The sequence below is a fragment of the Antedon bifida genome, chromosome 2, assembly GCF_963402885.1.
Source record: "Antedon bifida chromosome 2, ecAntBifi1.1, whole genome shotgun sequence".
Classification (NCBI taxonomy): domain Eukaryota; kingdom Metazoa; phylum Echinodermata; class Crinoidea; order Comatulida; family Antedonidae; genus Antedon; species Antedon bifida.
Window position 1 is genome coordinate 19,003,938 of NC_136227.1, and position 114,066 is coordinate 19,118,003.

The window sequence follows — 114,066 nt, forward strand, 5'->3', positions numbered from 1 at the left end:
ATTAACAAAAGAACAACAAAATAAAATTGAAGGGCCAATTACTTATAATGAACTTTTAGAGGCTCTTAAGAGGTCACAAAATGGAAAGTCACCTGGTATTGACGGCTTTAGCTATGAGTTTTTTAAGTTCTTTTTTGTGAATTTAGTTTCCTATCTTTTGAGAGCTATTAACGAGTCGTATAACTCAGGTCAACTGTCAATTTCCCAAAAGTCAGGAATAATTAATTTACTGCCTAAGGGGGATAAACCCCGAGAGTATCTAAAAAACTGGAGACCTATTACCCTGTTAAGTGTCACTTATAAACTTGTTTCTTCATGTATTGCAGAACGAATAAAAATCGGTCCTTGATATACTAATTAGTGAACAACAGAAAGGATTTATTAATGGGAGATATATAGGCGAAAATACAAGACTTATGTATGATATTATGCAAATTTGTGAAAAGAAAAAAATTCCTGGTCTGCTTTTACTGATAGATTTTGAAAAAGCATTTCTCATACATTTGTTAACTGCGTTCTTAAACATTTTAACTTCGGACAATCCATTCAAAAATGGGTGAAAGTACTATATAAAGATGCAAGATCCTCAGTTCTTGTTAATGGCTTTCTCTCCGAATCATTCCTAATTGAAAGAGGATGTAGACAAGGGGATGGGTTGAGTCCATACCTGTTTCTTCTTTGCGCAGAAATTTTATCCTCAATGATATCTGAAAATAAACAAATTAAAGGAATATCAATTGCAAATCACGAGTATCGATTATCTCAGTATGCGGACGACACTGTATTGTTTCTTGACGGTAAAGAGAAGTCAATGCACGAAGCATTTAAGACTCTCGATGTATTTTCCAAATTTTCCGGGCTAAAAGTGAATGTGAACAAAACAAATGCTGTCTGGGTTGGTTCGTTTAAAGACCGAGGTGACTCAATATGCGAAAACTATAATATAAAATGGATCAAACATGGAGAGCCCTTTGTATCATTGGGTATTCGGTTCAGTACAAATTTAAATGAAATGGTAGATCTGAACTATGAAGACGCATATAAATCAATAAAAAATACAATGAGACATTGGTCAAAAAGAAACTTAACTGTTTTGGGAAGAATCACGGTAGTTAAGTCTTTACTACTGTCCAAACTTACCTATGTCCTTTCGACATTACCCGATCCCCCTGAAAAAGTAATAAAATCACTTAAGTCAGAACTATATCGTTTCATATGGAAAGGGGTGGATAGAATATCCAGAGATCAACTTATAGAAAAGAAAGAAGAAGAAAAGAAATTTGGAGGCTTACGAATGGTCGATATAAATGCATATATTCAATCGGTAAAAATCACATGGGTTAGACGGTTAGTAACGTCCAATGAGACGGGCTGGGCTCTTTTAGTTCCAATCGTGTTGAATATTCATAAAACTTGGCTCATAGAAGGCGGATCAGCGAAGTTAATCAAATTAGCGAAGGTTAAGCCCTACAATGCATTTTGGCTGGATGTAATGAAGGCGTGGTGCGTATTCGTGAAACACAACATTCCTATGAGCACCGAATCGATATGTAGACAATCACTCTGGATGAATGACAATATTAAAGTCGGCGGAGAAAGTATCTATTATAAAAACTGGAGTAATCATGGGGTGAATTTTATAAATGATTTAGTTGATAGACATGGAATAACTCCATTTAAACAATTTAGTAAACATCATAACCTTAACATAAACTTTCTTCAATATGAAAGCCTAATAAATGCGGTCAGACAACATACGTCTTTAAATCAAATTTCTCCAAAAGAAAATATAAATAGTCCATTACTACTTTTTAACCTTAGCGTAGTTATTAAAAATAAAAAAGGATCAAAGCTAATTTATAATACTCTAATCAATTCCAGAAAAAAACAATCGAAAGCTAAAATTAAGTGGGAGAAGGCATTGGATACTTTATATGTTGATAAAGAATGGGAAATTATTAATACCATGTCTTTCTCACTTACTATGTCCACACCACTAATCTGGTTTCAATATAAAATTGTGCATAGAATTCTAGGTAATAACTCCTTTTTGTTTAAAATTGGGAAAATTGACTCACCTTTATGTGCTTTATGTAAAGTAGAAACAGAAACCTTAATACATATTTTTGCACAATGCTGTGAAATTAAAATATTTTGGAGAAAGGTTAAACAATGGTTGAAATCATATTTTAATATAAATGTAATTATTAACCCCGAATTATGCCTTTTTGGAGTTAGAAAAAAACCATTTAAAGCCCTAAATACTATTTTACTAATTTGTCGACACTACATATATACCTGTAAAATGAGAAAAATTAAGCCTAATATTGCACGATTCGTGAATGAGATTAAGTTACACGTTAAACAAGAAGAATATATTTTGAAAACTAAAGGGGAGCATCATACTTACTTAAACAAATGGAGTCCTTTCTTGGAAAACTAACTTTGCTTTTAAAAAAAAGACTTAGTATTGTTTTTTTATATGTTTTTTAATCTTGAATTATTTATAGACTTTTATCGTCTGTTTATTTAATAAGTAGGCCTAATAACTATTTATTTGAATAAGAAAGTTATATGTTTAGTTAAATTATTTTTTTCAATTGAAATATGCTATAAAAAAAAAATTTGACAACAAATTATTTATAGATTTTGTTTTTAAGAGAAAAAAAAAGTAGATTTATATTTATGAAATTATTTATATTTTGTTCTTAAGAGAAATGTATATTGTATATTATTATTAATAAGAAAGTGTTATTATTTTAAGCTATTTTTTATTTTTTAAATTTAAATATGAAAGTGTTCAATAAAAAAAAAGTCTCAAAATGTTGAGAATGCATGCATTAATATTCAGTCTAATGGGACATTTTAGTAAAAAATTATTAGAAATGCCATTTCTGACCTTTGACCCACGTATCAGGGCATCTTCACATAACCACAGCAGCAACAAAATTATGAGCTGGTAAAATTAACTAACAAATTTAAGAAATGCAGAGGCTGCAAGCAAGTATTTGTTAAATCAATAACACAGTCATTTGACACCGTAATCTGCCACAAGGAGAGAACAGCATTTAAAAAAATGTACTAACTAAGCAAGTTAGCCAATGTACCACACCAAAGTAAAATGTGTTAAAATTGTCAATCCAGGATTCAAGCCCAAGACCTTGTAGCGATAGTCCACAATGTAACCATAAAAAGACAGTGTGAAATGGTTTTAATGAACTTTTATTTACTATTAGTTGAATTGAATAGAATATGTCAGAAGCATTCCTGTGCGACTGGTTTTACTGTAAACAGTAATTGTTATGTGTTGAAATTGTTGCAGTTGTCGGGAAGACAGTTTATTTACCCAAATACCTTGGTTTGTAATGATTAGATTGCTCAAAAATCATATTTTTATTTCAAGCTGCTGAACAGCTTAAGATAATGATGAATACATCTTCCTATTTCTAACCAATTGCTTTATACTATGTATTTAAGATTAGTATATTGTTTATATAGGTTTTGTCTGTCTATTATAGTCATTTTATCGCCTTCCTCCTCTCTTCTTATTCCTTTGTTCAGCTCTTTGTTTAGCTCGTACTTCTTTCTTCATTCTTGGATCTACCATCTTGTATGGTCCTTTGATGCCTTTTGGTCGAACTGCTTTCTTTCCCGCTAGGCTTTTACGTGCTCTTACATATTTCACCTCTGCTTTCTTATTCTTCCCCATTCCAGCTTTCTTGTACAAACTTTTAATGAGAAGATAAGATTTGAAGTTAAAAGATATGCTTCAGGTAAAAAGCATAAAATGCCAAGTAAAATGAACATTTTATGAATGCCTAATTTTACTTTTATTATATTTGCTTCTTGGTGTGCAAAGTCCAATAATAAAAATTGTACGAGGTTGTAATACCAATCCTAATAATTTCCTCACAAATAATCCTATAACATTATGTTCATTTCAATTAACTAAACATTTTAAGTTTCACTTTCTTGCTTAGAGGTAGATGCTAATAGCATTCTAATGAGTAACATTAATCTATTTCTTTCTAAAGAAATCCCTAGTTTTATGATTAAAATAATGCAGAAATTGTTTGCCATATTCCCTACCCAACAACCCAAAATACATCAGTAGTACCTTTTTATTTGATTCATTTTTTCTTTTGCAGATGTATCAACTGTGTCAGTAATTGCTTCTGCCTTTTTCTTTAATTTCTCCATCTTCATCATTGCTTTTTTCTTTTTTCTAGCCTTTGCCTCTGCTACTTTCTTGATTGGCCGTGCATTTATTTCTTTTAGTCTAGCTTTGTACTCATCTACCAATTCCTGTACAATTACAAAATATACAAATAATTAAAAACTTACAATACAATTGAACCAACAGAGGAAATGAAATGATTACTAGACATTACGGCCTTTAATAATTAAACAATAATTAGTTATCCAAACTTTGGGCGGATAACTCCTTGTGATTGTATGAGATCATCAACTTGATTTGTTGACAATGTTGAATTAGACAATTTGCGCAAAATCATGCCTATTTTGAATCTATTATAGCTCCTCGGGAACAACCGTGATCCCAATTTTGTTACAAGTTGTAGATATCAATTCATGCAAAATTGTTACCTCTCGGATGTTACGTCGTCATCGTATGGCCACCTGAATATAAAATATAGGATTTTTGCCTCTTTCTTCATAGCTCATCACATTTAATAGAGCACATCTCGCTTATCCGTAACTTAATTTCTCTCAGATATTAATATTTGTTTGCTCAATCAATTATCTTTTGTGTGAGTTACAAACATTTTAATTTTAAAGATGTCATCATGTGCAAAAGTGTGAATAACGTGGGTCACTTATTTTCATCTTTACAGTAAATTTCAATATGTTATAGCTCCTCAGATTAAAAAGTGATACTCATTATTAAAACGTTTCTGGAAGCTGTTAAATTGTAGATATGAATTCATGTAAACATTTTATGTATCGGATGTTGTGACGTCATCATATGGTCATCATAAAGTCGTATTTTCATCTTTTTCATCATAGTTCATCACATTCTATATTCTACGTGTCCAAATTTCTTCAACACGTTAATATGTTGTTGCTCGGATAATTTCCTTCTAAAATTGCTATCTTCGTGTGCGCAACATTCTAACATATGATGTACATGTGGCGTTTGTCATGCTAATAACTAACTCGTCAAAGTGACTAGTTTGGATTGTATATGGAAGAAATAAAAGTGGGTTTAATCTTTACGAAAAAGAAAAGAAAACAAGCACGAATGTGCGATACTCGGGGTACAGCAAAAGAAGCTGTAATGACGTCATAAGACGGGATGTAACGTCACATACACATCAATAACCTCGCTACCAAATACGGCTATATTCCGAAAAGTTACGTCACATTAAATTATGAAATCTTAAAGTGATTTTTTGCTATTTCCGGGAGCAGAAGTGACGTCACAATATCATAAATAGGTTTTATGTCAAGACCTTTGAAATGACACCAAACACGGCTATATTAGGTACCATCTTCGAGACATATGGCTGCATCCATTTTGAAATTAAAAAATCCGGCTCTATAGCTTTGAGGACATGTCCCTGTAGTATACCAATTCCAAATCCCAGCTCAATACTACAACGAATAAGGGAGGAGTAGTACTTTATAAATCACACTTTTTTCGATTGGTACCATGTTTATGACATCATAATTCTGCATCCGGTTGAAGTACGAAAATTTTCTCTATAGCTTTGTTCACCTATTACCCTAGTATAGCATGCCATGTTTCAGAGCCATAATACGACGCGTAAAGAACTAGTAGGACTTGAAAGTTGGCTCAATAGTGTCCAGATGGAAGAAGAAGAGGAGAAGATGAGCGAGTCCTAGACTCTGGTACCCCGAGTAAAAATAAATAAAATAGTGTGCACAATGTGTGTATGTTACCTTGGTAACTGGTATGTGTTTTTTGTAATGTTTCAATTCATCATCTACAAACCATTCTGGAAGATTATCATCATTGAAAGTGTACCTGTAAAACAGATAATGCAGATAATATATTGTCACTGAAAAGTAGGTGATCCATCTTAAAATGGCAAAATCAACTTGACATACAATATCAAATACTGTACGTTAAATATACAGTTTTATACAGTAATGTTATTATTATAGCATGATATTTATTATTACATATTTTGTTTAAATTTCTTCTTTTGTTCATACATGTGAAAACATTCTTAGTAATTGAAGCCAGAAGCCAGAACCTTTATTCATTTTCCAATTTCAGTAATCATTATTTTACCTATGAAAGCCTCCTTCAATGATTTCCCTTTTCTTCTTTTTTGATGTTGCTATCAGAGTTCCAAGAGCTAAATCTTGAGGACCTAGCTGTCTAGGCGCTATGGGTATAAACAAATAAAGATTTAATTAAAATTGCATACAAACCCAAAGCCATGGCAAACCACAGGTTCACTTGGAATATTCCAGATCCTGATATTTAAACACAAGCATGGAATTATAGGACGATTGGAGAAAAAAATACATTCTTTTAAAAAAATGCTTTTTTAATGTCATGATTGGTAATCACACTAATACACAATTTTTGTAATAAGATACCATTGATATATGAAAAACATTAATTTACTAATATTTCTTAACAAAGTTGTGTCTCAAGTTTTTTTCCAAATACATTGGGGAAGGTTTAATACTATGTTTGTCATGTTTTGGATGCTGCATTAATCTGTATCTGCTTTTAAATAAAATATCGAAAGTCAAATTTTTATGAAAGTCCCAATTCTTTCCTATACGTTACTGTGTAATTTGTATTTGTAAGTTGAAATTCGTCCAAGTCGACGTCTTTTTTTTTTTGGGTCCGCATACACACATTCTGTAGTGTATCGTGTAAGTCAAAGTCACAAATCACGCGGCAACAACATTCTAAAAAAGCTGACGAAACGTAAGTACAGTAGAACCTTCGTTTTACGTACCCTGATTTTACGTTCCCTTGATTTTACGTACGCTTAAAATGACAGATGACGTCATCATTTTCTTACATTGAGGGCGCAATTTAACAACAACAAAGCACAAAGCCATGGCTGTGTGAGGATCTCATGTGCATTCCCCTACAGCAGCGACTGTTTTTATTGATAGAAAATACAACATTGATATTTTTATTTACAACACTTTATTTAAACTAAATCGCAAAGTCTGTATATACTGTAATTTTCTAGGCCTCACATCTTACTAGGCCTGCTAGCCTGGCCTAGATTAGTCTAGGAAGGGCCTAGGCCTAGCTAAGCTGGTGACCACCTACATGCTGTAGGCAAACACGGCAGCCTTTTTAGCTACGATCTACGTATTTGGGGGTCAACCTTGATTTTACGAATCCCTTGTTTTACGTACGCCTTTCGGTCCCGTACCGTACGTAAAATAGAGGTTCTACTGTAATTCGATAAACAAACGACAGAGGTGATAATGTGGGACCATATTGATTCTCTCAAGCAGGTTGTATAGCATAGGCGGCGTCCTGTAACTCGCACTAGTATATAAAGTACTATGCGAGTTGTTTAGCGTTGAATGGCATTTTGTTGGTACCCATTATGTGGTAGACAGATGCCAATAAACAATGAGTAACAATTACGAATAAAGAACCGAAATGTATTTATTATATGTTTTCTTATTATTGTTACAGCTTAAATCATGAAGAAAACAGTACACATTACCGATAAAGGAGGCTTAGCATTTATTAGGCCTATCTAAGCAAACTCATTTCAAGGCTCATCGTGTTGGCCGCGATCGAAATATGTAATCGCGAAGTAGGTCTAACAAGAGAGTCTAGTATTAGCGCGGCTACTGAGCCTTTAGGCCTAGACTTTTTTTTAACAAATCTGTAAGTCGAAGTTCGCATCACTCAAACTTTTTATACCAGTCCCATTAGATTCGACTTAGACGAGTCGACTGTATATTATTTTATGTATGTGTATGAGAATGCATATTCATTTTAAAAACGATAGTAGTGCATCATTACCTGGACCTTCAGCTGGTACTACTTCAAAAGCTTTTCGTTTTTTAGATTTACTGTCTGATTTGCTTATCAGTACTTCATCATCATAATCACTATCATCACTTTCATCCTCTAACATATTATTATTATGAACATTCTGTTTTTTAACATGGTCATTATCATCATCACTGCTTTCTTCATAGTCACTTTCCAAGGTTTCTTTTATATTTGTTGTCAGGTTTTTATTGGATGACATTTTTGGTCTTTCTGAAATAAATAAGGCAAAACTAAATTAGGAGTAATAACTTTATAAAAACACTACAGTAACCTCAGCCTACACCAAATACAATAATTTTAAAATTATGTTTTTAATTGACATTTGAAATATCATAAATAGTTGGTTTGTTGGTGAGGTACAGAATGCCTGCATGCAGCTGTGTCATGTTGGCAGGAAATGTTGTCTCTGCAAGGGTTAACAATGTTTTTACAATCACAAAAAATGACATTACAAGTTAATTACCTAATATGGAACCACCTTCTTTTTTATAATGTTCAGTCATCTGTGAAATCTCATAATCTTCATCTTCATCATTTTCTATTCCAGAAAAGATTGCCTAGATTTTAGAAAAAAGCAAATTGAAATTGTCTTATAGCAGTATCTATAGCATGATGTAGCCAAAAAAATATATTTAAAAATTGGTGGTAATTGTGCAGAGTGAGGTTATTATTTGACTGAGGCGGTAATTAGGCTAAGTGAGGTGCTTATTTGACTTAAGTAATAATTATTCCTTGTGAGGTTCTTATTTGACTGAAGTGGTAACTGAGCCAAATGAGGTGCTTATTTGACTAAGGTGGTAATTATGCTGAGTGAGGTGCTTATTCCACTGCGGAGGGAGGTGCTTATTTGACTGAGGTAGTAAATGGGCTGAATGAGGTGCTTATTTGACTGAAGTTATAATTATTCCTTGTGAGGTGCTTATTTGACTGATGTGGTAATTAAGTCGAATGAGATGCTTATTTGACTAAAGTAATAAATGGGCTGAGTGAGGTGCTTGTTTAAGCCGAGTGAGGTAATTATTCCACTGAGGTGAATTGAGCTGAATGCTGTGCTTATTTTGACTGAGGTGCTACTTAGACTGAGTGAGGTGCTTATTTTGAATGAGATGGTACTTAAACTGAGTAAGGTGCTTATTTTGACTGAGGTGGTACTTAGTCTGAGTGAGGGACTTATTTTGAATGAGGTGGTACTTAGACTGAGTGATGTGCTTATTATGACTGAAATGGTACTTAGGCTAAGTGAGGGGCTTATTTTGAATGAGGTGGTACTTAGGCTGAGTGAGATGCTTATTTGACAGAGGCGGTAATTAAGCTGAATGTGGTGCTTATTTTGACTGAGGTGGTACTTAATCTGAGTGAGGGGCTTATTTTGAATGAGGTGGTACTTAGACTGAGTGAGGTGCTTATTTTGACTGAGATGGTACTTAGGCTAAGTGAGGGGCTTATTTTGAATGAGGTGGTACTTAGGCTGAGTGAGATGCTTATTTGACAGAGGCGGTAATTAAGCTGAATGTGGTGCTTATTTTGACTGAGGTGGTACTTAGACTGAGTGAGGTGCTTATTTTGACTGAGGTGGTACTTAGGCTAAGTGAGGTGATAATTTAACTGAGGTGGTTAACTTAGGCTGAGTGAGGTGCTTATTTTGACTGAAATTCTTTTTCATCCATTCATGTTTACACAATGCATTGAAAGCGATAAAAAAGATCAGAAAGAAGTTAAATGAAGATGTTGGGCAACTAGACTAAAACCGTGCAACTAAAATAAAACTAGATTTCAATAAGGTAGTATACAATCTGGGGTAGCACATTTCATTTTGTTTAGCCATTTGGCGAAAGTCAAAATATTTTTTTTAATCAAATCAGTTTATCTAAGTCCACTTTTTTATTTAGCCAAATGAATCGGTCTTTAGCCAAAAAAAAAATATAATGGTAAAAACATTTAAGTCAATTTATCTTTGTCTATTATTTAGGCCTAACTATACCCTGTTCCCTGTACCTTTTTGTAAGGCATTTAGAGAGAGCCAGGCCTAAATTACTTTTTGATTAAAAAATTAATAATTTACATTGTATTTTAGACAATCAAAACAATTGTTTTTAATCATACAGTTATCAATTTAGTTGCAGTAATTTTTTTTTTAAAATCCCCTGAATTTTTGTTTTTTTACGCTTGGCTGGTCATGCTGATGCCTTCCATACCACAAAAATCGTGTGATAAGACTTCATGGTCACTCGCTGTCAACTACGCGCAGCGGGTGAATGCTTTCGTAAAAATGAAATGTGATTCAATTATCTATTTTATCATATTTCATCGCCAAAAAGGCTGAAGTAACCGTTTTATTTTTCGCCAATCTGGAAAAATTTTCGCTCATGGTTTACAATGTAAATAATGGTACTATGAGGTAATACACTGACAACAATTCATACCTTATCAAACCATAAATTAGTTTGCCTTTCTAATTGTGTTGATTTTTCTTCGTGCTCCAAGTCAACTGTTAAAGGATTACCTGATTCACTTGCATCTATTTCACTATAAGAGTAAGAAAAATGTTATGGAATCATGATGCAATTAAAAGTATTATTACAAACAAATTATTCTGTGTACTGTGTATTTTATTTTATTTTTATCTTGCAAAGTGTTTCTGTATTATGCATATTAAGATGCCAAATAAAATCAATCAATCAATCAACAGTAAATAATCATCATTTTTTTAACAAATAAATTTCTAATCTAAAAGCTCTTCTTTTTCAGTGGAAGCTATGATTTTAGGGTTCAAACATACTAGTCTGACAGATCATCATCATTCTCCTCCTCCTTGCTCAAATTATCTTTTCTAAGTAGTTCTGTTTCATCTGAATCTAAACCACTGTCTATATCTTCCTCATCTTCACTAAGCTCAATAACCTCAGCCAAATCTTCATCTACATCAATAGCATCTCCTTTGTCAACTTCTTCCAGTTGCTGTAAATGAAATATCAATCATAGTGAAAATGGGTTTTTTCTTTTAAAAAATCAAAGCATAGCCTACACTAGTTTACAATCTCCCAATTTAGTCATTATTTGGAGACTGTCCACCTGTTATTCTCAGATGGACAGCTTCCAGTTCACACTCAACCCAGGCAGTGGCAAATTCTGAGTTTGCAAACAGGTTTGCTTGTACTAGGCTAGGCTTAGGGATAATGCATTTGGAAAGGGAAGGCAGTCTTACAGACTAGCCAAATTATACAGGGACCAATGTTTTTACGAAACAGTAGGAAATTGAAAATCAAACCTTTTTGCTACGAATTTTCTTAAGTGAAAATAAAGAAACATCATCAGATTCAAGATGATCTCCAACAGTTTTCAGTTTTTGTAGTTTTTCTCGCAGTTTTCTTCTCTTTTTTATGGTGTCTTTTCTTTTTCTGAAAAGAAAAAAAACATCTTTGTATATTATTCTATCTTGTATTTTATTCAATTGGTTTGCTCAACCAGATCAAAATGAAGTGGTACAAGAAAGATGTGTTGCAGTGTTTGTTCAAATCCAAAATAAACACCTCACAGCGAGTTGAATATTACTCCAGCGATCAATGTAATTTAGTATATACAAAATACTAATAGGTCCAACTGGTTGCTATGTATTATTTATAATACAGTTAGAGGGAAAGCCAAATACGCCATACACTATTTGGCCTGCAATCTACTTACTATTAAGTGTTAAGTGGTTGACAACAAATATCATATATATTTCATTAAAAAGTGGCCAAATGCCAAAAAATGGATTTTCTTCATATTTTGGTAATTAATCAAAAAAAAAAAAATAATGGTTGCCATGGTAACAGGTGTTCCCCCACCTCTTCCAAAAAAACCCCACAAATGTTACCATTTTGTCATGTGAATTGTTTTTGTGAAATCTTTTTGTACCAATCTTGCTCTAATGTAAAACAAAAGTATGTAATTCAATTATTGAATTTAGGAGATACCATTATTTTTCTGTGTTTTTAGGAATTTCATACATGGGACTTAATTATTTAACCTAATAAAATCATACTTTTAAAAAAGACAAGTAAACTGGAAGCCCATTGTCAATATTCAATGGGTTTGTATTTGATTTACTGTTTTTATTTTTTATAAGCTAAATCACTATTTTTTATATATCCTGATTGAAACTACAAAATAACTTTTTAATGTTTGATTTTAGTATTCTTTATTTTTTGCATAAAAAAGAAAGGGACTTTAAATTATAAACGTATATCCTTTATAGTATTCGATTAGATCATAGTTCAAGAAATTAGATTTTCGCTCCGATGAAGTACATTGTGACTGAGTTGTTCCATCCAACCCTATATATAGAAAAGACAACTTCAAAGAAAATGTCAGCAAGAAGGGACACAGACCAAGGCTATCAAGTTGTTTGATAGCCTTGCACACTAGACTAATGAAAGTGGTCTATTCTGTTGGCCAGAGGAAGATTAACAAAATCAGGAGACACCTCAACATCTTGTGATTAAGTTCTTGACATGGTCACAAATACAGTACATGGGATATGAGAGGTCTACACTACGTACATTTTTTGACATCTATATCCAGTGAACACAAAAATCGATTAACATTAAATATTCTCATCCCTAAGGTGGGATTTTAACGCATTTCTAATTATACCAATCAGTTCTACAGTTTTAGACAATTTTGGTGTAGGGATCACAAATATCTGTAAGTGCAGTTTTCCTTGCCCCTAATTTTTGGTATCAATGTGTAAAGCAATGTCTCTTTATTTTAATGTAACTTGATTGTAATTAGATAATTAATGTTTTTTTAAAGATGTATTGTCTCCAAAAATATGAAAAATGAAGATGAATTACATCAGACTTTGAATAGGTTATTTTGTAGTTTTAATCAAGTTAATCAATTGTGTAGAAAAAAAACGAAGACAAAATTATGTTAAATAAATGGTTAAATCCAACCTATTTTTTGCTTTAAATTACAGTTTTTTCAGGTAAATAATTGTTTTCGATCCAAGTTTTGGTCAATGGATAACTATTATATGATATTAAAATGACATAATCAACAAAAAAATGTAAAAAAAATATTTTTTCAGGGGGACAATACATACCATATCACTACTTTATTCACATCATCATACATAAATAGTACAATACAATACAATGTGTGTGTGAAAAGGAGCCAAAAAATAGCTTTCGCTAATCAAGGTTTGACTCCTGTCACAAAAAATAAATTAGTCATAATGCATACATTTTCATCTATCAACAATAATTCAATAAGAAAGAAACAGCAACTATATAAAAGAAATAACACAAACAAGGGCTAACATTAATATTTTTGTAAAAGTAAACATTTAACTTCATTTATGAATTTAAATCTAGAAGAGGTACATTTTATAACTAAGGGTAAATTATTCCAAAGTTGAGCTCCATTAAAAGAAATTCTAAATTTACCAGCATCTGTGCGAGCTTTCGGAATTGCAAAATTATATCTATTACTAAATCTGGTACTAGCATTATGTGTAATTAAATAAAAGTATTCCATTGTTTGATGTGGTGTTTTGCCGTTAATTTGTTCGTGAACAAACTTAACTATACTTAATTCAAACAACTTAAAAACGTCTAAAATACCCAGATCTTTAAATAATGGAGAAGATGGAGCCATAAAATCAGAGAAAGTTACATCTAAGACACATTTTTTGGACAAGTAAAATAGGATATAGATGCGACTTATACGTGCTACCCCAGACTTCTAAACCATAAGTAATATTTGATTGAATAAATGATTTATAAAGCATAAGTAAAATATTACGGGGTACAATATGGCGTAAACTAAACAGAATTCCATATTTCTTTTTTATCCTATTTTTAATAAAGTTAATATGGCTCTTCCATGTGATGTGTTTATCTAATTTAACACCTAAAAACTGAATTTCATTGACTTCTTTAATCATAACATGTTTGTAACAAATATTATTTGATTTATTAATAGTTTTATATCGGTTACAAAAAATAATATAATTAGTTTTAACTAAATTAACAGTTAATTTATTAGCGTCACACCAGTTTGATATTTTTTTTAAATGACGATTTACCATAGACAAATCAATATTACTGCCTGCAAAATTGTGATATAAGGTAGTGTCGTCAGCAAATAAACGATATTCAAAAAAACTGGAAGAATTTGGTAAATCATTAATATAGATTAGAAAAAGAGTGGGTCCAAGAACCGAGCCTTGCGGAACACCGCATTGAATTGATAATTGATCAATTCGAAAAAACCGTTCGAAAAAACAAATTGGGATCTATTTTTTAAATAATCGGTAAACAAAAGTAACGGTTGCCCTCTAATACCATAATAATATAATTTGGATAACAAAATTTGGTGATTAATTGTATCGAAGGCTTTAGAAAAATCAATAAATATACCTAGTGAAGACTTATTATTATCAACTTGGTAAAGAAAATTATTAATTAGATTAATTAGGGATAATTTTGTACTATATTTTTCACGAAAACCGTACTGGTGTTTAAAGAACAAATTATATTTTTCAAAGAAGATAATAAGTCTGTTATTGATAATTCTTTCAAAAATTTTACTAAATAAAGGCAAAATGGAAATTGGACGATAATTACCGGGGTTATCTGTATTACCTTTCTTAAATAGAGGTATTACTTTTGCTACTTTCAAAGCAGTGGGGAAACGACTATGTGTAAATGATAAATTAATAATGTAGGATAGCGGCATTGCAATGACGTTTGCAGCTATAACAATCAATTTAGCCGGTAAATCATCATATCCCGCTGATTTTCTAATATCAATACCTTTTAATAAATGAAGAACTTCGTCATAACATGTAGGGTTTAAAAAGAAAGATTTGTCTGAAACATTTGTCAAAAAATCAGAATACATTGATGTAGATGCAATTTTCTTTGCAAGGTTGGGACCGATGTTAGTGAAATACTGATTAAAGGTATTTACAATTTGTTCGGGAGTATCCTGAACTATTTCATTACCATTATCGTGTTTAATTATTAATTTTTCAGGTAGGTTATGATTAGATTTGTTTTTCCCAAGAAGATTATTGATAGTTTGCCATGTTTTCGAGGAATTATTCTGGTTGTGTAAAAGTAAAGTAGTATAGTAATTTCTTTTAGCTAGTCTAAGTACTTTTGTTAACGTATTTCTATACTTCTTATATATGGATACTTTACTAATTTCATGTCCTGATTTAATCACCTTTGAATACAACTTATATTTTTTATTAATTGATTTTTTAATTGATTTGATAATCCATGGTTTGTTTTTTGTTTTTGTTTTTGAAGATCTTTCTACCATTGGAGCATGAATATTACAATAATCACTAAATAATGAAACAAATAACTCGTATGCTTCATCAACCTCATCTTTAAATAATGAACATTTCCGTATCTAAAACATGTAAAAATTATTTTTTAGATATGACTAATATATCTAAAATTCTCATATATATAATATATGATAGGCCTATACTCCGATTCATTTAAGCATCGTCATGCACATGTTTATAGCTATGAATATGTACATAAGAGTTATTGAAATCAATATTTACCTTATTTGACAGTGAAATAATTGGACAAATTACAATAAAGTTATTGTAATATTATTATTGTCTAGGAAGGTAGGGCTTTAATTTAATTAGGCTGGCCTAATAATTTAATAATCTGTTGAAATAGGCCTAGGCTTATCCCTAGGATAGGCTCTTGATTTATTTGGACAGACAGGCACTTTCCTGCAGTGGTTACAACCATGTGACTGTCAGGTCTATTAACATTAGGCCTAGCCGTGCCTATGTACGTCAATGAAAAAAATAAATAAATAAAAATTGACAGGAAACAAATTTTGTTAGGTTGGCCTAAATTAAAAAACGCCTTTACTTGAAGCTGGAAATGATTCTTTCTAACCTTTTTGCGTCAGCTTTTTCTGCATCCTTGAGCTTAGCAAGTTCTTTACTCAGTTCTTCCTCTTCAGATTCTTCATCTTCTTTCTGCTTGGTTTCATGTGTCTTTTCTTTATCTCTGTTGAATAGCAATAGAACTGATGAATAATAGAACACAAGTACAATACTGTATTTGGTTTATAAATAATGGAAGGAGTATGTTCTAAGAAACGATTTGAATCAATAAAGAGAGTTTGGAATCTATAAGTCAGAGGTGGAAGAGGATGGACATGGAAAGCATGAAAATAAATCAGTTTGGCAAAAAACATGATGATCAAGAATTAATTTCTTGCGAGCAAGAAAATAACTGTAGTATCCTTATTCGGCACTATTAGAACTTTACTTACAACATACAGTAGGTAGTATTAAGCAAAGTTATTTACCCATCTTGTGTATCATCATCACACTTGTCCAATAGTTTTCTAAGTTTACTTCGCCACTGTAATAATTCGCGTACTTCTCTTCTGCCTAAAACACGTATATCTTGACAACATTTCTTAATTTCTTCTGTCGTAAGTCTATGATTTAGCAACTGATCACTGTCAAATACAAGCTGTAGGTATAAAACATAGCACATGAAATAAAATCATGTCAAACAAACTTCCTTTTGGAGGTTGTTAAACAGGCAATATTGTTGGTTAATAGTCCAGTATGAAATGTAGCCATGATAATTTTTTAAATTTTTTTTTGCTATATTTGGTAAAAATTGGATATGTTGTAGAATAGACATCATTGAATCCAAAAGTATTTGCTCCATTTTTTTCATAGGCAAGGGGGGTTGGCAGCAATTTCAAAATAGTCGCGATTTTTGACAATTCTTTTTTAAATATTGTAAATTTATGGCATTAAAAGATGTTATTGAGAATTCAATCATATAAGTAACAATAAATGTTCAAATAATATTTCACATCATTTTGGTAATAGAACACGCCAAAATGGCCTCTATTATGCCCAAAAAGGCTGCCATTTCATCCAATATGGCCACCATTTTATCTAAATGGCCACATATCAGGCCTTGTCTTTTGAAAATCATAGATGTGCTACAAATTGCACTCCTCGATACATTCAGGGGTGCTGTAGGTGTGCTGTTTGTATTTTCGTGTGTAGAAGTTTACCAAATTAAGGCGTGTTGTAAATCGCACTCCTCAAGGGCAGTTTAGGAGTGTGTTAGGTGAGTGATCGCACTCACTCGCCTTAAAAGACAAGGCCTGACATATATCAATCAAATATTTTTTTTAAACTCAATTATTTACATATATTTGGTAAAAATTGGATATGTTGTAGAACAGACATCACTGAATCCAAAAAGTATTTGCTCCATTTTTGTTCATAGGCAAGTGGGGTTGGCAGCAATTTCAAAATGGCCACCATTTTTGACAATTTTTTTTTTAAATTGAAAGCTTAGGGCATTAAAAAATGCTATCGGGATAGAAATTCAATCATATAAGTAATAAATGTTCAAATAATAGTGTGTAACTGAACAAGCCAAAATGGCCGAAATTTCAACCAAATGATGTGAAATATTATTTGAACATTTATTGTTACTTTTATGATTGAATTTCTATCTCGATAACATCTTTTAATGTCATAAACTTACAATATTTTAAACAATTTTGTCCAAAATGGCGGCCATTTTTAAATGGCTGAAAACCCCCTTTGTGTATGAAAAAAAATTAGAGCATATACTTTTTGGATTCAGTGATATCTATTCTACAACATATCCAATTTTTATCAAATATATGTAAATAAAACAAATTATTTGATTGATATATGTGACCATTTTAGATAAAATGGTGGCCATATTGGATAAAATGGCAGCCATTTTAGGCATAATGGCGGCCATTTTGGTTTGTTCAGTTACAAAAATGATGTGAAATATTATTTGAACATTTATTTTTACTTTTATGATTGAATTTCTATCTCGATAACATCTTTTAATGTCATAAACTTACAATATTTTAAACAATTTTGTCCAAAATGGCGGCCATTTTGAAATGGCTGCAACCTTCCAAAATATCCTAGACTATTAACATCGAATGCCAAGTCATTCTAACTAACCCATTATTTTGATTAAAACATAGGTCTACATGTCATACATTCTTTAAGAAAAAGTCATTGCCATGTACACCCTATCTACAGGGAAAATTTTCATTTAAAAATTTTGTTTAGCAATATTGCTAATCAAACTGATTTTTAAGTCGAGAAACATAGTTTTGTATTGTATTTTTTGCTACACAATTTTCAAAATGAGTAGCAATAAGGTTGTTTTGTGTAGCTTTTTGCTATGCTACACTGGCGAAAATGTTCCCTGATCTAATCTGGGTAATTACTCTTAAAAACATGTTGTACCCAAATACTGGATTACGAACTACCAAGGAATTATCATTACCAGATATGCACAAACTACTACTAATACTATTAAAGCAAATTGCATATTACCTCATTGCATTCATTAAGCATTTCGATAGGCTCATTTGTACTGAGAAAGTCAGAAATCAAAACTTGCTTATGTTGAGTGTAATCGCCTTCAGCATAGCCTAATGCTTTGGCTTTCTTCAGCTTGGAAGGGTCCATAAGAATAGTTAACTTCTTCTTGGGATCAGGATTCACATCCTTAAATATATATTTGGGATCAAAAAACTTCTGATCTGAAGTGGAAGGAATACAATTTCAAGATTTATAACTCCATATTATGACCTTATTCTATTGGGTAATTTTCAATTAAGACTTTTCAACTAAATTGTACAAAACTGTAATTGTAGTTCCACACACATCTCAAATGACTTATTCAGAGCCAACATCTAAAAAATTGGTTTACGGAAACATATAGTGACCATCTGGATGCAGAGATGATTAAAACGTCATGTCCACATGACTTGTAATAATTATGAGATCATGAATTAAGTCTACATCTTCTAGAAGGGATAATCCATTGACGAGAGACTGGTCCTTGTCATGTCTACAATCTTTAGAAGAGATGGTCACATGACAAGATCCTGGTCCTTATCATGTCTACATTCTCCAGAAGAGATGGTCACATGACAACATCCAGGTTCTTGTGATGTCTACATTCTTTAGAAGAGATGGTCACATGACAACATCCTGGTCCTTGTCATGTCTACATTCTTTAGAAGAGATGGTCACATGACAAGATCCTGGTCCTTGTCATGATGTCTACATTCTTTAGAAGAGATGGTCACATGAAAAATCCAGGTTCTTGTGATGTCTACATTCTTTAGAAGAGATGGTCACATGACAATATAATGGTCCTCGTCATGTCTACATTCTTTAGAAGAGATGGTCACATGACAAGATCCTGGTCCTTGTCATGTCTACATTCTTTAGAAGAGATGGTCACATGACAACATCCAGGTTCTTGTCATGTCTACATTCTTTAGAAGAGATGGTCACATGACAAGATCCTGGTCCTTGTCATGTCTACATTCTTTAGAAGAGATGGTCACATGACAAGATCCTGGTCCTTGTCATGTCTACATTCTTTAGAAGAGATGGTCACATGACAAAATCCAGGTTCTTGTGATGTCTACATTCTTTAGAAGAGATGGTCACATGACAAGATCCTGGTCCTTGTCATGTCTACATTCTCCAGAAGAGATGGTCACATGACAAGATCCTGGTCCTTGTCATGTCTACATTCTTTAGAAGAGATGGTCACATGACAAGATCCTGGTCCTCGTCATGTCTACATTCTTTAGAAGAGATGGTCACATGACAAGATCCTGGTCCTCGTCATGTCTACATTCTTTAGAAGAGATGGTCACATGACAAGATCCTGGTCCTTGTCATGTCTACATTCTTTAGACAAGATAGCTTCATGTTTTAAACAAGTACATGTTCATACAACAGTTTGCAGTTCCTCTTGATGATAAATACATAAAACCCAATATCTCACCAATTTTGTCCGGTGCTGTAAAACCCTGACACACAACAAATATCTCAGCTGACTCATTTCTGGATGCTTGTGGTTTGGTAGCGTGTACCTTCCTGAAAAGTTGATAGAGCACCCACAATAAAGCCTGGTAATCTTTGGATCGAAACACCTTGGTTACAAACCAACCACCCTTATTTAAAAACTCTACAGACAGCTTCAACGAGGACAGTGTTAATTGAGCTGTGAAAACAAAGAATGAAATAATGCTGCAGTGCAGTGGTAGTATGGGATGTAAAGCAAGTGCAGAATATCTTTTTAATTAAATGAAGCTTAACTATAAAATCTTAAGCTATTGTAAAATGGCCGAGCGGTTCAGATATGGCAATTGGTTTAATATATGAAGAGTTTTTAATGAAAACATATGAATCACCTTCTAGTTAAGGAAAGCATCAATGAATAGCTTAGCCTTGCTAGCGTAGCCGGCCAATAAATTCTCAAACAAAACTCACCATTTTCTCCTCAATAACAGCGAATTAGTTGAAAAGATATCACTAAGTGGTACATAATATTATATTTTATGTTAAAAATAAACAAATTAACGGCGGAAGCCATGCTGTTTCATTGTAAACAAAGCGTCAGCCAATCAGAGAAAATCCCTTACATTGTTAAAAAATATGGTAGCTGATATATTTTCGAACAGATGGGTACCAAACATGACATGATTGTTTACAAAAGCGCTGTAAAGATTGTCGATTTTTAGTGGAAAAAAAATACAATTTCCTAATAGATTTTCAATGGAAACGACTTAAATAATTGCCAAATATTCATTGATAGTTTCGTTTTTTATTGAAATCTCAAAATGGATTGGTTAGGCCGTTTTTCACATTGTGAACTTCGAGTCTAAATATCTCAAAATTGGGGTTGCGATTCTGCACCTCTTTTGTGATGCCATGCTTCAAAGATCTGTGCAGTGGAATTGGGGTGGGTTGTGAAAATTGAAGAATCGTCTGCCTCATGCTGGCTATGGCCTTGATGGTGTACGCCAAGATGTGTAAACACCAGCTCACTATCTCGGTCAGTTGGTCGGTAAACACTTGAGCATGCGACTGCAGCCATGTATATGGTCTTGTTGTAGGTGATGTGAAAGTATTATTGTGTTGATAATTATTCTACAACTGTATACAGATTTTTAAAGCCTGTTTTCTAGTCAACGTTTGAAAACGATCAAGTTGAAATTAACGATAGTGCGAACATTTGATTCCTAGAGTTGAACGTTAGCTCTGAACGTTAGTGCTGAACGTTAGCTCTGAACGTTAGTGCTGAACGTTAGCTCTGAACGTTAGTGCTGAACGTTAGCTCTGAACGTTAGTGCTGAACGTTAGCTCTGAACGTTAGTGCTGAACGTTAGCTCTGAACGTTAGAGTTGAAACTCAACACTGTCGTAACGCAAACAAAAATGAAACAGACATCATAATGCAAAAAAATGACAAAATAACTTCTTTTATCGAATCTCAGAAGATACCCATTTAAAAACTTGTACTGAGGTAGGCCTAGGCTATAGCATGGAGTAATAGGAACTCCCCTGCCTCTACTAGGCTCACAGGAGACAAGGCCTAGCTTTGAATGCGCCGCGATGCAACACAAATAAATATAGTCAGCAGGATTTTTCCATAAATTATGTGATGCCAAGACGAATGGTCAGTTTTTGCGTTTTAACGTTGCGATATCGCTAGAGTTAAACTGGATTTTGTGATTGTCAACAATCACGACTTGTAGCGTCAATTATTACACCTTTTCCTGTAATCAACGAAGTTTTGTGTCGTCATCGTTAAAAAAATATCTTTTCCTGTAAATCGTAGTAGATCGCCGATAGCGTTGACTGGAAAACAAGCTTAAAGGTTTTCGCACTATAGCAAATATTATCAATTCAAGATCACAAAACTGCACAAATATGAAATATTTTACATTGTAATGTTTGGTAGAACGTATATTAGTTCTGTTGAGTTTAATTACCGTAGTTCCTCGGGTATAATCCCACCTCGGGTATAATCCCACCTCCGACTTTACGATTACCTTCGCACGCAAGAATATCCCCGGGCAAAGTCCCAGTGTATAATTTAACATTAGGCCAGAGGTGGGCCTATGCCTACTGTAGCTAGCTGGGCCGACGTCAATTTCTCACCAAAAAAATAGAGTAATTTCTCTGAATTTGGGCGACTTAAAACTCATCAAACATTGTTAAGTTGAATACAACCTTAAGGCTAGCATGCCCTGATCGTCACGTTCTGTACATCCTTTCGCCGTCGTGTACATTCTTTCTTGTTGTTTACACTACTGTGCATGCTTGATTACCGTAAAAAAAACATCGCCCTCTATACCGACCGGCTTGTGCAGTAGAGTTTGTGTCACATGCAACAACATGCGATTTACACAGAGAGCTCGAGCGTGTGGGTGAACATGGAGAACTCGTATGATCGAGTTCATGTCGATTTAGGAAGCTAGGCCTAGACCACATTTTATGGTATTTTTTAAGTAGAAATCTCGGGGAAAATCTATACGGTAGGCATAGCACAGGTAAGACCAATTAGGCCGCCTAGGCCTAGATGGCCTGGCCGTCTAATTGCTAGGCCTACATCGGAATATAGCTTTTAGCTAGAAGAAATATCGTCATTTTCAGTTCATGCAGCGGGAAATCCCCGGGTATAGTCCCACCTCCCAAGTTCGGGCAAATTTCACGTACAAGGGGGGTGGGATTATACCCGGGGAACTACGGTAATATTCAGAATTAATATACATGGTGTACCGCAAACTTTATATCAACATTTGATTTCGCCATGCAAACCTTCAGTTCAGTTTAAATTGTAAAATCAAATATCTGCAACAGTGTAATATTATCTATCAAGCATAAATTTCATCATCACATCTGCTGTAAAATGTTACAAAATTGTTATAACAGCTATCTGTGAAGGCATCTTATTTGGTTCACTAACTGTGACTACTTTAAACTAGCTATATCATCATGTAAAACATTTGTAACTAGAGGGTACTCCGAGAGTACAAACCTCCGCCTACTGTAAAATTCCCCTACATAAAATGCCTCTTGAATATTTTTTTTTTTACATTTTTTTTTATTAGTTCTAAGTGTAAATATGTTAACTGCACACTACAAAGTTGTGGATGAGAGTGTGGTGTAATGGTTATGTATCCAGCCTCTCACAGTTGAGATCGCTGGTTCAAGTCCCACTGAGGTTTTTTTTTTTTTTTTTTTTTTTATTTCTTTTTTTTGTTTTTTGTGGACCTTGATCTTTGACCCTGACCCTTCAAAATTTAACCACAATTATATCATGTGTCATTGATCATTGTGGCTAAGTTTGGTGAGAATCTGATAAAAACTGTGGTCTCTAGGCAGTAAAATATTTTTTTGTTAGTTGTGACCTTGACCTATGACCTTTTCCCCTCAAATTCGAACTCGTCCGAGCTTTTGGGGCATAGATCATTGTTGCCAAATTTGGTGAGAATCGGATAAAAACTGTGGCCTCCAGGCTGTTCACAGACACACAAACACACAAACATACAGGGGTGAAAACATAACCTCCTTGGCGGAGGTAATAACCCTCTGAAAAAACATCATAAAAACCAACTCCTTAAAAAATTTGAAAATATATTTTATAATTAAACACTTACCCTGCGAAAAGGCATCATGCAACCAATTTTTCCCCACATTTGGTGCACCATCATGGATTATACAGTCTGCTTTCCATGTTTTTAATTCTTTCTTCAGTAGCTATATAGAACAATAACACTGCATACTCAATTCAGTCGTTATTGAAGGGGTGTTGAAAATGCTATGCTATGCCCTGTTAGACCATTGCTATAAACAGTTTTAGCTAAGATCATGTACAGTAACAGATTGAGGGCATACCTTATATATTTGAATACACTTCACATTAAAACATGGTATGGTGCTTTGATCACTGTAGAGTCAAATATCGCAAAAGTGCTACATTTTACATTTCTTGAATTTGTTACGAAGTTAATTAATTTTCACCCAAACTGTTGATAATCCTCCTTTGATATTGTAGGTTATGTAAATATAGACATCTGTTGGATCCAAAAAATACAACAGGCTAGAATCCATTAGTCTTTCTGTAATAATGTAGACTTAAATTAAGAAAAATTTCCTTACCTGTCTACATTTTTCAGTGGTGATATCAGCAGTAAACGTCACCACATTTGGTATTGCTTTGATAGGAAACAGATCAACTCCTATAATCTGACTTGATATTGGCATATGCTTGGATGCGACTTGAAGCCTGTAAAATCATTTTAATTATTACTTTAGATAAACTGTAGGTTAATGCCACAGTCCGATACAAGAGTGTGCTTTAGGCAAGAAGATGCTATACTTAACAGCAAATCTCCTTTTAAATAGCAGTGCAGAAGTAGGAAAATAACAGGTCTACAAAATGGTTTCTGATGGTATGTTAGAAGTACTGTACTGTAGCGGTACAAAGTGGCTCTGCTGACCTATAATAGAAATCTACATCAAATTAAGTGGTCAGATGTATTGCCTTACTCTGAAGCAATGTATACTTATACCGTATTCTTAAACCAAACTTAGTAGTAGTTCGAACTTCGATTGTTAGTAATAATATAATTACTATTAACTTGTGTACCATTGTGTAGCATACATTTTTTTTTAAATCTTATAAAATTTAAATAAAATTAAGGTCAGTAGAGGTCAAAAGGTCACTGACTTTTGCAAATATAATAAATTTCAATTAAAAAATGTCAAATTTTCAATATTTTCACGCTGCTGCTTTAGCCCGCTACGTCCCAAGAGAATGACTCATTTAGAAGCTGAAAGCAAGCAGCAGTTATAGTACTAGAGGCTGACGTTTTTGCTCATTTGTAAACTCTACTATAATTTATAGATCCCAGCTGCTGGACCCAAAAAACATCTGGAAAAGAGAGTCTATGAGGGCTCACGGTTGAAAGATTTTGGATTCTCGCCCTTTGATTGGTTGACACGAACCAACAGACTGGAAAGAATTTCTCACTTGAAGCAAAGAATATATATCACTCTTTGCTTGAAGTCACGTTGTCTCTAGAGGGTATGCAGTTGCATGCCTTGAGGTCGGTCACACACACAGCACTGCACATTAAAGTTCAAAATTGACCATTTTTAAATGGGCATGTGATTCATAATTAAAGAACTATCTTTGATTTGTATGTATTTTTGGGATTAAAGGACATCTTTTTAATAATTAATCATAAATATATCTGAAGAAAGAACAGTGATTAAATTTAAAATGTCGAGCAGCGTTTTTTGTAACAAATATTTCTTGTTTATTTTAATTGTGTTTTACTTGTGCTTACTGACATATTGAATAAGAAAATACAGTATGTGTTAACAAGATAAAAATTGCAGTTCATTATAAACAAATTGTCATTTTTTATTCTTAAAAATTGCAATAAAAATACATTTTTTGGGATAGGGGGTAACATTAATAACAATAACCCAAGAATCAAACACCTAATTAGTATGATCTTAATATGATTGTGTAGCATACATGTTTTTTAATCATATAGAATTTAAACCACTTTCGAGGTCAGTAGAGGTCATAAGGTCACTGACCTGCAAAATTGCAAATATTTGCCATGAGATAAAAGATCAAATCTCCAATTTTTTTCAATATTTTTTATTTGAATTGTGTTTTACTTGTGTTTACTGACATATTGAATAACAAAATGTGTGTTAACAAAAATTGCAGTGCATTATATACCATTGTCATGTAATTTTGCAAAATTTGTAAAATTGCAATAAAAAGAAATGTTTGGGATCGGGGATAATAGTGTGCTCTTAAGTCATGATTTAGTTGATGAATTTTTATGATTTTGGTAACAAAATATAGCCTATAGGGTATGTAAATTTAAGAAAACGTCAAAATGGACACGCATTGTTACTGATTTGTCACTAATTTTCATAGAAAAGTTAATTTATCCCAAATTCAATTACATCTACCAAAATTAATAAGGGCTGTAAAAAATGTTAAATGTAAAATACAACAAGGTTTGACAATATTTTTAAAGTGAAGGTGGTGACACATGTTAAGATGGCAAAGAAGACAACTTTGTTTGTAAAGCACCATATCATTCCGCAGTGTCTTTTTCATATGAAATGTCAAAAGTGGAGAACCAAAGATGTGCACCAGGAATCAATGCTCTGTACAGATGAGACTGGAGAGATGTTCAACATAATGCATTTCAAGAGTGTGTTGCCAGAAAAGTCCAAATACACATCTACATGTTTTTCCAGAATTATATACCTTGTGTTGGGTGTACAGAAGCTCCTCCTGCTTTAAGATGAATTTCTATTATTCTTATTTTACTATGATAATGGACAAATAAAGCATTTCAGTATTCAGTATGAACTTCAGCGACTCCTGTCTCAATATCAAGAAAAAAAGATTAATTGAGTGGTATTTTTTAACATTATCACATATCGTTTATTATTGGAACAAGATCATTATTAATTTAACAGTGAAGTACTTTCGATCGACACAAGCTTCAAAATGTGTGTAGGAACCATGGACCATCCAAAAAAGTCTGATCACAACGAACCACAAAATCATAGCGTGACCAGAAAGCGATAGGCCCCTAAACATTCCATCGCGTGGTGAATGTCCGCATCTCCCATTGTCGATATGACGTGACGTAGTTCAAGTCTGACTTGTTGCGAAGAAAATAATGTAATTTGTATACGGTTGTAAATAAACATGATTTGCAATATTTTAACACATGCCAATGGATATCGAATTAAGCTAATTAATACATAAATAGATATTTCATTCTTCAATATCTGGCCAACATAACAACTTAATAACTGTTACATTTTTTATAAATCTCATTTAAAAACCTACCCCCTCGAGGACAAAAAAATTGTTTCGATTTAGTCAAGGTTGGCCTGATTTAGTCACCAATTTAGTTGAAGTTTGATTTATGAATTAAAATGACGTAAATCAAGTTTTAGCTCGAACTGGCACTAAAGTCCGGTTTAAGAATACGGGCATAAGTAATTTTCAGGTGGAAATTAAAATTAAGTAACTGAAAGAATTGAGTATTCAGTATGGCAGAAACATCTGCATAATGTTGTTACTACGATCCCCATTGCTTACCATCCTCCTGGTGCTGCACATAGATCCACAAGAACACGAGACTTCTGAAGAAATTGAAATTTTCTGTTTAGCTGAATTAATTTGAATGCAGAGCGTGAACGATAACCTAAGCAAAAAAAATATGAAAAATTGATGTGTATGTATATTATGAAAATTAAGGATCTATGCTAGGCCTAAGCTACACACTTGGTCTGACCTAAGTAAGCCTGGGTACTTCTACTGGCCCAGCACGGTGGAATAGCACCACGGATGAGTGCTACTATAAAGATTACAAGATTCCCAGGGTCATTACCTCATACATTCACTGGAACGCCAATGCATAGATTAAGGAATAGAAGGATATGCATCGACGGTGACATCAAACAATTTTTCAACGCGCTTGCCTATAGTAAAGCACTGCTCCCAATCAAACAAACATGCTCATTGAACTCTGTGTCTCTAACCGCGGCCCTCTATAAAACGCTGGAAATCAATTGTTACATTTTTTTAGAACAAAACGTAGCCATGTACAGTAGAAATCGTTTGCGCAGTCTGATTGTTCTATTGACATGTCTGCGTTGATGACAATACAACAATATATTGCTGAACAATTCTGTTTCAATTTCATCACAATCGGACTACGAAAAGTTTCGTTGTTAACGACGGTTAATTAAACTGTTTATTTTGTAACATTGTGGGTGGTCTGCGCTTTGTCAGTTAGAGTCATGGAAGCTTCGACCTCAAACCGATGAATATCCTTCTATTCCTTACAGTAATCCATGGTCAATGTAAATGTCCACTTTCCATTTTCAAATATCTGTCAACAAGCAACAGTCGACGATGTGATCGTCGTGTGCATGTTCCCTCAATCTAAAAGTCACTATTTACTATGTATGTGAACTAAGTGTAATTATTTATTGTGTTGGCCACGTTTTGGGTAAATCCCAAAAATGGGTTGCCGGCAAAAGAATAAACAATTTACACAAATGATACAAAAAGATTTTAAAAACACTTTTCATAGCACCCTAGGCTCGCGCTAGCTATAAATATTGTTTCGACAAAAGTTTGAAAACAAGGTTTATTGAATAAACATATGCCTCTAGCTTTTTGAGGCATAGGCCTAGGGCTGCTAGGCTACCATAAACCCAAAAACAATGAAGATCGAAATAACTATTTCCGTGTTATATGCTACATTACGCGAGTTAACATATTATTTCAGATGAAAAATATTGAGTTTTATATTGTTTTATCCATACGTAATTACACTGGCATTAAATATATAACAAAATTCCCCACCAGCGGCATCGATCGACCGAGGAGTAGGCCTAGAGGCCCGGCTAAAGGCCTAGTGTGCATGCCGGTACGGGTTGATTATAGCTATATAAATAACAAGTTTTAACAAAAGGCTTACAACAATCCTAGGTTTTTCGGATCGTAGTACTGTACAGTAGAACCAAAAAACACCGCCTCAACAACCTCGTGCGACGATCTGTTGTTCTTTGCGATCAACATTGGTGGAGTCCATTAATTATGAGGGTGTTTAAAAATGTGATAACTATTAAAAACGTGTCTCAACCACTGTGTAATCAAAGCGTTAAAGTTAAAACTTTGATAATCGCGTATTCCGGTTATCACATGATTGATTTACGGTTGGTTGCACGGTTCTTTTTTTACACGTCCGGTGGAGGTGAAATATATTCACCAATTTGGGGAAGACAATATTTTTTCACCATTTGGTTTCACAATTGCTGTTTGGCTCACAAAAAAACCCCAAAAAGCGCTCATTTTCGTCAGTTTAGGGTCGGTCGGGGTGGCCAACACAATAATTGAGTGATTTAAAATTATACAAATTAATAATAACGTAGTGTTTTTGGCAGAGCAAGTCATAATTATTAGAATTTAATGGGAACAATGTAATTGTCTTGAACATTTCTGTGCAAAATAAAAAGCTTTAACGCTGTGAATAAAGAATAATTAACATATTACCAGTTTCTTTCGCAAGATGATAGTATCTATCTTTCCGTTGTTTACCAACTTTCGATTTCTTTCCCATTTTCAAATACCCGTAATCTCGATATCAAGCTTAAAATTCAATCAAAACAATTAGTAATCATCTGCTCAGGCAGTAATTAATAGGCTACTTAAAAAGGCCTGTTATGTACTAGGCCTACTACTACTCTAGCCTAGTACTGGGGCCTAGCTGGTAGAAGCTAGACTCGACGGTACCCAAGGACGTAATTAGTTAATATTTTTATTTTATAGACAACATTTATATGTACGCAAGAAACAATTTATTAATAAACATTTTTACCATCCTATAGTACTATTAGTATTAGATAGGTCTATAGACCAATAAAACTAAATACGATTAACCCCGGAAAGTACGCCAACATATCCTTTTTATACTTAGTTATCACCTTATTTTTATCGGAGCTGCACCTTCAATGGCAGTTCTTCAACAACATGTGTTTTTGTTACGACTTTCACAATGATGTGCCATTTACACATATCCATTTCTAGAACATATGCACTTAATTTATCAGTGCGCCCGTCCATTGGACAGGTACCTGCTCAAACAGCAAAAATGAGAAGGCTTATCCAGTTCATATGGTTAAAAATACCTAATCTAAACCGCTGTCTAATTGAAAGTGTTTCTGAAACTTTAATTCAGTACAGTGCTAAACTTTATTTGCAAAATAAATAAAACAAGAAACATTTTAAAATGATTTTCATCGTCATAGGTCATTGGGCCCAATCGTCCACACGCGTTGGTAATGGTAACCGGTCGTCTAACTGCAATCGACCCGACATTCACACAACGCACTGCTCACAAGTCTTGGTTTTGAAACTCAGCTATCCTAGCCTAGCTTGCTAGCCTAGGTAGCTAGGCCTAGCCTAGCTAGTGTCTAGTAAATCTCAAACATACATACGTTAACGAGGATGGTTAACAACTTCCTAAGAATCCATACACCACATAAACCCTAAAGGAATACAATATTAATTTGGAAAACTGTATATTGTAGATGATTTAATAATCGCACAGACGCCAACTACCTAGGCCTACATGTTGTTTGACAAAAAGGAAGGGGAGAGAGAGAAGCAAGAGCGTGGTGGCGGCAGGTGGGGAGAAAGAGGGACGTCTGACGTACACACGTGTCTTTTGTTTTATAGAGGGCGCTATAAGAAATAGCTGCACTGAGGAGGAGCTGCCCTGATAGTAGGCCTGTTAAGTGAACAAATCCTTCAAATTGTGATAATATTCTGAAACTTTGCACAGTTATTCATTAGGGTGTCAAAAATATGAAATGGAAGGGTTGCACAAAATTTGGTCGGGGGAAGACCGCCATTTTGGATTTCAAAATGGCGGACCCCAAATGTTCACTTTTCAGGTATATCTCTTCTAAAGAGGCACCTAGAGTTCTGATTTTAGGTGCAAATTATATGGTAGTGGGGTCACCAAACATATTGGTATAACTAACATTTTGATTGCATGGCGGCCATGTTGGATTTCAAAATGGCAGACCCCAAATTTTCACTTTTCAGGTATATCTATCTCTGCTAAAAAGGCACCTAGAGTTCGGATTTTAAGTGCAAATTATATGGTAGTGGGGTCACCAAACATATTGGTATAACTAACATTTTGATTGCATGGCGGCCATGTTGGATTTCAAAATGGCAGACTTCAAATTTTCACTTTTCAGGTATATATCTGTTGAAAAGGCACATAGAGTTCTGATTTTAGGTGCAAATTATATGGTAATAGGGTCACTAAACATATTGGTATTTAAATAACATTTTGATTGCATGTCGGCCATGTTGGATTTCAAAATGGCGGACTTCAAATTTTCACTTTTCAGGTATATCTCTGCTAAAAAGGCACCTAGAGTTCGGATTTTAGGTGCAAATTATATGGTAATGGGGTCACCAAACATATTGGTATAACTAACATTTTGATTGTATGGTGGCCATTTTGGATTTCAAAATGGCGGACCCCAAATTTTCACTTTTCAGGTATATCTCTGCTAAAAAGGTACACAGAGTTCTGATTTTAGGTGCAAATTATATGGTAATGGGTCACCAAACATATTGGTATTTAACTAACATTTTGATTGCATGGCGGCCATTTTGAATTTAAAAATGGCGAACTCAAAATGTTTCAGTACGGTACCTGCAGTTATAATTTTAGGTACAAAATATAATATGGTATTGAGGTCAACAAACATATTGGTATAACGTCTTTGATTGCATGGCGGCCATTTTGAATGTAACTCAAACCGTACTGGCTTTACACTATTTGTTTATTCTTATAGTTATATGCATTTAACACGGACACTTATTGTAGGTGACATTTTCCCTGGCAACCACACAGCTCTGTACATCGTAAATCACTCTTTCTGCATTTACAGCGTCTAAGATCACAGTCGGTGTGCCCACAGTAAATTAAAACCTTTGTGACATCTGAAAGTTCCAGCAATGAACTCCAAACTGGACTAAATTTGTTGCTGTCCTTCCTCCATCCAAAGTTCGCTGGGTCTCCTGTTCAACCCTGAAGGCATCTAGACAGTTGTACCACTTCCTGGTTTGTAGAACAGACCGTTTCACATGTTGGGGGGATATTTTCCATAGTCTTTCCTCTTGTTGTAAAAAGATAATGTCTTGCATCATTTACCTTCTTTCCATTAAATGTTCTGCAGTACATAGTTACAACAAACTGTTCTAGATAATCTGTGTCTGTTTCACTAACATATCATGCAGACAATGACAGCAGGGTCGTCAAAGCCAGCGGGAGCATGCCCAACAATTGGACCACATTTTTTAGATGTGATGACAACAAATCAGAGTTGTTTATATTAATTGTAAATGAAGTAGTAGAGAACATTGACACAAATCATGGAATGTTGTAGGGTCTCTGAGAGACAGAGCTGTAGCAAACCAGTCTGTAAATATACAACCGCTGATGCCATGTAACATAGAAGAGGCAGATGAACGTATGTTTGTTCATGTTGAACATGCCGCTGAAATTTTTCCGCGCATTCTTGTCAAGACTGTAGACAGTGATGTTGTTGTTATTGCATTGTCAGCTTTCCATAGAATACCTGGCATCCACGAGCTTTGGATCGAGTTTGAAGCACTTGAAGTACATCTCAATACACGAGATTGCTTCTTCTCTTGGACCACAAGCATCAGCCGCTTACTTGTTCTTTCATTCCTTTAGCGGTTGTGATACAACTTCATCTGTTCAAGGAAAAGGTAAAGCTACATTTAACGAGACTTGGAAAAAGATGCCATGTATGACTCCAGTTTTCGAGAGGATGTCATTGTCTGTAGGGGATGTTAGTGTAACAGACACAGATTATCTATCTGTTGTAACAAGTACTGCAGAACATTTAATGGAAAGAAGGTAAATGATGCAAGACAATATCTTTTTACAACAAGGGGAAAGACTATTGAAAATATCCCCCCAACATCTGCGGCATTAAGAGAACATGTGAAACGGTCTATTCTACAAGTCAGGAAGTGGTACAACTGTCTAGATGCCTTCAGGGTTAAACTGGACCCAGCCAACCAGGGATGGAGGAAGGACGGCAACAAATTTAGTCCAGTTTGGAGTTCATTGCTGGAACTTTCAGATGTCACAAAGGTTTTAATTCACTGTGGACACACCGACTGTGATCTTGACGCTGTAAATTCAGAAAGAGTGATTTACGATGTACAGAGCTGTGTGGTTGCCAGGGAAAATGTGACCTACAATGAGTGTCCGTGTTAAATGCATGTAACTATAAGCATAAACAAATAGTGTAAAGCCAGTACGGTTTGAGTTACATTCAAAATGGCCGCCATGCAATCAAAGACGTTATACCAATATGTTTGTTGACCTCAATACCATATTATATTTTGTACCTAAAATTATAACTGCAGGTACCGTACTGAAACATTTTGAGTTCGCCATTTTTAAATTCAAAATGGCCGCCATGCAATCAAAATGTTAGTTAAATACCAATAATATGTTTGGTGACCCATTACCATATAATTTGCACCTAAAATCAGAACTCTGTGTACCTTTTTAGCAGAGATATACCTGAAAAGTGAAAATTTGGGGTCCGCCATTTTGAAATCCAAAATGGCCACCATACAATCAAAATGTTAGTTATACCAATATGTTTGGTGACCCCATTACCATATAATTTGCACCTAAAATCCGAACTCTACGTGCCTTTTTAGCAGAGATTTACCTGAAAAGTGAAAATTTGAAGTCCGCCATTTTGAAATCCAACATGGCCGACATGCAATCAAAATGTTATTTAAATACCAATATGTTTAGTGACCCTATTACCATATAATTTGCACCTTAAATCAGAACTCTATGTGCCTTTTTAGCAGAGATATACCTGAAAAGTGAAAATTTGAAGTCCGCCATTTTGAAATTCAACATGGCCGACATGCAATCAAAATGTTATTTAAATACCAATATGTTTAGTGACCCTATTACCATATAATTTGCACCTAAAATCAGAACTCTATGTGCCTTTTCAACAGATATATACCTGAAAAGTGAAAATTTGAAGTCCGCCATTTTGAAATCCAACATGGCCGCCATGCAATCAAAATGTTAGTTATACCAATATGTTTGGTGACCCCACTACCATATAATTTGCACTTAAAATCCGAACTCTAGGTGCCTTTTTAGCAGAGATAGATATACCTGAAAAGTGAAAATTTAGGGTCTGCCATTTTGAAATCCAACATGGCCGCCATGCAATCAAAATGTTAGTTATACCAATATGTTTGGTGACCCCACTACCATATAATTTGCACCTAAAATCAGAACTCTAGGTGCCTCTTTAGAAGAGATATACCTGAAAAGTGAACATTTGGGGTCCGCCATTTTGAAATCCAAAATGGCGGTCTTCCCCCGACCAAATTTTGTGCAACCCTTCCATTTCATATTTTTGACACCCTAATGAATAACTGTGCAAAGTTTCAGAATATTATCACAATTTGAAGGATGTGTTCACTTAACAGGCCTACTAGTTTGTAAAAGTTCCAGTATCCATTCAATCCGAAGAGAAATTAAATTAAAGTAAATGCATTATTGTCGAACGATACTATTTAACGCTGCTCACATGATTGATAGATATTTTTAGTCGCGTGGACGCGACTCTATAGTTCACTATGTCGGTCGGTCGGTCTGTCTGTCGGTCTGTCTGTCGGTCCGGTATCACTATGCATTGTAGCACGCGACTTAATGGCTGTTGGCCTTGTTTCATATAGAATCAACACAGCAACAACCGTTTTATTCGGCGGGTCGTCAACGACCTCAGCAAACAGCTATTCAGTATGAAATGCCAGAAACACGGTGGATCACTCCGTGGTGGACTGACGATGCTGAAGGTAATTTGTATTGTTTGTTTTAGCAACGTAATCTTATTTCTATAGTGTATTATTATTAATTAGGTTATATGCATTATCATGCATATAACCTCTTGATTCTGTCAGAATATTTATTTATTCTTTCCTTAGCACTATTTTGTCCGTCAATTATCTTGATATCAGTTTCATCTAGCTAAGTCAATTTTTCAGAGTTTATTCCTTATGGCCAGGAATCGATGTGGTTATGTTTTCAAGGTGCGCAATCAAAAATTACGCGGTCTAATGAAATTTAATGAAATCACGGTTGTAATCATATCTTCACAAGCATGAATCACAATTAAATAAAATTTGGTACTCATAAATTTCAGGTCATATTTCATTATATTTATTTATTTATTTATTTATTTATTTATTTGTTCTTTCTTTAAACTGAAATACACTTTCAATACAAATGTACTGATTTCCAAAGTGGTTCAGTAAACATATTTACAACAAAAATAAAATATAAAAGAAAAACAAAAAGAAAGAAAACAGATATAAAACTATTTACAATTGTGAAGGCAAAAAGGTTAATACATATATGATTTCTATAGTGAAGATTTAAAAGTTGCCAAAGACATATTATGGAGTTCTGATTTTATGTTATTTGGTAGAGAATTACATAATTTAGTTGATCTATAAACAAAAGTTCTTTTACCCTGAGAGTTATTCCATAACGGAATAGATAAATCATTATTACTTTGGGAGCGAGTGCATTTATTATGGTTATCTACAGTAAATTGAAATAATATTGTTAAGTATCTTGGAGCTATTTCTTTTAAACATTTAAAAAGCATTATAAGAATATTTTCATTCCATTTTTCTGTAAGTCTACTCCATCCAAGAGTACTTAAGATATCATTAATAGGGGTATACATGTCTACTGATAACAATATTCTACCTAATCTGTTGATTAAAACCTGAAGAGAATCTGAAAAACTTATGTTACAATTGGACCAAACATAGCAACACTAATCAAATAATGGAATAATTAAAGCATTTGCTAACATTTTTAAAGTATACATAGGAAGATACATCTTAATACGACGAATCACACCGATACGTTTAGCTATTTTACAAGACATTTTGTCTATATGTTCCTTCCAATTTCAACACCTAAATACTTAAAAGAATCAACTCTTTCAATAGTTTCGTTATTATGAAGTAAAGTTATATTCTTAAATGTTGCCGTTTTCTGATTTGTGCTGAAAACCATAAGCTTGTATTGGTCTTATTAAGATTTAGTGCGAGTTGATTATGGTCAAACCATTCTATAATTTTGTTTAGATTGATATTGAGTTGATTCTGAAGTATTAAAGGGTCAGATGAACTACATAAGAGTGTTGTATCATCTGCATACATCACACATTTACATGATAAAAATTCAGGAAGTGAATTTACGTATAAAATAAATAGTAAAGGTCCCAGTATTGATCCTTGTATATGGCAATACAATTACGTGCGTAGCGCATATAACGTATGCGTACGGCGCTTAAAATTTTCAGGCAATTTTAAGCGTTTAAAAAATTACCATGAGTGCGCAGATTTTTGCACGCGCGTTAAACGTTAATATGCACTCCTTTTGCCCGATTTCTGATTTACAACCTTTCTTTAATAATATCATCATATTTTATTCACTTTTCAAAGCGAATTTGCGTTATATGAGCACGTCAAAAGTGACAGGCTACGCACGTGTTAGTTGACAAAATGGTGAAAATATGCTAAATTTTAAAATTAATATAGATCGTCAGAATGCTCGGGAACACCTATTTTTTATTTCATTTTCTTGAAGTGTATGTATCTTATGTATGATTTATTATGAAATTAAGAGAACAAAAGTCATCATTAATTGCATATTAAATTAAAAAAAATTAATTTCGACAATTAAACAAATTATGACATTTTCTTAGGCCAAAATAACAAACATTAACTTTCTTCCTTCAAAAGTTCATTATATTAAAGTTAAAAGTATATAGTTTGACAGTGCATCATTTTTTTTAATTTTTAAAGATGTCATCATTCAATCAAAAATTATAATTCGTTGCGGTATGTAATAATCTATCTGCACCAAAGTGGTTACTGCACAGTAAATACACGGAGGAATCTATCTACAACTTTTAGTCGGTTGTGTATGACTCGGTGGGCTGTGCTCGTGTCTATGGCATTCAAGGTACCGAGATCGAGTCTCACCTTGGGAAACGAAATGAGATTTTTTTTTATTATCCGTATTGTTTGTTCAATTTTATTTTTTAGTGTATAGATTATACACATAATTTATAATGAAATCTAGATAAAAGTAAGTAATGTCTTTATTACTATGTAACAATGTGGTTTATGACATTATACGCAGAGGGATCTTTGATCGGATTGTGATACCGGCTATTGTATTCGCGTTAGCAAGATCCTATCATATATTATAAATAATTAAAGATGTAATTAAAAAAAAAAAAAAAAGATTTCGAAAAAAGTGGGTCATTTTGAAGTATCATAATAGTTATTAACTTTCACTAAAAATTAGTCGAAAAAAAAATCATTTAGCTGAAATACAGACGTTTTTTTTTCAAAAAATAACTTTGACTTCCAGTCAAAGTTTTCGATCAAAACATATCTCATAATGCAACGCGCTTGTTTTGCTACTCTGTATGCATAATCATAAAACATCCTCGCGATCTGTACGGTGAAAACACCTTCTCAACCGTGACGAGTTGTAAACAATCCTAATTAGCATCATGCATAATACATACTCGTGGTTCGAAATCTTTGTTTACTTTCGCTGGGGACGATTTTCCAGACGAAATGTAATCAAATTAATTTACCTGTTAATTACGTAAACTTGTTGTTTTTGGCTTGAATTTTCGACTTAAAGTGAATAACTTTTGTAAGATTTAGTTTAATCTTAATTGGCGCCGCCAACGGATTTAAGGCAGATGAGCGTCGAAAACGCTACTGTGAGTGTGTTGCAGTTAAAGCCCCCTTCCCTACGTTTTTTAGATCTAATTTAAGATCACAAACTATATTTAATGTAAAAATAATACTATATGGTCCTATTGCGATAACTTTTTTCGTCTTTAAACGGTTAAAAATGTGAAAAATAAGTCGATTCTAATAATTATAGCGGCCCGCTATAAATCCCAAAATGCATTGCGCGCGGATTGATATTTTTGTTTTTCACCTGTAATTCGCCCACTTTTCGATCGATCGTGAGGCCAAAACAAATGGAAGACTCCTAACTTTTCAGCGAAAATACCGGGTTTTCCCCAATTTGTATCAACGGAGTCTGGTAAAAATAGAAAGACAATTAATTCAGCAACTATACAACGTCAGGCTAGGTATATAGCTAGCGTACGATGTTCGTACGTTACCGATGTTTACCAGCTAGGCCTACAAAACCAAGCCTAGCTAGGCTAGGCCTAAGACCGTCCACGAGAGGTCGATCGCCGCGAGCTACTTAGGTAGTGCATTGTTTCTCACTTTTTATCATAATTTACCATAAAACGTACATTTAAGACAAGGAATGACATGGTTTAATGTTTTTAAAGTGATATATATGTATTATTTTCCAAAAAACGTCCAAAATTGCAGGGAAGGGGTCTTTAATTACTAAGAAACATTAGTTAAAAGCAAGTAGAAATAAATGTTTGGTCATTGTTTAAAGACGTAAGTTTGTTTAATTCACTCAATTATGAATCTGAAATTATTCAATGATGTTTATCGTAATTATTAGTAATGGTGTTAAATATAATTGCTTGGTTAGTCTCAACAACGTGGTAATGATGGACGCCGCCATCTTGTGGTTGTAGTTTACGAGAGTTTGAATAGGACAAACCAGATGAGTTATTATACATAGTTAAAACTGAGTTAAGATTGTGTTATCATGATATAGACTACAGTATTTTCCATAAAATCATCAGAATATATTTTCATTAAGATTGCAAGAATTGTTGCTTAACTTTATATGTGTTAATCTGTTGTAAAGAATTACTGTTGAATTTACTGGTCACGCTTGTCTGTATCTGGCAAAGTAGTAAGTTTTGATAAGAATAGACAAGTTTGACATGTTAACGAAATGTAGTAATTACATGATTATTAGTTATCCGCTTGGTAGAGCGGATAACTCCTTGTTATTGTATGGGATCAATATTTTTTTTCTGTATTATTAGTTATCCGCATTGAGCGGATAACTCCTTGTAACTGTCCTGTTACTTTTTTTTTTTCTTTCCTTCTCCCTCACATATCTCAAAAACGTGTAAACATAACATGTTATAACTTTGTCAGCATGAGGGCATTTACGTGAAGTTGTGCACCTCCTATTTTTGAATGACGTCATAGTTGCGCAACGTGACTTACGCGCAATTTTATGAATTTCAATGATTGATCATAGATTAAAAACCAAAAGTCATTTAGTATTGACACTTTGACAAAATTTAAGTCATATCAGGGGCAAACTTTCTACGGATTAAAAATGGCATGTTTCACAAGAAGTTACGCGCGCACGCGCATTTAAAATTTCAAAATGCGCAAAATTAATTTCTAATCAACTTTTTATGCGTTTCTTGTCATTTTGAGCATGTCAACAATTCCCACGGGCGCGCATTTTTTTACGCGCGCGGTGCGCACGTAGCATTCAAAACATATTTTTTTCTCTTGAATTATATTTTTCAAGCCTTTCCTAGTAATTTTGAAAACAATTTAGACCTTTTCCAGTTTAAATAACGCCATACGAACACGTTGAATTAGACAATTCGTGCGCGTTTTTTATGAAAAAGCTTTAAAAAATCGTCAAAATTATGTCTTTTTTTAAACAGTCATAGTTTCTAAAGTAAACCGTGAACCGTTTATTTTTATTACAAAATCTAGAAGTTGATGAGTTGTAGATATCGGATCATGCATCGATAAGGCTAAAAAAACATTGTGACGTCATCGTATGGCCACACGAATGTAAAATATAGAATTTTTGTCTCTTTCGTTATTGGTCATCACATTCAATGGAGCCCATCACGCTTATCTGTATTCCTTTTTCTCCTACATTTATATATTGTGTAGGTCAATCAACTTTCTTTAGCATGAGATAAAAATATTTTAATTTTTATGACGTCATCATGCCTAAAAATTTTAATTACGTGGGTCATTAATTTCATCTTTACAGTAAATTTTAATCTGTAATAGCTCGTAAGAATAAAATGTGATAATCACGATTAAAACGTTTTCTGGAAGCTATTGGATTGTAGATACGAATTCATGTGAACATTTTGCCAATCGGATGTTGTGACGTCATCATATGGCCAGTTGAATAAAAAAAGTCGTATTTTCATATTTTGCGTAATAGTTCATCACATTTAAAAGGGTGCGCATCTATATTTTACGTATTCAAATTTCTTCTACACGTTAATATGTTGTTCCTGAGATAATTTCCTTCTGAAATTGCTATCTAAGTGTTTCATTTTGATACCGTCGCCATGTTAAAAATTGGAATAAATGGCGGGTCCCGTAATTTCACCTATTCTACACTGTATGTAATATGTATACAGATTATACTGTTTGCATGTATATACTATATGACACAAAATTGACAGAATTCAGCACTAACATATCATATTCTTCAGTTCTTGTCATAATGCCATAATCTTTATCTGTGTGCAATATTCCAACGTATGACGTGCACGTGGCGTTTGTCGTGGTGCGGACAACTAACTCGTCAAAGTGACGAGTTTCATGTCTAGTGTTCTGTTTATTTGATCAGTTTGATGTATGTTATATTTTAGAATTGAATGAGACTGTTGGAATAAAACAACTTCATCTCAAACCCGGATACATGTGCTCATTTTAGTCTCTGTACAGTCATCTTGAGCAAATTTCCTACAACTTTAATATTACCACCCGATTCTGTAGCTGTTAGTACACTCAGTGTGGAAGACTGTCGACAGTCTGCCAGAGACCTGTCTGACTGTATTAAGTACTTTTAATACACGATATCGCTGTCATTAGGTTCATATCTATAGACAATTTGTAACGTTATAATATGTATTCAATATAAAATCCACTCGGCAACCAGAATAGTATTAGCAGGTTTATCGTATTGCCATGCATGGATAGGTGTTTTCCGCCGCTTTTAGGTTTTTTAGGCCTAGGCTAGTCAATTATTGTTATTGATTATACGAATTACGTAATTAGTTTAGTAGCTCATCTACCTTTTTAGCAGGGCATAATGAATATCGTAGCTAGGCTAGGCCTACTAGCGTCAAATCAACCAATTATTTGGGTGGTACGAGTTTAGGGAGTTAAGTACGAGTTGGCATGTACGAGTCGACCAGGGGGTGAATCGACAGGGTACACCTACTAGAGCATAGGCTATAGTCCTGCGAGAATGGGAAATCTGGCCTAGATAGGCATAGGCCTACATTGGGTATGCCCAAAAAAAGCTATCCTATCATATCCTATGAGCATAAAAAGGCCTCGTAGAGCCAGAGGTGTTAGCCTACTATGGATCACTATTATTTAGGCCTAGCTAGCCTAGGCCTAGGAGTTAATTTTAAATTAAGTAGGTAGGCCTAGGCTCCAGTAATTTCGGTCGCGTTTTCGGCCTATTTTTCAGGAAATGTGAGAGGTGAGGTGGGTTAGCCCAGCTAGGCTAACCTAACCTGTAAGTAGTATTCTAGCCCATCCATGATGGGTACGGGTTGGCATTTGTACGGGTTGACCCGTATCTGTATTCTAGCTAGGGTGCTGGTCAACCCGTACCCATGCCAACCCAACTTGGCTAACTCGTACCCAAATCATTGGTCAACTCGTACCCACTTGGGCTAACCCGTACCCAAACCAATTCGTATGTAATATAAATATACTTTTAATAGCATTCGCCATTAAACATAGGTACGGGCCAGCCCATGATTAGTACGAGCCAGCCCATGATGGGTACGAGTGAGCCAAAGTGTTGGGTACGAGTAAACCAAAATTTGGGTACGGGTTGACCTGTACCCTTCTAGCTAATCGTACTAGGCCTCGAGTAGGTCTACGCTAAAGTCCGGCTACAATAATAGTCTATTCTGTTTATAGCTTTATTGATAGCTGGGTTCAAATCTGGATTGGGACGGCTTTTCCTCATTCTAAAACAGATTTATGGAAGGCAATCGCCGCCAAAAATACAAAAGTAAAACAAACAACGTACTTTCACGATTTCCTTATCATAATAAAATAATATATGAATTTAACTGTAATTATTGTATACATAGTAATTGCCATTGCATATATTATTATTATATATTATACGGTTTGGCTTTATTTGCTCTTATGCTTATTTCCTCCAACGTACAGAGTACGTAGGGCTTCCAATTTGCTTTTATACCTGTTAATTTAAAAATTGTTTATGCCTATTGTTGCATAACGTTCAAATTTAGACTGTAAATACTGGGATGATCACCCTAAATTTTCTTTTTCAATTAACAATTTTATATTTCACAGCTAGAAAAAAGCATACAGAGTTTTTTTTATTCATAACTGTTGAATTGCATCCCAATACATGGTACCTATTGGTATTATATCTATCAATATAAAGTACTCTCTTATAAATAGATATCCAAACTACTCCAACTACCTAATCTAATAATAGTACTATTAGCATACTACTGTACACTTTGTAGACAAGAAATAAGTTGTATCCACCTAGAGGACTTATGGTAGTACTGTGTACAGTCGATCGTCCTCTCACTGGCCCGGTCAACATAATCTACGCCTAGATTATTACAGTAATTAAAATACATATTTACAGAGATATTTTTTTTTTTTGCAGAAAAGTTATGTGTAGAGAAAGCAGTACTCGTATTAAAAACTAAGCAGGTTGTACTCTTGAACGCAAACTGGCAGAATATTTTAAATATTTTTTATTGTTGAAATGATGGAATCCTAACTTCATTTTCCACGAATTGGAGACAAAGACATATTACGATCCTTTTATTTAAATTTATTTGGATAGACCTCCATGTAAATTCATTAAAGGCTATATGATTGTTTTATATTTTAATATGTGATAGAAAATCATTGTGCATAATGAGGACTAAGAATCTAATATTTACTTGCATTCTCATCTTTTTAAAATTGTATTTATAATGCTGGTAATGAGTTTACTATTGAAAAAGTCATGTTTCCACTTATCTCAAATTGTGGCACACCTCTAACCTTGTTAGAACTGACTGTGTTCTACATTATTCTGCTATATAATAGTGCTTCCACCATACTTCAACCTGGTAATTGAATAAATTTCACCGGGGTAAAATTTAAACTAATTATCATCCTTTAACATAAAGTATCCTCCTGAAACATGTATTTGTACTGTACTTCATCTAATATCCATTACTTAATACTAATTTGGGTGATTTATGTCTAACTTCAGGAATGATCTGAGGCTAGAAAAACGAATTTCTGTACATATAATTTATATAAAAAATAAACCAATGTTTTCCTAATAACTTAACCCCTAGGTTGATAACTAACAAAGAAATTATTGAAATTGTGTTCTTACAATATAGGTGTACTGTATCTACATATGCATACTGCGTTGAAAAGAAGAATGTTTTATAGTTATTATAGGTTACTTCCAAATATTAAAGGTCTGATATCTAACAGAAACTAAATGTTACCAAACTATGTTTTTGAAAATCTTTATGATATAATAATTATAATAATATGAACATAATATTAAATTATATTGACTATTTTTGATAATCATCATGTCCTTATAAATTCATTTATATTTATTTTGTGGTAATATAGTTCATATATTATGTATTAAATAAATTGGTAAGGCCCTATACTGTTTATATTTAAAGATGTATTGTCCCTTGAAACACAAAAAAATGAAGGTCAGAATATTCTAAATTTAAATTGGCCATATCAAAGTAATATTAAAGTTATTCACTTTAAGTCGAAAATTCGAGCCAAAAACAACAATTTTACGTAATTAACAGCTAAATTAATTTGGTTACATTTCATCTGGAAAATCGTCGCGAGCGAAAGTAAACAAAGATTTCAAACCATGATTATACATTATGCATGATGCTAATTAGGATTGTTTACAACTCGTCACGGTTGAGAAGGTGTTTTCACACAGATGGCGAGGAAGTTTTATGATTATGCATACAGAGTAGCCAAATAAGCACGTTGTATTATGAGATATGTTTTGATCGAAAACTTTGACTGGAAGTCAAAGTTATTTTTTGAACCAAAAAACGTCTGTATTTCAGTTAAATTATTTTTTTTTCGACTAATTTTTGGTGAAAGTTAATAACTATTATGATACTTCAAAATGACCCACTTTTTTTCGAAATCTGTTATTTTTTATTTTTTTGGAATTTGACAAAGGGACAATACATCTTTAAGGAAAGTTTATAATACACTATTATTTTATGCCTACCAATATTAGTATTAATTGTTTATGTAACTATTTTGTCTAATTGCATTGAATTTGTGTATAGGCCAATGGCATTAATGTTTTTCTCAAAGTAAATTAGCCTAATAATGCCATATTTAGACACATAATTCATTGATTTCTGATATTCTGTACTTGTGTATGCATTACTAAAATAGTAGTTATTTTATTACTTTTTACTCTTATAATGTATGTATAAACATTTATTCATTTTTTTTTACATTTTTAAATTTAAAAATTATTAAAATACCTATCTACCTTTCTGTTATTGTTACTATTATAATATTTTTTGAGGCAGATTGATTTCAATAAAAAAAATTTAAAACAATTAATTTGACTTATACTGTACTATGTTAGTTCAGGAGATGAAGTGTGTGTGGGCAGAATCTGGTGTGTTGGGTGTTGGTGATGTGAGGTGTATTTTTGTCACTTTAAGACCTAAATTAGATGTTTTCTGAAGAAAAGAAGTAAGCGGATAGGCTTTCAAACAACTTCAAGAAGATTCACACAGAAATAATTACTTCCCAATAAAATAGTATGTAACAGTTTATATTACAGTACGTTGAATAAACTCGAGCGGAAAAATAACACACATAAAAAAACATTCATTTTCTTGTCGAAAAGCGCCCTCTCTAGTTTTCTATTAATTTATTAATAATTATTATTAATTAATGAGTAATATAAACATATTTTTAACATTTAATGCTTGAAGCTTATTCTACTCCTAACAAAGTTTCATACCTCCAAATTTCATCAACGTATTCAAAGCACTTCAATAAATATCACATTGAACATTAAAAATTAGGGTTATGATAGAATTTTGCTTAAAAACATATACAAAAAACATCGATAAAAAATACTTTCCGAATTTAAAAACATTTGAAACTTTTTTAATATGTTCAATATAGGTTGCTCTATTCACAGAAACAAAATTTCATTCATGAACGTTTTTTTTTTCGTTGTTTTTTCAAAATCGTTATTAGGTTTAAAAAATGCGTTGGAGTTGTATGATCTTTCATAAGTGTACATTTTGTAAAAACGTAAATTTAAAAAATCAGTGATATGGCTCGATATTTATTTATTTTTTGCAATATGGATGGAGCAACCTATATTGAACATTTCTACCAAGTATCAAATGTTTTTGAATACGAAAAATATTTTTTATCGATGTTTTTTGTATATGTTTTTAAGCAAAATTCTATCATAACCCTAATTTTTAATGTTCAATGTGATATTTATTGAAGTGCTTTGAATACGTTGATGAAATTTGGAGGTATGAAACTTTGTTAGGAGTAGAATAAGCTTCAAGCAATAAATGTTAAAAATATGTTTATATTACTCATTAATTAATAATAATTATTAATAAATTAATAGAAAACTAGAGAGGGCGCTTTTCGACAAGAAAATGAATGTTTTTTTATGTGTGTTATTTTTCCGCTCGAGTTTATTCAATGTACTGTAATATACACTGTTACATACTATTTTATTTGGAAGTAATTATTTATGTGTGAATCTTCTTGAAGTTGTTTGAAAGCCTATCCTCTTACTTCTTTTCTTCAGAAAACATCTAATTTAGGACTTAAAGTGACAAAAATACACCTCACATCACCAACCTCCAACACACCAGATTCTGCCCACACACACTTCATCTTCTGAACTAACATAGTACAGTATAAGTCAAATTAATTGTTTTAAATTTTTTTTATTGAAATCAATCTGCCTCAAAAAATATTATAATACTAACAATAACAGAAAGGTAGATAGGTATTTTAATAATTTTTAAATTAAAAAATGTAAAAAAAAAATGAATAAATGTTTATACATACATTATAAAAGTAATAAAATAACTACTATTTTAGTAATGCATACACAAGTACAGAATATCAGAAATCAATGAATTATGTGTCTAAATATGGCATTATTAGGCTAATTTGCTTTGAGAAAAACATTAATGCCATTGGCCTATACAAAAATCCAATGGAATTAGACAAAATAGTTACATAAACAATTAATACTAATATTAGTAGGCATAAAATAATAGTGTATATAAACTTTCCTTAAATATAAACAGTATAGGGCCGTACCAATTTATTTAATACATAATATATGAACTATATTACCACAAAATAAATATAAATGAATTTATAAGGACATGATGATTATCAAAAATAGTCAATATAATTTAATATTATGTTCATATTATTATAATTATTATATCATAAAGATTTTCAAAAACATAGTTTGGTAACATTTAGTTTATGTTAGATATCAGACCTTTAATATTTGGAAATAACCTATAATAACTATAAAACATTCTTCTTTTCAACGCAGTATGCATATGTAGATACAGTACACCTATAGTGTAAGAACACAATTTCAATAATTTCTTTGTTAGTTATCAACCTAGGGGTTAAGTTATTAGGAAAACATTGGTTTATTTTTTATATAAATTATATGTACAGAAATTCGTTTTTCTAGCCTCAGATCATTCCTGAAGTTAGACATAAATCACCCAAATTAGTATTAAGTAATGGATATTAGATGAAGTACAGTACAAATACATGTTTCAGGAGGATACTTTATGTTAAAGGATGATAATTAGTTTAAATTTTACCCCGGTGAAATTTATTCAATTACCAGGTTGAAGTATGGTGGAAGCACTATTATATAGCAGAATAATGTAGAACACAGTCAGTTCTAACAAGGTTAGAGGTGTGCCACAATTTGAGATAAGTGGAAACATGACTTTTTCAATAGTAAACTCATTACCAGCATTATAAATACAATTTTAAAAAGATGAGAATGCAAGTAAATATTAGATTCTTAGTCCTCATTATGCACAATGATTTTCTACTATCACATATTAAAATATAAAACAGTCATATAGCCTTTAATGAATTTACATGGAGGTCTATCCAAATAAATTTAAATAAAAGGATCGTAATATGTCTTTGTCTCCAATTCGTGGAAAATGAAGTTAGGATTCCATCATTTCAACAATAAAAAATATTTAAAATATCCTGCCAGTTTGCGTTCAAGAGTACAACCTGCTTAGTTTTTAATACGAGTACTGCTTTCTCTACACATAACTTTTCTGAAAAAAAAAAAAATCTCTGTAATAATTACTTTAATTACTGTAATAATCTAGGCGTAGATTATGTTGACCGGGCCAGTGACAGGACGATCGACTGTACTACCATAAGTCCTCTAGGTGGATACAATTTATTTCTTGTCTACAAAGTGTACAGTAGTATGCTAATTAGGTAGTTGGAGTAGTTTAGAGAGATACATCTATTTATAAGAGAGTACTGTATATATCAAACTATCTGTGTTGGCCACCTTTGTATTTTTAGATATAATACCAATAGGTACCATGTATTGGGATGCAATTTAACAGTTATGAATAAAAAGCTGTGAAATATAAAATTGTTAATTGAAAAAGAAAATTTAGGGTGATCATCCCAGTATTTAAAGTCTAAATTTGATACAACAATAGGCATAAACGATTTTTAAATTAACATGTATAAAAGCAAATTGAAAGCCCTACGTACTCTGTATTTGGAGGAAATAAGCATAAGAGCAAATAAAGTCTTGACCACAGGGTGTAATTCACTATTTTAAATCAGTAGTATGGCTGTACTTATGTGTTGGACCATACTGTAATGTGGTCCAGGTTGACGGGCCAGGAATGATGGTAGTACCAGTATACCGTGTACTGTAGTTTAGCCTCAAGAAAATACCATGTAGTAGTTGGAGTAGTTTGGAGAAATACAGTAGAGATTTACGAGACTTGGTGTGTGATGATTCAGTATGATAATTTGTGCTGTGAAAGACAAAATTGTTGAATTGTGAAGAAAATATTGTAAAATATAACAAGGAAATTATAGTTTTATACAGTACTATAGTATAATCAAGGGGTAACCGTATAATATATAATAATAATAATAAATGCTATGGCAATTACTAATATTATGTATACAATATTACAGTTAAATTCATATATTATTTTATTATGATAAGGAAATCTGTTTTAGAATGACAAAAAGCCGTCCCAACCCAGATTTGAACCAAGCTATCAATAAAGCTATAAACAGAATACCATTATTGTAGCCGGACTTGGTAGCATAGACCTACTCTACTAGGCCTAGTAAGATTAGCTAGAAGGATACAGGTCAACCCGTACCCATGCCAACTCGTACCCAACATTTTGGCTCACTCATACCCTCATGGGCTGGCTCGTACTCATCATGGGCTGGCCCGTACCTATGTTTAATGCTATTAAAAGTATATTTATATTCATTAAAAAGATTCATTCGGTTGGTATTCCAAATAAAATATAATAGTTAATTATATCTCAACCGTAACAGTAATAGTAATGGTAAATAAAATAATCGTTATTTACTAATATTACTATTACGGTTGAGATATAATTAACTATTATATTTTATATTTATATTACATACGGGTTGGTTTAGGTATGGGTTAGCCCAGGGTACGAGTTGACAAATTATTTGGGTACGAGTTAGCTAAGTTGGATGGCATGGGTACGGGTTTACCAGCACCCTAGCTAGAAGAATACGGATACGGGTCAACATGTACCAATTCCAACCCGGGCGTACCCATCATGGATGGGCTAGAATACTACTTACAGGTTAGGTTAGCTAACAGCTTAGGTTAGCTAACCCACCTCACCTCTCACATTTCCTGAAAAATAGGCCGAAAACGCGACCGAAATTACTACTGGAGCCCTAGGCCTACTTAATTTAAAATGAACTCTAGGCTAGGCCTAGCTAGTAGTAGGGGTGTAGTAGTAGTGATGCGTAGTAGGCTAACACCGCTGGCTCTACGAGACCTTTTAATGCTCATATGATGGCTTTTTTTTGGGCGTACCCAATGCGATGGGGCGACTTTGTATTGGGCGACTTTGCGATGGGGCGACTTTGCGATGGGGCGACTTTGCGATGGGGCGACTTTGCGATGGGGCGACTTGACTGGATTCCTGTAGGCCTATGCCTTCTAGGCCAGATTTCCCATTCCCGCAGACCTATAGCCTATGTTCTTCTAGTAAGGCTAGTGGTTGTACCCTGGTCGACTCGTACCATGCCAACTCTTACTTAACTTGAGTGTAGTAGGCCTAGCCTCTACTATATTGAGTATGCCCTGCTAAAAAGGTAGATGAGCTACTAAACTAATTACGTAATTCGTATAATCAATAACAATAACTGACTAGAAGGCCAAAAAGCAGAGGAAAACGCCTATCCATTCTTGCATGGCAATACGATAAACCTGCTACTATTCTGGTTGCCGAGTGGATTTTATATTGAATACACTATTATAACGTTACAAATTGTCTCTAGATAGGAACCTAATGACAGCGATATCGTGTATTAAAAGTACTTAATACAGTCAGACAGGTCTCTGGCAGACTGTCGACAGTCTTCCACACTGAGTGTACTAACAGCTACAGAATCGGGTGATATTACTTTGATATGGCCAATTTAAATTTAGAATATTTTGACCTTCACTTTTTGTGTTTCAAGGGACAATACATCTTTAAAGATTTTGAGAAAATCAATCAATCAATATATCTTTTAAAAATCAATTATCTTTATTTAAATCAATGCATATAACCTATAATTCGTCATAGTGACGAATTAAATCTAGTTATACCATAGTTTTGCTCACATGATTGTTATAATGTATATTTTTTTTTTCATATAGAATCAACTCAGCAACAACCAACACAGCAACAACCATCACAATCGGCGGGTCGTCGTCAACGAACTAGAGGCGTGTTTTCATGGTAAGTATACAAACTATTATTATTGTTTATGCAGGAAAATGCTCCCCAAAACATCGAAAAATATCATTTTTTATTTACGTCATGTTTTCTTTTACAGGCATACGCCTTTAATTCAGAAGACGACGGCAAAAAAACATTGTCGATTTTCTTATAGTTTCGTCATGCTTTTCTAAACATACTGTAACAGCGACACGTTAAAAGTAGCAGACTTATTACAATGAAATGGCTTAACCTATGTTAGAATGAAGCCAACGAAAGACAAGCAAACAATAATGAAGTATGTAAAAAGATGCAAACGCGTTATTGTATTTCTAAATTTATTCTTTGAAGATTACGTCAATGATGTATTTAATATCTGCACCGAAAATCTGGGGATGGTGGAGACAACTCTACCATTCAAAAACAACATTTTTGATGTAGCGATTTTTTCAATCGGTATTGTTATGAACGTATTGAAAAGAAAATAGTTTCATTGTCAATGATTTGTCAAGTGTTTTATTTTAATTTCAATTACTGTTGTATTGTATTTAGTTTTACCCTTTCATGTTGGCATGGTCAATATTTGCTCAAACTCCATTTTATCGTTATGTTTGTAGTATTTTAGAGATTCCCGATCATTGTAATAATGATATAACTAGAATTCGTAACCGTGTGTTAGAATCCACGCGTATTAAACATATTGTCTCACTTTAAATCAAATCAATAACTGTCAATGAAAAAGTTAACGTTGCAATTGCAGCCTTTACCACGGCCACAGCTAGATTAAAGCTGTTCGAATTGTTAGAACAATTACAAGATCGTGTACTTTATTACGATATACGGATTCTTGCGTTTTCATTTTAATAAAACTAACCCTGATGAGTGGCAACCATCGCTTGGTGATTATTTGGGTGAATTAACGAACGAAATAGATCCCAAAGACGGAAAATATATCTCATGCTTTGTTTCGGGTGGTAGATTCAGGCAAAACTGTCTGCAAAGTCAAAGGTTTGACTCAATTTTAAAAATGCTAAGAAAGTAAACTTTGAAACGGTAAGTAGTATGGTAAGAGGAATTGGACCAGAAAAAATAACAACTAACCCACACAAAATAACCCGAGACCCAAAATCTTGTTCAATTATTAATACATCATCTAACAAAGATTACCGGATTGTGTACGATAAAAGAATAATAATAGAGGATTTTCAAAGTCAATTCTGAAATAGTTAGTAGCATGGTACGAGGAATCGGCCCGGAAAAAATACCAACAACTAATCCTAACAAAATAACCCGTAAACCAAAATATCGCTTAATATTTATTTTTATATTATAAATTTGTAAAAAGTAAATTTTCATGATATTTTCGTGATATGGCGCTGCTCTGTGTGGCGACATCGCTGTCTTTAACATGCTCTTTTAAAGGAATATAAGATATTATTTTGCCAATTGTCATTAAGTATTATCTTCATGATGCTGTTAAGGTATTTAATACACTTATTCACGCTATTTATTGTGTCTATGGACTGTACAAAACATGTCGAAAACGCTAGGCTGTGTTACTCAGCTGAGGATCTGTTTGCAATCATGGACACAACGCTCGATTCTCACTACCGTGGCGAAGTATTTGACATACCTAAGGAAATGAAGCGACGTAAGAGAGGGAAAGCCGCAGGTGTTCGCAAACGTCTCCGTTCCAGGCATTTTCGACCGTACTTACCAATACTTATCATCGGGAATCTACGATCGATTAATAACAAGGTAGACGAACTTAGAGCTTTTGTGAAATATTTCCATGACTACAGATCGGCATGCATTCTCGCATTTACCGAAACTTGGCTTTGTGAGAAGATAAGTGATACCCATGTGGAAATAGATGGATTTAAGCTGTTCAGAGGAGATAGATCTGGTGATATCGGCACGGATAAGGGTGGAGTGGAGGACTTATTGTTTATGTTAATAATCAATATTGTCATCCAAACAATGCTACATTAAAGAAAGCCATCTGCACCCCGAATGTTGAAGTATTGGTTGTGTCGGTAAGGCCGTATTACATCCCAAGAGAATTCTCCCACATTGTTATCCTATTACTGTGTACATTCCACATAGGAAATTAGCTAAATCAGCAGCAATTGAAGTGGGTGAAATTATAAATGATATTGAGTCTTCTTGTCCTGATGCATGCATTATAATAAACGGTGACTTCAACCACGGTACCTTAAATAAAAGTAGTGTATATTATTACCAACACGTGTCTTGTGGTACCCGGGATGCAGCCACATTGGATATCTGTTACTCCAATGTGAAAAACGCGTACTCGTCGACGAAACTACCGAACTTAGGAGCTTCCGATCACAACTTAGTTCTCCTAAGTCCGAAATATAAGCCCCTCGTACAAAGACAGAAACCGAGGAAGATAGTAGTGAAATGTTGGTCGGTGGAAAATATTGATCGATTAAAACTTAAAAGGTGAACTTGACGCCACCGACTGGTCTGTTTTTACTGAAAATTCGTCAAATATAAATGAATTGATAGAATCCGTGTGTTCATAATATATTGGTTTCTGCACAGATATCGCGATACCGTCCAAAAAAATTAAGTTATACAGCAATAACAAGCCATGGATCACTTCGAGTGTTAAAGCAATCATCAATAGGAAAAAAATCGCGTTCAAAAGTGGTGACAAAGATCAACTTAAAATCATCCAACATGAACTTAAACGTGAAATAAAGGAACAAAAACGTATATATAAGAAAATTGAAAATAATCTCGGTGGTAACGACGCAAACAAAGTTTGGAAAGGCATGCGACAAATGAGTGGTTACTCAAGCGTATCAAAGCCGGACGTAACAAATAGTAATATGAATGAACAATACGCAAATGAACTCAACAACTTCTACAACAGGTTTGACAAATATGATTTTGCATCTGAACCGAAGGTTATCGAGGACACCCTATCAAATCACGACGCCTGTGCATACGAGTTCCAAACTGATGTAGCCGAGGTGAGGAGATATTTTCCCCGCCAGAAACCTTCTAAAGCAACTGACCCGGACTTTATCTTATCAAAAGTTATTAAAACATGTTCCTCACAGTTAGCTGGATTTTTTACTACCATTTTTATTGTTTGTTTCTTAAATCATTTACTGCCCGACATTTGGAAAAAATCATGTATAGTTCCTGTCCCGAAAAAGAATAGTGTAAAATGTATGAACGACCTCAGACCAATTGCTTTAACCTCTGTTGTTATGAAAGTGTGTGAAAGGATTGTCCTCAATAAGTTAAAGCCGTTAATCTCCCAATATTTAGACCCACTGCAATTCGCGTACAGAAGTTCACGAAATACTGAAGATGCTATATTGCTTAAACTCGAAAAGATATACTCTCATCTTGAAAGCGTAGCTAAATTCGGTCACTCTGTGAGAATCATGTATTATGACTTTAGCTCCGCCTTCAACACTATTCAACCTCACCTTCTAATTAATAAATTGTTTAATATGGAACTCCCGCGCTCACTAATATTCTTTATATATAATTTTCTAGTAAATCGTAGTCAATATGTTAAATTAAGTACAGGAGCCATCTCGGATTTAATTTTTACAAACACAGGCGCACCCCAGGGTACGGTGTTGGCTCCATTTTTATTTTCAGTCTATACCGCTGTCTTTAGATCTAATGACCTGCTATTAAATTCGCTGACGACACTGCTCTCATTGGGTTAATCAGGGGGGATGATGATTCTCAGTATATTTCAGAAATTAAACGATTTAAAAAACTAAAGAGATGGTGATAGATTTCCGGACTAAAAAGAGGGTCGAGGCTAAAGACGTGCTAATAAAGAATGCTTAAGTAGAGAGGGTATCTAGTTTTAAGTATTTTGGGGTGGTTTTTGATGAATATCTGTCCTGGGGGAACACATAAATTACATTATAAAGAAACTAAATTCACGTATGTACTGCCTACGTAAACTACGCTCATTTAAAGTTGATAGCCACATCCTCCGTATGTTTTATTTGTCCGTGATTAGTTCTGTTGTCTGGTGGTTGGGGTGGGAATGTTGGTAGGGGAGATAGGGATAGAATAGACAGGTTGGTGAGGAGGACAGGGAGGATGGTTGGATGTGAATTATCTGTGGTGGACTCGGTCTATCATGAACGGTTGCGCAATATGTTTAGAGTGATATGGAATGATGTTAGTCATCCCCTTAACTCGGACATTGCCGACTGCCTTATGGAACGTAGTGGTAGACTGAGGCCGCCACGGGGATCCACTGAACGCCATCGTCTCTCCTTCCTCCCAAGGAGCATACGAGACTATAATGAAAGATTTCAAAGATAGGGGAATTTATTTTTTTATTGTTATTATTATCACACTTATGTATTAGGCCTATCATTTCTCTTTTCTTTACGGCATTGTAATAAGACAGCAGCACAATTTCCCAAGTTGGGATGAATAAAGTTTCCTTGTATCCTTGTATCCTTGTAAATTTATTTTTCGAATTAATTTAATTTGTTTTCTTTTCTGTTGAATTATTATTATTATTATTTGTTAAATGTAATTGCAAACACACATAATAAATGATTGTGATTAAAGTAGTATATAAGGGAAACCAGGCCTTTTTTATACCCCCAGGGCAGGAGTAAACAGGCCTATATGGAATGTCATATCCCTAGGGCTTATTTCATATTTTCTATTGTTTAATTTCCTGCTATTGTATTATTAATTAGTGAAAGGTCATTCTTTGTTAGAGAAGGGGTTTGTTATTTTGGCGGGGTTTTCGTTTTGGCCTGGGTTATATTTGTAGTTAGTGATGAATTTGTATTAAAAAAATAATGAAGGTAATTCTTTGTTTGAGGATTGCTATTTTTAGGCGGTTTGACCATTGCTCTTTTGTTTAGTTTATCCTAATTTCTTTTGTTCATTGTTCTTTTTGTTTGGTACAATAATTTTTGTTTTTGATATTTTAGCGCCGTTTCTTTTTAGACATTGTAAGAAAAGGGACTGTTTTTTGTGTTCTTTCCAATTGCCTCGTCTATTTTAGCGTAGAGTTACAGTATTTCGCTATGTCTGGAAGTATAGATTTTTCGCAAGGTAGCTGTGTAGATACAGTTATAATTATTAGCGATGATGAGGAGACTGTTGTTACAGGTAGCGATATCGGTGATCGGTACATGCGGACCAATGAGGGTGTATCCGTCGACGTTGATGAAGGAGGTGAGAGGGGTAGTCGGGCTACAAGCTGTATATTTACGTACGTAGACGAGGTGGAGAGAGAATTTTTATTAAAATTGGAATATTTAGCCAGAGAAGTGTTTGTTTCTCAAGTGTTAAACAAGTGTTGGATGTTAAGTAAAGCGGCTTGTTATGGTTGCGAATTTGATAGGCCTGGTCAAAAAGATCATGACTTCTGCTGTATGAAATCTCCAGAAGAACAGATTGACTATTTTTTTCAGGAGGTTTTGGATAAAGAGTATGTTACAGACGATACCGTGTACAGTGAGCTGAATATGTACGAGGAATATTCATTACCACGCTATAGACATTTTGTTTACTTTCTCGTAAATACCTTGACTAATTCAGAGAACCTGTATAAGTTATTGTGTGAGGATATCTAAAACGTGTTTCGCACGTGTCACGGTAAACGATTGACCGGAAAACAAACAATTAACAAAGCTTTAATCCGTCCCCACGTGTTGCAGGGAAACAATTGACAGAAAAGAAAAACAATTAATAACTGTATATATATATCGGACCTGATTCAAGCGTAATCGTTCAGAGTTGTCAACGATCATTCGTTTCACTCTCTATAACTCTCTACAGTCTATAAACATGAGTTTCAACTGTTTACCTACTCCGAAATTAGCAATTGGTGAGAAGGCCCGTAGGACTATGAAAAGAGTTATGGGGAGTTCTAATGGTCAAGCTGATGAGTGTAGCAGTTTTAAAATACCAACGATGGCTTCTACATCAGCGAATATATTGAATCCTAGAAAGTCTTTCAACGGTCAAACGAACGAGTGTAGCGGTTTGAGTAAAGCAACGATGCCGTCAAAAAGTAAAAAATCATTTCAATCTGCCTCAGGAATGAGCGCCAGGGATTATGCCGAAATGACCGGTGCTGAACCAAAGATTACCATAACTTCAACGAATCGGATTTTTCTGTCTGAAAAACGCCATGTAGTGGCCCAGCGCTGGGGTGAAGTTGTTTATGTATGCCTCAGAGAATTTTATCAAACGGAAGAAAATGGTGCCTTCAAACCTGGACCTCTAGGTATTAATTTACCCGTTCTGCTGTGGCAAAAACTTTTTACCAATATTGATTTAATTCTTCAAGCCCTAGACGGCTTGCAAAGAGACATTAACTTGGTGGAGGCAGTAAGAATCCCTCTTTCGGACACACCGATAATACATGTGGTAGTTAGTAGCTGGAAAGAAGAGCAGTTTGTATGTATTCGCCGTTGTTACCAGGCCGAAGAAGGAGGCGAGTTTAAACCCGGCAAAAAAGGTATAAACCTTCCAAAGAGACAGTGGTACAAGTTAATTGAACAACACAGTGAAATTCAAAAGATGATTGAAGAGGTTGATAATGATAATGCGGTTACCGTCGATGGTGGTGGTGACGAAAACGATAACGGAGGACGTTTATTCAATTCAGAGCAACAATTGCTATCCCCTGATGGGTTATCTGTGCAAAAGATAACAGGGGAAAATTTAGATTGTGATTACCTTCAACTTCTTGATAAAGGAACAGCCGATACATTGTTTAAAAAATGTGAGGAAGAGATTGACTATTTTACCGGTGATCTTGCAAAGGTGAAAGTGTACGGAAAGTGGTTTAATATTCCTAGAAAACAGGTTAGTTCCATTATTTTTTTTTTATCCGTGGTTTTGTATTAATGACTTGTTAATTACTTGTAGGCCTATATCGTTTCCTTTGTTTTTTCTTTATTTACCGCTGGGTAGCTATAGGTGTAATTTACTCTTTTACTGTAAATGATTTTATTTGGGCGTGTTCATCTACATCTCGCCAAATAAGATTCTTAAATTACTATGTAATGTATGGTTTTCCCCTCTGCAGGTTTCGTTTGGCGATTCGGGCTTAACTTACAAATATTCAGGCAATACAGTACCAGCTTTACCGTGGCCACCATTCCTGACAGATCTCCGCGATCTTTTAAAAACGGTTACAGGACATTACTTCAATTTTGTCTTGGTCAATCGGTAAATATTCTTGTTTATTATTTTGTTTGTTTTAATTCTATTGTGCAAGTGTTATTTTACTTACATACACCCCCCTCCCCCCAATGAATAATTGGGGGTTTTTTTTAATCTCATGTTAAAATACTTTATTTTCTATTGTATTTTGTCGTTACTCTATAGATATGCTACTGGCAGTGATTACATTGGCGAACACAAAGATGATGTAAAAGACATGAATCACTTTAGTCCAATCGCCTCTGTATCATTGGGGCAAACACGTATGTTTAGATTTCGACATGGTGATGCGCGAGGTAAGAGTCCCAAAAGAATAATTGAGCCAGTAACTGTTGATCTTAAACACGGTACATTATTAATGATGAATTATCCCACTAATGAGTACTGGTACCATTCACTGCCTAAAAATCAATCCATCAAGCTACCAAGAATAAATCTTACGTTTAGAGATATTAAAAGATGAGAGAAATTTTACGCAAACATTAGGCCTAACAGTCTTTAATAGTGATTGCAGATCTCAAGAACATCAACTGTTCATGATCTGTTCTCATATAGTATAGTAGTACCAGTTAAATTACTTTTGTGATGATATTCCTACAAATGGGTGTATTATTGTATTGAAGTTAATTCACTTAGATATAGGGCTAATTCCATTGGTCGTTAATAATAATGTGATTGTTTGTCATTGTGTGGATAATGATTAACTTTACGAAACAAATAGCTGTATTATTGTATTGAAATTCACTTAGATCTATACCTAATTCCATTGATCGTTAATATTCATGTGATTGTTTCTCATTGTGTGGATAAAAATTAAATAATCTCTTAAAAGTAAATTTTATTATATTTCTAATTGTTATAAATATATGTAACAGTTTCTTATGTTTTTAACAAGTTTTTCTTTAGAGCGTTTTAACCGTTTAGTTAGTAATTTCAAGAGAGAAACAGGTACTTGAAACGGATAAATGATGTCGTAACGTAGGAAACGGACTGGTAGATTAAAAGAAACGTTATAGGCCTAATAACACTAATAATAACAAACATATATTTCGTACATGTATCGATAAGTTATCTAAATATGTGTGATTAATATTATTACAATAAAGACCATGTAGATCTACAGTAGTTTTACTGTAAGGGGTATTGTAAATAAATTTTGAATTCAATGGTGAGAAATAACAGATGTCTGCGTATTATTTAATATTACTTTTATCATAATTGCAAACACAGGTCGATCATAATTTGAAGGCAGAAAGACGTTTTGGTTGCCAATTGTATTTTCTTTACACTTAACACATTTTAACAGAAAAACAAAAAAGCTAGACATTCAACCGGAGTCCAAAAATTGAAATTTGTTTACAAGCAGGTTATTTCCATTAGTTATTCTAAGGCCTACTTTTTTTTCTACATGTTTATCTTTCGACTATTTTTTAAAAACTTTTGTTTTATGAATCTTCCGCTGTTTCGTTAGCAATTTTACAGGCCTGTGTCTTCGCTCTGCAGGCTTAACCTTATAACGACATACATTTTAACGGTTCTTTGTAAATGTTCTCTTATTGATGGTTACCTATAGCTCTATCTAGCACTATTTTATGAAAGATTCCTCAGTAAGGGGTTTATTACTGACGCTAGATATCATCGACAGGGAATATTAGACAAAACATGACGTCACTATTTTTAAAAGGTGTTCTCATTCAAGAACAGCTGACGTCAATGAAGAATACGTTACAACACGATAACTACCGGACAGCAGCAAAAAACATCAGCCAATCACAAAGCTGAGCTACTAGTTAAATAATAAATAAATGAAACAAAGACAAAAGAAAAGGAAATACACCAAACAAATCATTTTCGTCTCGAAGTTATATTAACGTAAATGTTTCCTTCACAAAATCACAGGAGACGCGTTTAACGTTTCCAATTGTAAAACAGTTTCAAATTGCGTCGCATCATACTGCTAGTACCTTACTGTAAAATATCTACCGATATATATTTTGCTAGTCACTCATCATTTTATTACATCACATTATTCAACTCATCAGGTGTAATATCTTTACACAAATCCTTTATATCTTTACTTTTTTTCTTACCAGCTCATAACAAACATGAATATTACTCTAAAGGATTTATACTCAATGTACGATAAACCCCCCCCCCCCCTTTTTTTTTAAAGTCTGCATAGCGGCACGAGAAAACAATTGATAATGGGGATAAAAAGTTTGTCTTACATTGTTATACAGTAAACTGTGTTTTTCTTTGTTTCCACCATCTCATTGTTTATAATTATGTATGTTAATGTCGATAGTGTTTCACTAGTACAGTTTATTACTTGTTTATACTCGTAAAGTTTGCAGGCCTCCATGTTGTTGGTATATTTTGTAAAAATTGTATTTATGTTTACTTTTTAAAAATCGTTTTTTTGCATTTTATCTCCTCCTGGTTAAAATGAGTGTGATGTTGCTTAAAAAGTTAACAAGTATAACCACTAAAACGGTTCATTACCTGTAGAAAATCATCGATATTGTAACATGCGGTAAACAATACAAATTAGTTTCACAAATTATTTAAACAATAACACTAACAAATTATTAGAATTTAAGAAAATAAAGGTGTACAGATTTTATTTCGATAAAAAAAAGTGTACAAAAACAACTTTACAAAAAAATGTGCAGAATAAATTAAACTAATTCTTATAAAGGTGTACAGTGTACATTGGCCACAGACATTCTTAAAACGAGGTGTACAGCTTTTATTTTAAAAAAAAGTATAAAAAAATAATTTTACAAAAAGCGTATAGAATAAATTTACAAAAAAAGTTCACACATTAAACTAATGCTTATAAAAGTGTACAGTGTACATGTCGATGTGTACATGTAACGTGGCATTACCATTAAGAAACAAATACAAACCAAACACTTAACAGCTAAAACAGCATAGCGATCGTTTTCGTACGAAAAACAATACCTCCAGCAGGTATATCAACTTTAGTATTTTAAGTATAGGGCCTACACGTGACAAACACACACACCCTCTTGAATTGTAGGTACAGGCCTTTTGCCGTCCGTAATTGAAACTGTTCGGAAAATTGAAGTTAATATTCTGAGATTAGGCCTATAGCCTATGATTGCATTCTGTCTTCCCTCTCAGGAGCTTAGACTTGTCAACGGTCTAAAAGAGCTGTAATGCAGGATGCGAAACATAAAAGTTTATTAATAAACAGTATATTATAACGATAAAGAAACGAATGTACGATACACCAATATAACAGTACAATAACTGATTAACTGAAGACTTGAAGTCTACTGTATTCCTACAATCATTCAAGTAGACATTGTTTGCTGAGTGTATGATACTTTCTCCAAAGAGAATTCGAACAATGTGTTTTTTCGGACGTGTTTCTACGGTTATCAGAACGGGTCAATAATAATAAATAAACAAAAACAAAAAAAAACGAACAGCCTACTAACTTCCAAAAAATCAATACCTAAATAAGCTGAACCTAACCCACTAATTAATCTCTTCCATACATCAAAATCGGCCGAAAATGATCTGAACATTGAAAAGTGGACACGGTCGTCTGTTCTTCTTTTCTGTTTCCACGGCTTCTGACATCCTCGTTGGTGATAAAGCCATGCGGTCTACACACTTATGATGACCACATCGCATAACATGTTCAGGGAACTTATTTTTCAACTTTCTGATACAATGTTTAAATACAAGTGGACTGGAAACCATTTAGGAATAGGGTTTTCTAATAATAAAAGTTGTGTAAAACTTTAGTTATGGTCAAGGGGAATTGGTCAAGACTTGGAGTAAATGGTCAAAACCGGGGGCAAAGACCGAGAGAAAATTAATGTACACCATTTTATAAGTTTATAGTCAATTATTGTGTTAACATTCATTTATGAATAAACCTGTATACGTATTCAATAATAAAAAAAAAAATAACTTTCTTACGCTTAATATCATGAATAGCATATCTTTAGTGGTTAAGGTAATATATTATTTCTCTGTATACTGACGTCACACATATAGATAAAGAGAGACTGTCCATTAATAAAAGCTGTGTAAAACTTTAGTTATGGTCAAAGGGGATTGGTCAAGACTTGAAATAAATGGTCGAGACTTGGAGTAAATGGTCGAGACCGGGTGAAAATGGTCAAGACAGAGATAAAAATTAATGTACACCATTTTATAAGTTTATAGTCACTTATTGTATTTAATTTCATTTATGATTAAACCTGTATACCTATTCAATAATAAAAAAATTAATTTTCTTACACTTAATATCATGAATAACATATCTTTAGTGGTTAAGGTATTATAATATTTCTCTGTATACTGACCTCACAAATATTGATAAAGAGAGACTGTAACTAAATTTTTATTGATTATTAGGGTTACAGTGAGAGTTCTATGCAAACATTAAAAGGTCCAATTAAGGAGCCACCCAACTTAATTATGTACCGGTACCTAACAAATGTGCTCAAACCATATAAGGGTTACGACTCTGCAAAAGAGGACATTTTTATTTTTAAACTAGGGTTAAACATTAAAAGGTAAATTACTTGAACTCTGAACATTGGAAAAACGGTTGTGTCAATTGACACTTGAACTTTACCTCTATACAAGGACGAATGGACAGTGACAATTTACCAGTAAACTCTGGTCACAAAAGCATGGGAGTTTCAATTTTCGACTTCGTCGAAATTTGAGAGCCCCCCCAATAAAACGGTTGACCAGAGTTTACTGGTAAATTGTCACTGTCCATTCGTCCTTGTATAGAGCTAATTGGACCTTTTAATGTTTGCATAGAACTCTCACTGTAACCCTAATAATCAATAAAAATTTAGTTACAGTCTCTCTTTATCAATATTTGTGAGGTCAGTATACAGAGAAATATTATAATACCTTAACCACTAAAGATATGTTATTCATGATATTAAGTGTAAGAAAATTAATTTTTTTATTATTGAATAGGTATACAGGTTTAATCATAAATGAAATTAAATACAATAAGTGACTATAAACTTATAAAATGGTGTACATTAATTTTTATCTCTGTCTTGACCATTTTCACCCGGTCTCGACCATTTACTCCAAGTCTCGACCATTTATTTCAAGTCTTGACCAATCCCCTTTGACCATAACTAAAGTTTTACACAGCTTTTATTAATGGACAGTCTCTCTTTATCTATATGTGTGACGTCAGTATACAGAGAAATAATATATTACCTTAACCACTAAAGATATGCTATTCATGATATTAAGCGTAAGAAAGTTATTTTTTTTTTATTATTGAATACGTATACAGGTTTATTCATAAATGAATGTTAACACAATAATTGACTATAAACTTATAAAATGGTGTACATTAATTTTCTCTCGGTCTTTGCCCCCGGTTTTGACCATTTACTCCAAGTCTTGACCAATTCCCCTTGACCATAACTAAAGTTTTACACAACTTTTATTATTAGAAAACCCTATTCCTAAATGGTTTCCAGTCCACTTGTATTTAAACATTGTATCAGAAAGTTGAAAAATAAGTTCCCTGAACATGTTATGCGATGTGGTCATCATAAGTGTGTAGACCGCATGGCTTTATCACCAACGAGGATGTCAGAAGCCGTGGAAACAGAAAAGAAGAACAGACGACCGTGTCCACTTTTCAATGTTCAGATCATTTTCGGCCGATTTTGATGTATGGAAGAGATTAATTAGTGGGTTAGGTTCAGCTTATTTAGGTATTGATTTTTTGGAAGTTAGTAGGCTGTTCGTTTTTTTTTGTTTTTGTTTATTTATTATTATTGACCCGTTCTGATAACCGTAGAAACACGTCCGAAAAAACACATTGTTCGAATTCTCTTTGGAGAAAGTATCATACACTCAGCAAACAATGTCTACTTGAATGATTGTAGGAATACAGTAGACTTCAAGTCTTCAGTTAATCAGTTATTGTACTGTTATATTGGTGTATCGTACATTCGTTTCTTTATCGTTATAATATACTGTTTATTAATAAACTTTTATGTTTCGCATCCTGCATTACAGCTCTTTTAGACCGTTGACAAGTCTAAGCTCCTGAGAGGGAAGACAGAATGCAATCATAGGCTATAGGCCTAATCTCAGAATATTAACTTCAATTTTCCGAACAGTTTCAATTACGGACGGCAAAAGGCCTGTACCTACAATTCAAGAGGGTGTGTGTGTTTGTCACGTGTAGGCCCTATACTTAAAATACTAAAGTTGATATACCTGCTGGAGGTATTGTTTTTCGTACGAAAACGATCGCTATGCTGTTTTAGCTGTTAAGTGTTTGGTTTGTATTTGTTTCTTAATGGTAATGCCACGTTACATGTACACATCGACATGTACACTGTACACTTTTATAAGCATTAGTTTAATGTGTGAACTTTTTTTGTAAATTTATTCTATACGCTTTTTGTAAAATTATTTTTTTATACTTTTTTTTTAAATAAAAGCTGTACACCTCGTTTTAAGAATGTCTGTGGCCAATGTACACTGTACACCTTTATAAGAATTAGTTTAATTTATTCTGCACATTTTTTTGTAAAGTTGTTTTTGTACACTTTTTTTTATCGAAATAAAATCTGTACACCTTTATTTTCTTAAATTCTAATAATTTGTTAGTGTTATTGTTTAAATAATTTGTGAAACTAATTTGTATTGTTTACCGCATGTTACAATATCGATGATTTTCTACAGGTAATGAACCGTTTTAGTGGTTATACTTGTTAACTTTTTAAGCAACATCACACTCATTTTAACCAGGAGGAGATAAAATGCAAAAAAACGATTTTTAAAAAGTAAACATAAATACAATTTTTACAAAATATACCAACAACATGGAGGCCTGCAAACTTTACGAGTATAAACAAGTAATAAACTGTACTAGTGAAACACTATCGACATTAACATACATAATTATAAACAATGAGATGGTGGAAACAAAGAAAAACACAGTTTACTGTATAACAATGTAAGACAAACTTTTTATCCCCATTATCAATTGTTTTCTCGTGCCGCTATGCAGACTTTAAAAAAAAAGGGGGGGGGGGGTTTATCGTACATTGAGTATAAATCCTTTAGAGTAATATTCATGTTTGTTATGAGCTGGTAAGAAAAAAAGTAAAGATATAAAGGATTTGTGTAAAGATATTACACCTGATGAGTTGAATAATGTGATGTAATAAAATGATGAGTGACTAGCAAAATATATATCGGTAGATATTTTACAGTAAGGTACTAGCAGTATGATGCGACGCAATTTGAAACTGTTTTACAATTGGAAACGTTAAACGCGTCTCCTGTGATTTTGTGAAGGAAACATTTACGTTAATATAACTTCGAGACGAAAATGATTTGTTTGGTGTATTTCCTTTTCTTTTGTCTTTGTTTCATTTATTTATTATTTAACTAGTAGCTCAGCTTTGTGATTGGCTGATGTTTTTTGCTGCTGTCCGGTAGTTATCGTGTTGTAACGTATTCTTCATTGACGTCAGCTGTTCTTGAATGAGAACACCTTTTAAAAATAGTGACGTCATGTTTTGTCTAATATTCCCTGTCGATGATATCTAGCGTCAGTAATAAACCCCTTACTGAGGAATCTTTCATAAAATAGTGCTAGATAGAGCTATAGGTAACCATCAATAAGAGAACATTTACAAAGAACCGTTAAAATGTATGTCGTTATAAGGTTAAGCCTGCAGAGCGAAGACACAGGCCTGTAAAATTGCTAACGAAACAGCGGAAGATTCATAAAACAAAAGTTTTTAAAAAATAGTCGAAAGATAAACATGTAGAAAAAAAAGTAGGCCTTAGAATAACTAATGGAAATAACCTGCTTGTAAACAAATTTCAATTTTTGGACTCCGGTTGAATGTCTAGCTTTTTTGTTTTTCTGTTAAAATGTGTTAAGTGTAAAGAAAATACAATTGGCAACCAAAACGTCTTTCTGCCTTCAAATTATGATCGACCTGTGTTTGCAATTATGATAAAAGTAATATTAAATAATACGCAGACATCTGTTATTTCTCACCATTGAATTCAAAATTTATTTACAATACCCCTTACAGTAAAACTACTGTAGATCTACATGGTCTTTATTGTAATAATATTAATCACACATATTTAGATAACTTATCGATACATGTACGAAATATATGTTTGTTATTATTAGTGTTATTAGGCCTATAACGTTTCTTTTAATCTACCAGTCCGTTTCCTACGTTACGACATCATTTATCCGTTTCAAGTACCTGTTTCTCTCTTGAAATTACTAACTAAACGGTTAAAACGCTCTAAAGAAAAACTTGTTAAAAACATAAGAAACTGTTACATATATTTATAACAATTAGAAATATAATAAAATTTACTTTTAAGAGATTATTTAATTTTTATCCACACAATGAGAAACAATCACATGAATATTAACGATCAATGGAATTAGGTATAGATCTAAGTGAATTTCAATACAATAATACAGCTATTTGTTTCGTAAAGTTAATCATTATCCACACAATGACAAACAATCACATTATTATTAACGACCAATGGAATTAGCCCTATATCTAAGTGAATTAACTTCAATACAATAATACACCCATTTGTAGGAATATCATCACAAAAGTAATTTAACTGGTACTACTATACTATATGAGAACAGATCATGAACAGTTGATGTTCTTGAGATCTGCAATCACTATTAAAGACTGTTAGGCCTAATGTTTGCGTAAAATTTCTCTCATCTTTTAATATCTCTAAACGTAAGATTTATTCTTGGTAGCTTGATGGATTGATTTTTAGGCAGTGAATGGTACCAGTACTCATTAGTGGGATAATTCATCATTAATAATGTACCGTGTTTAAGATCAACAGTTACTGGCTCAATTATTCTTTTGGGACTCTTACCTCGCGCATCACCATGTCGAAATCTAAACATACGTGTTTGCCCCAATGATACAGAGGCGATTGGACTAAAGTGATTCATGTCTTTTACATCATCTTTGTGTTCGCCAATGTAATCACTGCCAGTAGCATATCTATAGAGTAACGACAAAATACAATAGAAAATAAAGTATTTTAACATGAGATTAAAAAAAACCCCCAATTATTCATTGGGGGGAGGGGGTGTATGTAAGTAAAATAACACTTGCACAATAGAATTAAAACAAACAAAATAATAAACAAGAATATTTACCGATTGACCAAGACAAAATTGAAGTAATGTCCTGTAACCGTTTTTAAAAGATCGCGGAGATCTGTCAGGAATGGTGGCCACGGTAAAGCTGGTACTGTATTGCCTGAATATTTGTAAGTTAAGCCCGAATCGCCAAACGAAACCTGCAGAGGGGAAAACCATACATTACATAGTAATTTAAGAATCTTATTTGGCGAGATGTAGATGAACACGCCCAAATAAAATCATTTACAGTAAAAGAGTAAATTACACCTATAGCTACCCAGCGGTAAATAAAGAAAAAACAAAGGAAACGATATAGGCCTACAAGTAATTAACAAGTCATTAATACAAAACCACGGATAAAAAAAAAATAATGGAACTAACCTGTTTTCTAGGAATATTAAACCACTTTCCGTACACTTTCACCTTTGCAAGATCACCGGTAAAATAGTCAATCTCTTCCTCACATTTTTTAAACAATGTATCGGCTGTTCCTTTATCAAGAAGTTGAAGGTAATCACAATCTAAATTTTCCCCTGTTATCTTTTGCACAGATAACCCATCAGGGGATAGCAATTGTTGCTCTGAATTGAATAAACGTCCTCCGTTATCGTTTTCGTCACCACCACCATCGACGGTAACCGCATTATCATTATCAACCTCTTCAATCATCTTTTGAATTTCACTGTGTTGTTCAATTAACTTGTACCACTGTCTCTTTGGAAGGTTTATACCTTTTTTGCCGGGTTTAAACTCGCCTCCTTCTTCGGCCTGGTAACAACGGCGAATACATACAAACTGCTCTTCTTTCCAGCTACTAACTACCACATGTATTATCGGTGTGTCCGAAAGAGGGATTCTTACTGCCTCCACCAAGTTAATGTCTCTTTGCAAGCCGTCTAGGGCTTGAAGAATTAAATCAATATTGGTAAAAAGTTTTTGCCACAGCAGAACGGGTAAATTAATACCTAGAGGTCCAGGTTTGAAGGCACCATTTTCTTCCGTTTGATAAAATTCTCTGAGGCATACATAAACAACTTCACCCCAGCGCTGGGCCACTACATGGCGTTTTTCAGACAGAAAAATCCGATTCGTTGAAGTTATGGTAATCTTTGGTTCAGCACCGGTCATTTCGGCATAATCCCTGGCGCTCATTCCTGAGGCAGATTGAAATGATTTTTTACTTTTTGACGGCATCGTTGCTTTACTCAAACCGCTACACTCGTTCGTTTGACCGTTGAAAGACTTTCTAGGATTCAATATATTCGCTGATGTAGAAGCCATCGTTGGTATTTTAAAACTGCTACACTCATCAGCTTGACCATTAGAACTCCCCATAACTCTTTTCATAGTCCTACGGGCCTTCTCACCAATTGCTAATTTCGGAGTAGGTAAACAGTTGAAACTCATGTTTATAGACTGTAGAGAGTTATAGAGAGTGAAACGAATGATCGTTGACAACTCTGAACGATTACGCTTGAATCAGGTCCGATATATATATACAGTTATTAATTGTTTTTCTTTTCTGTCAATTGTTTCCCTGCAACACGTGGGGACGGATTAAAGCTTTGTTAATTGTTTGTTTTCCGGTCAATCGTTTACCGTGACACGTGCGAAACACGTTTTAGATATCCTCACACAATAACTTATACAGGTTCTCTGAATTAGTCAAGGTATTTACGAGAAAGTAAACAAAATGTCTATAGCGTGGTAATGAATATTCCTCGTACATATTCAGCTCACTGTACACGGTATCGTCTGTAACATACTCTTTATCCAAAACCTCCTGAAAAAAATAGTCAATCTGTTCTTCTGGAGATTTCATACAGCAGAAGTCATGATCTTTTTGACCAGGCCTATCAAATTCGCAACCATAACAAGCCGCTTTACTTAACATCCAACACTTGTTTAACACTTGAGAAACAAACACTTCTCTGGCTAAATATTCCAATTTTAATAAAAATTCTCTCTCCACCTCGTCTACGTACGTAAATATACAGCTTGTAGCCCGACTACCCCTCTCACCTCCTTCATCAACGTCGACGGATACACCCTCATTGGTCCGCATGTACCGATCACCGATATCGCTACCTGTAACAACAGTCTCCTCATCATCGCTAATAATTATAACTGTATCTACACAGCTACCTTGCGAAAAATCTATACTTCCAGACATAGCGAAATACTGTAACTCTACGCTAAAATAGACGAGGCAATTGGAAAGAACACAAAAAACAGTCCCTTTTCTTACAATGTCTAAAAAGAAACGGCGCTAAAATATCAAAAACAAAAATTATTGTACCAAACAAAAAGAACAATGAACAAAAGAAATTAGGATAAACTAAACAAAAGAGCAATGGTCAAACCGCCTAAAAATAGCAATCCTCAAACAAAGAATTACCTTCATTATTTTTTTAATACAAATTCATCACTAACTACAAATATAACCCAGGCCAAAACGAAAACCCCGCCAAAATAACAAACCCCTTCTCTAACAAAGAATGACCTTTCACTAATTAATAATACAATAGCAGGAAATTAAACAATAGAAAATATGAAATAAGCCCTAGGGATATGACATTCCATATAGGCCTGTTTACTCCTGCCCTGGGGGTATAAAAAAGGCCTGGTTTCCCTTATATACTACTGATTAAAAATATTCTGTTTACTTCTTTTTATTTTAAACAGTAGGTCTATAATGTAAAGTTATATTTTATATATAATAAGTAATATTACAAAAATAAACATACAAAATGTATAAAGCATAGATTTATTTCAAAATGAATTTCATTTTCTACGTGTTTTCAATTTTAAATCTTTTAAGAAAGACACAATACGTACTGCTAAAAAACGCACACAAAAGAGAACAAATTTGAGACGCACGATATGTAACGACGCTTTCAATAGGAAGGCATATTATAAATGTATTTTTACAAAATTTATAAAGTAAAAGGTTATTATTGAGAAATATACATTTTAGATAAATGATAACACATAAAAAACTAATTAGAGAGATCAATACAATATGGTGTTCATAATAATTTGTTTATAACACTAGAAGAAACATCTGAAAACATTCAACGAAAACACCATACCAGTCACTAAGAATGCTACTGCTCTGAAAAAAACATCTCCTTTCCTACACAGAAACAAATTCTGAACGAAAATAAAAAAATAAATAAAAATAATTAGTAAATGAAACACGCGCATTATAAATAAAATAAATAATTTAAGAATATTTGTTAAACTACCAGCGAACAAAAAAGAAACATACTAATCGATTCATCGTCATTACGAAGTTCAAATAACGGAAACTTTTCCTTGAAAAATCCACAGGAGACACGTTTTACATTTTTCAACTGCAATTCAGTGTCACATTGTGTCGCAACACATGTACATACAACGAGTCCTGTCACAAGTCTGCCGACGTTTATTTTTCTATCGCTCATCATTTGTTCTAATACATAATACAGCGCTTCCGAAGAAATATCTTTACACAAATCTAACACATTAAAATTTTCCAACTCTTTACAAGCACGAGTCCAAAACAACTAACCCCGTCAATTTATATTCAATGTATGCTAAAACCACTTCCTCTAAATCAACCATAACGCTCGACAAAACAAATAATGGATTTGATAATGGATAATGGATGTAATTGAAAGTTACAGCTTAAAACATTTTTTGTTTTTAAAAAGAAGTTGTAACATAGAAACTAATTTTGTCAAGAAATGTGTTAGATTTATTTGTGTTTAGAAAGTTACAACATTCAAATTTAATTTGTCAAAAAATGTGAATATAATTATGGAGCTTTTTTAATCCTTAGTATAGTGAAGAGATTTTATAAACAAAAAAGAGCGTCTTGATGATATGAAGGACTGAACGGAAATTACTGATTGCAGATTAGACATATAGAAATGGATTGAAATTGGAAATCCACATGATCAAACAAAACAAAAAACACATCGTTCCCAAAGAAGCTAATGACAATTACAAGGGATGACACAGTTTGGATAGAGTAAATACCGTATAACATAATTAAATTTTGTCAAGAAAATTGTCAAAAATAAATAAAATATATTATACTGAATTTACTTAATTACATTTTTTAAGTACATTTATTTAATTTAGATAAGATAAATTTGTTAAGAAGTTTGTAACATAAACATATTTGTGTAGATAAATTTGTTACATGAAAATAAATTTTTCCAAATGTTTGTTACATAAAAATAATTATGCAAAGAAATTCGTTACATAAAATTATTTTTTACAAGAAGTTTGTAGCAGAAAATTATTTTGCAAAGAATTAGTTGCATCAATTGATTTTATCAAACGTATGTAACATAAAGAATTATGTTGTTGAAAAAAATATTTTGTAATTCAGTCCATTTGCTCAGTAGTTCGTTTAAGTTTTTAAGTATTATTTGTGTAATATTCTTGTAAATAAGAGAAATTTATTTTTAACCTTTGTAATTATTTTGTAAATATCATTTGTGCAATACATTTTTTTGGTTGCAAATATCATTTGTGCAATAAATATTTTTTTTGGGTAAATAATTGAATTTATTTATACTTTTTGTATGGAAATAATTATACTAATATTAAATATCATTATTTGTTTATAAATTTAATTGTGATTATAGATTTCTTCTTTATAAGTATGTCGATTAATTTCGAGTTGCTGACGTTAGAGAAGTAAATGTTGTTTGTGTTTACATGTGTGTCATAGAGTTTGTAATTACGTTGGGTTTTTTTCAATATTAATTTTTAATAAGGTGTGTACGATAGTTGTGTAAAAAACCCCAACGTAATTTATCATATAAATATTTTGTAATACAGATCACAGTGATGGGATGTAAAGCCGTTGGTCCCGTGTACTTAACAGTGCACGTTAAAGAACTTAGTACACTATTCGAAAAGAGTAGGGGATCGTCTCCCGGTGTGCTGATCTGGTAGGCGCTGCACTGCTGGCTGCCGTGGGTCCGTGGAGGGCCTAATCCGAATTTCCTCAGTTTCCAGTTAAGCTTGAGGACAAATATGAATACCTTTACCTTTACCTTTACCTTCTAGCATGGAATCTCTCTTGAAACTCATCTATTTCAATACTTATTCTTTTCATGTAGCGCTGTGAGACTAAAGCGCTCGGTAAAGATCGCTTTATAAATGTTCGATAATCATTATCATTACTATTTTGGAGAATACTTTGAGGTAAAAATTTGGATAGCCTTATCATCTGAGATAATGTATTTGATGTTTCCAGCTTAAATAAGAGTCAATACACCAAGACACTTAACGAGGCCTACCAGTTGAATCTCAATGTCATTAAACATTTTGGAAAGTTGTATAAGCTTGTTTCGTCCATAAAGCATTTGATTTATTGAAATTATTAGAAAGTTTATTTTATTTAATTTATTATTAATTAAGATTTTTTATTGAAAAATAGATGTGTCATCAGCATATCATTGATATACAGGATGAACAATAGAGAACCAGGGATATATAATAATCGTGACATGATGTATCGATATTTGTTGTTTCCGTTATGTATGATATTAGATTCGAGAGGTTTGTTGATGTATTACGCATGCGCATGTACGTGTGAACGATTGTGTATAGTATACAGTTATAACGCCTTACTATTAAATTACGGCGTTATAACGCCCTAATTACGGCGTTATAACGCCGTATTATTATAAAACCTAATTGTTTTCTTTGGCGGAAATCAGCCACCGTACAATAGACACGGCGAGAAATTCACTTTTAACTTTACAAATTACGTTCAATTTCAATATAGGCTAATTTATCAATGTCAATACAACTAAAATGTTACCATGGAGCTAAACATTTTTATTTTTTACCTCCATGATTTACTGTACATACACTTTTAAGAATAATTATAGTTGCTCTTTTGGCGCTCCATAGAAACAAAAATATTGAACTTCTCGTGTATGCGAAATTCGCGAACGGTGTGCGAGAATCACGTCTGTAAAATCATCAATTTAAAGGATTTAGGCCTAGGCCTATTTGTTACTCTTTATGTGATTCTTCTTCATACAAGTACTTATGAGGCCCAATTCTAAGGTGTGGTATTCACAATAAGTTACTTAACAAGTTTGGTGTCGAAAGGAAGGAAAGGAAGAAATAAAAACAGGTGCGAAACGGAACTAGCCTAGGCCTAGGCTAGGCCTAGGGGCTACTAGCCTAGGCCGGTTCAGGGACGATTCGGCCCTGAGACGATTCGGCCCGGGACTATTCGGCCCACTTTTGGTGGGACGATTCGGCCCACTTTTGGGCCGAAACATCCCACTTTAGACCAAATTCATATATATTTTTTTTTTATTTATCAAGTTTTTAAAGGTGTTTAACAATCCGTATTTTGTTGATATTGACAAAGTTGATATAATATATATAATAAATTACTAAAAAAAACGTAATTTTATATTCAATTTATTACTTCGAAAACCTTGTTTATTTTGCGCATTCGCCAAGCGGCCAACAGAGGGCGTAACTTGTTTACATCGTTCGCGTGATTAAAAAATGATTATTTTTGACAATGTTTTCAAAATGTTTGTTTTATTGCATCTTTATCCCTAGTAGTGCTACCCCATAGTCTCTCTGAAAATAAAGTTTGGGGAAAAAAGCTTATTTTATGCTTATAAATGCATATCAAAGCCGATAAATGTAAGTGTGCCGAATCGTCTCAGGACCGAATCATCCCGGGCCGAATCGTCCCAGGGCCGAATCGTCCCGGGCCGAATCGTCTCAGGGCCGAATCGTCCCATTACCCTTGGCTAGGCCTAGCGTTTTATAGTAAATTATGAGGGGAACTGTCACGACACTTTTGGCTCTAAATAGTTGGCCAAAAGTAGTCCGCCACTGCCAAAACGGTCCGGGGTTTTCTTTTATTGCTTTTATTAAAATTCTAGGCTACGATTACGTGGTTTTTGTCTAGAAAAAATATCCAATATAGGGGCCTAGTGAGTATATTAGATATCTCATTCAATAAATGCTTAAAATTAACATATTTTGCACAAAAACAAAGACCTTGTCCAACAACGGATTTTGTCCAAATTTCAGACTGTCCCACGTTCACGTGAATGTGTATGGGATGCCTATATTGCCTTTTACACCTGCTATGATCTGATAAGGCCTCGTTGGGTCGTAGATATAGGCTAATAATAACAACGAAACGGTCGCATGCCTAATATATTGTTTACTGCACATGCACAACAACCTTTTTTTACCTTGTTGGCTATGCTTTTGCGCACTCTTGGTGGCATGATTAATATTTCATATTTTTAGCGCTATAGCTAACAAATCTTTATGCAACAAATTTAATTATAACTTTTCTGAATTTGACAATTTAAATTAAATCACATCGATAATTAAGGACAATTATAAGGAGATTCATGAAGAAACCAATGCTTAGCCATATATTAAAAACATGTTTGTTGTATTACAAAGCACTGCAGACTGTAACGACATACATAGTCAAATGCATAATTTAATATTCTATAGATTAACGCAATTTTTTATTTCAGGAGGTTGCAGGCAAATATGATAATTCAAATATAAAAATGGCATATTTTATTAATATTACCAACTACTTAAAATTTCAGTCGTAAGAAAGTGAACTTTTTGTAGTCAGATTGTTATGAAATTGAAACAAATTGCTCAGCAATATCTTGTTGTTGTCAATCATCAACGTAGACATGTCAATAGAAAAATCAGACTGCGCATATGATTTCTACATGGCTACGTTTTGTTCTAAAAAAAATGTAACAGTTGATTTGCAGCGTACGTCCTAATAGAGGGCCGCAGTTAGAGACACAGAGTTCAAATAGTGTCTTTGTTTGATCGGCAGCAATGCTTTAGTATAGGTGAGCCTGTTGGAAAATCGTTTGATGTCACCGTCGATACGTATCCTTCTATTCCTTAATCCATGTGTGAAGTAAGCTCGCGGTGTGTAGGAATTGTGTATACCTTTTCATGCATTGATGAGCAGCCTTACCAAAGAGTCGGTCGAGTCCGAAATGAACCGATGGAAGAACTTGGATACAGAAAAAAAAGACGGCTCGTGTTGGAATCACTTTTCAGTCTGGGGTACGCCCTCTAGCCTTTGGCTTATTACAACTCTCTGGTGGTCTAGAGTGTGACCGTGTATTCAAATGAGGCAAATGTGACCGAGGAAGAATAACTTACCGTCGCGTTGTTAACTTGTACTGTATGGAACGCCGGGAGCAAAGATTATACAGCACGCAGCTACGCGCAAGATAGATAACTGTTGCTATGTCCCATTCTACAACACTACGCTCCCTGTAATCCCATGGACATCATTCACATCATTTTGTCCGCTCAAAAGGCGTCCAAAGTTATTTATCTTGCGCCGCGTAGCGGCGCTATACAATCTTTGCCAGGAGTGCCAAATTGTAAGTGTAACCGTTAGTCACATGGATGTATACGCTGCAGGAGGTGTAACGCCAAATTAAGTGAAATTGCCAAATTAGGCTTGTGGGGTCTGTATCACACAAGGCTAGGTCACCTAATTCTGCAGCACGTTCTGGAGAGTTAATCATGTTATTAAATATTGATATTACACCCTTTCGAGGGTAAATTGCAAATTCTCCACAACCGTGTAAACTTTATTTTTCCGGAAGTCGTCATCGTAACGTAACCCATCATCCCATGCTTTGTTTACAAATTTCCACAGGCCGATCCTCCATGCGACCGATCGACGATATAGTAATTTTATAGTACACAGAAAAAGCCTTAAATTCGTAAATTTACAATTTATTGTTGTTTGATTCATGTGTGTCATAATTTGTGGTACGTTATACGGTATACACCGAATCTTGGCAATCCTCATTGTTTTAAGAACAATGCTATTCCACCCAGTTTCGTACTAAGTTTAGTACTAATTATTGATGAGTTGTACTAATAATGATAATTAAAATTTGAGATAGCGCCCTCCAAATCGGCAGGTTGCATGTCAGTAGCTCTGGAAAATCTCATCAAATTGGAAATATATGTGTTTATTCTTCGTATTTTAATATTATTGAGTTATAGTGAGTACTTTTTATGAAAAATTTTTGACATTTGAATCGCTATATCTTCGTCTAAAGCTGTTTTATTATTACATTTCTGCCATTGCCATTTTGTCGTGTATCGCTATGCTATTCGATTCAGGTGCTACAGCCAGTCTTTGGCGAAGACCTTTCGCCGGAGGTGTTGCAATAATATAAGATTGCGCCCTCTAAAATCGGCAGGCTGCGTGTCGGAGTGGCTCTGGAGGGGTATAAATAATAAAATAATAAAACGCCCCGCCCCTAATAAACGCCCCCCTTCATTTTTTGTTAACACACCTTAGTGCCCAATCTATATAAACAGAGGATTCTCACGTTTAGAATTGGTTTTCAGCCCGGAAAGTCACATTTTTCAGCGACTGTGATAACGATGTACGCTAACAGCGTGACAAACATGTAGGCCTACACCGGGCGCGTAGGGTAATCAGGCACGTAGCCAGAATGCATCAGAGGGGGGTTTTCTTGACACAAAGTATTTTGCGAGCGCAGCGAGCAAATGTAGGCTGGGGGCCAGGGGGCCGGCAAGGGCCCCCGGTCGGGGTCCAGGGGCCGAAGGCCCCTGGAAGCTTTGGCTCTCAGAGCAATTTCGGTTGTTTTAATCTGCTTACAGAGACATTTTTTACCTACTAAAATCTGAGTTATGCAGAGAAATTATATAGTACAGTATTATGGAAGTTAGTAGTACTGATCATGAAATACAGCTTTATTGTTGCAAAAAAGTACATTATATTAGGCCCTTAAATAATTTCTTATCCTATAAACATAAAAAACAAATAGTACCGTATATTTCGGTGTACAAGTCGCACCCGTGTATAAGACGCACCCATAACGGAGACAAATATTAGTATTTTTTATGTAGTCGATGCATAAGACGCACTTATTTCTAGGCCGAAATTTAAACATTTTACAATCAAAACAATGGTATTTTAATAATAAAACAACGATTGAGACATATTTATTAGAATCAAATGATATAATTTTGTTTGATTTCCTTTATTATTACATCGTAATCAGTCTCTACTTCAACTGAACGTTCAATGAAAAGGGAGATCCCCATATTTTTTCAGTTACGATGCACTGTGTGGGTAGGGCTAGCCTATGTCTATTTAAGTAACTTTAATTTCATATTATTTAAATATATACCTTTTTATTGTGTGTATGACCATTATAAAATCAATCCAAATGATGTTCAGTTTTTTGGGCTGATAATGAACCAGGAATATCATGTTGGGTAGGCCTATGTGAAAATCTTTCCTATTTCCATGCATGCATTACAGCAATATGAGGAGAGGAGAGCACTAACCATGTGCTCCTTGCCTGGTGGCCAGCACTGTTGGCCATATACATTATGAGATTAGGGGAAGCTACTTAACACAATAACAACACACTCTTTTTAGATATCGCTTGATATACGAACTATTGCCTACATGATTATAAAATTATGTGATTGTTGACATAGAGATGTAATAAAATAAACCACCGTGATCAAGGGACATAGTTATTGTGTAATTAAAATGTGACACCACCGTAATTAATGGACTCTTCCATAAATGTGTTCCGCTGTGATGCTGCATGCTGCTAGAATACACACCCGCGAGTTCAGAGAGTACTACTAGGCCTGGGTAGAATATCTAATGCTTACCTTAACTAAAAATTCAATAAACTTGTTACCACAATGTGGTTAGACAGGAGTGAGTAACTAGCTAGGCCTACATTGCAGAGTAGTACACTATTTTTAATTAATTTAAGTATACTATTAGTAGGTAATTAAATTAATTAGGGTAAAATTTAGAGGTCAAATTTGCGTGTCAAAAGTGCGTCTTATACACCGAAATATACGGTAGGCCTACGTACACGTACCAATTTAACTCAGCACCATTTTTATTCAAGTTTACACAGTGAAATTCTTTGGTTTAATGAAAAATATTTCCAGGAAAAAAATAAAAATCCCCAAAAAGATTAAACTGAACTGAACGTGATCTTGTGCGTTCCGAAAAGCCCGGCCGAAGCACGCGATTGGTCAGTCTATTTTTCTGTCATATTTATAACCATCATCTCTCAACAATCTCTCGATCTCACGCTCAGCAGTGAATTTGACATCGGACACTCAGTATATTCGATCGATTTAAACATAGTCAATAGAAGTAAAATGACCAAAAAATCTGCTATAATTGATAATTAATTGCACGATTTTGAAAGTGGGGCCTTTGTTTTTCAAGGGGGGTTCGCTGGTAAAAGGGGGGTTCGCGCAAAAGGGGGGGTTCGCCCGAACCCCAAAAAACCCCCCTGGCTACGGGCCTGGTAATTCGCGCGTGTAGGACACTGGACTTTTTTTTTTAATTCGCGACAACATACATCGCTGGTCTTTAAAAACCAGGAAAACAACGGGGATCAGACAATCGCATGTTTATTCACACAACACGGAATTGATACAAGGCGTCTGGTTCATGAAGACCTTTCGAGTTGTTAGAACTTTTTATCAAGTTGAGGGCGGATGTCAATAAACTACGATAAGCAACGTCTGAAGCAACTTGTTTAGGGTAGGCCTAGCCTAGGCCTACTAGGTAGGCCTCATATAGGGCCTAGGCTAGGCCTAGGCTCTATTTATGATTTTTACATTTCACCCCTAACAAACTCCCCCGCTTTTTAAAAAATGCAATGCCCCGGGGGCGTTTATTAGGAACAATACGGTATGTGTGTTTATTCTTTTCGTATTTTAATATCATTGAGCTATTGTGAGTACCTTTGTGCATTGTTTTATGAACAATTTTTGACATTTGAATCGCTGTATCTTTGTCTAAGACTGTTTTATTAACATTCTGCTATTCCCATTGTGTCGTGTATTGCTATGCTATTTGAATTTGACGCCAAAGTTTTCACATAGTGCATTGACTTGTTACTGTACTTAGTTTATATATCATGCCTCCACGAACCTACAGTGAGGAAATCCTGATTGATTTGCGACAGAAGTGTGATAAACAATATATCGATAAACAACTTGATTGATCGATCTGGACTACTCTGAACGATAACGGTATTGCTAGGAAAACATGTCGTGGTTGCCGCGCCGGTAAAGCCAAAAACGCCGCATCAGTGTAGTTATCACGCCCAATGATGGACATAAAACAGAAAGCAAAGTGTTGCAAAGGCCACCTGCCGATACGCGCTATCTTGTAGAGTTACCTGTCGCTCCTCCTGGAGCTGGTAGAGCTCATCCAAACACAACTTCATCATTAAAAGCATCCATTGCCACCTGGAATGCCCGTTCTATGAAGAAGAATTGTAGATGAGCAGTTACAGGCTTTAGCGATTACTGAATTATGGGCGAGGGGTGATCAGTGCGACGAAATACCAGCTGCTGACATCACAAATTCTCTGCCACACTTTGATGTTTATCATATTTCTCGAGAGAAGCGTCGGGGCAGTGGACTCTGTTTGATAATACATCGAGGATTCAAAGTTAGACTCAATGATAGACAAAGTTTCCAATCATTTGAATACATGTCTCCTCTGGATCATCGTTGCTCAGAGTGATCACGGTGTATCGCCCTCCACCATCGACCGAGAATAAGTTGACAGTAAACATGTTCTTAGCTGAATTCTCAGAGCTGCTTGAGACACTCACCATTGTTCCTAGTCTACTACTGATCGCCGGAGATTTCAATTTCCATGTTGATGATGCATCGGACACTGACGCTAAGCAGTTTTTGGATCTGCAGGACACTTGTGGACAATGTCAACATGTCCACGAAGTAACGCATCTGATGGTCATACGTTGGATCTTCTGATGGACAACAATCTATACGAAATGAATCAGTCAGCCTACCGGAAATTTCACTCTGCAGAGACAGCACTCATACGAATCCAGAATGACATCCTTCTTGCTGCTGATCAACACCTCGAGGCTGTTCTTGTCCTTCTTGACTTCTCCGCCGCGCTCGATACGCTTTTTCATCAGGCTTTACTCCAACGACTACGTAAGCGATATGGCATCAAAGGAACAGCTTTGAATGGAGTCATATCTAACGGACAGATATCAGACAGTTGGTATTAATTAAAGGTGAAATGTCTGATAGAACTAGCCTTGATGAAGGAGTTCCACAAGATTCTGTAAATGGACCAGTTCTCTTCAGTCTCTTCTCAGCTCCGCTTGGTGATTTCATCGACTATATGAAATATCCAGACGATTCACAGTTATACATTCTTTTACTTACACCCAAGTGAGCGTGATTTTGTCATTCCACGACTGGAGATGTGTCTTCGTAATGTAAAAGCATGGACAGTTTTGAATGGGCTTGTGCTAAATGACGCCAAGACGGAGGTACTGCACATCAGCTCCAAATTCATTCAAACACCATCGTTCCCGAAATTGACAATCAGTGACTCAGAAATCGAGATCTCGCGAGTCGTTAAGAACCTCGGTGTCATTTTCGATGCATCATTTAACATGAAGGATCACGTAAGAAGTGTCGTCCGGGTGGCGTCCTTTGCCATTTACAAGATTGGACAGTTACGTCGGTATCGGATAGAATTTCTGTAGAACGATTGGTCCACGCATTCGTCTCCTCGCAGTTGAACAATGTAATGCGCTGTTGTACGGCCTCCCAGAGTTTTAAATTGCAAAGAGTACAAAACTGTGTCACAAAATGTGGAAATCATAAACATATGAAGCCTGTTCTCAGAGATCTTCACTGGCTACCAGTGCAACAGCGTATATGGTACAAGAACTCTGCTTACTTTCAAAGCCCTGCATGGTCAAGCTCCAGTGTACATAAGCGACCTAATTGTTGAACATAAGCCATGGAGAGCTCCGAGATCTGCTTCACAGTGCCTGTTATGCCCGCCAAAGATGCCTTTAAAGACAAAGTTTTATGGTGAACGGGCATTCGTGTCTGCAGGTCCAAGTATATGGAATCACTTGCCTCAAAGACTTTGTGCAATTACAAACATTAACTCATTTAAAAAAGACTTGAAAACTTATTTATTTAATATGCCATAGTTATAACACAAACATTAACTCATTTAAAAAAGACTTGAAAACTTATTTATTTAATATGCCATAGTTATACCACGATTTCATGTGCAATGTTTTGCAGAATTATTTTTTTTTTTTAGATGGTGCAGCATTATGTCTCATGTGCAATGGTGCAAATCATTATGTGTATTTTAAGACTGTTCTCGCTTGTATATTATTATGTCTTTTTTTATTGTGTAATTTTTAAATTGTTGGTATTGATTGTTTTAGATTAAGCTGACCAGATGTTTATGTTATTTTTATGTACAGCGCTTAGTACTCTAGTAGCTAGATCAACTTTCGTATGCACTTTGAGGTCCAAAGAATTTGACTTCAGAAATTGGTTTAGGATGGTCAAACAATCAATTTTGGCTTGGTTACACATTTTGAAAATGTGGCGAAAGGTCAAAAGGTCAGGGTGAAAGGTTATAATACCAAACACCAAGGTAATTTTGGTCTCACATTGATCAGAAGCTATACATTTATATTCAGTCTAATGGGACATTTTAGTAAAAAATGACCGGAAATGCCATTTCTGAACTTTGACCCACAACCCAGGGCATGTATGTATCTCCGTAACTACTGGTCATAGACACTTGCATTTGGTTTTAAATTGTTCGAAATATACATTTTGTTATTTTTTACACATTTTGAAAATGTTACAAAAGGTCGAAGGGTCAGGGTCAAGGGTTATATGAACAAATATAAATAGGTACTTGTATCTCGGCAACCACTGGTCGCAGCAAGTCAATGTTGGTCTCAAAATGTTCAGAAGGCAGGCATTCATATTCAGTCTAATGGGGCATTTTAGTAAAAAATGGTCAGAAATGCCCTTTCTGACCTTCGACCCACATACCAGGGCATCTTCATATTTCTGTAAGTACTGGTCGTAGAAACTTAAATTTGGTATCAAATTGTTCGAAATATACATATTTACAAAATTCATTCTAATAGAAAATTTGGTTAAAAGATGATCAGAAATACTATTAATTACTAATGTTATTGTTTCAAACAAAAAAACAATATATCTCTACACAACTTATCCTTGGACAGTAATGTTATGCAATAACTTATGCTTTAAATTGTTTCATTATAGGATTTAAAACAAATCCTTTACTGTTTGTAATTGTATTTTTGCTTATAATAAGAAAAGTTAAAGTAAATAAGTCCCCGGGCCCTGATAATGTGCCTAACAGATTAATAAGAGATTTTGCATGCGAACTAAGCATCCCTATGACTAATATCTTAAATGCCTCCCTCAGTGAGGGTCATGTCCCAACTATGTGGAAGGATGCTATTGTTACTCCTGTTCCCAAAGAAAATGGTTGTACTAGGGTTGACAAATTTCGACCAATCTCGCTTACATGTATCCTAGCTAAGGTAGCTGAGGGCTTCATTAAAAAATGGCTCTTAACAGATATCGAGAAAAATCTTGATAACAACCAATATGGTTGCCGTAAACACTTTTCTACAACCCATAATTTGGTTGATCTACTAAATGTGTTCTATGAAGGTAGTAACATTCCCAAATCTGTTGGTCAGTTAGTTTTAACTGACTTTAGTAAAGCATTCGATTGTGTTGACCACACAATAGCAGTTTCTAAATTAGTAACACTTGGCTGTAGACCTGAAATTGTACCGTGGTTAATTAGCTTTTTGTCAAACAGAACCCAACAAGTACGCTATAAATCCACATTATCAATGAGTGTTAATCTAACATGTGGCGTCCCTCAAGGCACACTCCTTGGGCCTATGATCTTTCTTGCTCTAATTAATGATGCCATGCAAGACTCGCCATGTAAAACTTGGAAATATGTAGATGATTTGTGCATAGGACAGATAGTAAAAAAGGATGAAATTTCCTCAATTCAGAATGATGTTGCTTTACTGAATGTATGGTCTAATGAAAACAAACTAAAACTTAACCCAACTAAATGTAAAACTATGTATTTTAACTTTCAAAGAAATCAATATGAACATGAACCCCTTTTGATTGGTAATGCTACAATTGAAATCGTTAATGAAACTAAGTTACTAGGTTTATGGATACAAGCCAACCTCAAATGGGACCGTAATGTTAAAGAAATTGTATCGAAAGCCAGCAGACGTCTGCATATATTGTGTAGATTAAGAAAGTTCAATCTTCCGAAATTTGATCTTGTAGATGTATTTAAGAGTTACATAAGACCAAGTGTTGAATATGCTGTCCCAGTATGGCATTCTAGTCTCACTAAGAAACAAAGTGATATGATAGAATCTGTCCAAAAAAGGGCTTGCAGAATAATATTGTGTAATGACTACATATGTTATGACCAAGCACTCAATGATCTTTCTTTAGATACTTTATCTGATAGAAGGCGTAATCTATGCTATAAGTTTGCTCTGAATTGTTCAAAAAGTATTCATTTTGGAAAATGGTTTCCAGTGAAGAATGTAAGTAACATGAAACTAAGACGTGTAAAGTATCAACAACCCAAATGCAGAGTTGAAAGATATAGAAAAAGTGCAATACCATACCTTATCTCGCTTCTAAATGAATAATCATTATATATCACCCAGTACAGCTATGCAATTCTTATTGGTCCTTTTTGGTGTTTTTTTTTTCTATTTTAATATTTTAATGCTAAACTTGTTGAATGTTCCTGTATTGTATTTCTTGTGTAAATTGCCTCCTTTTTTATATATAATTATCATTGGTTTTATACTTTTATACAAATTTTAATATTGAGAAAATGTAAATATCTTTGTAATTCAGCTAAGGCTGCGATGATGATAGTGAAATAAAAAAAAGAAAAAAAAAAAGAAAAAAAAAAAAAATAATGCTAGAAAGTATTGTTGACCCCCGAGGACGATCAAACATTTTGATAGAAACGTCGAGCCCAACAGAATTCTTTTCAGAATGCTAGAAATAACTTACCGAATTCATCCTAATAAACGCCCCGGGCATTTATTGTTCAGAAGGGTTTTTAGGGGAACATTTATTTTTTGTTTTTGGTGTAATATGGTAACATGTATAATCAAATAAATACTACCTACAGCAGATATTTAAAAAATACAGCACAATTAATATCAAAAAGTGATACAAAATGCTTTGTAATTTGTAGATTATGGTAGTCATTAAAATGTGTTGTGATGCAATTATTAGTCGCGTGCAACGCAACTCTACAGCTCACTATGTCGGTCGGTTGGTCGGTAAACACTAACTCAAATTTGAGCATGCAACTGCAGCCATATGTATGGCCTTGTTGTGTATATGCATGTGGTGGGGCGTTTACATCAAAGGGAGGGGTGAGCGCTTATTCGAAGGAGGCTTATATTTAAAGCGGGTGTTTATTTGAATAAATAATTATATATATATAATTCGCAGGCCCGTATGCAGCATTTATAAAGGGGGGGGGGGTGCGAGCGAAGCAAGCAACAATGGCTGGGGGGCCAGGGGGCCGCCAAGGGACCCCGGTCAGGGTCCATGGGCTGAAGGCCCTGGCAAAATTTGCGTTATTTGACGTTCTAAAGACTGATTTAAGACTCTTTGTTGTGGCTTGGCCTAGTTGAACGATGGACACCAGAACTTAACGCTTTCATGATGTTTAAAGGCCTTAACAAACAGTGAAACACTCTGACCGACTGCAGAAAATTAAATTCAACAAGAAAATGGGCCTTACCGTGATTTTTTGAATAGAAGACAACAAAATGACAAATTCTTAATTAAATTGCGTTCGTAATTGACAATGATTTATTTTAAATGATTCATTACTGTTTAAGTAGAATGACGATCATGTAATAGCGTATGAAGCTCTAGCCTTTAGGTTGCAAATAAATCCACGACCTGATCCAAGTCGACGTCTTTTGAGTAGTGTATATGCATGAGTGCTAGCGATGATAACCTCTCTTGTGTGTCATGCTTGCTCGTGTGTATGTATGCAGTCTTTTTAAAGCACTCGCACTTCTCTCACACTCACAGCTCGTAGATGGAATTGTGCAACAAATCTTTAACAACGCATATATGTTTGGGAAAATAAGGCGGTCATCAGCCTCTTGGTCTTGTTCTTTATCTTTTTCACATGATTTTTTTATCCAGCCATCCAACTTTTGGCATGATTTTCCAGCAGCTTTCCGCTTTCTAGCTTCCTGCTCCTTCCCTTCCCATGTTTAGGCGCCGTATTCGATAGTGTCTGTATTTCCAGACACGTCTTTACCAAAGATACGTCTTTACCAAAGACACTATAGCGCTGTGGCGCTATAGTATCTTTGGTCTTTACCGTCGGTTGTCTGTATTTCCAGCAAACACTTTACTGCGTACCGCGTACATGAAGCGCTAAGCTATTGCTTATCGTCACATGATCGACTGTGCATGTTTCACATCGAGTTTGTAGTCCGTTCAGATTCCGTAATTTAATTACCGGTATTTTTTCATTTTATATTAACATATTTTTGTTTGTATACCATTGATAATGTAAATTTTGTATATATATAATGATATTGTCTTTAGTTAAACAAGACAAGAAAAAATACCAACCGAGGAAATAGTGGACCTTTTGGGACTTGGGGGGGGGGGGGGTGCGTCTACACCCAACGCACCTCCCTGGATACGGGCCTGATTTGTTTCTCACTGATAAAAGGTACTTTACATGATGCATTTTCCTCTTTATGCTTTTATAACAAAATGTTTCTGTCTTTTAGAATAAAAGTAACACTGTCACAGGCACTATATGAGACACGATTACACAATTGTTCATATGGATCTTCATTCTACTATCTGTTTGTTAGTGACTACAATTTGTCAACAGTGAACACTGTCTTTTGCATATGTTATGGTTCAGTGATTTTGTTTTGATTTTTGATAATGGAATAGCCCATGGGGGATGGGAACCCTGCTGGACACCCAAGCCTAGATAGCTGTATCCAAGGAGACATCTTTCTCTTTGGCCTGGGTGACTGGTAGGGAGAGGAAATGCTATAGAATTTGTAATTAAACTGCCATAAACTGAGGCTGTTTTGCTTGCCTGTTTATATTCCAATAAATGTTTGTTGTGAGATCAAATCAAGACGAGTTACCTGGTATCATTATTGCACGTGTCAACCGCAATCCCACACAAGTTAGGGAGGCCAGAGCCTTTTACACATATAATATGCCAATACATATACTTTCATTACTATTGTACAAAATGTCCAGCTTTCCTGAAAACACCCTTGTGTACTGTAGTGTGTTGTAGTATGATTTTATCATGATCTATAACATTTTAAAATACACTTCTGATGCTTTTATTGTCAATGCACTTAGTACTTAAAAAGTAAAAAAATCTAAGTTTCTAGTGGTATTGATAATAAATCTCCAGAAATATATATTGTTTTATTATGTACACTGGGAACAGACGTGTATATGTATAATTTGTCGGTGACATTTAAAAATATTATACAGAATGATGAGAATGAATTGCTCTATATATTTGTCTCCGATACCTTTTCAATATCATGATTGTAATTGCACCCGGATGAAGAAGGTTTATTCCAGTTATTCTTATTACGATATTAATTGTGTTGTATTTTTTTATATCTAGGGTGTATTTATTTGATTATACATGTTACCATATTACACCCAAAACAAATATAAACGCCTCCACCGAATAAACAGCCCTCCCCTAAACAGCCCTCTGAACAATAAATGCCCGGGCGTTTATTCGGATAAATACGGTAAGTTACTTCTGGCATTCTGAAAAGAACTGTTCAGTTTGACGTTTCTATCAATGTTTGATCGTCCTCAGGGGTCAACAATATTTTCTAGCATTATTATAAGCAAAAGTACAATTACGAACAGTAAAGGATTTGTTGTAATTCCTATAATAAAACCATTTAAAGCATCAGTTATTGCATAACATTTATATAAGAATAAGTTGTGTAGAGGTATGTTTTTTGTTTGAAACATTAGTAATTAATAGTATTTCTGATCATCTTTTTACCAAGTTTTCTGTTAGAATGAATGTAAATATGTATATTTCCAACAATTTGATACCAAATTTGACTAAAATGTCCCATTAGACTGAATATAAATGTATACCTTCTGATCAATTTGAGACCAAAATTACGTTGCTGACACCAGTGGTTGTCGAGATTTAAGGACCTATTGGTGTTTGATATTATAACCTTTCACCCTGACCTTTTGACCTTTCGTCACATTTTCAAAATGTGTAACCAAGCCAAAAATGATTGTTTGACCATCCTAAACCAAATTCTGAAGTCAAATTCTCTGGACCTCAAAGTGCATACGAAAGTTGATCTAGCTACTAGAGTATAGAGTTTGTTTCTGTCATTATGAAACGCTTTATAAATTTAATATTATTATTATTATTAAAAAATAGGCTTAATTTATAATATTAAAATAACGAATAAAACCCTGTAAATTTCAATATAATGACTAATCATGCCATTTTTTGAATGATACAGTATAATAAATGACTAATTTTGCGCACCATATATTTGTAAGACCGGACCATATTTGGTGGCCAAAAACAGTCTTACTGCCCAGACCGATTTTATCCAGTTTTGGTGCTAACATTGGTCTGGCCAGGCAGGTTTTTAGAGCCATAAATGGTCCCCTGGACCGATTTCGGCAGCCAAAACTGGTCCACCAGGTATGACAGTCTTCCCACAATTCAAGATTCCGATTGATTGATGATTCCAATGAAAAAGGTCTGCTTCAACAGTTTCATTTAACCCATATTTTAGGAACAAACTGGAAAATACAGTCCCCATTTTATAATAAATACTTTTTTTTTTCAGCCTTACCTGATGATGAAAGTTGGATTTCCATAAGCACTTCATGAAGAATAATGCATTGAGAAAGTGTTTTGAGTTACATGAAAACTTAAAATAGTGAAGCAGTATGGCAACTACATACAAAAGCATGATTTCAGTTGCAAAACCAGATTTAACTTTTTCAAAAATTGATAAATTTAATAAAAAGTCTAACTTCTCTACAACAAAACAAAGTTCTGAATTTGAGAAAAATATTTCTACTTCAAGTTGTGCTGATGTACTTCCTGATACTTCAGTGAAAAAGCAAGATATGACAGTACATTTAAATAAGTCTGCAAATGCAAGTACATCAGGAAAAATGATCTGGCGAAAGCCATCAAAACCAACAAATACAGACTTTAAAGTGACATCTAAAAAGAGAAAGTATGACTACAAAGAGAAACCAAGCAAAGAATGTGAAAGTACTGAAATAGATTCTACACAGAAGTTAATTAAAGCAGGTCAAAAGTTGAAAACTCCTTACTCTGGCTTATCAGTAGAAAAGATACTAGGGGAAAATTTTGATTGTGATTACATTCAACTTCTTAATAAAATGTCTGCTGATACTTTATATAAACAGTGTGAGGAAGAGATTGAATATTTTACTGGTGATCTTGCAAAGGTGAAGGTATTTGGAAAGTGGTTTAATATTCCTAGAAAACAGGTTAGCTTCATGATGAATAATGCTTTTAAAATATTTTATCACAAAATGTAAATTGATTTAGATTAGATTAGATTTAATATCGTCTTGGCCTTATCAACTGTACATACATACAGTAAGTTAAACTATGGACGAGTTAGGTTATCCGCCGCGCAAACGCCACGTGCACGTCATACGTTCGAATATTGCGCACAGAAAAATGATTATGCCATTGTGACCTAACGAAAATAAAATGTTAGTGTTCCCACTATTTTGTGTCTATATACTGTACACATGCTACATACACTGCAGAATAGGTGAAAATAACGGGACCCGCCTTTTATTTCAATTTTTAACATGATGACGTCATCAAATGAAACACGTAGTAGCAATTTTGGAAGAAAATTATCTTAGCAAAAACATTAACGTGTTGAAGAAATTTGGATACATATAATATGGATGCACGCTCTTTTAAAGTTCGTGAACTATGACGAAAAAAAAATTGTACATCAATTCGTATTTACATTTCAACAGCTTCCAGAAAACCTTTAGTATCTCTTTTCTTTCTGAGGAGCTATAACATGTTGAAATTTACTGTAACAATGAAAATAAGTGACTCAAGTTATTCACTCTTATGAACATGATGACGTCATACAAATTTAAAAGATGTTAAATCATCCGAAAGATAATTGATTGACCTAGACAATATCAAAATATTGACAAAATTGAGGTACGGATAAGCGGAGATGCGTTTTATTAAATGTGATTAGTTATGACGAAAGAGACAAAAATCCTATATTTTATATTTGGGTGGCCATACGATGACATCACAATGTCCGGTTAGCCATATTGATGCATGATCCGATATCTACAACTTATCAACTTCTAGAATATGTAATAAAAAAAAATTTCTCTGTGTACTTTAGAAACTATGACTTTTGTAAAAAAAGACATAATTTTGACCAATTTTTGAACTTTTTCATAAAAAAAACTTGCATGAATTGTCTAATTCGACGTGCTCGTATGACATGATTTTAGATCGAAATGGTTTCAAATTTGGTAAAATTACTAGAAAAGGATGGAAATACATAATTCACGCAAAGCAATTATGTTTTTAACGCTACGTGCGCACCGTGCACGTAAAAATTCGCACACACATGGGAATTTTTGACATGCGCAAAATGTCATGATTCGTGTAGAAAGTTGATTAGAAATTAATTTTGCGCCTTTTTAAATTTTAAATCAGCCGAGTGCTGATAACTAATAAGAAAAAACAAGCACAAATGTGCAATACTCGGGGTACAGCGAAAGAAGCTGTAATGACGTCATAAGACCGGATGTAACGTCACATACACATCAATAACCGCGCTACCAAATACGGCTATACGAGACGTGATATGGCTGCATCCGGTATGAAATTAAAAAATCCGGCTCTATAGCTTTGAGGACATGTCCCTGTAGTATATTCATGCTAAATCCGAGCTCAATACTACAACGAATAAGGGAGGAGTAGTACCGTACTTTATAAATCGCACTTTTTGCTCAATAGTGTCCGGATGGAAGAAGAAGAGGAAAAGATGAGAGAGTCCTAGACTCCGGTACCCCGAGTAATAAAACGAGATATACTCTATATCATATTACGTATACAGTATATTTCACCATAAAGTTAAAGAAAAATAGGTTTCGCCAGGGCTCGAACCGGGACCTTCTGCGTGTTAAGCAGACTTGACAACCACTACACTACGAAACCTCTTACACTAAAAATGTTGGTTACAGAAAGTTTTTTAATCCATTTAAATTACAAATAAATATGGTAATAAGCACAAAGCAAAATAAACATGTGTAAAAGTTATAATTACCGATTACACAAAATAAGTATTTAAAAAAATAATAAAAATAAGATATACTGTGTATAATTATCATATTGCGTATACAGTACTTTTCACCATAAAGTTTAAAAAAAAAGGTTTCGCCCGGGCTCGAACCAGGTACCTTCTGCGTGTTAAGCAAACATGATAACCACTACGCTAAGAAGCCGCATATAACTACATAACGCTGTGGTGTGTGTCACACATTGTGGCTTCTAAGGGCGTGTGGCGCAGTGTGTTGGACGTTGGACTACCGATCGTCAGACCTAGGTTCGAATCCAACTCTCGCCGCATTGCTTGTATCCGTAGGCAAGATACTTTACTTACGTTGCCTCTCTCCACCCAGGTGTATAAATGGGTACCCAGTTAGATCTACACACAACTTTGCGCTGGTTACCGGCTGCATTATGGGAGTATGTTTCCATACGTGTTTGATCCCAAAAAAAAATACAGGGGTAATAATGCTTGTAAAGCGCCTTTGAGCATGATTACTCATGAAAAGGGCGCTATATAAATGTGGTATTATTATTATTATTCTTAATTAAACAAATTAATTAACAAAAAAGCATGAATGTGCGATACTCGGGGTACAGCAAATGAAGCTGTAATGACGTCATAAGACGGGATGTGACGTCACATACACATCAATAACCTACCAAATACGGCTATATGGTACCATATTCGAGACGTCATATTGCTGCATCCGGTTTGAAATTTAAAAATCCGATTTGAGGATTATAGATTTGAGGACATGTCCCTGTAGTATATTCATGCCAAATCCCAGCTCAATACTAAAACTAATAAGGGAGGAGTAGTACTTTAAAAATCGCACTTTTTACTCAATAGTGTCCAGATGGAGGAGGAGAAAATGAGTATGTCCTAGACTCGGTTACCCCGAGTAAAAAGATGATGAAACAGGACAGTTACAAGGAGTTATCCACCGAGTGCGGATAACTAATAAGAAAAAAAAAGATGTTCTTATACAATCACAGTAACTGCAATATAATACTTGCTGTAGTAGTATTGTTTTAAATTTATTAAAGCAGAATAAACAATTTTTCATACTGATTGGTTTAGAGATTGTCTATTCTCTATTCTCTTGACACAGGTTTCTTATGGTGACACAGGTTTAACATACAAATTTTCAGGCAACAAAGTTCCGGCTTTGCCATGGCCACTGTTCCTAAAAGATCTTCGAGATCATCTGCAATCAGTTACAGGAGTTTACTTTAGTTTTGTTTTGGTTAACAGGTAAACAGTATACTTTTATTACGTCCACTGTATTCCTGCCAACTTTTTCAGTGGCCAATGAGCGAGACAATAAATTGAAAATGTACATAGCGGCATCTATATTGTGATAACTAAATATAATTGCGATATAAAACGTCGTCTAATTTTTAACTAAATAGTTAGCTGTTAACCCAAATAAACATAAGCCTATCTGATGCTAAATTAATAATGTGTAGGCCTAAGTTAACTTTTTCAAAATAATATTTTTTCCAAATATTTTTTATGGATGTGTGAGAACATAGCCATATATGCGCAAGACCTAAAAAATCAGCCCTCATGCGTGAAACTTAAGCAATATGTGCGAGAGTTGGCAGGTATACCACTGTATTTCTCATTTTAATGTTGCAAAGGATTTTGACAATCTTAATTAGTTAGTAATTAAAAGCATGGAGCAAGATCAATTTTTATGAAAATATCCAATTGATGATGTATCATCACATCACATTTCTAATGTCCCAAATTTAGTAAATAAAATAAAGACAATTAACTTTCATAACGTACAAATATAATGTCCCATGAATGTGCTATAGTGGGGTTCCTTAGCTCTAAAAAAAGGTAGGGTAAATAATTCAAATTTGGTTAGAAGCATGAAATTTGGTATGGCAACTCGTATCGACAATTTTAAGATTTGAGGCTATTCAAAATTTGACCTTTGATCTCAGATAATGTCCGATTCCTCAGAACTTGTAAACCGTACATCCTAGAAACACGAAAATAATGACAAATGATGCAGAAGTACTACTTTCTAAATTCTATTCATGTATAATTAATAGAAACTTATGCATTTAACTGAATACTATAGGAGTTATTTAAAAATAATAGATCTGGGCCTATTGAGCAAACCTTCAAAATGGAAAAAGATGCACTAATATGATATTTGCTGTGTTGACCTTTAGTCTTTGGATTTAACATCATCACTACAGTTGAACTAGATTTGAACTCGTCACTTTGACGAGTTCGAGTTATCCGCGCAAACGCAACATGCACATACGTTTAAAATATATGAACGGCGAAAATTATTATGCCATCCTATGACATGAATTAAATATGTTTACAGCTGAATTGTGCCTATTTTGCAGCATACAGCATATTACAGTATTTACAGAATACACTGTATATGTTATATACAGTGGTAGCATAGACGAAATTACGAGACTCATCTTTTAAAGCCAATTATTAACACGATGACGTCATCAAATTGACATATAAAGATAACTATTTTAGAAGATAATTATCTAAATAATTATATTAATACAAATTTGAAGAATTTTGAGCACGTAAAAGTGAGATGCGCTCTCGTTTAAACGTGATGAACTTTTACCCAAGAGATGCAAATATGACTTTTTGAATTCAACTGGCCATATGATGACGTCATGACATCAGATATACAAAATTTCATATCTACAATTCAACAACTTCTATAATAAGTTTTAATCAAGCGCGTCACTTTTTATTCTGACGAGCTATAACAGATTAAAATTTACTGTAAAAATGAAAATAAGTGAACCCCGTTATTACATTTTTAGACATGATGACGTCATAAAAATTTAATATTTTTAACTCATGCGAAAAACAGTTGATTGACGTAGACAATATTAAAATCTCTCTAAAAGCGAGATGCGCTCTGTTGAATGTAATGAGCAATAACGAAAGAGACAAAAATCCTATATTATACATTCGTTTGGCCATACGATGACGTCATAATATCCGAGGTAAAAATTCTGCATGAATTCATATCTACAGTTTATCTTCTTACATAATAAGTTAAAAAAAGAGCTATAATAGATTCGAAATTGGCATCATTTTGACAATATTTTATAACTTTTTCAACTAAAACGCGCGCAAATTGTCTAAATCAACGTGTTCGTATGACGTCATTTTAATTTTAAATGATGTCAATCTTTTTTAAAATGACTAGAAAAGGCTGTAAAATCATGATTCAAGAGAAAAAAACATGATTTTCATGCTCCGCGCGCACCTTACGCGTAATTTTTTTCAATTCAAAATGACTTTTATTTTTTATCCTATGATCAATCATTGAAATTCATAAAATCGCGCGTAAGTTACTTTGCGCAACTCTGACGTCATTCAAAATATGGAGGTGCACAACTTCAGGTAAATGTCCATATAATGACAAAGTTATACAAAAGATATATTTACAAGAAATAGGGGATATGCTGCTCACAAAAATCCGGGAAAGAAAGAAGAACTAGACATGAAACTCGTCACTTTGACGAGTTAGTTATCCGCTCGACAAACGCCATGTGCACGTCATACGTTGGAATGTTGCACACAGAAAAAGATTATGGCATTATGACCTGAACTGAAGAATATGATATGTTGTTAGTGCTAAATTTAATTAAAATTTAAATTTTTAGGCATGATGACGTCATAAAAATTAAAATATTTTTAACTCATGCATATAATAGTTGATTGACCTAGACAATATTAAAATCTCGGAGAAAAAGGAATACAGATAAGCATGATGCGCTCCATTTAATGTGATGAGCAATAACGAAAGAGACAAAAATCATATATTTTACATTCATGTGGCCATACAAATTTTTTTTAATTTTAAATGCGCATGCGCGCGTAACTGCGTGTTAAACATGCCATTTTTAGTGCACAAAAAGTTAGCGCAAGATATAAATTAAACTTTTGCTAAGTTTCAATTTAAATTGTTATATGGTTTTCAATCTATGTTAAATACGCGAAATTCATAAAAACGCGCGTAAGTCACGTTGCGCATTTCTGACGTCATTCACAATAGTAGGTTCACAACTTCACGTGAATGCCCATATGTTGACAAAGTTATGAAATGTTATGTTTACACGTTTTTGAGATACGCGAGACACAAAAATAGAGGAGAAATGCGCATGGAATTCAGATAAGCGTGATGCGCTCCATTTAATGTGATGAGCAATAACGAAAGAGACAAAAATCATATATTTTACATTCGTGTGGCCATACGATGACGTCACAATGTCCGGTTAGCCATATTGATTAATGATCTGATATCTACAACTCATCACCTTCCAGAATATGTAAGTTAAAAAAAGTTTACCTCGTAGTTTAGAATCTATGATTGTTTAAAAAAGGCATAATTTTGACGAATTTTTTCATTAAAAACACACACAAATTGTACAATTCGACGTGCTCGTATGACGTAATTTTAAGTCTAAATTGTTTTAAAATTTGATAAAATTACTATAAAAAGCTGGAAAAACATAATTTACACAAAAAAAGATGTTTTTAGCGCTACGTGCGGACCACGCGCGTAAAATTGTTTGACATGCTCAAAATGTCATGATCAGCGTAGAAAGTTGATTAGAAATTAATTTTGCGCATTTTAAATTTTAAATGCGTGTGCGCGCGTAACTTCGTGTAAAACATGCCATTTTTAGTGCACAAAAAGTTAGCGCAAGATATAAATTAAACTTTTGCTAAGTTTCAATTTAAATTGTTATATGGTTTTAAATCTATGTTAAATACGCGAAATTCCTAACATCGTGCGTAAGTCACGTTGCGCATTTCTGACGTCATTCACAATAGGAGGTGCACCACTTCACGTGAATGCCCATATGTTGACAAAGTTATGAAATGTTTACACGTTTTTGAGATACGTGAGACACAAAAATAGAGGAGAAATGCGCATGCGCGCGTAACGTCTTGTAAAACATGCCATTTTTAATCCACAAAAAGTTTGCCCTTGATATGACTTAAATTTTCACAAAGTGTCAAAACAAATTTATGCTTGGTTTTTAGTCTATGATCAATCATAAAAAATCATAAAATCGCACGTAAGTCACGTTGCGCAACTCTGACGTCATTCAAAAATAGGAGGTGCACAACTTCACGTAAATGCCCATATGTTGACAAAGTTATGAAATGTTATGTTTACAAGTTTTTGAGATACGTGAGACACAAAAATGAGGGAGAAAGAAATAAGAAAAAAAAAAAAAGTAACAGGACGATTACAAGGAGTTATCCGCTACTAAGCGGATAACTAATAATATAAAGAAAAAAAAAAAAAGATCCAGGACGGTTACAAGGAGTTATCCGCTGAATGCTGATAACTAATAACAAAGAAGATGAAAAAAAAGATATTTACAATCACAAGGGTTATCCTGCAACTAAGTTGCGAACAAATAATTTTGGTTTGGAATTACTAGTAATTAGTTTCTGTGTTCTGGGATTGATGGACTTGATGGAAAATATATTACTATACCTCTCTCAGCCTCACCATGGTTTGAACTGAGGTAAAACAAATAAAACTTTTAGTAACCCAGCACTTTTTTAGTCACTAAAAATCTCTGTCCCGGACGATCTTCAGAAGGTTTGAAATGCATGTTAACGAATGGGAAAAAAGTAAAGGAAAATTTGTTTTTGTTTTTTCTGATAGAGTATACCATATAGAATGTCAGAAAAAAATCCCCATCTTGGGCAAAATGTTTACAGCACTATATAACACACACAAATACCTATAACAGTAAACACACACAATAGGGAAAACAATTCACATTTTGTGTCACTTGGAGTTGTGTTATAATGATTAAAATTAGCAGAGCTTACTTTAATAACTCATAGTAGTTGATGAATCGAGTCGAGAATCCAATATGGCGAGAAAAAACAACAGTTTTGAAAAATGATTTTTAACGTTAAAATGTACGAATACGATCTTAAAATTAATGTGATTGTATTACTCAATTACTATTAATCAATACTCATCAGTGTATGAGACATCACTTTTGATACTGTATTATTCCTTACACAACACCAGAGATTCCCACCTTGTTTCACCCAATACGTGAAACATTAATACCAATACGGTTTCACCTGTACAGTACGTATTATTCAAAGTTCCTCTGGAACTTCACAAAAAGGATTCTCAACAACAGCTTCCCCAAGCAGCAGGTGGACAAACTGGATTTATGCATTGTGTGTATAAAAAGTGTATACAAATGAGTGTCGCAATGTGTTGCAATCATTGGCCAGAATCCTATAGTGATTAAACTGGACCAAGTTACAATTTAACTAAAACTACAGTATATCCGTAACTTTTCTTTGATCAACAGCTCTTCATTAAAGCTGTTGAAATCAACAACTTGAGATTATACTTGGTAGGTTCCATATTAATTAGTGCAATAGGAATCATAATTAAAGATCCCTCCAATTAAGGACCATTAAAGACCACTGCGGTCTTGGATGATCTCTTATCTTTTACCATTAGCTGCTCCCTTCAATTAAAGAAGCTTAACATTGTAGTACAATGCTGCAAAAATTAAGAGACCTGAACAAATTAAAACCTTGAAAACCTTTAAAAAGATCTACGTCCTAGAGATTGATTAAGCAAAATAAAAAGTCTTCACTTCATTGATAAGCGATCCTTCTCAGTCAATCTTTGTCTGTGCAAATGCCTTCTATTCCTCACATATGATTCCTATTACATTATTATGTGGGTCAAAGGTCAGAAATGGCATTTCTGATAATTTTTGACTAAAATGCCTTATTAGACTGAATATGAATGCATGTCTTCTGAACATTTTGAGACCAAAATTGACTTGCTGCAACCAGTGGTTGCCGAGATACAAATACCTATTTATATTTGTTCATATAACCCTTGACCCTGACCCTTTGATCTTTTGTAACATTTTTTTTTTAATGTGTAACAAATAACAAAATGTATATTTTGAACAATTTAAGACCAAATTCAAGTGTCTAGGACCAGTAGTTACGAAGATACATATGCCCTGGATTGTGGGTCAAAGGTCAGAAATGGCATTTTAGACTGAATATGAATGCATGTCTTCTGAACATTTTGAGACCAAAATTGACTTGCTGCGACCAGTGGTTGCCGAGATACAAGTACCTATTTATATTTGTTCATATAACCCTTGAGCCTGACCCTTTGATCTTTTGTAACATTTTTTTTTAATGTGTAACAAATAACAAAATGTATATTTTGAACAATTTAAGACCAAATTCAAGTGTTTAGGACCAGTAGTTACGAAGATACATATGCCCTGGGTTGTGGGTCAAAGGTCAGAAATGGCATTTCCAGTCATTTTTGACTAAAATGTCCCATGACTATAAATGTATACCTTCTGATCAATTAGAGACCAAAATTACCTTGCTGTGACCAGTGTTTGTCAAGATTTAGGGACCTATTGTTGTTTGGTCCATAGAGATATTATAGTGAATAATATCTCTATGGTTACACAAGGTCAGGGCAAAAGTAAAAATACTGATAACAAATCTGAAAAGTGAGAGTGGTACACAGTCTAATTCTAGTGATATAGCTAATGCTTTAAATGAGTTTTTTCAAATGTGGGTCCAAACCTTGCTAAAACAATTCCTAATGTAAATAATGATGATTTTGTACAAAACACAAATGTTGAAAATCCAGAAAAATTTAACTTTGAAAATATTGACTGTGAATATGTATATAAACTATTAACTTCTATCTCAATAAAAAAGGCGACGGGAAATGATATGCTTCCAGCCTACTGTACCTTATTATAAATGTAGCAAAAGATTCTATTGTGTATCCACTCACCTACTTACTAAATTTATCTCTCTCAACATCAACATTCCCTGCCAAATGGAAAAGTGCTAAAATCTGTCCCATATATAAAGGTGGTGATAAAACTGAAAGAAGCAACTACAGACCTATTTCGGTTCTGTCTAAAATTATTGAAAGAGTAGTCTTTGATCAATTTTATTCCTATCTACATTCCTATGATATGATATATGAACATCAGTCAGGTTTTAGACCAGGATATTCAACCACTTTTGCTCTCCTTAATTTAACTGAAGAGTGGCTTGAATCCATTGATAAAGTATATAGGCATTGCAATGATTGATTTAAAAAAAGCATTTGACACTATAAACCAAGCTCCTACTTAAAAAACTAAAATCCTTCAATCTCCAAGATAATGTAATAAACTGGATAAAACACTACCTGCTAGATAGAAATCATATTACAAGTGTAAATGGTGTCTTGTCAAGCACATGCAAAAGTACCTGTGGCATTCCACAAGAGTATATTCTAGGCCCATTACTATTCTTCTTACTTTATATTAATGATCTGCCTCAAAATATACAAAATAGTAACGTTTCCATGTATGCAGATGATACAGCTATTCATTACTCATCTGACAATATTAATGATGTAATTGAAGCTCTAAATGTTGACTTAAATAGTATTAAAAACTGGCTCATTAAAAATAAACTTAGTGTATGCAAAACAGTTTATGCAAAACAGAGCTGCCAAAATAATAACTAGGAAGAGTAGAAGTGATTCTAGTAGTGAAGCCTTGCACAGCCTTAACTTTGATAATCTTGAGAAACGTTTGTATATAAATGAAGTCATCACTATGTTCAAAATTATCAATAATTTAGCACCAACTTTTACCTAATAAACAGATTTCATATCAAAGAAAATCAAGATCTTAAGATTTCATTAAATCGTGCGTAGACCGTGTAATTTTGGATTGCGCACTGTGAAAACATAACCACATCGATTCCTGGCCATAAGGAATATACTGTGAAAAATTGACTTAGCTAGATTAAACTGATATCAAGACAAGGTCATGTACAAGTTAGTGTTTACCGACCGACCAACCGACCGACATAGTGAGCTGTAGAGTCGCGTTGCACGCAACTAAAAATGGAGCCTGTCTTATAGAGGTGCTAAATTATGGAATGAAAGTGATGACATAAAAAATGTAAAAACATCTTTTAATTTTAAATTAAAACTAGTGTTGCCCGAAAGCTCTGCTAACTTTTCTGGCTGTTTTACTTTATCGTTTTGATTTGGCTTTTTTTTTGTATCTCCATTGAGATCCAGCCACTGATACCCACAGCATTGTCATTTTTTCAGTATTTTGCCTTTGGATGTATATATATATAGTATGAAGTTAAATGCATATATAGAAAGTAGTACTTCTGCATTATATGCCATTATTTTCATGATTCTAGGAAGTACGGTTTACAAGTTCTGAGGAATCGGACATTATCTTAGGTTAAATTTCAAAGGGCCTCAAATTTTTTTTCCGAATTTTCGATACAAGTTGCCATGCCAAGTTTTATGCTTCTAACCAAATTTGAAGTATTTTGGGTCTAAGGAGCCCCACTACTAAACTCTATATTGAAATATTGTTTGTTTCCTTTGTTACTAGATATGCAGATGGTAATGATTACATCGGTGAACACAAAGATGATGAGAAAGATATGAATGAATTGAGTCCAATTGCATCTATTTCATTGGGTCAAACCCGATTGTTTAGATTTCGCCATGGTGATACACGAAGAAAGAATAACAAAAGGAGCATCAAGCCAGTAACTGTTGATCTTGAACATGGTACCTTATTAATGATGAATTACCCAACTAACAAGTACTGGTACCATTCACTTCCCAAGAGGCAATCTATTAAGCAGCCAAGAATAAATCTGACATTTAGGGATATTAAAAAATGAAAATTTGATTGCAGCCGTTTTAGACTGCCGAATATAGCATCAGATGTCTGTTTACAAACCACTGTTCAGAAATACTAAAGTTGTGTTACTATTATGTTAACTGTATAGTGAAAGTCAATAAACCACAATTATTCTATTGTGTGTTGGTTAAAATTACCTTTAGCAGCTAGTGACACCAATAAAAAAATGGATCGAAAATTATTTACCTGAAAAAACTGTCATTTAAAAAAAAAAATAGTAAACTTGTCTATCATACATTGGCAAACCAACCTCGCACTGCTTCTTGCTACTTCCTAAGATGCCCTGGATAGCAAGAGGCAGTGTGATGTGATTTACACAGACTTTTTCAAAGCATTTGATTCTGTCAATCACAAGTTACTCTTGTCAAAAATACACATCAGCAGACTTTGTGGACACTTTTTCTGGTTTAATGATTATCTTACCAACCGTAAACAACATGTCATTATGGAAGGTGACTCTTCTGTGGCTACCTGTGCTTTACGGAGTTCCCCAGGGCTCGATCCTGTTGTTATTCAATTTATACATTAATAATCTTTCTGTTTCTTTCACCCACATTTGCTGATGATATTAAGTTGTTCAGAGTGATCTCCACGAGATGCAGTCCTACTCCAACGACTTGAGTAGACTTTTTGAATGGGCTAGAACCTGGAAACTTGAGCTTAATATTGACATGTGTAAAGTGTTATCCATCACTTTAAAAAATAAAACTGTTAAATTTCATTAGGCCTACCATATTTCTAATCATGTCCTTGATACCATCCTATTCATGGCATTTTTTTAGATTCTATATTAAATTTTTGATTTCATGTTAATTCAATTGTTTCAAAAGCCAACGAAATGTTAGGCCTGATCTGGAGAAATTTCAGATGGAAAGGCTCTTTTTTCTTTATATAGGACCATTATTAGGCCTGTTATTTTTAATTCTATCTCTCCACGTCAGGCTCACCAAATTGAACGTGCCCAAAGTAAATTTAATCACTTTTTAACTAAAGCTTGCCATGAATATTTGTGACCTTCGACATGATTTTTCTTTGCAAGATTATGAATTCCGATGATATTACTGTAACTTAATTTCTTTTTTTATCCTTTGTGTACCTTGGCGTACCTGAAATCAAGGACATTTTAATCCTCCTTTTGGTAGTATTAAAGATATTTTAGAAAGCAATTTATGGCAGTCACTCACTACTACTTCGTGCTGCTATGAGAATGAAATAATGGCAACAAAGAATCAGTAACAAAGTAATAAAAGCCTCTTTGGCCATACCAAAAATATCAGAAACATACGAAGAAGACTGCCATTTGCTGGACACTGTCTTCACAATAAAGAAGAAATCATTGCAGATGTGGCAGTCAAAACATGGCAGCTGAAAATGCTGCTAGTTCGATATTATCAGACATGATTCACAAGATCTCTGAGAACTCCCCCTGATTCCCCCAAGATCTACTTCCACATTTTGCCAAATGCGTTGATAAACCCACAAGAGGTAATACTATTCTGGACCAATTTCATTTCATTTCATTTCAAAAGACATTTATTTTCCTCCATAGCAATACAATACAAAATAGTATAAAGAAGTGATAAGGTAAAATAATTAAGATTATGATGATTGTTGGATGGACAAAAGAAAAGAGAACTAGATTTGAACTCGTCACTACGGACGAGTTAGGTTATCCGCAGCGCAAACGCCACGTGCACGTCATACGTTAGAATATTACGCGCAGAAAAACGCTCTCTATTTTGTGTCACGTCTAAGTATATACAGTACACTATATACTGTATACGTACTACATACAGTATACGTACTACATACAGTGGAGTATAGGTGAAAATAAGTGACCAAAGTTTTTGACGCTTTTGCACATGATGACGTCATAACAATTTTAAAAATTGTAAATCATGCGAAAAATAATTGATTGACCTAGACAATATAAAAAAATGGAGGGAAATGGAATATGGATAAGTGGAGATGCGCTCTATTTAATGTGATGAGCTATGACGAAAGATACAAAAATCCTATATTTTATATTCGAGTGGCCATACGATGACGTCATAATGTCCGTTTAGCCATATTGATTCGATATTTACAACTCATCTACTTCCAGAATATGTAATTTAAAAAAAAGTTCACCAAGTAGTTTAAAATCTATGACTGTTTAAAAAAAGGCATAATTTTGACGAATTTTTGAACATTTTCATCAAAAACGCGCGCAAATTGTCCAATTCGACGTGCTCGTATGACGTTATATTATGTCGGAATTGTTTAAAAGTTGGTAAAATTACTAGAAAAGGCTAAAAAAACAAAAATCACGCAAAAAAACCTGTTTTTAACCCTACGTGTACACCGTGCACGTAAATTTTTGCGCGCACGTGGAAATTTTTGACATGCTTAAAATGACATGAAACGCGTAGAAAGTTGATTAGAAATTGATTTTTCGTATTTTGAAATTTTAAACGCGCGTGTGCGCGTAACTTTCTATAAAACATGCCATTTTTAATCCATAGAAAGTTTGCCCTTGACATGACTTAAATTTTCACCTAGTGTCAATACAAAATGACTTTTGGTTTTTAATCTATGGTCAATCATTGAAATTCATAAAATCGCGCGTAAGTCACGTTGCGCAACTCTAAAATCATAAAACAAAGTGTCTTGCACATCTACAGTTAGAGGTCAATCTTCTGACAAAGTTATATAATCTTATGTTGGCAAGAATTAGAGATATGCTGCCAACAAAATTCTGGGAAAGAAAGAAGAATATAGAAAAAACTAGATTTGAACTCGTCACTTTGACGAGTTCGGGTTATCCGCGCAAACGCAACATGCACATACTTAACTATATGAACCTCGACAATTATTATGCCATCCTATGACATGAAATAAATATGTTTACAGTGCTGAATTGTACCTATTATGTAGCATACACCATATTACAGTATTTTACAGAATAAACTGTATATGTTATATACAGTGTAGCATAGACAAAATTACGAGACCCATCTTTTAAATCCAATTTTTAACACGATGACGTCATCAAATTGACATATAAAGATAACAATTTTAGAAGATAATTATCTAAAAATTTACATTAAAACAAATTTGAAGAATTTTGGGCACGTAAAAGTGAGATGCGCTCTCGTTTAAACGCAATGAACTTTTACGCAAGAGATGAAAATATGACTTTTTTAATTCAACTGGCCATATGATGACGTCACAACATCTGATTGGCAAAATATTCACATCAATTCGTATCTACAATCCAATAGCTTCCAGAAAACGTTTTAATCATGATTATCACTTTTTATTCTGACGAGCTATAACAGATTGAAATTTACTGTAAAGATGAAAATAAGTGACCCACGTTATTTACGTTTTTAGACATGATGACGTCATAAAAATTAAAATATTTTTAATTCATGCGAAAGATAGTTGATTAACGTAGACAATATTAAAATTTCGGGGGAAATGGAATACGTATAATCTAGAAGCGCTTTGTTGAATTTGATGAGCAATAACGAAAGAGTAAAAAATCCTATATTTTACATTCGTGTGGCCATACGATGACGTCATAACATCCGAGTGGTAAAGGTTCTGCATGAATTCATATCTACAACATATCTGCTTACATATTAAATTAAAAAAATTGGGGGTCGTGGATGATCCTGAGGAGCTATAATAGATTAAAAATAGGCTTAATTTTGACAATTTGTTGTCACTTTTGCAACTAAAACGCGCGCAAATGGTCTAAATCAACGTGTTCGTATGACGTCATTTTAATTTGAAATGATGTAAATCTTTTTTAAAATGACTAAGAAAGGCTGTAAAATCATAATTCAAGAAAAAAACACATGATTTTCATGCTCCGTGCGCACCTTACGCGTAATTTTTTTCGCGCGCGTGGGAATTTTTGACATGTTTAAAATGTCATGATCAGCGTAGAAAGTTGATTAGAAATTAATTTTGCGCATTTTTAAATTTTAAATGCGCGTGCGCGCGTAACTTCTTGTGAAACATGTCATTTTTAATCCATAGAAAGTTTGCCCTTGATATGACTTAAATTTTCACCAAGTGTCAATACAAAATGACTTTTGGTTTATAATCTATGACCAAACATTGAAATTCATAAAATCGCGCGTAACTTACGCTACGCGACTCTAACGTCATATAACGAAGTTTCCTGCACATCTACAGCTACAGATCAATCTTATGACAAAGTTATACAATCTTATGTTGACAAGGGTGAGAGATATGCGTGCAACAAAATTCCGGGAAAGAAAGAAGAACAAAGATGATGAAAAAAAAAGATATTTACAATCACATGGGTTATCCTGCAACTAAGTTGCGGATAACCAAAAAAAAAAAAAGAAAAAAAAAGATCCTGACAATAACAAGGGGTTATCCGCCAAGTGCGGATAACCAATTAAAAAAAAAAATAATAGGCTATGCTCGGTTCCAGATGCCTATAAATGTTCCAATATCGGCTACTCGGATCAAAGCGTGGGCCTAGCCTAGGCCTAAGAAGGCTGTCAAAAAGGTCGTGAAGGTCTGAAGCGATCGAAAGTTTACAAGATTGCTTTGAATAAATGTACGAACTGGTCGGAATTTGTTGTTGATGATGCATGATGTTGAACTTTCAGGATGTGCTTAAACATTCAGGGGAGTTAACAAAAGGAAAGCTTGTGTGTCTGATGGCATTTGTTACTGTATTCAACTTGCTATTCCATTTAGTAATTAATTAGTTATCCGCTTGGTATACCAAGCGGATAACTCCTTGTTATTGTATGGGATCAATAGTTTTTTTCTGTATTATTAGTTATCCGCTTGGTATACCAAGCGGATAACTCCTTGTAATTGTATGAGATCAATATTTTTTTTCTGTATTATTCTTCTTTCCTTCCTTCCTTTTTGTGAGTCGCGTTTCTCTAAAATGTGTAAACATAACATTTCATAACTTTGACAACATATGGGCATTTACGTGAAGTTGTGCACCTCCTATTTTTGAATGACGTCATAGTTGCGCAACGTGACTTACGCGCAATTTTATGAATTTCAATGATTGATCATAGATTAAAAACCAAAAGTCATTTAGTATTGACACTTTGACAAAATTTAAGTCATATCAGGGGCAAACTTTCTACGGATTAAAAATGGCATGTTTGACAAGAAGTTACGCGCGCACGCGCATTTAAAATTTCAAAATGCGCAAAATTAATTTCTAATCAACTTTTTACGCGTTTCTTGTCATTTTGAGCATGTCAAAAATTCCCACGGGCGCGCAATTTTTTACGCGCGCGGTGCGCACATAGCGTTAAAAACATATTTTTTTCTCTTGAATTATATTTTTCAAGCCTTTCCCAGTGATTTTGAAAACAATTTAGACCTTTTCCAGTTTAAATAACGCCATACGAACACGTTGAATTAGACAATTCGTGCGCGTTTTTTATGAAAAAGCTTAAAAAATCGTCAAAATTATGTCTTTTTTTAAACAGTCATAGTTTCTAAAGTAAACCGTTAACCGTTTATTTTTATTACAAAATCTAGAAGTTGATGAGTTGTAGATATCGGATCATGCATCAATAAGGCTAAAAAAACATTGTGACGTCATCGTATGGCCACACGAATGTAAAATATAGGATTTTTGTCTCTTTCGTTATTGCTCATCACATTCAATGGAGCGCATCGCGCTTATCTGTATTCCTTTTTCTCCTACATTTATATATTGTGTAGGTCAATCAACTTTCTTTAGCATGAGATAAAAATATTTTAATTTTTATGACGTCATCATGCCTAAAAATTTTAATTACGTGGGTCATTAATTTCATCTTTACAGTAAATTTTAATCTGTAATAGCTCGTAAGAATAAAATGTGATAATCACGATTAAAACGTTTTCTGGAAGCTATTGGATTGTAGATACGAATTCATGTAAACATTTTGCCAATCGGATGTTGTGACGTCATCATATGGCCAGTTGAATAAAAAAAGTCGTATTTTCATATTTTGCGTAATAGTTCATCACATTTAAAAGGGTGCGCATCTATATTTTACGTATTCAAATTTCTTCTACACGTTAATATGTTGTTCCTGAGATAATTTCCTCCAGAAATTGCTATTTAAGTGTTTCATTTTGATACCGTCGCCATGTTAAAAATTGGAATAAATGGCGGGTCCCGTAATTTCACCCATTCTACACTGTATGTAATATGTATACAGATAATACTCTTTGCATGTATATACTATATGACACAAATTGACAGAATTCAGCACTAACAGCATATCATATTCTTCAGTTCTTGTCATAATGCCATAATCTTTATCTGTGTGCAATATTCCAACGTATGACGTGCACGTGGCGTTTGTCGTTGTGCGGATAACTAACTCGTCAAAGTGACGAGTTTCATGTCTAGTTCTTGGATCCTTCCTTCCTTTTTGTGAGTCGCGTTTCTCTAAAATGTGTAAACATAACATTTCATAACTTTGACAACATATGGGCATTTACGTGAAGTTGTGCACCTCCTATTTTTGAATGACGTCATAGTTGCGCAACGTGACTTACGCGCAATTTTATGAATTTCAATGATTGATTATAGATTAAAAACCAAAAGTCATTTAGTATTGACACTTTGACAAAATTTAAGTCATATCAGGGGCAAACTTTCTACGGATTAAAAATGGCATGTTTCACAAGAAGTTACGCGCGCACGCGCATTTAAAATTTCAAAATGCGCAAAATTAATTTCTAATCAACTTTTTATGCGTTTCTTGTCATTTTGAGCATGTCAAAAATTCCCACGGGCGCGCAATTTTTTACGCACGCGGTGCGCACGTAGCGTTAAAAACATATTTTTTTCTCTTGAATTATATTTTTCAAGTCTTTCCTAGTAATTTTGAAAACAATTTAGACCTTTTCCAGTTTAAATAACGCCATACGAACACGTTGAATTAGACAATTCGTGCGCGTTTTTTATGAAAAAGCTTAAAAAATCGTCAAAATTATGTCTTTTTTTAAACAGTCATAGTTTCTAAAGTAAACCGTGAACCGTTTATTTTTATTACAAAATCTAGAAGTTGATGAGTTGTAGATATCGGATCATGCATCGATAAGGCTAAAAAAACATTGTGACGTCATCGTATGGCCACACGAATGTAAAAATTAGGATTTTTGTCTCTTTCGTTATTGCTCATCACATTCAATGGAGCGCATCACGCTTATCTGTATTCCTTTTTCTCCTACATTTATATATTGTGTAGGTCAATCAACTTTCTTTAGCATGAGATAAAAATATTTTAATTTTTATGACGTCATCATGCCTAAAAATTTTAATTACGTGGGTCATTAATTTCATCTTTACAGTAAATTTTAATCTGTAATAGCTCGTAAGAATAAAATGTGATAATCACGATTAAAACGTTTTCTGGAAGCTATTGGATTGTAGATACGAATTCATGTAAACATTTTGCCAATCGGATGTTGTGACGTCATCATATGGCCAGTTGAATAAAAAAAGTCGTATTTTCATATTTTGCGTAATAGTTCATCACATTTAAAAGGGTGCGCATCTATATTTTACGTATTCAAATTTCTTCTACACGTTAATATGTTGTTCCTGAGATAATTTCCTCCAGAAATTGCTATTTAAGTGTTTCATTTTGATACCGTCGCCATGTTAAAAATTGGAATAAATGGCGGGTCCCGTAATTTCACCTATTCTACACTGTATGTAATATGTATACAGATTATACTCTTTGCATGTATATACTATATGACACAAATTGACAGAATTCAGCACTAACAGCATATCATATTCTTCAGTTCTTGTCATAATGCCATAATCTTTATCTGTGTGCAATATTCCAACGTATGACGTGCACGTGGCGTTTGTCGTTGTGCGGATAACTAACTCGTCAAAGTGACGAGTTTCATGTCTAGTTTTAATTAGTTAGGGAGCCAGAAAGGGGTTACCTGCACACTCTAGCAAACTATGCCAACAGTGTTTTTTTGCTTCCTTATATCAGTACAAATAAATTTTTTGCTGTTGGCCGAAAGAAAATTGGGATGCTTGGTCAGTACAGGGGCCAAAAGGTCAATATGGTCACAGTTAAAACTTTGCGTAACTTGGTAACTACTGGGTTTATTGGAATATTTTTTGTGCAAAACTACTCAGAAGACCCATATTTCTATTCACTCTAATGTCAAAATTTTGACCTTTGACATATAGCAGGCACAAACTTGTTTGGCTTAACACACTTTTCATATCTCAGAAATTGTTGGGCGGATATGGACGTAGTGGACGTAACACTCAGAAGATACATATTTCTATTTTAATGGAATGAACGTTTGCCAAAAATGACTGTGAAACTTATTTTTGACCATTAGTCAAGAAAATAGCCATACAGTATCAATATCTCAGCAACCACTAGTCAGAAAGTAATAATTTTAGTCTCAAATTACTCACAATATATATATTTATATTTGCACTAATACAATCAATCAATCAATCAATCGTTCGATTTATATAGCGCCATTCCAACATTCATTGCTCATGGCGCTGTAGAAAAAATCAGAAAAGGTGAGTTTTGAGTAGTGACTTAAAGTGACTCAATGATGATGTGTGTTTAATGTTCAAAGGTAGGTGGTTCCAGAGCCTAGGTCCAGCAACACTGAAAGTCCGATCTCCCCAACTATGTTTGCTCCTCGGAATGTCCAGTAGCACCTGATAACTAGATCTTAGTTCTCGCTTTCCCTTCTTGACTGTCAACAATTCTGAGAGATATTTTGGAGCGCAACTATTTAGGCATCGGAACACCAGCAGCAGGATCTTAAATTTAACACGTGACTCCATGGGTAGCCAATTTAACTCTTTGAACAATGGTGTGACGTGATCATACTTTTTGGCACACATCACCAAACGAGCTGCCCAATTTTGCACCTTCTGGAGAGTCCGCAACTGCTTCTTTGGCAGACCATACAGCAGGGAATTTCCCATATCAAGCCGACTGGTAACAAAAGCATGTACAATCTGCTCTGTTGCACACTGGTTCAAGTAACGTCTGATCTTGGCAATGTTACATAAATGGAAAATAGCAGATCGGCAGATTTTGTTGATATGTGATTCCATGGTCATTTTACAATCAAGTTGTACACCAAGGTTACGAACTTCTGTTGATGGATTGACTAGCACGCCACCAATATGTAGGCCATAAAACCGGATCTTTTTTCTCTGCTGAACAGAACCAAATAGGATCACCTCGGTCTTTTTATCATTTAGCTTGAGGAAGTTGGAGCCCATCCATTTTCTAATCTCAGCAGTGCATGCTTCTAACCGTTTTACGGCGGACATAAACTTGGTCTGGCAAGGCTTGACAGAAACGTAGATTTGTATATCATCTGCATAGAAATGATGACATAATCCGTGTCTTTGTATTATTTCAGCAACTGGTGCAACATAGATGGAAAACAGCTGTGGTCCAAGCACCGAACCTTGTGGGACGCCACATAAGAGAGGACGGTCATCTGATGAAACATCACCAATGCAGACGGCCTGGGTTCTGTTCCTTAGATATGATGTAAACCAAGACAATGCTTGATCTCTTACCCCAATATCATGTGACAATCTATGAAGAAGCAGTGAGTGATCTACTGTGTCAAAAGCAGCCGATAAGTCTAGTAAAACTAGAATAACAAGTTCTTGATTATCTATTGATGTCAAAACGTCATTCTGAACACGTAAAAGCGCTGTCTCCACACTGTGGTTAGCTTTGTATGCTGATTGGTAAGTTTCATGGAGGTTGTGATTTGACATATGCTTAGAGAGTCTAGCTGCAACAACACGCTCAATAAGCTTCGAAACAAAGGATAAATTTGAAACAGGTCTATAATTTTTAAGAACTTCTGGGTTGAGGCCAGTCTTCTTCAGCAAAGGCCGTACATGTGCTTTCTTTAAATTCTGCGGTACTGTGGATGTGATAAGTGAAAGATTAACTAATTTCATTAGCACTGGAACTATTACAGTAGCGCAATCCCTTAAAAGCCAAGTTGGAATAGGATCTAGCTCACAAGACTTTATCGGGGATGCCTTGATCAATTTCTCGATCTCCTCATCTGTGGTTGGTTCCAGAATAGACAGTTGACAGCTTAAAGGAGCCCTTGTACTAAATGTATGCGCATCTTGGAGAACAGATTGAAGAAACCCTGATCGAATTTTAGTGATCTTTTCATTAAAAAACTCTGAGAAACGTTCAGCAAGAATACTGGTTGATTTACAGGTAGGTAATGGTGTCTTATTTCCTCTATGCAGTAACGTGTTTACAATTTTGAATAATTGCTTCTGGTCACCTACAGCATTATTTACTAGATCTGAGTGATATTCCAACTTTGCAGTATGAATATGTGATGATACACATTGGCGCTGATGTGTGTATGCATGCCAATCAGTTTCGAGACCTGTCTTACGCCATTTCCTCTCCAGCTGCCTTCTTACTTTTTTCTGTTTTCGTATCTCATCAGTATACCATGGAGTTTGCGGTCGAATAGTCACCAGACGTGACTTAGTTGGAGCAAGTTTATCAATGATTGAACGCAATGTAGAGTTGTACATACATATAGCATCATCAATGTTACATGGAAGAGATACAGTCAGTGTTAGTGGTAGTAACTCTCGCTGACAACAGAGTCAGCACAGAGATTCTTGTAGTTACGACTAGAAACTATTTTCTGAGTTGGCGGCGGTTTATTTAACTGTAACTTACAATGTACGGCTGAGTGGTCAGATATATGTGGGATGCCCACATTTACATCAGCTAGAAAAGTGTCAGTTGATTTGGTAATAAGCAGGTCAAGAGTATGACCTGCCTCATGGGTTGGTTGCTTAACATGTTGAGTAAGATCATAAACTTTAAGAAGGCTCATAAACTGCATAACCTCCCAAATGTTTGACCTATAGCTGGTACAAACATTTTTGCGTGGAGCACACTTACATTTTTAATAACTAGCGAATATTGTCTTGCTTAATATCAAAATATCAGTGACTGTTGTGTGAGTACAGTATTGTATATACTATGAATACTTTGTTTTGGAAGTCCTAAGTAGATACATAATTATATTAATTCTAATGAATAACATCACAGTTAAATCTCTCATCACCAAGATCATTATTAATATTTAGTATTGTTACAAGTACAAAATCATACTCTGTGGAAACATGTATTGTTGCATATTCAAGATCTGACTCTTTAATCCCCAAACAACTTTATATATTAACAATCTGTATAATCACTACGATGAATTGTATACTACATGTTACATAGGACTAGTATATCATTCTTTTAGCTATAAAGGTACAGTACTCAAATTCCTATTTGCTTCATGGGACCATAAACCAAAGCCTAATTACTTTAGCAGTTCTATAAGCAGAGCCCATTGCAATAATTACCAAATGTTCAAGGTTGGTCAAAAGGTATGCTAACAATAGTGTGGTAAGCACACAGTCCGTTTAATTATAAGTAAAAAAAAAGTTGTCTAAACATATAATACAAAGTGACTAATCAAGTGAGAAATACAATGTTCTCCCAAATCTCAGAGTTGTCCTATTTCAATTCGTATCTATTCTAATGTGAATTCATCACATACAAAGCATATATAGCGAAACGTATAAAAAGGCTAGTAAAACATAACTAACTTAGCATATATACTACTGCATATGGCCTATTAATACTGTCTATCAATCCAGCTCTAATAATAATAGACATATTAATATAAATAAAAGTTATATTTAACAAAGATAGCTTACCAAACATGTATTGTTGCATATTCAAGATCTGATTCTCAAGGCCAAATCTATGTCCTGTGTGACCTTCCACAGGTAATAATCAATCACAGGGGTACATAGGGCTCTAACAGTATTATAATTACCATCTAACTAATCACTGTTTAACAATTTTAAAGAACTTCGTTAAATGAACGACAAATGCTATACAGTATACTGTTACATATTTTTAAACCATATTGAACAATAAAAACAAATCAAAGTAACCGTATGACTATATATTATGTTATAAAGAAAATTGTTTATTTACTCGTCGTCTTTTTTGTTGGAATACTTATAACTAATACCAATTAAGAAGCTTACCATGTTTGTTATGACATTGCACAGTAAACCTTACTACTACTCAGTATATGTGATTTTAATTAAAACTAAAAATAAATAATCTAACAATTCTAAAGAACTTAGGTTTGTTTTGTTCAGATGTTCCCCTCCATTACAATAAACTGTTTGATTAAGTTATATTGAATCTTTATACAAATAAACAAAAATATGTAAATTAGTTGCATAATAATCTTTATTCACAAACCTATATTTAGGATACTAGTTTTAATTACGGTTTTACTATGTAATGTTCAATCATTTATTTGCTTCTTAAATTATTAGTAAATCTAGCAAAGAGGAGGATGAGTAAATTAACAATAATATCCTGTAGGATTATTATAACATAGTCATGCTAGTAACGGTTTACTTTAGATTTTCATAATTTTAAACACAAGCAAGAAAGAAACTGGGTATAGTTTTAAAGTGAAATATTGAAAGAGTTTAAATTTGGTATTATAGCATAATGATTTGGGCAGTCCATGTGTGTGGAGACTTGTGATGTGACTTTCCCTATCCATAAGTATACAGTACAAATCAACAACATTAGTGTTAAAGAATTGATACGGTGTTGAGAAGTTTGATACGATTGTACTAACTAAAAGGTCCATGTTTCCATTTTCTTACCTCTTACCTTCTATTCTGTTCGTGCTCGGGTAGAGAGGCTATAAACTCAGGGGAGGAATATAAAATACCCTCCTTTTTCACCAAGACAAAAATGGATGAGATGGATGAGAGGAATATAAAAGTTTGAAAATAAGAAGTTTAGAATGGATAGCAGGGAATGATGTGTTTAATGAAAACCGTAAGTTTAGAGTCCATACACAGTGCAGGTCATACCCGAAAGACATCTTAATATATTATAATACAATTACTATATAAAACAAGCACTTATATCATTAATGTAAGGAGATTTTCCTTTATATCTCCCCATTTACATTGAGCTTTATAATAGTAGCACATATACTAATTTTAAATTAAATGCTTTACTTCAGTAATAAAGTAATTCCAGATCTTTTTTTTATATAGTTGTTTTCTCTTTTTTTCAGGTTTTGTTAAAATATGCAACTTAAATATAGAGAATACAAATAATGAAATCAATTCATTTCAATTATGTTTTTTGATCCAGTGATAACTATAGGCCAAGTTATTGGATCTTCGTCTGTAAAGCACCTAGCTATGACATTGTTGAATTTATGCCATGTCCATTGAATTACGCTACATTTATATAACATGTGTTTTTCATTTTCAAAATCGTTTATACATTTTTCTCAAAAATCATTATCTGCTAAATTCCAGATTCTTAATCGTTTTGTTACAAGGTAATATTCTATGCAGAAGTTTGAAATTAAATTGAGCAACTTTAGGTAAATGTTTTATTCTATAAACTTTATAATACCAAACTTTACTCCAGTCAATGTATACCTTACTTAGCTCTATTTCCCATTTCATTTGTAGATTTGGTATATTTGAAAGTACTGGTATTTAGTGGTATTTGTGAATTTTTGAACACCATACAACACTTCTTATTAACAGAAAGTTTGTTTGCAGAAAAGTACGTTAAAATGTTTATTGGGTAGATTTTCAGTTGATATTTTAAAAAGTAAAGGGTTGTGTCATCAGCATACAACAGAATCGGAAACATATTCGAGGCATTATGGATCATTTATGTATAATAAAAATAATAGCAGCCCAAGCAGAGAATCTTGAGGGACTCAAATAAATAACTAGATTTATTTCGTCACTATGACGAATTATAGGTTATATGCATTGATTTAAATAAAGATAATTGATTTTTAAAAGATATATTGATTGATTGATTTTCTCAGAATCTTTAATTATTTATAATATATGATAGGACCTTGCTAACGCGAATACAATAGCCGGTATCACAATCCGATCAAAGATCCATATGCGTATAATGTCATAAACCACATTTGTTGTGACATAATAATAAAGACATAAGTTACTTTTTATCTAGATTTCATTATAAATCATGTGTATAATCTATACACTAAGAAATAAATTTGAACAAACAATACAGATAATAAAAAAAAATCTTATTTCGTTTCCCAAGGTGAGACTCGATCTCGGTACCTTGAATGCCATAGACACGAGCACAGACCATCGAGCCATACACAACTGACTAAAAGTTGTAGAAAAATTCCTCCGTGTATTTACTATGCAGTAACCACTTTGGTGCAAATAGATTATTACATACCGCAATGAATTATAATTTTTTACTATGATGACATCTTTAAAAATGTAAAAAAATGATGCACTGTCTAACTATATACTTTTAACTTCAATATATGAACTTCTTAAGAAAGAAAGTTAATGTTAAGTTTGTTATTTCAGCCTAAGAAAATGTCATAATTTGTTTGATTGTCGAAATTATTTTTTTAAAATTTAATATGCAATTAATGATGACTTAATCAACTTTTGTTTGTTTTTTAATTTGATAATAAATCATACATATGATACATACACTTCAAGAAAATGAAATAAAAAATAGGTGTTCCCCAGCATTCTGAAGATATATATTTATTTTAAAATTTAGCATATTTTCACCATTTTGTTAACTTATACGTGCATAGCCTGTCACTTTTGACGTGCTCGTATAACGCAATTTCGAGTTGAAAAGTGAATCAAATATGATATTATTAAAGAAAGATTG

The 114,066-nt window shown here is 33.9% G+C and overlaps 4 protein-coding genes and 3 long non-coding RNA genes across 11 annotated transcripts; 4 read left to right on the forward strand and 3 right to left on the reverse strand.

Moving 5' to 3' along the window:
- Window positions 1-3,206: 3,206 nt before the first annotated feature.
- On the reverse strand, window positions 3,207-30,167 carry LOC144835079 (pre-rRNA 2'-O-ribose RNA methyltransferase FTSJ3-like). 2 transcript variants are annotated; one of them, XM_078690102.1, is made up of 18 exons: window positions 29,969-30,167; window positions 29,025-29,120; window positions 27,060-27,165; window positions 24,068-24,194; window positions 23,566-23,665; window positions 19,903-20,121; window positions 18,429-18,637; window positions 16,373-16,542; window positions 15,955-16,068; window positions 11,304-11,433; window positions 10,815-10,993; window positions 10,459-10,561; window positions 8,499-8,592; window positions 8,003-8,245; window positions 6,278-6,374; window positions 5,923-6,007; window positions 4,118-4,305; window positions 3,207-3,728 (listed from the first exon to the last, which is right to left on the reverse strand). In XM_078690102.1, the coding sequence occupies exons 2-18, from the start codon at window positions 29,089-29,091 to the stop codon at window positions 3,524-3,526; spliced, it is 2,436 nt and encodes an 811-aa protein (XP_078546228.1). In that variant the 5' UTR covers window positions 29,092-29,120; window positions 29,969-30,167; the 3' UTR covers window positions 3,207-3,523. The 2 variants fall into 2 exon arrangements, with proteins under 2 accessions (XP_078546228.1, XP_078546229.1); XM_078690103.1 differs by lacking the exon at window positions 29,969-30,167 and adding an exon at window positions 29,456-29,522.
- Window positions 30,168-34,315: 4,148 nt separating this feature from the next.
- On the forward strand, window positions 34,316-50,362 carry LOC144835190 (uncharacterized). Its single transcript, XR_013611054.1, has 3 exons — window positions 34,316-34,430; window positions 49,591-49,676; window positions 49,770-50,362. It is a non-coding gene; the product is annotated as an uncharacterized LOC144835190 (long non-coding RNA).
- On the reverse strand, window positions 45,221-49,337 carry LOC144835880 (uncharacterized). The gene is made up of 3 exons (XR_013611115.1): window positions 49,097-49,337; window positions 47,421-47,692; window positions 45,221-46,963 (listed from the first exon to the last, which is right to left on the reverse strand). It is a non-coding gene; the product is annotated as an uncharacterized LOC144835880 (long non-coding RNA).
- A 5,000-nt stretch (window positions 50,363-55,362) lies between the features above and the next one.
- On the forward strand, window positions 55,363-57,879 carry LOC144835121 (uncharacterized). Of its 2 annotated transcripts, XR_013611045.1 has the most exons (4): window positions 55,363-56,503; window positions 56,727-56,869; window positions 57,029-57,467; window positions 57,585-57,879. XR_013611045.1 is itself a non-coding variant. In XM_078690164.1 (3 exons), the coding sequence occupies exons 1-3, from the start codon at window positions 55,478-55,480 to the stop codon at window positions 57,324-57,326; spliced, it is 1,467 nt and encodes a 488-aa protein (XP_078546290.1). In that variant the 5' UTR covers window positions 55,363-55,477; the 3' UTR covers window positions 57,327-57,879. The 2 variants fall into 2 exon arrangements, 1 of the variants encoding a protein (XP_078546290.1); XM_078690164.1 differs by having other exon boundaries at window positions 57,029-57,879.
- A 7,032-nt stretch (window positions 57,880-64,911) lies between these two features.
- LOC144858102 (uncharacterized) lies at window positions 64,912-67,593 on the reverse strand. Of its 2 annotated transcripts, XR_013616199.1 has the most exons (4): window positions 66,450-67,593; window positions 66,084-66,226; window positions 65,487-65,925; window positions 64,912-65,369 (listed from the first exon to the last, which is right to left on the reverse strand). XR_013616199.1 is itself a non-coding variant. In XM_078714642.1 (3 exons), exons 1-3 carry the CDS (start codon window positions 67,473-67,475, stop codon window positions 65,628-65,630), a joined length of 1,467 nt encoding a protein of 488 aa, XP_078570768.1. In that variant the 5' UTR covers window positions 67,476-67,593; the 3' UTR covers window positions 64,912-65,627. The 2 variants fall into 2 exon arrangements, 1 of the variants encoding a protein (XP_078570768.1); XM_078714642.1 differs by having other exon boundaries at window positions 64,912-65,925.
- A 4,428-nt stretch (window positions 67,594-72,021) lies between these two features.
- Window positions 72,022-99,451, forward strand: LOC144835150 (DNA oxidative demethylase ALKBH2-like). Of its 2 annotated transcripts, none has more exons than XM_078690207.1 (4): window positions 72,022-72,216; window positions 86,940-87,618; window positions 90,571-90,713; window positions 98,933-99,451. In XM_078690207.1, the coding sequence occupies exons 2-4, from the start codon at window positions 87,043-87,045 to the stop codon at window positions 99,228-99,230; spliced, it is 1,017 nt and encodes a 338-aa protein (XP_078546333.1). In that variant the 5' UTR covers window positions 72,022-72,216; window positions 86,940-87,042; the 3' UTR covers window positions 99,231-99,451. The 2 variants fall into 2 exon arrangements, with proteins under 2 accessions (XP_078546333.1, XP_078546334.1); XM_078690208.1 differs by having other exon boundaries at window positions 72,050-72,146.
- LOC144835881 (uncharacterized) lies at window positions 88,879-89,546 on the forward strand. Its single transcript, XR_013611116.1, has 2 exons — window positions 88,879-88,918; window positions 89,244-89,546. It is a non-coding gene; the product is annotated as an uncharacterized LOC144835881 (long non-coding RNA).
- Window positions 99,452-114,066: the final 14,615 nt, after the last annotated feature.

Bases quoted from the DNA above. Each gene is read 5' to 3' on its own strand.
- LOC144835079 (XM_078690102.1), bottom strand. From the start codon at position 29,091: ATGGGAAAGAAATCGAAAGTTGGTAAACAACGGAAAGATAGATACTAT. The intron at 20,122-23,565 runs GTAAGTGTTTAA...TTGTTTTCACAG, and splicing joins GCATGATGCCTTTTCGCAGG to CTCAATTAACACTGTCCTCG. The intron at 6,008-6,277 runs GTAAAATAATGA...TCTGTTTTACAG, and splicing joins ATTGAAGGAGGCTTTCATAG to GTACACTTTCAATGATGATA.
- LOC144835121 (XM_078690164.1), top strand. From the start codon at position 55,478: ATGAGTTTCAACTGTTTACCTACTCCGAAATTAGCAATTGGTGAGAAG. The intron at 56,504-56,726 runs GTTAGTTCCATT...TCCCCTCTGCAG, and splicing joins TTAATATTCCTAGAAAACAG to GTTTCGTTTGGCGATTCGGG. The intron at 56,870-57,028 runs GTAAATATTCTT...GTTACTCTATAG, and splicing joins AATTTTGTCTTGGTCAATCG to ATATGCTACTGGCAGTGATT.
- LOC144858102 (XM_078714642.1), bottom strand. From the start codon at position 67,475: ATGAGTTTCAACTGTTTACCTACTCCGAAATTAGCAATTGGTGAGAAG. The intron at 66,227-66,449 runs GTTAGTTCCATT...TCCCCTCTGCAG, and splicing joins TTAATATTCCTAGAAAACAG to GTTTCGTTTGGCGATTCGGG. The intron at 65,926-66,083 runs GTAAATATTCTT...GTTACTCTATAG, and splicing joins AATTTTGTCTTGGTCAATCG to ATATGCTACTGGCAGTGATT.
- LOC144835150 (XM_078690207.1), top strand. From the start codon at position 87,043: ATGGCAACTACATACAAAAGCATGATTTCAGTTGCAAAACCAGATTTA. The intron at 87,619-90,570 runs GTTAGCTTCATG...CTCTTGACACAG, and splicing joins TTAATATTCCTAGAAAACAG to GTTTCTTATGGTGACACAGG. The intron at 90,714-98,932 runs GTAAACAGTATA...CTTTGTTACTAG, and splicing joins AGTTTTGTTTTGGTTAACAG to ATATGCAGATGGTAATGATT.